The sequence below is a fragment of the Urocitellus parryii genome, chromosome 1 (assembly GCF_045843805.1).
Source record: "Urocitellus parryii isolate mUroPar1 chromosome 1, mUroPar1.hap1, whole genome shotgun sequence".
Taxonomy (NCBI): Eukaryota; Metazoa; Chordata; class Mammalia; order Rodentia; family Sciuridae; genus Urocitellus; species Urocitellus parryii.
This window is the reverse complement of record NC_135531.1, coordinates 188,188,953-188,332,622: the sequence shown is the minus strand read 5'-3', so window position 1 is coordinate 188,332,622 and position 143,670 is coordinate 188,188,953. Positions and strand designations below refer to the sequence as shown.

General features: G+C 46.8%; 1 protein-coding gene and 1 non-coding gene across 5 annotated transcripts; both read left to right on the top strand.

Moving 5' to 3' along the window:
* Positions 1-31,919: 31,919 nt before the first annotated feature.
* Positions 31,920-31,993, top strand: Trnaa-cgc (transfer RNA alanine (anticodon CGC)). The gene has a single exon. It is a non-coding gene; the product is annotated as a tRNA-Ala (tRNA).
* A 37,586-nt stretch (positions 31,994-69,579) lies between these two features.
* Bin1 (bridging integrator 1) lies at positions 69,580-125,070 on the top strand. 4 transcript variants are annotated; one of them, XM_026388222.2, is made up of 17 exons: positions 69,580-69,947; positions 97,189-97,269; positions 104,302-104,356; positions 104,487-104,581; positions 104,993-105,088; positions 105,990-106,097; positions 110,499-110,584; positions 110,734-110,809; positions 112,095-112,177; positions 113,688-113,732; positions 115,217-115,364; positions 116,732-116,860; positions 121,553-121,660; positions 122,605-122,694; positions 122,935-123,045; positions 123,271-123,372; positions 124,910-125,070. In XM_026388222.2, the coding sequence occupies exons 1-17, from the start codon at positions 69,864-69,866 to the stop codon at positions 125,015-125,017; spliced, it is 1,605 nt and encodes a 534-aa protein (XP_026244007.1). In that variant the 5' UTR covers positions 69,580-69,863; the 3' UTR covers positions 125,018-125,070. The 4 variants fall into 4 exon arrangements, with proteins under 4 accessions (XP_026244007.1, XP_026244015.1, XP_026244024.1 ...); XM_026388230.2 differs by lacking the exon at positions 121,553-121,660 and having other exon boundaries at positions 69,583-69,947; XM_026388239.2 differs by lacking the exons at positions 116,732-116,860; positions 121,553-121,660 and having other exon boundaries at positions 69,588-69,947.
* Positions 125,071-143,670: the final 18,600 nt, after the last annotated feature.

The following is a 143,670-nucleotide window of genomic DNA, read 5'->3' as shown; positions in this document are numbered from 1 at the left end:
ATTTTAAATCTGGGTCATGTGTATTATGAAATCATTGTTAATTAGTCTAGATGTGATAGCAGTTTTGTGATCATGGTGGAGAAGGAACTTACTTTTAAGAGATGCGTTCTAAAGGATTTAAGGGTAAAGCATTATGATAGCAAACTTTCTTTTAAATGGTTCAGAATAACCTTGAGTGTGTGTGTGTGTGTGTGTGTGTGTGTGTGTGTGTGTGTGCTCGCGCGTAGCGTAGGTATGACATAAGATAAACCTGTGAGGATGTTACCAGTGGGTGATTCTAGGTGACAGGTGTATGGATATCATCACTCTCTTGACGCCAAGCCATTGCCCTGGTGCTGCAGAGCAGCAGTCCAGGTGGGCAGAGTCCACCATGCCAGAGCTGGCAGGAGGTGTGCTGAGCCAGGGCCGAATCAAGCCAGAGTGTGCCAACCTGTCACCCTGGGGCAACATGCTGACCCCCTGTGGGTGCCATAGCTCTAAACCCCCCTACATCCCTGTCCATGATCCATGCATCTCAATCTCCGGGGAAGCTGGCTTTGCAGGTCGGCAATGAGAAAACGGAAGGGGGGCAATGAATTAAAATCCAGACTCAACGGTTAACAAAGAGCATTAGTATCTTACCAAACCCTGATTAGCATAAATTTGGACCAAGTGCTCTGTAAACCTCAAGAGCAGCACACAGAAGCAGCAACCCTTCTTGGGTCCCCCCTCACCCTGCAGGAGTTTTGTCATCTGTGAATTTTATTTTTTGAATTTGCAAGGCAAGAACCCAGAAAGAAGAAATTGTCGGTGAGCTGCTGGGGTCTGCTCCAACACCGGAGGTCATAGACCACCATCAAGAACTGCAACACCTTTCTCAGCTGCAGAGGACTGCAGCTTGTGCAGACCCCACCTGCCAGCAGAAACAGAGAGACTCTGATTTCACCATCATCTCAATTTCTCTGTAGACAGGAACATTTTTGAAAAATCTAAATTGAGAAAAACAACTATGACCATATGGAGTTTTTTTTTTTTTAAATAAAATAATGTTTTACCAGAGGCAGAGGAGGTAGAAGAATTAAAAAAGAAGGGAAACAGGCAAAAGAGGTGCACGTGTAATTCATAATGGCTAATCAACAGAAGATGCTCAGCCTAAGAACATGCCAGATACAAAACCCCTGACCACTCTGAACACAGTGTGATTGAATATACAAATATCCTGCAACCTGGCAGTTCCATTTTGTCACTGTGGATTGAAGCCCCGAGCCACATCCCAAGACCCCTGTCCCCCACCTGTTCAATTTTGAGACAGGGTCTTACTAAGTTGCTGAGGCTGGCCTCAAACTTAGGATCCTCCTCCTCAGCCTTCTGAGTTCTGGGATTTCATGTGTGTGCTCCCACGCCTGGCCTGACAGTTCATTTTCTGAGTATATATTGTAAAGCAGTGTTTTTGAAACTCAGAGTTTGACCTAAGGAGAGGGGTGGGGCATGGCAGGGCCTTGGAGGGGTAGGGGTGGGGCCTATGGGAAGGGGTGGGACCTAGACTGATAGGGTTGTCTCTGCCCTAGAGCCCCCTCCTGGCCCCAAGGCTGAGACTCCTTACACTTTTCAATCATTCAAAAAGGATGCTGGGTGCTTGTGGCCAAATAGTTTGAAGAGGGGTTTAAATACTTCCCCCAAGTGTTCAAGAGATGTAGTCTTAGCCATACATGGTGGTGCACACCTGTAATCTGAGCGGCTCAGGAGGCTGAGGCAGGAGAGTCGTGAGTTGTCAAAGCCAGTCTCACCAACTTAGTGAGGTATTTAGCAACTCAGTGAGACCCTGTCTCTAAAAAAAATATAAAACAGGGCTGGGGTGTGGCTCAGTGGTTAAGCACTCCTGGGTTCAATTGAGAAACTGATGTGACTCCATTTTTGAGAAACCAGCCTCTACCTCAGAGCGAAGCCTGTCCTAAGGAAGGAGGCATGACCCTTGTCCTTGGAAAAACCCACAGAGCACTCCTAGGCACATACCCACCCTGCTGAGTTGTTTGTCTGCAAATAACAGGAAAGATCTGTGGCACCAGGTGTCCCTGACTCAGGCTAGGTGAGAACCCATAGCAACCCCCTAGCAACCACCAATCAGCATGAGACAGGGAAAATACCTGGGATGCCAGATGACCCCCCCAGTAGTTTGTGGTGGTTGATAACATGTTGGGAAACCATGTAGTTTGGCAGGTACACCCCTCAAGGCCTAAACCAATCAGTTCAAATGAATCCCCCTCTTGTACTAACCAATCACCCCTACCCAACTTGTTCCCACCAGTGAATGTGCTAATCAATGTTAAGAGCTGTTTTTTGACTTTCCTGTGGTGTGAAATGATTTGCTGTGTGATGTTGTGATGCAGAGTATCCCCCCAAACCTAAAAATCTCACTAAACAAAGGACCGGGACTCACTCCCTGGGACTGCTGCGTTGGGAATGGTTGTGAGTCCAAGCTCGAGCTTGCAATAAAGACTATTGTGTGATTACATCGGATTTGGCTCCTGGAGGTCTATTGGGGTCCCAAGAATCTGGCATTACACAATCTCCGGTACCAAAAAAAATAAAAAAGAAGAGAGAGAGAGAGAGAGAGATGAAGTCTTGTTGAGCATGCCTTCATTTGTTGATTCTTTCCTTCTTTCACTGTCTCCCTCCACAGTCCACTGGGGTGTGAGTCTGGCTCAGCATCCTCTGTAAGGCTGCCTGTGTCTGGCACAATCTTTGCAGGACCGCTGTGATGAGAATCTCCTGGCCATCTGTGATCCAGAGCCCACAACTGAGAGACTTTGATGAGCTAGGACACCGCTGCTCAGAGAGACTACAGAGAACACTGGGGAACATTCCACTCAGAACCAAGTCAGATTCTAGAGGGTAGAGAGAGGAGACAAGGGCAGTGAAAGACATCACCCGCCTTTGCTCATACTGTGACGTCAGGGACTCTGATAAATTTCAAGACTCCATTCTCAGAGACAAGGACCAGCTGTTGGAGATGGAGATGATGGATGACCTGCCCTGTATTGTTGAAGCCAGAATCAGACAGGCAGTCAGTATAGATAGGTAAATCGAATAAGGTTGGATCAAGGAGGCAAATTTTGAGTCCAGGAAGTTGGAGACTGTCCCCTGTGGGACTGAAATGTTAATTCCTTCTGAGCCCTTCCTCCACCCTTATCAAGAACCTGCCCTTGCTCCAACCTGTTGTTAAGGTAAACTATCCCAGGAGTTGCCCCTCCCTACAGGGAGCTATAAGGTTGATAATTAACGAGTCCTGGGCTACTCCATCCTGCTCTTCCCCCTTCAGCCCACCTGGTTCCCACCTTTGGGCCATCCCACCGAGCATTCTTGGGCCTAGTCACAGAGGCAGGAAGGAGAAAGATAAGGGGAGAAGGCAGGAGAACAATAGAAGCCTAGGACATATAAAAAGGGCAGAACACCTTGCTTCTTGGCATACCAGGATACCAGCTGTGGCCCCCTCTCCCTCCCAGGAGAAGTCTGTGTTACCCCTTTTTAAATAAACCCTGCTTTATATGCCTGCCTCAGCGTGCTTCTCTAATGTTCAGACTTCAACATGTGGGGAAGCAGGACTCGTCACCGATAACTGGAGGTAGCACTGTCACACTTGTAACCCACTCAAACGTCAAAAGCTGGGAAGTTCCTGGGTGGATCTGTGAAGCGACACTGACTGATGTTCCTTCTCATGGATCAGATTTCTGTTCTGTGGCCCTGGTGTCTTCCTTGCCATCCAGCCATGAGCAAGGAAATCAGGATTTAAATCAGTTCTTCCTGCATGGGAGGGAAGGGTTTGAATGACACAGAAATCCTTCAGGACACTACTGTTCAGAGATGCTCTGGGGCTATAAGATGCTGATGGGGTCAGCTCCAAGGGTCACCAGCTCTTCTGTGATATGGGGGCTGGTTACAGGGGGTGTGGAGGACCCACACTTTGCCCAGCTTATGAGCACCCCAGCAGTGAGTCTCTAGGTTGCCTGAGGCTTGGCTGGTTTTGGTGGATTGGCCCTAGCTGGTGGCTCTGTTGACTTTAGCTGGGCTCACTCTGGTGTCAGCTGAGTGTACTCTGGTGTCAGCTGAGCTCTGCGGCAACTCTTCTAAGGTAGCTCTGTGGTTTTCTGCCTGATGTGCTCATGTATCTTGGGGTTAAGTGGGGGCTGGCTGGTTTTGGCTAGCCTGGGCTGGGTGACTCTGCTGGTCTTAGTTGGACTTGCTTGTGCAACTTGTGGTAGCTGGTGTTCAGATCTGTCACTTGTGCCCCTTCTCTTCCTCCTGGAAGAGCAGAAAAGTCTATTGCCAGTCATATCTTCTGGAAATTGAAGAGGCAGAAAGGAGCCACTGGAGAGAAATTCACCAATTTGCCTTTTCAAAAGACCTCATGGCTGCCTCAGAGACTAGGTTGGATTGAGTAAGGTGGTGGCTAAGAGGGATAAGTTAGTGAGTTATTATACTGTAGTTGTCCCTTGGTATCCACAGGTGGTTGGTTCCAGGATCTTCACAGATACTAAAATCTGCAGATGCTCAGATCCCTTATATAAAATGTCATAGTATTTGCTCACAACCTCCACAAATTACTCATCTCGACATTACTTATAATACCTAATATAAATGCTATGCAAATAGTTGCTACACTGTATTGTTTAGAGAAAAATGACTAAGGAATAAAGTCTGTACATGTTCAATACAGATGCAATTTTTTCCTGAGTATTGAAATTTCAGCATAGAATTTCCCATTTATTTTCATTTTGATGTTTCCAAAATTATGTCTGCAGTTCAAATTTTTTTCTTTTTTTCTTTTTAGATATTCATGGCAGTAGAGTGTATTTTGACATATTATGTGTACGTGCAGTATAACTTATTCTAATTAGGATCCCATTCCTGTGGTTGTACCTGGTGTGGAGTTTTTTTCCTGAGTATTTTTGATCCAGAGTTGGTTCATTCTGAGGATGTGGAGCCTGTGGATATAGAAGACCACTGTCTATCAAGGAGAAAAGGTGGTGGTTTTAACTAGGGGCCTCGCTATGGACCAGAGTAGGTGTTCCCGTGGACAGTCCTGTGCTAACACCTCCTCAGAAGGTGTCTGGCAGGCATTGATGAAAGATACAGACCTGGGGACATCCACTGCACAGCGAAGCCAACCAGAGGCCAGCTGTGCTTCCTTCACTTCCTTGATGGGTGTTCTGTGTGAGGTAATCAGTACACGTGCAGGCAGCAGGCCTGCCTTGACCCAGAGGTAGACCAGAGACCCCAGAGCCCAGCACTCAGGAAATTTCTGAACGTGGTGGGCAAGGCCCCCCAGGGGTGTCTGGAAGAGGAAGAACATCAGCTGTCCCAAGATGTCCAGAAAAGGGGCTAAGGGAGGGTGATTCTTAGAGTCCGTGGTGATGGCTGGGGGTTGGATGATAGCACTTCACAGAACACTGAGAAAATGTCTTTTCCCATCAGAGAAGTGGGATGGGGGCTGGTGCTCAACATGGGGGTGCTAATCTCTGCCCCTGCTTAGGGGAAGGAGGAGCCCTGGAGAGGATATTTACAGGCAGAAGAGTGAGGCATGGGTGGGGCTGAGGGCCCCTGTTCCAGAGCTGGAGCTGCTCACAAGTGGTTGCCATTGTTCCGTGAGAAATGTCTCCATGTGGCCTTTGTGGACTCCAGCTTGATGGAGGATTCTAGGGCCTTGCCTAGCCAAGAGGACTGTTGACAACAATAGTCAAGTCCTTGGAGTGGACAGGTCAGGCCCCTGGGAGGTGGGGACTCCCTTCCATGTTGCAGCCTGGGGGGAGTCTCTGAACTTCGGTCAGCTCCCTGGAATCCATCCTGCCAGTCCCTCTTGATGGCACAGCACAGCCCTGTGTGAGGGGGAGCCAGGTTTTAGACCTTGTGACATTTGCGTGCAGATTCAGTGGAGCTTGACCTGCCACACAGGAAGGAAGGGACACATTCAAACGGCTCTATAAATAGAGAAAGACGTACCTAGACGCAGTCAAGCAACCACAAAATGGCTAGGAATTCATACGAACTACCTGGGTGTTGATCTTTGACAAAGACCTTGCACCTTGAAGGTGGGAAGGGGAGGTGGGGAGGGGAGAGGAGGGGAGGGTGCTGGCTACCCATCAGTAAGGCATTCCTGGGATTTTAGTGCCCTGGGAACACCTGGCCCTGGGTGCTTTATCCTATAGCCTTTCAGATGCCCCGATCAACCATTAGTGGTCTCCACTCCTGGGGGAGGGGAAAGGGAACCCCTTTGTATTCTCATGGGAGAATGGGAATTACTTTAGGTGTTGAGGGCGTGAGTCACAAGGGTTCCCTCTATTAGGATGCAGGCTTATGTCTCCTTTTTTTTTTTTTTCAAAGTCTCCTGTGCTTTGAAAGTGCAGGTTCTTTCTGGGGTCCCTTCTCTAAGAACGAGCCTACAGATGCAGAATAGTTGAGTGTCTTTCCTTTTCTTGCAGCCTAGTCATAACTTCTTCATTATGCTCTTGGACTTTCCAGCCCACAGGACCATGAGCCAAAATAAACTTCTGTCCTTTATAAATTATCCAGTCTCAGATATTTTGTTATAATAGCAGAAGATGGACTGAGACAACCTCTAAGCCCTTAAAGCAATTTCTTCAACTCCATAGAATCAATGGGGTCTCCAATAGTGTAGGACAGTCAAAGAGGACTGTCTGTCTCCAGAGTTTCAAATGGTAGCACTGCTGTTTGTATGGATCTGTGCTCCTATATTATCATTCAGTACAGAAACAGTTATATATAGGATCTGTTATCTATTTATTTGATGTTCAGAGATCTATTATGAAGAATTGTCCCACAGCACCATGGAGGCTGAGAAGCCCCATGATCTGCCAACTGCAACCTTGAGACCCAGGAAAGTAGTGGTATAATTCAGCCTAAGTTCAAAGGTCAGAGAACTGGGGAACCAAAATGGTGTAAACTGCAGTATAAGGGCAGGAGAGAGGGAAATGAGAGCTCCTAGCTCAAGCAATGAGACAGAAAAAAGTATGAGGTGGGAGGATTTTCTCCTTCCTCTGCCTTTTGTTCTACTCAGGTTCCCAGTAGATTGGACCATGCCGACTCACATTACTGAGTTCACTGATGCAAATGCTAGTTTATCCAGAAACAGCCCCACAGACATTCCCAGAAACCATGTTTAATCTGGGCAGCTCATAGTCCAGTCAAGTCGACACAAATTAATCGTTACAGCCCATACCCTAACTCTGTCTAGTCAGGTTGGATGTGCAATGCTTGACACAAGGTTGGTATCCATCATGCAGCCATGTAGTGAATGAATGAATGTGCCCTCTGTGCTTCAGGATTTCCAGGAGGGTCCAGTTGCAGGTTTAACTTCTAGCTTAACAGATGGAAGTTGGCATTAAAGGTGCAACCATTTTGGTCTCAGGATCCTTTTCTAGTTTTCAAATGTTTGAGGACCCCAAGGAGCTTTTGTTTATGTGATATATATATCAATAATTTTCTTGTTTAAAACTTAGAAAACTATAAGTACTTATTAGTTCATCAAAAAAATCATTGCATGCAAAAAAAACATTTTTTTAATGGAAACAATTGACTTCAAACATAAATTAGTGAGAAGAGTGACATAGTTTTAAGTTTCTATAAGTCTTTTTAGTATCTCACAGCTAGAGTCTGAACTCTATCTCTGCATTCAATATTTTATGATATATTTATTTATTTATTGAAGTATATAAAGAAATACATACCAGAAACAGGGAGGTATATTTTTCTTCATAGATTTTTTATATAGTTGTAAATTTGCTTCTTTGTTCTGGTGAAAAGACATGACAAGTAGTAGTTCCTTAATTTCAGTGTGGAACTTGAAACCATTTATCCTTGGTTTACCCTTAAAATGATAGGTCTCCTGGCACTGTGAGCAGATCTTTTGCCCATGAATGATTTGATAACATCATGCACATGTCATTTGGGAGACATTGGCTCACTGAATTAAGAAGTGTTTCCCAGTGTTGACACTTTTCTTCATATTACATCACAAATCAAACTTGATAACATTGCCATGGATCTCACCAGAAAAGTCTTCAAATATTCAGAGGTTGTCAAGCTCAGGATGGTGGATACAAATTTTGCAAAATCCTGATTTTTGCTCCAGTGCTCACATTTTATCATTGGCGGCAAATGCTATCATGGTTTCTCTTGAAATGAGAGGTTCCCTTTGCCCATTCACAGAGAAATATCTGTCAACGTCCTAAATGTGAATAACCATTGTTTGCATGTCAGTCATTATTTCAGGTAAAATGATACTTCATTTTTTCACATAAAAATAGTCTTTCACAGAAAAACATATACCCAGTCGGTTTGCAACTCCAACAATTCCACATGCACTTGCCTCAAGACCACCATTGTACTCAAGTGTGGATATTGTACTTAGGAAGTTGGACCCCTAAGGCCCAGCAGTTTTGCTCACCACTGTTTGTGCACCAACAGTGCAAATGCCAATAAAATAAAAGAGGCAAATAGCATTTCAGTATTATTATGGGAATCATTTTAACCTCAAGGACCCCATAAGGGTTTGGGGAATTTCCAGGTTGCCTGAACTATAGTTTGGAAATCTGTAGATGAAGCATCTCACAACCAGTGACTGGGATGTTTTTCCAGCCTCTTCCTAGCATGGCTCCTAAGTCCCCATGCACTGGGCACCTGCAGTAGTTCAATAAGGACTCACTGGCCAGTTGGCTGACGTCTCTACAATGCAAATTTCAGCAATAGAGTCCTGATAAAGGCCTTTGTCACTGGGAGTTAATGCCAAGAACACGGGATGGGGGTGGGGTGGGGGCTGCTTCCTGGATGTCCATGGTTTGGAGCAGCAGCCAGACATACTCATTGCAATCCTGTCCTGGGAACTGCCTTACATGAGCAATTGAAGGATCATCAAGAATAGAAAGGCCACCAACTACAAGGGACCAAGTCCCCAGGCATGTCTTCCCCTTCCTGGCTTCCTGCTTCTGCTTTTAAATGATATGGGAAATCGTGACATTTGATTACAGGCCTTGGGCTTCATTTCTGGGCCGCCTTCAGGACCCTCTTGCAGAATGGTCTGGGAAGGACAAGGGGAGAGTTGACTTTTGGGAGTCCTGGAGGAGACTTGGGGCTCTGGTGCCTCTGGGTGACTTTGGAATCACAGAGGAATGACTCTTGAACTGGGAATGACTCTTGAGTCATTAGGTAGGTGTTCTGGATCTGCTATAGTTCTGGAAACATATTGGGAAAAGTTAGGAGACCAAGGTGTCTGTTAGTGCAGACTTCTGGCCCTCCAGTGGAGTCTCCTTGCCCTTCTCATTCTGAGAGTTATCCCCAAACTCCAAGAACCTTCTGACATTCCATTTTTTTTGTTGTTGCTATAACAAAATAACTGAAGCTGGATATTTTATCAAGAAGGATATATTTTGGTTCACAGTTCTGGAAGCTAGTTTGGGTGACTGCATCTGGTGAGGGCCTCTGCTGACTCACAACATGGCAGAGAAGTGGGAAGGGTCTTGTACAGAAAGCATGAAGCATGAGGGGTGGTCTTACTTTATAACAACCTGCTCTTGAGGGAACAAATCTAGTTACATGAGACTGGACCCATTCATGCAAGACAGCATTCATCTATTCATGAGGGTGGAGCCTCCACAACTTAATTACCTCCCACAAGGTCCCACCATTTACAGTTTCCACCACTTCGACTCCACCACACTGCTGACCAAGCTTCCAAGATATGAACCTCTGGGGGACACACTCAAGCCATATCCAAACTGTAGCACTCTGTCTTGGGCTTTGCATCTCCTAGGTCACTGCTGTTCCCATCATGGGGTGAAGTGATTCTAGATCTGTGCCCATGTCCTACCTGGGCCAACCCTGCCCTGTCTCTGTTAACCAGTCCCCCAGTGGGCCCTTTCTGTCCAGGCACAGTGCACAGGGCCTGGAGGCTGCAGACCTTCATCATCCATTGGTGGGCTTCTCTCCTTTCTGTGGCTATGAGGAGATGCCAAGGAGAGCAAGGGTGTTCTGGATCTTAGAGGTACTTTTGATTTCTTTTTTCCTTCCTTCTTTCTTTCTTTCTTTCTTTCTTTCTTTCTTTCTTTCTTTCTTTCTTTCTTTCTTTCTTTCTTTCTTTCTTTCTTTCTTTCTTTCTTTGCAAGTGTACTTTTCTCTCCAGAGAACAACCCCTGAACTGCTCCCCACGTGATTCCAGTGCTTGCTATGTGAAGAACATAGTTTTGCTATTTTATCTGTTTATTCTTTTTTGTTGTTGTTGTTTTTTGGTACTGGGGATTAAACCTGGGGCACTCAACCACTGAGCCACATCCCCAGCCCTTTTTATATTTTATTTAGAGACAGGGTCTCTGTAAGTTGCTTAGGCTGGCTTTGGACTTGCGATCCTCCAGTCTTAGCCTGAGCCACTGGGATTACAGGTATACACCACTGTACTTGACTTATCTGTTTATTCTTTACTATGGACTATTCAGTAGGGAAACCAGAGATGGTGTTTTGAGAACCAGGTGGAAATCAGAAATATATGTTTCACATCTTGTTATTATTTTTTTTTAAAAAAAGCGAAATCAGAACTATATATTAAATTTGGAAAATACTTTGACTAGTGTTGTTGATCTTTCTGTCATCAATTCTGAAGAGGTATTAGAAATTTTAAAGATCAAGTTCCTCAACAGCATTATGGCTTTGTAATAAAAAGCATTATTTTATAATGCTAGTGTGTGTGGGGGGAGAGTGGTGGTAGAGAGAAAATGTTTTTATGTTTCTTTAGGATTTCTGAACAAATTTTGCTAAAACTTGGAATCCTGATGTCTTAACTCAAGCTACCATAACAAAATACCACAGAAAATGGGGTGGCTTAACCAATAGACATGAATTTCTCACAGTTCTGGAGGCTGGAAGTTCAAGATCAAGATGCTGGAAGCTTCAGTATCTGGGGAGGGCTCTCTCCCTGGCTGTAGATGGCTGTCTCCCACTGTGTCCTCACAAGTCACACAGAGGCAGTAATCTCTCTGGTGTCGCTTCCTATAAGGCAGGAATCCCATCATGAAGCCCCCAGCCTCCTGACTTCATCTAACCCCGACTAACTCAGGACCCAGATGCTCTCACATTGGGGGTTAGAGCTCAACAGATGAATTTTTACAGGGTGGGGTGGGGTCGGGGAGTGAGCACGCGAGTTCAGTCCATAACACTGAGCTAGGAGCAAGCCTTAAAAGTTAAGTTACAATTGTTAAGATAGTGGAGTACTCTAGAGAGGTTTACCTCACTCTGCAGTTATGTGTTTACATTTCAAGGGGGACACTAACTCTAGGTTCTTTGGCCCAGAGAGAAATGTATTCACATTCCAAAAAAGTAAAGTGAGAATCTAGGATCCCTGCCATACAGCCTCCAAAAAGTGATTTGTCTCCTCCCTTTCGGAGCAGGGCTGCTGCCTCCCTTGCACGAGTAACCGTTCACAACCCCTCCTGTCCATCCCTCATAGCAGGAACATCAGCTGGTCACGGAGAGCTTCCATCTGGCTCTCACCGCATCACCCAGGGACACAGACCCCAGGCTTATGATTTGTTGAAGGTCACTGATTACAAATCCGCCTCAGATCCAGAACACTTCATAGGTGCATTTGGGATTAAAACTGATAAAGGTGAATATTAAAGCCAAAAAATATTAAGTTAAAAACATCAGAAAGAAACTTATATATTCTGAACAGCTAATTATGAGTAGACCAAAAAAAAAAAAAAAAAAAAAAAACTCTTAGTTGGAAGACAAAGTAAAATAGAAATAGATCAAATTATTAACATGATGGCATTTGAATGGTGACAAAAATGGGTGATTTTCATTTTTAGTTCCTTCTAAATTTTTTTTTTCAAAGAATGTATGGGCATATGTTGGGTAATGTAAAAAAATTTTTTTTGAGATGGGATCTTGCTATATTACTTAGAATGATCTCAAACTCCTGGGCTCAAACAATCCTCCCATCTTAGCCTCCTGAGTAGCTGAGACTACAGGTGTGCACCATCATGCTTGGCAGAAAATATCTTTTGTGTGAACATCATAACAGAAAACGTCTCTGTATCAGCTACTTGTTGTGATATAACAAATTAGGCCAAGACTTAACAACATCACATCTTTCTTATCTCATGGTTTCTGGAGTCAGGAGTCCCGACTTCCCACTGAGTCCCCAGTGACACCTCCCTAACCCCATTGAGCAGCACAATAAGTAAATGTTATACATTAAACGTGTAAAGTAAATGTATACTGAATTCATCAGTATGCAGAATGCTGCTGCTTTTCCCCACTTTTTTTTTTTTTTGTGTGTGTGTTTTAGGGCTTCACACAGATTTCTAGTTTTCCCAGCTGACTGTGCTTGCCCTTGCCTCCTCAAGGCTCCCAACCCTAACCCCACCACCTAAATGCACTCACAACAGTTCATGTTTCACAAGCACGGGAAGTTTGTGCCGGGACGCTTGATTTTCTTGGCAGCTTTGTTATATATTTGGAATCAGTCACAGTAGTCACTTGGACAAGAGGTCCAGAACTTCTTGGCATGGGGCAGGGGAACCTTTGTACTTTCTATTAAAACAAAAGAATAAGAATGAAATAGGAAACCCCTTATTTGGAAATATGAAAACTAAGTATGCAAAAAGCATGCTTCCTTTTACCTGGGACCTTGCTGACAGCTGGGCTGTCCAGGCTACTTGCTCCAGGGACCAAGGCCTCCTGAGTTTCTCTGGGATCCCAGGGACTCACAATTCTGGGTGTCCTGTTTAGTCCTGGCTCTGGTTGACCTGCCCCTGGACTGAACCTTGTGGGCAGTGCAGGGAAGGCCCAAGAAGGAGCTCACTTGCTCCATGACCACCCTCAGAGCTACAACCAGGAAAGCTGACTTACCTCAGGTCTCCCACAGAAGACCTAGTCCCCCTCTCTTTAGCGATACATTGATTGTCACTTAGTGATCAAGGCTGCCTTGAGGCAGGACTTTAGACCTAAGTTGTGGAGGTGGTCTGTCAGGAGTCAGTGCAAGCAGGGACTGGCCAAGCCAGTATTTGAGGACACAGAATAAGCTTTTGGAGTCCAGAGGGTCATGTGTGCTTTGGAGTGCACAAAAGAAACTTGTGAGTCAATCTTTTCCCAGGGCTTGAAACTCTACTCCTTAGACTCAGGATCACAGATCCTACATCAGTGGGCTCTTAGTTCTTAATCATTAAGTAAATGTGAAAAAATGCTTATGATAAAAACAAGGAATGATCCAAAGCCTGGGAAGGATGTAGTCATCCATGACCCTGGCTGCCTGAAACAGAGCAGTTTGAGTGGACGGCATTGCAGGCTGCAAGGGATGGGCAAGAGAGGCAGCAAGCCAGGTGGACGAACTGAGGGTGGGCTGTGGCTCTGAACACCACCCAAGTCCTGCCCCAGGAGCCATCTGGAGAGGGCTGGCCCACTGACGCCCTCCCTGGATCCTCAGCTCCTCTGCTGGGAAAGATGTTCTCACTTACTCTCTGACTTTGGCAGAGACACCCAGTTGGCCAAGACGGAATCATGTGACTCCCTGGCTACTAAGGAGAGAAGTGGGAGAGTTCCTGGCCTCTTCCAGCTGCATACTGGGAGACAAAATCTGACTCTCACCAAGTAAGGCAAGACTCCCTCCAGATAAGAAGGGAGTTCCCTTGGTTCGGGAACCTCCTAATGTCAAATATCCATCATAGTGGCCAAGAAATTGTGGTGTTTCAACCACTGTACATTTAAAATGAATAGTAAAAGAACTCTATACATATATACATACCATCATTCCCTGGTATCTTTGGAGCATTGGTTCTAGGACTCTTTGGAGGTACAAAAAGTTCCTTATAAAAAACGGCATAGCATTTGTATATAATTACACATATCCCCTTGTATACTTTAAATCATGTCTAGATGATTTATAATATATAGTACACTGTAAATAGTTTTTATACTGTTTATTTAGAGAATAATCACAAGAAAAGAATTTGTGCATATTCAGTACATAGAAAGTTTTTCCTGAATATTTCCCATCCATGATGGGTTAAATCCATGGATGTAGAACCCACAAATGGAGAGGGTTTATTACACACACACACACACACACACACACACACACACACACATTCAAATAGCATCAAAGATGTTCATAAAACATTTCTTGCTAATTTTATAATCTTATAAAGACATATATATGTGCACTGGTTAGATTGTAGTAAGCCACTGAAGTTCACTGTTTATATTGTTGTTTTGGGAAATTGCTATTTGAGTTAAGAGAAAGGAGCTGTGGTCGAAACGTAACCATTCTGTAATTGACTTGATTTTATTCATTTTTGAAAGAAGAATCTCTCTTAGTGTCAAGTTTTCTAAACTAGAGTTTCAAGAAGGCAATTTCTTTAAAGAAACTTCTTATAACCCATGGTGGAGAACACATAGATTGGGAAAGATTGACACTTATGTCAGAGCATGTAAATAAGTTGAGTGGGGTTACCTTGGTCTTCTCTTCAGGCGTTATTGGGTTGTACTTCCAGTGTTAGAACATTTAGATCAATGAAAATATGGGACATTCATTTTGGTTTCACATTTACAATCACCCTATTTCAAGTTCTGTGCCAGGAACAATGGGCAGAAATGAAGGCTACCTGTTTCTGCACCCAGGGCAGTTATAGTCTGGTGGAGGAGAATGTTATAAAGAACTTCTTGGGAATAAGCTGGTGCATGTGAGGTACTATAATGATATCTTTTTACGCATTTTTAAATTTCATCCCTGATTTCTTCTGCTATTCGTTGGTCATTTAATAGCATATTATTTAGTCTGTAGGTGTTAGAATATCTTATATTTTTTATTTTATCACTGATTTCTGATTTTATTCCATTATAATCTGATAGAATGCAAGATTTTTTCCCATTTGCATTCAGGGTTATTACTGAAATATTATTTGTATTCCTGGACATTTTGGTTAATATTAGGTTTTTAACTTAACTTGATTTCTCCTTTGATTGCCCTTTCCTTTAGTGTAGTCCCTCCCTTTGATGATTTTCATTGTTTTTTTCATTTTCTCCTCCTGGATTATTTTGCTGAAGATGTTTTGTAGTGCAGGCTTTCTCACTGTAAATTATTTTAACTTTTGTTTATCATGAAAGGTTTTTATTTATCACCAAATTTAAAGCTTAATTTTGCTGGATATAAGATTCATGGTTGGCATCCATTTTCTTTCAGAGCTTGGTATATGTTGTTTCATGATCTCCTGGCTTTGAGGGTCTGGGTTGAAAAATCTGCTGAGATACAAGTTGGTCTCCCCTATATGTGATCTGTTTCCTTTCTCTTGTGACCTTTAAGATTCTATCCTTATTCTGTGTGCTAGGCATTTTCATTATAATGTGCCTTGGTGTGGATCTGGTTGTAATTTGTACATTTGTCCTGTAAGCCTATTGTATTTGAATGTGAATGGCCTAAACTCATCAATTAAAAGACATAGACTGACAGATTGTATGAAAAAAAAAAGACCCAACAACATTCTGCCTTCAAGAGACTCATCTCACAGAAAAAAACCTCCACAGACTGAAGGTGAAAGGGTGGGAAAAAAACGTACCACTCACATGGACCACGTAAACAAGCAGGGGTTTCCATCCTCATGTTAGATAAAGTGGACTTCAAACCAAAGCTAGTGAAAAGGGATAAAGAAGGACATTTCATACTGCTTAAGGGATTCATACATCAACAAGACATTATAATCATAAATATTTATATCCCCAATAATGGGGCATCTAGGTATGTCAAACAAACCCTTCTCAACTGTAAGAATCAAATAGACATAACATGATAATACTGTTTAATACACCTCTCTCACCACTGAATGGGTCTTCCAAACAAAAACTAAACAAAGAAATTATAAAACTGAATAATACAATCAATAATTTGGACTTAACAGACATATGTAGAATATTGATTCATCAATGAGTGAATACACTTTTCTTCTCAGCAGCACGTGGATCCTTCTCCCAAATAGACTATATGTTATGCCACAAAGCAAGTCTTAGCAAATAAAAAAATAGAGATACTACCCTGTAGTCTAACTGACCATAATTGAATGAAATTAGAAATCAATGATAATATTAAAAATAGAAGCTATTCCAACACCTGGAGACTAAACAATATACCATTGAATGAAACATGGATAACAGAAGACATCAGGAAGGAGATAAAAAAAAATTCTTAGAGGTCAATGAGAACTCCAATACAATTTTTCAAAATCCATGGGAAACTATGAAGGCAGTGCTAAGAGGAAAGTTCATTGCATGAAGTTCATTCATTAAAAGAAGAAAAAGTCAACAAATAAATTACCTGGCATTACAGCTCAAAGCCCTAGAAAAAGTGGAACAAATCAACACCAAAGTTATAGAAGACAAAATAATTAAAATCAGGGCAGAAATCAATGAAATTGAAAAAAAGAAACAATTAAAAATTTGACAAAACAAAAAGCTGGTTCTTTGAAAAAACAAAGTTGATAAACCTTTAGCCACCCTAACAAAAAGAAGGAGAGAGAAAACTCAAATTACTAAAATTCATGATGAAAAAGAAAATATCATGACAGATACTATTGAAATACAGAAGACAACTAGAAACTATTCTCAGCAAAAGAAGCAATCAATGAGGTGAAGAGAGTGTACATTTTGGGAGCAAATTTTTGCTACACGCACATCAGATAGAGCACTAATCTCCAGGATATATAAAGAACTCAAAAAACTTAACATTAAGAAAGCAAACAACTCAATCAATAAATGGGCTAAGGAGCTGAACAGACACTTCTCAGAAGAAGATATACTTTCAATCAACAAATATATGAAAAAATGTTCAACATCTCTAGTAATTAGAGAAATGCAAATCAAAACTACTCTAAGATTTCATCTCACTCCAATCAGAATGGCAGCTATCAAGAATACAAACAACAATAAGTGTTGCTGAGGATGTGGGGAAAAAGCATACTTATGCATTGCTGGTGGGACTGCAAATTGGTGCAGCCAATCTGGAAAGCAGTATGAAGATTCCTTAAAAAACTTGGAATGAAACCATCATTTGACCCAGCTATTCCACTCCTCAGTCTATACCCAAAGGATTTAAAATCAGCATACTACAGTAACACAGCTACATCAATGTTTATAGCAGCTCAATTCACAATAGCTTAATTGTGAAACCAACCTAGATGCCCTTTGATAGATGAATGGATAAAGAAACTGTGGTACATATACACAATAGAATATTACTTAGCATTAAAGAGAACAAAATCATGGCATTTGCAGGTAAATGGATGGAGTTGGAGAATATCATGCTAAGCAAAGTAAGCCAATTCCGAAAAACCAAAGGCTGAATGTTCTCCCTGATAAGTGGATGCTGATCCATAATGGGAGGGAGGCATGGGAAAAATGGAGAAATTTTGGATAGGACAAATGGGAGGTAAGGTAGGGAGGGGGCATGGGGGCAGGAAAGATGGTGGAATGAGATGGATATCATTACCTTAGGTACATGTATGAGTGCACTTATGGTGTGACTCTGCATCATGTACAACCAGAGAAATGAAAAGTTGTGCTGCAATTGTGTGCAGTGGATCAAAATGCATTCTGTGTGATATGTACCTAATTAAAAGGAAGGAAGGAAGGAAGGAAGGAAGGAAGGAAGGAAGGAAGGAAGGAAGGAAGGAAGAAAGAAAGAAAGAAAGAAAGAAAGAAAGAAAGAAAGAAAGAAAGAAAGAAAGAAAGAAAGAAAAAACAAGCCCAAAACTACCTACAAAGAAAAGCCAGATAGTTTTACTGGTAAAATTTTACCAAATGTTTAAAGAAGAATTACTACTAATCAATTCTTCCCAAGCTCTTCCACAATATAGACAATGGAACACTTCTATAATCTTCCATGAAATCAGTATTACTTTGGTACTCAACTAGACAAGAACCCACTAAAAACAAAAACAGAAAAAGCACCCTAAACAACAACAATAAAATTCTTCTGCAAAAGAAATACTTGCAAACCAAACCCAGTAACACATGAAAAGGTTTATAAACTATGACCAAATGAGATTGAATGCAATATGTCTTTTTAAATATTTATTTTTTAGTTGTAGTTGGACACAATACTTTTATTTTATTTATGTATTTTTATTTGATACTGAGGATCGAACCCAGGGCCTCTCATGTGCTTGAGTGCTCTACTGCTGAGCCTCCAACCCCAGCCCTGCAAGATATCTTTGACATTCAAAAACCAATTCATGTAATATATCATATGAATAGATTAAAAAAAAAACACATGGCCATCAGATAGCAGGGATTAACAAATCAATCCATTTAACAAAACTCAACAGCCTTCACTATTTAAAAAATAAACAATTCACTCAACAAAGTAGGAGCAGAAGGAAAATTCTTTAACCTAATAGAGAGCATCTATAAAAACAAACCAAACCCATAGTTATTAATAATGAAAGAATAGATTCTACCTCTAAAATTAGGAACAAAATGAAGATGTCTTCTCTCACTATTTTTATTCAACATTGTAGAGAAATTCTACAATAGGTAAGGAAAAGGAATAAAAGAAATCCAGATTAAAAAGGTAGCAAAACTTTATTCACAAATAGCATGATCATGTAGATAAAAATTCTAATGAAGCCACATACAAAAATTATTAGGGCTAATAAGTGAGCTTAACAAAGTCACAAGGCATAAGATCAATATACAAAAATAAGTTGTATTTCCACACATTAGCAATGAACAACATAAAAGTTAAATTAAGAAAACAATTCCACTTATAATAGAATCAGGAAGAATAAAACGCTAGTAATAGGCTTAGCAAAACAAGTACAGGGTACATACGGTGAAAACTACAAAAGATTGAAAGAAATGAAATAAAATTTAAATAAATGGAAGAGCATTCTTTACTTATGGATCAGAAGACTTAACATTATTCATAGTGGCCAAACTTTTATAGGAACATCATTATAGTATCATTACTTATAGTAAAAACAACCCAACTATTCATCAACCGATGAATGGATAAATAAAATGTGGCATATTCATACAATGGAATATTATTCAGTCATAGAGATGTACTGATTCATACAACATAGATAAAAACATTATGTTAAGTAAAAGAAGCCAGCTTTTAAAGACCACATATTATGTGAGTCCATTTATATGAATGCCCAGAACAGTTGTTATGGTTTAGATCTGGAGTGTCCCCTGCAAAGCTCATGTGTTGAAAGCATGGTTCCCCATTGTGGCAAGGTTCAGAGGTGGGGCTCTTAGGAAATGATGGGACTGAGAAGGCTGTAATCTCACCAGTGGATTAATCCATTTGAATGGACTACTGGGTGGTAATGGTAGGAAGGAAGAGTGTGGCTAGAGGAGGTGGATCACTGGGGGTATGCCCTAGAAGTTTTTATCTTTTCTCCAGCCCTTCCCTTATGTACCCACATCCCTTACCACCTGCCATGAGCATGCTATGCCCTTCAGTTATGATGTTCTGCCTCACCTCAGGCTCAGAGCAATGGAATTGGCCAATCATTGACTGAGACCTGAAACTGTGAGCCCAAAATAAACTTCTCCTCTAAGTTGTTCTTGTCAGGGATGTTGATCACAGTGATGAAAAGCTCACTAACATTACTGCCAAATCTGTATAGGCTGAAAAAAGATCTGGGGCTTCAAGGAGATGATGGATAAATGGATAAGGGGTTTCTTTGCAGAGTGAGGAAAAGGTTCTAAAATTAATTATGGTGATGGTTGTTGCACAATTGTGTGAATATATGAAAAATAATTGAATTGTCCACTGGAATTATATCTTTAAAAAGCTGTTAAACAAAACAAGTGGTTATGTGGATAACCCTGCTAATCTGTATTCCCAAGACAATTCAGAGGAGACATTTATAATTCTTGCAGAATCCATCCAGGAGCCTGGGAAAAGATACCATGATAAGGGTTAACTTGCTAGTGTAGTATGCCTGTGCGCTGGGAATCCTTCTAAGCTGACAGGATGCATCTGCTTTATCCCTTGGACTTTAAGGGGTGCGTAGACTGGACACACTTCCAACTTGGCCACTCTTAAAGGTTGCTTGGAGTCCCTGGACTTTAATCCTCACCTGCAATGTGAGCTGGGTTCAGCTGCTAAGCTCAGGAACTAAGCAGGGCAGCACAGCCGAGGGACTAGCTCTTCTTTTTCCCCAGGACGTGCAGTCACAGGGATTCTGAACCCTTCCTGAACCATGCATGCTGCTAAGAATAGTGAGAGTACAGTATGTGTGCCTGTGAAGATTTTCCTGTGGAGTCATGAGTATTTACAGCCTACCCTGTAATAAAGATCTTTAGCTTGCAGTCCTGCTTTGAGAGTGCCCGGTAGTCTCTCTTTCCAAAATCTAGCCTCAGAGTTCTCTATTTCAGGAAAATGCTTGGTTGATTTAACTAAACAGCTCTGGTTAAATTTCTCAAATGACTATACCTGAACTGGTTGATGAACAGATGAGTGTGGTTTGAGAAATAGGTCTGTTGGGCTGTGAGGAAGGGCTTTGGCCTGAGTATTTCCTTTTAAGCTTATTAATCCTTTTGTTGGACAAACTGACAAAAAAGAATAAGTGATAATTCTTTTGGTTGCAAGTTACAGAAACTGAAACCAAAATCAGGTGGTTGGCAGGCTTACGGAACTAAGGACTCAGTGGTCCCAGGACATCCTCTCTGTGGCTTCTATTTGGCTTGGAATGTTGCCTTCTTTTCCACAGCACGCTAGCTTACTGCAAGCAGTGAAGGACATGGCTGCGGAGACTGTTGGGTTTACCTCTGCACGTATTTGACACCTCAGGAGCTTCCTCCAGGCTCCCAGTTCAGGAAAATACCTAGAAAGGCTCTGATTGGTCCGTCCTGGGTCAGGTGCTTGCCTTGAGCCAATGACTGAGCAGAGGAGGCGGGTCAGATTGACTGGCTGAGAGGCAGCAGATCCTTCAAAGAAGGTGGCACCTTTTTAGAAGAATGGTCGCAAAACTGGACAGAAAACCAGTGATCTCTGATGACGACTGCTAGCTGGTGTTTATTGAATTCTTTGCTCCCGAAGCTGTTCAGGATAATAAACTCCTGGCATATAGACTGAGGATCACATTTACCATTTGTCACCTGCCCGCCGTCCCATTTGTCATAACAACAACCCCAACTTGCCAGGCTGTGTCTCTCAACTCTGGGTCCCTGCCAGCTCTGGCTCCCAGACCTGGATGACAAAACCTGGGGAATTGCATGTGTGGGATGATTCCAGGAATTTATATTTTCAATAAGCTTCTTCTTTGGAAATATGGAGGATGAGTTTCGGGAATCATTGCACGACCATGTTTGCATACAGTACTGGTGTAATGGGAAGGGCTAGAGTTGGCTTTCCGGGTGTATTCAGTCCACATTTTGAGACAGTTCTGCCATTCTCACTTGGTGACTCTGGCTCTCCCTTGCTGGTGAGATGACACTCACTGATGAGAACTAGGCCTCCCAATTCCAGGAGCCAGTGGAATCCCAGAGGGTTGGGATACTTGAGAAGATAGCCAGCTTGAAATGGGCTTGCCCAATTAGTTTCAATCAGGCCACCTCAGGATGACTCAGTTAGAATGTCAGGGCCTTCTAAAATTAATCACAGCCACATCTAAAATCAGCGCTGTGCGTAAAGTCACCAGCCCCCTCCTCTCTCCACAGAGGGCTTGGACTTTGGGGGTAGGGAACTGGCCTGGACCAGCTACATCTTCAGCCTTGCAGACATTTGTCTGAATTTAGACTTGCTAACTGGCAGTTTTCCTTCTCCTTTAACTTTTTTTTTTTTTTTAATTCTTTCTTTCCAACTGCTAGCAATGGCTATTTTTATGACCAGGGGTTTCATTTCTCAAAAGGAGGATGACAGGAGGTAGATATTTTAGTACCATGTCCTGAGCTCTTATTAATAGGATTTGGGTACAGATTGAATACAAAAGATTCAAGATCCGCCCCCCCCAAGATGGTATTTTATTTTTTCAGATTAAAAAAATTGAACATTATTAGCCAGGCACAGTGGCACATGTCTGTAATCCCAACAACTCGGCAGACTGAGGCAGAAGAATTAAAAGTTCCAGGCCAGCCAGGGCAACTTAGCAAGACTCTCAGCAATTTAGATTCTCTCTCAAAGTAAAAAATAAAAAGAACTGGGGATGTAGCACCCTGTGATAAAGCATCTCTAGGTTCAATCCCCAGTTACAACCCCCCCCTCCAAAAAAAGTTGAATATGATCACTGTAAAAAATTAATATTACAAAAATTTCTGTAGAAGAAACTAATAGCTGCTGGGAATCCCTCATCCAGAGATAAACTCCTGTTAGCATGTTGATGCATTTCCTCCCAATGCTTTTATACAAAACCCCTAAAATCTCATATATTTTTAAATATAAAAAATGCATAGTTTACAATAAATGGAAATAAATAATTAATTCCAAGAACGTTCTTGCCTTCTTTTTTGACAAGAAGTTTCCTGGATAGAAAAAATCAGACATTTGAAATCTCTACATCCAAGTTCATTTTCAATTGTCTTTTAATTGTTGAGGTTATAAATTTAAATACTCTGGAAGGCAATTTGGATATATGTATAAGAAAAATCAAACCCATCTACCCTTTGATGCAGCAAATAGGAATTTATTCTAAAGCATCTCCTTTTTTGGTGCTTTTAGTGTCTCAATTAAGTTTCATGTTGCTCCTTAGACTAAAAAAAGCACCTAATAATTCCATTTATTAAGCAGTTAGGTTCAAATAACTTAAATATTTTTTTGTGCTGATGACTTTGTACATTAGTACTTAGTACAAGTACTTAGTACTTTAAAAAGTAATACACATAATTTGAAAACAAATTTCTTTTGAAAATTTCATGATTGAGTGACATCAGATAGCAATGTTGGCAACTAGAATGATGGAAGGTGCTTTCGCAATTTGGAAGGATAGTGATTTGCAATGTGGACGAGTATTCAATTCAAGGTCTATGTGTAGTTCAACTCTGTTTAGCTCAGGGTGGATGCTCAGAGAGGTTGTGCTGAATAAATGAATGAATGAATAAGTGTATAAAGGAATGCATTTTAGGCTTGCTATACTTTTCCCTTTTTCATCAAAGAGTACATGGCATCTAGCCCTTGAAGCTGAGGCTTTGTCTACATCTGAGGTAGCCCAGGGTGCTTTGCATGACTGTGAAGTGGGAGGTGAAGAGGGAAGGTTCAGGAAATAAATGGTCCTTTGCTTTCAAAGCCTGGTTTGGAAAAGAATATATATGATTCAGCAGTCAAGGAGGGTCACAGACCCAATTTCAGATTCTCCCTGTCTATCTCAGCGAAATCATCTGTAAAACAGAAACCATAATAGTATCTGTTCTCATAGTGAGAATGAGTTCAACAGCATCCTGGCATATAATTAGCGCTCCATAAACATTACTATTAATATTAGTGGTTAATCTTTTAGAACTACTTTCTTGGCTCTGAAATGGGAATTATATCATCTAACTCTCAGTAAAAATTAGAGATGAGGCCTATGGGCGGGCAGGACTGCTGTTGCTGCTCAGTAGCCAGGCCCCTCCTGCCACTCAGGCATTAGCCCACAGTTGGAAGTCTCTTTCTGCCTTTTCTCTTCCAGTCCTTGTTTCCCTCTTTACTTTCTCTCCTGCCCTTCCTGTTTTCACACTAAAGAGAAAGAGGAAGTGAAAGCAATAAAGGGAGAAAAAAAAAAGGGTGCCTGGTCTTAGTTCATTTTCTGTTGCTGCGTAACAGGCTATCTGAGAATAGGTGATGTAGGGCATAATGTATCGTGGGGCATGTTGCATCAGAAAAGAGGAAACCTAACTTGCTGGCTGCTACCCACTTCCCAGTCCTTGGGGCCACATGTGGCTTAGATAGCGCCTGGCGATTAGCCAAAAGGCATTGCCACGGGATGTGATGAAGAATCAGACCACCTCTAGGATAGGCTCAGAACACTTCTGCCCTCACGGATAGCTCTTGTCTCCCATTACTGCCTGTAGAATGGGTATACACGTGAACTCTCCCCACCCTGCTGACCTTTACCCCGATTGGCTCCTGTACATTATAATATATATTATAGTATATATATATATTTCTTGCAACTAGGAAGGCTGGGATGTCCAAGGTCAAGGGACTGCATGGGGCCAGGACCTTCTTGCTGGTGGGGATTTTTAAAAAATCCCAAGGCAGCATAGGGTAGCATATAGGGAGGGGTCTCATGAGAGATGGCAAAACTGGCTTTGCTAATAGCTTGCTCTCATGGTCACTACATCAATAACGCATTAATTTATTAAACTTTGAATGGACCATTCATGAAAGCAGAGCCCCTGTAACCAGATCACCTCCCCATAATCCCATCTCCAAATTCCACTAACATGATTTAGGGGATTAAGTTTCAAAATGAGTTGAGAGAACACCCAGACCACGGCAAGACTTTTCCTTTAAAATAGAATGCCTTCTGATGCTCGACTCCCCAGAGAATCTATCATGATCTTAGATTTGGGTTCAGGAAGGGCAACCACTGGGACTCCCTGTGTATTTTGTATAAGGCTTAAGACAGGAACTAGCTTTTATAAGATCCTGATTCTGGCTACTCTTACTTATTCTAGAGAAGAGGGTTCTGAATGATCCTTTCCTTCCAGCACCCAGACTTCTCACTGCTGGAAATCCTACCAGCACCCTGCTGCTCCTTAGTAGTGAGAGGATTTTTGGAGGGGAGACGGTTATTGGGGAAAGCTGGTGACCCATGCTTCCGTTTAGCCTGGAGCTGGCTGTATTAGGTAACATCTCCCCAGCTCAAGGCACGAATCAACTCATTCCTTTTCGGGAATATTTGAGGTGGATTAAGGTTTCCTATTTTTTCTATTGCTTTTATATTTGGCAGGATTCCTAGGAGATAAAATGGTGACTCATCATCACCTGCAGTGACCCAGGGGCTACTTTAGGCCTTTCATGTACCCTGTCTGCTGAAGTTTTTTTTTTTTTTTTTTTTTTTGAGAAACAGGAAAAAGAAGTTTTTATTGCATTGCTATCAGTCTGCTGTAGTTTTGATCTGGAATATCTGCCACTGGCCCATGTTTTAAAGGTTTAGTTCCCAGCTGGGTGCTATTGGGAAGTGGTGGAAGCCTTAGGAAGTAGGACCTAATGGGAGGTTTTAAGTCACTGGGGCAAGCCCTTGAATGGGGCTATGGGATTCCAGTCTCTTCTCTCTTTTTTACTTTGCAGGTGAGTAGCTCTCTACCACGGTATACTGCTTCACCACAGGTCCAAAAGCAATGAGGCCAACTAACCAAGTGCTGAAACCTCCAAAGCCATGGGTTAAAGTAAATCTTTTCTCTTTTTAAGCTGATCTTGGATATTTTGTTACAGAAACAAAAAGCGGACTGACACATTATTCCATATAATAATGACAAATCTGGTGTGTAATATAGAGTCTATCACTTATCTCATTTTGAAGATGAGGACACCAAGATTTAAAATTTGTCCAAGATCATACAGGTGGTAAAGCTTATATTAACTGTAATCTGTCTTGGTTAAAGATTAATAATATAAGATATATAAATATAAATTGAAGGGTTGATTTGTATTGTCAAAAATTGGAAATCACCCTTGACTTCCAACAATAGGGTATTGATTAAATAACATGTAATATAGCCAGGCAATGGGGTACTATACAATGATTAACAGTTAAGTTGCAATATTTATTGACATGGAGATATTTAAACAGTATACACTTTTTTTTTGAAAGACAGATATGTATTTTTTCACAGTATGGACACAGGTATTCAATTTAAAGTGGGAATATATTTTAAATTTCCATTAATTTAGTTTTTCTAAACTATTTAGTTCTCATCTATTGGAAATAATTCTGGTTCTGCCTGTAATAACTAAGTTATCTCATTTCATATGCCATTTATTTTCTTTTTATGAAAATGGTGACATTCATTTTCATGAATGTATTTGAAATTCATAAACTTTCTGAGTCATTTAATCAAGAAGATTTTATAGAAGATAGATTTATCATATAATGTATATTTATACATATACACACATAAAAACACATATGAATGAAACAAAATATTCTCATTAAAGTATATTAATTTTCCAGTTCATCCTAAAGGGGAATAGTATATATAATATAATTCCATTTTCTTTTCTTTTTTTCTTGGTACCAGGGAGTGAACCCAGAGGGGCTTACCCACTGAGCCACACCACCCCCCTTTTATATTTTGTTCAGAGACAGGGTCTTGCTGAGTTGTTTAGGGCCTTGCTAAACAATTAGGCTGGCTTTGAACTCAAGATCCTTCTGCCTCAGCCTCCTGAGCTGCTGGGATTACAGGCATGCGCCACAGCACCTAGCTCCTTTTTCAAAAGTTAAAACAAAAGGCTGAGGCCTTACAAATATTGTTAGAAAAAAATACATGTATGCATAGAAAAATGTCTAGAAAGATAAATGCCAAAATATTAATCTTGAATCTCTGAAAAGTGAGATTATGAATGATTTTTATTTCCTTTTTCATTTGTCATCTGTGCTAATTTTTCAACACTATCCACATATTATTTATTTTAAAAAGACAGGGGTGTCGGGTATTGGTCTGAGAAAAGGAGATTCTGTATTTGAATGCCATTCTGTCTCAATCTGTGATCTTGGGCAAATCTCATTCTGATCTTGGCATCATAATCTGTAACACAGGGATTGCATAGTAGACAGGAAGGTGCACAAAGGCTGGGGTCATATCTATTTTGTTCTAGCATAGTCTGTAACATAACATGTATTCAGTGTCTAGCAAATAATGACTGAGTGGATGAATGAATGAAATTAGAGGTGGTGATAGGTGGGAGGTTCTCAGAAACATGGCATGAAGCAATGATCCTTAAATGTATTCCAGGGGCAGAAGATCTGGAATTTGTGAAGCCTTTTCTGGGCACCATGAAATAATTATGAAATTGATCTTTACATTCAATTCTCCACCATGGGATGGTTGTTTAGAGCTCTGGGCTTACTGTTGAATAGATTCAGGTTCCAGTTCCAATGCTGCTCTTTGACACCTGGGCAACCTTGAGCATATTATGTAGTTTTTTTCTTTAAGCTTGTTTTCTCATTTGTAAATGATAGTGCTAATTATACCAGGCTCATAGATATGAATATTTAAACAATCTCATTGACAATTAGTTCAAAATAGTAATCTGAACTTCAGCTTCTTTTTTTACCCCCAAATCTTTGGGGAAATTTTGGAAAAGATAGAATACCTATCTATCTGTCTATCAATCATTATTATCATCTTCCATAAACATTTTGGAAAAAAGAAAGGGTAATTTCCTGGGATTCGAAGTTGAAGAATTTTTAAAAGGAGAAAGTTGGTGGAGATGGAGGAAGAAAAAACCACTTCCCAAAACCTTTCTGGGGGAGACCTAATAAGAGGTGGGAGTGGCTTTGAAAGTGCTCCAAGGTTTAAGATGGGGGAGGGTGTGAGTGTGTGTGTAATTGTCAGGGTAATGGATGGATTGGGAGGTTTCAGCAGGAATGATAAAGCCAACCAGCTACCCATTCCCCCTTCCCCACTTTCCTGGTTTAGCCATACTACAGGCAGCAGAGCTATCTGTCTGCATCATGTGAGTGTGCTCTCAGTCTGGAGAGGAAGGCAACAGCCAGGAAGAGTGCACACTGGATAAGGGCTCCCCTTGTGCATCAGCTTTTTCACTCCCCACTGTCATCTCTTTGACACAGTGGTGGGAGGCGTCATTTGTAGATTGGGTAACAAAGAATCTCAAATACAAGATGAGTGCTCATCAAGAATTGTGAAATGTTGAAGAAAACCACTATCATGAGGGAGGCACACCTCATAATAAACAAAAACTGGCAGACTAGAGACATCCAGTACTTACAAGGTTCCCTCAGAGCATTATTAGAAGGATTATGTTAATTCTGGACCTTTGCAAGGTGAGATAATGGGTGACCTCTACTCCCTTCTTAATTGTGCCTCTGTATTTTCTAAATTTTCAACAGAATTCATGTATTATTATTTAAGCCTGACATCTTAGAAGTGAAAAAAAATGATTTCACAGTATACTCAAACATGGGCTTTTTGAATATTAAAAATGGGATGCAGATGAATAATAGCATATTAGTAAGTGGAAAAACATATTGAGGACCAAGAATTGCAAAAGGAAGAAGAGATAGTAGTTTAAGATAAAAGCTAGAATATTGAAGATTAGATTGGAAAGTTCAATATCTATCAAATGGGCTGGGCACTGTGGCACACACCTGTAATCCCAGCAACCAGTAAGCTGAGGCAGGAGGATCTCAAGTTCAAAGCCAGCACTTAGCAAAAGTGAGGCGCTAAGCAACTCAGTGAGACCCTGTCTCTAAATAAAATACAAAATAGGGCTGGGGATGTGGCTTGGGGTCAAGCACCCCTGAGTTCAATCTCTAGTATCCCCCCTCAAAAAAAATCTATCAAATAGAACGTCCATAAAGAAGGAATACAGAGAATGAAAGTGAAGAATACTAAGATAAATGCAGAAAGACATGTGTTTAGTTAAAAGTCCTCATAATGAAATAACAAATAGAACACAAAATATAATGACTAGCAGATCATGGCAAAATGTAGAACATGAAGGATTGAGGGAAGGAAAACTTGTTACTCAGAAGAGAAAGCAGATTCACATTAGATTCAACCATAGCACTGCATGCTGGCAAACCTTCAGAAGTCCAAGGGAAGTATCTTCAGAGAACCAACGAATAATTATTTGAATCAGCCAACCTATCATTCAGGTATAAGGGCAAAATATATAAAGACAATTTCACACACCCATGAGAGGATGTTTGCCAACACATGAAAGTAAGTCCAAGAGAAAGTGGCAGGATTCAAGAAGCCGTGGTCAGAAAGAAATCTGTAGAATTTTCTGATAACTCTAAATAAGTGTTAATTGAAAAAAATAACTGAAATCTAAAATGGTATTAGCATTATAGGTGGGGAGGAAAAGGACAAGGAGATGTAAGTGGGCCAAGACTTTTACTTTGTTGAATGAATAATGACAAGAGGCATATACTTTAAAAGAATTTGTTTGTTCTTTTTAATTATACATAGCAGTAGAATGTATTTTGACATATCATACATACAAGAAGTATAACTTCCTATTTTTGTGGTTGTACATGATGTGGAGTTACACTGGTTGTGTATTCATATAAGAACATAGGAAAATTATGTCCAATTCATTCTACTATCTTTTCTATTCCCATCCTCCTTCCATTCCCTTCTTTCTCCTTTGTTTAATCCAGTGAACTTCTATTTTCCTCCTACCCTGGCTTACTGTGAATTAGCATTTGCTTATTAGGAAGAATATTTGAGCTTTGGTTTTTTGGGGATTGGCTTATTTAACTTCGCACAATAGTCTCCAATTCCATCCATTTACCAGCAAATGCCATAATTTCATTCTTCCTTATGGCTGAGTAATATTTCATTATGTATATGTACCTGTAACTAATCCCCTATAAATATTAATTTTCATTATACATTCATCTGTTGAAGGGCATCCAGGTTGGTTCCATAGTTCAGCTCTTGTGAACTGAGCTGCTGTGAACATTGATGTGGCTGTATCACTATAGCATGCTGATTTTAAGTCCTTTGGGTATATGCCAAGTAGTGGGATAACTAGGTCAAATGGTGGTTCCATTCCAAGTTTTCTGAGGAATCTTCCTACAGCTTTACAGAGTGGTTGCACCAACTTGTAATCCCACTAACAAATAATGTATGAGTAGACCATTTCCCCCACATCCTCACGAACATTTATTGTAACTTGTATCTTGATAATTGCCATTCTAACTGGAGTGAGTGCCATTCTTACAGTAGTTTTGATTTGCATTTCTCTAATTGATAATTTATTTATGTCAGATAAATGGAATTCAAGATAAAACAAACACTAAAGGGGTAAAGAAAATATTTCATAATGATGTAACAGTTATGAACTTTCATTGATCTAATAGCCTAACATCAATTTTTTTCATATACTTGTTTATCTATTGTATATCTTCTTCTGAGAAGTATTTGCTCATTTCCTTAGCCAATTTATTGATTGGGTTATTTGGGTTTTTTTGTGTTAATTTTTTTGAGTTCTTTATATATCCTGGAGATTAATGAAGAGGCATATACTTGTGTAGATTATAAAGGAAAACAAAAATAAAGATCAAATATTAGAGTTAAAATTTAAAGGCAAGCATTTAACCATCAGAAGACCCAATCAATTGGCAAAAAAGGAAAAAGTAGGGGAAATAGAATGTATGGTAGATCTAAAATACAAAATAAGATGGTAGTAACATGCCTCACCACATCAGTAAATCACAATAAATGTAAATAGATTAAATTGTCCCACAAGGGCTGGGGATGTGGCTCAAGTGGTACCGCGCTCACCTGGCATGCACGGGGCGCTGGGTTCGATCCTCAACACCATATAAAAATAAAATAAAGATGTTGTGTCTGCTGAGAACTAAAAAAATAAATATTGAAAATTTCTCTCTCTCAAAAAAAAAAATTGTCCCACGAAAAAACCCAGCAGATCAGAAAGAAAAATAGTCTCCATATTGTAACTACATGCTTTTTCTGAGACAGCTAAGACAAAATAATAGAGAAGTTGAAAATGAAAGGATGGACGAAAAAGGCATATAAAATATATGCTGAAGAAAAGTCAAGAATTCTAATCTATTTATGTCAGATAAATGGAATTCAAGATAAAACAAACACTAGAGGGGTAAAGAAAATATTTCATAATGATATAACAGTTATGAACTTTCATTGATCTAATAGCCTAACATCCAAATAATGTATTAAAAAAGAAAGTACACGTTAAAAAGGAAACCATAACCAAATGGTATTTGTTTAATAAATGTAATTTGTGTTAATAAATTTAAAGTTTAAAATGATAAGATCTTTCCCATAGATGATTAAAAGGCGTTTGATAAAATTCAATATCCCTTATTAATAAAATAACTATAGTTGGACTCTGAACATGATAAAATATATACATAGCACAGTCCCAAAGGGGAGACCATAGAATATTCCTGTTAAAGTCAGAAAGAAGAGAGTTTGTCCCATTTAAAATTGTTATGGTTATATAAGCTGATATTATTGAACTGGAGAATGAAACAAGAACTCTAAAAGTTTTACTGAAATAATATTATTTGCAAATATTATTATTGATACTGGGAAAACTCAGGATTGTAAAATCTAACAAGTGATGTGAGAACTCAGGAAGTGTTGGCTGTATAGTTGGCCCTCTGTACTCATGGGTTCCACATCTGGAAGACCAGAGAAGCCAAGAATTGAAAAAAAATTGCATCTGTACTGAACATATACAGACTTTTTTTCTCTTCTCATTACTCCCTAAACAGTACAGTGCAACAACTATTTATAAAGCATGCACATTGTATTAGGTATCATAAGTAATCTAGAAAAAAGTAGGTCCAAATCTTCATCATGTCAGATTAGGGCCCTACTTCCTTAACAAGACTCCTAAAGCACAAGAAATAAAATCAAGAATCAATAAATGGGATGGATTCAAAGTGAAAGCTTCTTCTCAGCAAAAGAAACAATCAGAGAGGTGAAGAGAGAGCCTACAGAATGTGAGCAAATTTTTACCACGTGCACATCAGATAGAGCACTAATCTCCAGGATATATAAAAAACTCAAAACTTAACACCAAAAAACAAAAACCAAAAAAACACACAAATAATCCGATCAATAAACGAGATAAAGAAATGAGCAAATACTTCTCAGAAGAAGATATACATTTGATCAACAAATATATGAAAAGAATGTTCAACATCTCTAGCGATTAAAGAAATGCAAATTACAACTCTTTAAGATTTCATCTCACTCCAGTTAGAACAGCAGTTGGATATAGCTCAGTTGGCAGAGTGCTTGCCTCGCATGCACAAGGCCCTGGGTTCAATTCCCAGTACCACCAAAGGGAACAAAACAAAACAAAATAAAAAGAAGGCAAGCAACAGGGCTGGGGTTGTGGCTTAGTGGCAAAGAGCTTGCCTCTCACTCGAGGCACTGGGTTCGATCCTTAGCACTACATAGAAATAAATAAATAAAATAAAGATATTGTGTCCATGCATCACTACAAAATATATATTGTCAGGGGCTAGAAAGAAATTCTCCTTCAAAGAATAGCCTGACATTTACAAGAAACAGCCCCCTGGGAGACATCCTGCCTGGGAGACATCCTGCAGCTACCTATCTCCCTGGAACATCAGGATCATCAGACATCTTGCAGCTGGCAGTTTTACCACCCACATCCAGCAATTGCTGATTAGAGAGCTTCCCCATCCCCAGCATATAAATAACCCTGTGTGAACAATAAAAGTTTGCAGCTTGATCAGAACTCCTGTCTTGCTGTCATCCTTCGTGTCTCTTGTCCCTTCATTCCTCCCCACCTAGGTTCGCCGCCCACGTTGATGTGTCCTGCCGGTCCGGGACAATATATTAAAAAAAGAATACAAGAAACAATAAGTGTTGGCAAGGATGTGGGGGAAAAGGCACACTCTTACGTTGCTGGTGGGACCTGTAAATTGGTGCAACCACTCTGGAAAGCAGTATGGAGTTTCCTCAGAAAACTTGGAATGGAACTATCATTTGACCCAGCTATCCCACTCCTGAGTTTATATCCAAAGGACTTAAAAATAAAAATAGCAAACCACAGTGATGTACCCACATCAATGTTTATAGCAGCACAAGTCACAATAGCTAAATTGTGGAACCAATCTAGATGCCCTTCAATAGATAAGTGGATAAAGAAAATGTGGTATATACACAATGGAATATTATTCAGCATTAAAAGAGAATAAAATCAGAGATCGGGGTTGTCGCTCAGTGGTAGAGCGCTTGCCTAGCATGCACGAGGCACTGGGTTTAAATAAAAGTATTGTTTAAAAAATAAAAGAGAGAGAATAAAATCATGACATTTACAAGTAAATGGATGGAGTTGGAGAATATCATGCTAAGCAAAGTAAGCCAATGCCCCAAAGAAAACTGAATGTTTTCTCTGATAAGTGGATATGGATCCATAATGGGGGTAGGGGGTGAGGTGTACATGGGAGGAATGGAGGAACTTTGTATGGTGCAAAGGGGAGGAGAGGGAGGGGAGGGGGCAGGGGGATAGGAAAGATGGTGGAATGAGATGGACACCATTACCCTAGGTAGATGTATGAAGACATGAATAATGTGACTCTAGTTTGTGTACAACCAGAGAAATGAAAACTTGTGCTCCATTTGTGAACTATGAATTAAAACGCATTTTGCTGTCATGTATAACAAATTGGAACAAATTATTAATTAATTAAAAATAAGTAATCTAGAGATAATTTAAGGCATACAGGAAAATACACATAGATTATGTGCAAATACAATGCCATTTTGTATAAAGAACTTGAAAATCCACAGATATTGGTATTGGAGGGGTGTCCTGGAACTAATCTCTTATCAATATTAATGGGCAACTATATATGAAATATGCAGGAATCAATAACCTACACAAATACAAAGAAGAATCAGAAGATATAGTGAAAAAATGACTCCATTTACACTAGTATTAAAAGAGACGAAATACGGAGGATAAATTTTAAGATGTGTAAAGTGTATGAGAAAAATCTTAAAATGCCTGTAAAGTCACAAAAGAAGATAAACAAACCGGAAAGGTGATCCATGGTCTTGGCGAGGATGTTTGTTCTTCTTAGTCTCTGCTCTGGGCACAGTCCTGAGATGCCACTAGCTGTCTCCTCCATCTAACCCTTCTTCCTTTTCTTACTGACAAGACCTAATGTGACCAAGGTGACAATGTGTTCAGTTACCCTCAATGCCTAGACTCCCTGGCAGCTGGGGGCAGCCAGGGCTTCTAGTTTTGACATCGCTGGTTGGAGATTTATGGAGTGAGTTTTTCATGCAGTGCACACCCAATAGGCATCTGTTTTCCATTTCCCTGTCTTGTTGCATGGAGTAAAGACACAAGTCCTGAAGGTTGAACAGTCCTCCTGAGACCTTGAGGAAGAATCCAAATGCTGAGGATAGCAGGGCCTGGATTCTTGAGGACTTCCTCTGTGTTACTTACCAGAGGAAAGCTAACTCACCTTTGTTTGAAGCCACTGTGGTTACGTGTCTGTTACACACAATCAAGGGAAATCGTAAATGGTATAGAACTCAATCAAAATGCCAAAAGCATGGCTGTGGGAGGGTGGCGTGTAGTTAAGCATGTGCTTAGCATGTGTGATTCTGGATCCAATTCCCAGCAAACCTCCCTCTCCCCACCTAAATCAAAGGGGCACATCCCTTTGAGAAAAGAACACAGACTTCTGAGAGTTAAACAAGACCGTTCTAAAGTTCACCAGGAAAATTTCACAAATACAAATAGATAGAAAGAATCTGGAAAAGAATAACAATGGGGAAATAACCCTCTCAGTTATTAAAATGCATGGTAAAGCCACAGTAATTATAATAGTGTGGTGTTTCCACCTAAATAGGCATCATTCTAAGGAAAGTCCAGAATCAGACCTAAAGGCACAGGGAACATTTTTTTCTGCGGTCAGAGTGGTTCTTTGTACGAGCGAAGAGCATGTGGACGATCTAATAACAGATTTGATAACTGGGCAGGCTTCCAGAAAAAGTGAGGCTGGACCGTGATTGCATATATTAAAATAAATATGAAATAGATCCCACATCAAATTTAAAAATAAAACCATATGGAAGCTGTGAGAATACTTTTATAACCCTTTGCATGAGAAAGGCCTCCTCAGTGTGACATAAAAACTACAAACTGTAAAAGATTACTAATTTTAGCTACATAAAAATAAAAACAAAGTATATACTAATTATCTATTGCTATGTAAAAATTTGTCCTAAAACCTTGTGGCGTCAAACAATGATGACCATCCATTATGCTTCATACATCAGACTGGTATGACAGGGGTGGCTTTATTATCCTCCACTGACTGGGCCCTCAGAGGAGCTGAAGATGGGTCTGGGGTCCTCTGAAGACTCATTCATATCTAGAAGTTGATTCTGGTCCCTGGTTTGGAACTTAGCAGTACTGTCAGCCAGAACCATAACATGTGGCCTCTCTCTGTGGTGTGTGGCCTAGTTCCAAGGAAAACTGTCCTGAGAGAGAAAGCCAGGCAGAAGCTGGATTGATATTTTTTTTTTTTTAAAGAGAGAGTGAGAGAGAGAATTTTAATATTTATTTATTTTTTAGCTTTCGGCGGACACAACATCTTTGTTTTGTATGTGGTGCTGAGGATCGAACCCAGGCGGCACGCATGCCAGGCGAGCGCACTACCGATTGAGCCACATCCCCAGCCCCTGGATTGATATTTATAATCCAGATTTGGAAGCATCACTTCTGCATTCCATTTGTTGAAAACATGCCCAACCTCAGTTATGATAAAGGAAAAACAAATTATATCAGCAACGAAGAACTCCACAAAATATTAACAAACAGCATTCAACAACACATTAAAAGGATTATACAGCATGACCAACTAATATTATCTCTGGAATACAAGAATGGATCAACATAGGACAGTCATCACAATATGCCACATTAACAGAAAGTAGCAATAGTGTTGAATTTTGTCAAGGGCATTTTAGGTATCAGTGGACACAATCATGTGGTTTTCTCTTCTGTTAATGTAGAATATTATTCAGCCTTAAAAAGGAAAGAAATTCTGACAAATGCTACAACATGGTGGCAGGGGCATTAGTTTATAGGGACATTATACTAAGTAATCAACCAGTTGCAAAAGGACAAATGCTGTATATTCCACTTATATGAAGTATGTACAATAGTTAAATTTATAGAGATAGAAAGTAGAATAGTGGTTGCCAGGGGTCAGGAGGAGGAGAAAATAGGAAATGGTTTAATGACAATAGAGTTTCAGTTTTGTAAGAGAAAAAAATTTGGATACTGATTGCACAGCAATGTGAATGTACTTAAGATTATTGAACTATACTCTTAAAACGGTCATAATTGCAATTTCTATGTTATATATAATCTGCCATTAACAAAGAAAAAATAAAAAATCTGCCATGAAAAACATAATACAATAAACTATGGTGAAATACAATACTTACTGTGTTGGCAATGATCAAACAGTTCGACAGTGCATTTATTGGAGCAAAACAAAAATACTGAGTTTGGGGGAATGATCACTCACAATGCTCACACACACTCATACGACTGGTGCAGCCTTCACGGAGAAGAGTTTGGCAACATCTAGCAAGGTTTATTATCCTCCACATACACTGACAGGCATGAGAAATTTACATGTGGTCAAGGACAAGCATTGCAGCATCCTTGTAATATCAAACTCTGTTACTTCTGTTAACGTGGAATATTATTCAGCCTTAAAAAAGAAAGAATTTCTGACAAATGCTACAACATGGGGTGGGGGGGGTGGCATCAGGGTCCATTGACAGTGTTCAACAAAGTGTGGTGTACCCTGATGATGAACTACTGTGAAGCTGTAAAAACAATCAGATAAGCCTTAGGTGTACTTTATCTAAATGTATATCTAAGACTCAACAAGATATATTATTAAATAAAAACCCAAACAAGCAATGTGACAAATAGTATGGTAATACTTTACATCCGGTGGTTTAAACATACAGCCACAAACTCTTTGTTACTTTTCTCACTGAGGAATAAAGTCCATGCCTCATCCTTGAAACTGGGCAAAGCTCTGTGACCGTCTTGACCACAGTGACTATGGGATTATGAAACTTCTGTCCAGGTCCCTGCAACATTGCTTTGGGAGACGGGAATCTGCCATGTCATGAGGAAGTCCAGGCCACCTGGGAAGACCACATGTGGGACATATGGTCAACAGTCCCAACTGAGCTCCACATTTAAGCCATCCTAGCACAGGGGGTCCAGACATAGGAATCGAGGATCTTTCAGACAGGGTTGGAGCAGAAGTAAACCATCTCTTAGAACCCTAAAAAGTTCCTTATCCAGAATCTATGGCTTTATGTAAGTCAGGATTCTGTTTCTGTGACAAAATACTCGAGGCAAACAACTTATAGAGAGGAAAAACTCATTTTGACTCATGGTTTCAGAGGTTTTAGGTCATGGTCACTTGGCCCTGTGGCTTGGGGGCCCATGTCAGGGTAGTGGGATCTAATGAAAGTGTGAGGTGGAGGAGTCTGTTTATTTCATGGAAAACAGGAAGGAGGGAGAGTGGGAGGGAGAGACAGAGGATGATAGAGAAAGAGAATGAGAAATAGATTGAGAAAGGTACCAGGACCCAAATATCCCTTCAAGGGTGTGCCTCAGTGACTAACTTCCTTCCTCCCACTAGGCCCCACCTCCTCAAGGTTCCACCCCCTTCCAATAGCACAACATAGTGGGGCCCAAGCCTTCTACACATGGGTCTTCGGGGAACACTTCCAAACTGTAGCAAGCTTACTGCCTCGGGTATTGGGTATTGTTTTTTGCCACTAATTTGGAGTGTGTTTTATTACCCAACAATAGGAGTGAGGGGAATACACGTGGGAAGATGTTGGAACCATGCAAGCTCCTGGAGAGGGGAACTAGGTGAGTGGGGGATGAGAAGGAAAGCCTGTCCTTCTACTGGGCACCCTTTGGTAGGTCTTAAAATAGATGTTTCTTTACAATGTAATAATAATAATAATAATAATAATAATAGAAAATAAGGAAGAAAGAAACAAAATCGTTCTTATTAGTAGATAATACGACCTTGTCTATAAAGAACCCAAGAGAATTATTTAGTTGTCAATGGACCTTTATTTTTTTAAATTTATTTATATGCAGTGCTGAGAATCAAACCCAGCACCTCACACATGCTAGGCAAGTGCTCTACCCACTGAGCCACAACCCTAACCTCCCAAGAGAATTATTTAGTAAATTAAGATTAATAAGAGAATTCAGCATGCTATCATATCACTATAGTATGAAGCTAACCGAGGCCCTTCCTATGTCCCAGTAGTAATGGTGGGGGAAATTCCACTACCGCTACCACCCCCTCCAAACCACAGCTCACCATCAGCAATTTATTTTTTCAGCTGGATATCCTTTTAAAATGAAGGTCTTCAGAAAGGCATCTCGAATCCCCTGACCAGGTGGTTCCCAGGGAGGATGGATGGGGTCCAGGAAGGAGGCAGAGAGGGGGCGAAACCAAGGGAGTGACCTTGGCCCTTCTTCTGTGTCCTTTGCTCTCCAAGAAGTGCTGCTGTTTTGGGCTCTCTAGTCAGAACAGAGGAGCAGTTGACCAGCAGTGAGAGTCTGAGAGGATGAGGGAGGGAAGCAAAGAGGTTAAATAGTGACTGAGGGCAGGCAGGGGTGTTGGGGAATGTGGTTTTGGATTAGTGTCCTTTCGAGACCTCTGCCTTCCTGGTGGCTGGAGCTCTCCCAGAGACAGGGCATGTGGAATTGGATGGCTGAACACAAGGCAAAGTCCAAGGAACAGAGGGCACATCTCAAGAGAAGGGTTAATGGTAAGCCAGTGGTTCTGAACTTTTGATACCCCCGGGGACACACTACAAATGATATCCATGCAGAAAGCAGATTTGGACTTAACTCTATAGACACTGAGATTTGGGTACCAGGCTGTCTGCAGATGCATTTTCACACTCTGCCCATCCAGGGCAGTGTCATAGAACTCGGTGGAAGAAAGCACGGGTTGCAAAAGGGCAGTTGGAAATGCGGAATCAGCCAGTGAGGCTCCAACACCAACCTCAGGCCAGACCCTGTCCCTGGCTTATTTTCCTGGTTCTTATGGCAGAGTCATCCTGAGAGGGAAACCCACATGATAAAACTGGTGGACAAGGGCCATTGAGTTTGACCAACCACTTCCTTTGTCCTGAGTCAGACTTGCCCAGAACTTCTGAGTGGTCCCTGGGCTTCCCATGCCATGCCCTCCAGGAGAAGTCATGGCAGCTGCAGTCAGGGGACCAGGCCCTGGGTGGCTTGTTCACTGTCATGTTGTGTGTGTCTATACTGAGGACAGTGGGCCTGTCCTTCAGGCCTGGATGCCATCAGGGGCTCTCTGAACCGCCTGGCTAAGCACTTCTACACAGTGTGTCTTCCTGCTGCCAGGGGTGGTTCCACCTCTTTCTGCTCTTCTGGGCAGCTCGCCATGGGCTGGGGGCTCAGCTCTGCAGAGATCCGCACTGAAGGAAGATGATGGTTGGGCCCCTGAATGGAGGGGAGGCACCTCATTAACTGTCTCACCTTTCTGGAGGGAGGGCAGCTTCACTCACTGGTCCTGGAGGAGAGGTTGAGTGTATCGGGATCTTCAAAGGCTGTAGGAAAAAATGGCCACGAGCCTCACTCCAGATTAGGCCTTGCTGGTGACCTCAGCATGTGGGGCCATCAGGCCGGAGGCTCTCAAGTGCTGATCTGGCTTTTGGACCAGGAGTGATTCTAGGCTGCCTCTGGCTCACCTTGGGAGTTAATCATACCTCTGTCCCTGTAGTTAATATCTCCTCTCAATCCTCTGTCTCTTGTGTGCTCTGTTTTAATCTGTTTTCTGCTGCCGTAACAGAATGCCACAGGCTAGATAATTTGTAAAGAAAAAGAGTTAGCCCAGGCAACTTAGTGAGACCCTGTCTCAAAATGAAAATGACTTGGAATGGAGCTCAGTGGTAAAGTGTCCCTGAGTTTAATTCCCAGTACAAAAAAAAGAAAAAAAAAGTAGAAGAAGAAGAAAAAAGAGGAGGAAAGGAAACGGGGGAGGGAGAGAGAAAAGGAAAAAAAAAAAAGGAGAAGGAAGGGAAGGGAAAAGATAAGTTTAGTTATCTCATGGTTCTGGTGCTGGGAAATCCAAGGGCATAGTGAAGACATCTGGTGAGAGCCTTTGTGCTGCCTCCTAACCTGGCAGAGGGCACAAGACAGGGAGCTACTGGGAACTTAGGTCTCTCTTCTTCCTCTTAATGCCAACAGGAGGGACCCACCTTAAAGACATCATGTAGTCCTAAGTACCTCCCCAGGGCCCTATCTCCAAATACTTCCAATAAGTAGCTTTGAAGATTAAGCTTCTTATACATGAACTTTTGGGGTACTCATCAAATCATAGCCTCGCCTCCCACAGTCTGAGCCACATCCTCCAGACTTATTTAGTCTCCTTCCATGGGTTCTGACTCCTCACCCTGGTGATCCGGTTCTGTTGCTGGGATGTGCCTACATCATTAACCTCTGTAGACCTCCAATCCTCCCTTCCCCCAACTAGTGGGAAACAGACACTGGACCACACTGCTTTCCCTGCAGTACCTTGGTCACCCTATCTGTCCCATCTTGGGCCTGGAGATGCTTGGGATTGCCAGTGCTTACTGCCTTCATGTCCTCTTGTGGCCCCACTCTTCTTTCCTCATTGACTCTCCACATTCTCATCCTGTGGCTCACCCTGCCCCAGGATACCAACCCCTCTCTATGGTCCCCACCTCCCAGTCCAGGTTCTTCTCTGTTCACCCCTGCCTGGCCCTTCCCATTTCAACTCAGGTCAGCATCCAGAACCCATGTGGCCGTGACTTACATGGCCTGCCTAACACCCACAATTCCCTGGTTTCCCACCTTCTATGATGGCCAGGCACTTGTCTGCTGGACAAGTGAATGCCAATGTGGAGTCCTTGCTGGTGACCTTGGCATCTGGAACATGCAAGTGAAGGGATCTCAGATATAGCCAATACTGTGGAGCTGGCTTTTGAACCAGAAGTAATTCCAGGTGGCCCCTGACTCACCCTGGGAGTTAGGATGCATGAGTAGGTGGGGTACATGCATGCATGCGTCCTTCTACCCATCCATCTACTCAGGAAGTCCACCAAAATCAACGCCTGCCCTTCTCTGCCTCAGACTCTCACAAGGGGCAGCTGCTTTAGCAAGAATTGCTGAATGTGGGGCAAATCATGTCATGGTTCTGGGGTCTCCTGGTGCTTGGGTTTCAGTGGGGGGGGGGGGAACAAGAAACTAGGCTGACTTGTGAGGACAGATATCCTGGAGCGTAGTTAGGGCTTAATGAATTGATTGACAGGATGCTAGAGCATCATAGGTACTTCCTAGGAAGGCAACTGAGATCCTCTGAGTCCTTCCCATTCTTCCATCTGTCTACCTGCTCCTGCCCTGCATATATCCATCCAGCCATCTATGAAGCAGGATAGCTTAGTACAGTGTCACAAACTGCATTGTCCATAGGGTCCTATGGTCTTATGGAGTGGATCCAAGGGGAAGATGTTCAGGGGTCTTTGATCTTGTCTTGATGTTGGAGGTGTAATAGAGAGTGGTGAGGACTGGGGAAAGCTAGGAATCTTCAATTACCTGACTTGGCTAATATCTGCCATGAGGAAATGCAGACTCAATTAGGCCTGATATCCTGATTTTATAGAAAATCCAGAAGTGTGTGTGTGTGTGTGTGTGTGTGTGTGTGTGTGTGTTTGGTACTGGAGATTGAATTCGGGGCACTCAACTGAGCACCTCACTTTGCTGAGGCTGGCTTTGAACTCACGATCCCACTGCCACAGCTTCCTGAGCCACTGGGATTATAGGTGTGTGTCTCTGTGCCTGGCCAGAAATGTGTGTTCTTATATATACTCTCCTGATTGTTAAATGTTGACGACTCAAAATTTTGAAACACTGGATAGGCTACCAATTTTCAGTCTCTGATCAGGGGTGGAAAAGATAGGTTTTGGAGTTAGATTTAAAGCTTGCCACTTGCTACATGAGGGCAATTCACTCAACCAGCCCAACCCTCAGTTTCCTGTTCTGTAGATGGGTAAAATCCGCCTACCCCACAGGGTTGTTATTGAAGCCAGAATTAGACAGGCAGTCAGTATAGATAGGTAAATCGAGTCAGGTCAGGCCAATTTTGAGTGACAGAGCCCTTCCTCCACCCTGAGCCAGAACCTGCCCCTGCTCCAACCTGTGGCTAAGGTAACCTGTACCAGGAATTGTCCCTTCCTCCAGGGAGCTTAAGGTGGTTAATGTGTCCTTGGCTACTCCATCCTGCCCTTCCCCCTTCAGCCCACCTGTTTCTCACCTTTGGGCCATTCCCTTGAGCATTCCTGGGCCTTGCACGTAGGCAGGAAGGAGAGAGATAAGGGGGGAAAGGCAGGAGAACAAAGGAAGCCTAGGACATATAAAAAGGGCAGAACACCTCGCTTCTGGGGATACCAGGATACCAGCTGTGGCCCCCTCTCCCTCCCGGGAGAAGTCTATGTTACCCCTTTTTAAATAAACCCTGCTCACATGCTTGCCTCTGAGTGCTTCTCTAATGTTCAGACTTGGACATGTGAGGAAGCAGAACTGGTCACCGATAACTGGCGGTATCGTTAGGAGGGTTAGAACAGATAATGGAGCACTAACACTGCACACAGTGGGCACCCAGAGGAGTGCTCAAAAGTGGATGCTGCATTTGTTTTTATCATCAGTTCTGAGTGTGTGCTCTGGGCCCAGCCGTGGGGCAGTCCCCACTGGCCACAGGAGCCCAGGGCCTCACAGTCAGCATGGAGACTTCCCCTTCCTCTCTCCTCTCACTGTTTCTCCACATCCTGTCTCTCATCTTCTCTGGTTGCTTCTGCTAAAGTGAAAAAGGGGAAAAGAGAATTTTTAAAAAGCAGAACAGAGGTGTGTGTGTGTGTGTATTTAAAATAGTGTTTAAAGTTAAAAGTCCAGTTTCCAGAGAAGTCAGCATAGGCCACAAGATCAATGATGCCAGGAGTAAAAGAAATTGTCTTAGTGGGGATGGGTGTGTGGGTGGTGGTGGGAATTGCAGGTGCCTCCTGTCAGAAGTCTTTACTCTTTGCTGGGGAAAGAAATGGACCAGATCATGTTATGTGCCTGAAGGAATATGGAACAATGAATCCCACTATTATGTAGGATTATAAGACACCAATAAAAATAAAACTTTTTTTTTTTTTTTTTAAGAAGTCGTTCTTTCTCTTGAGTGTGTCTGCTTACTGAATGTCCTAGGGGACAAAGGGCTGACTCTAAGGGAAGTGGGCAGGGCTGGCGCCCAGCTGTGCCTGGGCCTTGGTAATGTCTGGGCTGTCCTGTGCTCCTGCTCTCCTTTCGTCCCAGGCTCACTCTCTGTGCTTCCCCACCCCCAGCTCACTTCCCTTGTCTCTCTCTTTATCTCTCCTCATTCCTGGGGGGTGGGAAGGTCTCCATCTTCAACATTCCTTGACAACCAGCTGATTTTTTCTGGGTTTCCCAATTTGAGGAGAAAAGAGTTGTGAGGAAGTTTCTGATTGCTTGAGCATTCCCATTATGAATCAGTCATGTCTTTGGTTGCTGGTCTGATCATGCATTAATGTCCCCATGTTAGAATGTGTCAGCACTAAGTACTGTGTGACCTTGACCTGTTTCCTTCACCCCTCTGAGCCTCTGTTTATTCTGTCTGCTAAGAGGGGACAAGGATATTTAGCTTACTGAATTGTGTGAGGGATACAAATTTAATCCTGGCACTATCAGTTCCTTAAGATCAAGGACGATGTCTTATTCAGGTCTAGATCTTTCGAACCAGGTTCACGAAAGCTCAGTAAACATCTGTTGAGTTAAGTTGCTTGTGAGTGGTGCATGTCTGAATCCATTAAAAATGGTTTCCGCTATAAGAAAGAAAACATCTGATTTATAATAGGCTGTCACCTGAGCCAATCCCCGAACTGCTTACATTGGTTCACTTCACGACGACGTCCATGTGGTCTTATTCACAAGTCTCTTAGGCTTTGACTCTTCTTGTGGCTTTATGATCACAAAAGAGCTGCAGTCATTTTATTTCTGTTCAAGTGAGAAGGAGGAAGAGCAGGTGCTAAAGGCTCATTTCCCTTTAATCAAGAGAAGCAGAAACTTTTCCCAGCCTCAGAAGATTCACTTAAATTCCATTTCCAGAGCCATGTCAAGTGTTCACTTAGTTGTAGGGGAGGTGGATAAAGGAAGTATTTAATTTTCCCAGGCTCTTTTAGAGGAGATGGCAAGAGACAAGGGGAAAATCCATCTCCTTGATGAGGGGTTTGGACTAAATGTTGTCTGAAAGACCTCTTATGATCTAATTGCAAAAAATCTTTTGTCAAGGCCAGAGATGAACAGGGTGGAAGTCAGAGGGTTAGGGACTCATATATGTGAACATGCATCTGCACGTAGAGCCATAGGTATATTTGTAGGCAACGGGAACTGAAAGGTTGGATTAAAGCCTCTCTGTCCCTGGGCCAACCCAGACTGAAGTAAGAAAGCTGTGGGCCATGTGTGTGGTGGTACCAACCACACACACATCCTCACAACTTCCTCACAACTCTTTTCTCTTCAAATTGTGTAGGAACCCATGGGTCCAAGCTCCCCAGGGCTCCATGATGGTCCAGCTCTCCTGGTTGGACCATGGTGTGGGGTGGGAGGACTGGAGGGGCAAACCCTTCAACAATGAGCCAGGCATCTTGGACTTCTTCCTCCAGCCTTGTCTTCCTAGAGAGGCACTTTTTTATTATTATTCTTAATAGCAGTGAAAGCATTGGTTCTCTATTGCCCTTATGTGTGTTTCCTGCTCTTTCTAAACTGAATATATAGTACCCAGAAATTTAAAGAACAATTGAAGATATAAATGAAGAAAAAAATCTTGAGATAATCACAGGTTCACAGACTACTGATCTTTCAGTCATTTACAATTAGTTGATCCACAAAAGCCAAGTCTAGGTCTATGGCAGTTATTCAATATCTCTTATAAGGAATAAATTATATATATATATATATATATATATATATATATATACACACACACACACACACACACACACACACATACTCACATAAATATACATACACATATGTATTTATATACACACCCATATATAGCTTTGTATTTTAAAATAGTTTTTGCTTTGCTGTTGGCGGGACAGCCACTATGGAAGTAATTATGAAGGTTCCCCAAAAGACTAGGAATGGAACCACCACCACACGACCCACCTGTACCATTCCTCAGTATTTATCCTAAAGAACTGAAGTCAGCATGCTACAGTGATCCATGCATACCCATGTTTGCAGCAGCACAATTCACAGTAGTCAGACTTGTAACCAGCCTAGGTGTCCGTCGATGGATGAATGGATAGAGCAAATGTGGTATACAACACACAATGGAGTTTAATTCAGCCATAAAGAAAAATGGAATTATATCATTTGTGGGAAAATGGATGGAACTTGAGAATATTATGTTGAGTGAAATAAACCAAACTCAGAAGTCAAGGATCATATGTTTTCTCTCCTGAAGCTAGAAAGAAAAAAAAAGGAAAAGAAAGGCATGGGGGGCAGTGAATCTCTTGAAAATCAAAGGGAGATCAGTAGAGTAGAGGACCAGGGGAGGAAGAAAAGAAACTTTCTGTGTTGATAACTCTTTTGGTTAGGTTCGGTTGTTTTGTCAAATATAAGTTGAGACGCTTCTGTGAAGGCATTTTGTGATGTGACTAGCATCTATAATCAGTTGACTTTGTGTGAATGTGATTACCCTCTCTATTGTAGGAGGGGCTCATCCTATCAGATGAAGGCCGTAAGAGCATAAGAGTAGTGTTTTCAGGTGCAGAAGACATTCTGCCTGATGGTAACACTGAAATCACGCATGAATGTCTTGCCTGCTGGTCTGCTCTGTGGATTTCAGGTTCACCTGCCTCTACAATTGTGTGAAGCAATTCCTTAAAAAGAATCAGATCCCCCACCCAGCCAACCCTCACCCCTTCTTTTTGTTCTGATTCTCTGGAGAACCCTGAGTAATCCAATTTCAAAGATGAAGAGAGATATATCAAAAAAGACAAGAAGAGGCTGGGTCATAGTTTAGTGGCAGAGCGTTTGCCTAGCATGTGTGAGGCACTGGGTTTGATCGCAGCCCCACATCAAAAAAAAAAAAAAAAAAAAAAAAAAGAAAGTATCATGTTCATCATAACTAAAAAAAAAAAAAAATTTAGAAGATAAAAGACAAGGAGCCATCTGGAAGAGACTCCCACTGGTGAATGTAGGACAGTTTGAACATTGAAAAGAGTAAGAACTAAACTGAATGAAAACTTTGAATAAACAAAAACTCATGGTTTGAATATGAGGTGTCCCCCAAAAGCTCATGTGTTGGGCAATGCAGGAACATTAAGAGGTGAAATGATTAGATGACCAGAGCTGTAATGTCATTGGTGAATTAATCTGACATATTAATAATTTGAATGGTCTCTAGGTGGTCACTATAGGCAGGTGGGGCATGGCTGGAGGAAGTAGGTCATTGGAAATGTGGCCTTGGACCAAATCTTGTCCTTGGCTCCTGTTTCTCTATGTTTTCTGGTTACTATGGGCTCAGCAGCTTTTTTCTGCCATGCCTTCCACCATGATGTTCTGCCTCACCTTAGGCACAGAGCAATGGAGTTGGCCAGCCATGGACTGAACCCCTGAAACTATGATCCCAAATAACACTTTTCCTCCTTTAAGTTGTTCTTATCAGTATTTTTAGTTTCAGCAATGAAAATCTGACTTACACAAGGTAATAGCAATGCTTAAAAAGAAAAGGGAAAAAATTCACCCTACCTGTCATCATTAATGGAGAAGCAATTATGCATTTATATCCATTAGCAGAAAATGTAGAAGAAATGGTAGAATCAGAAGATGGCCAGTATGTGATCCTCACTGAAATAACTGCTTTGGAAATGAATCATCCACAGGTGCTAAAATCACTAATTGAAAGGTTGCTAGGGATCAGAATATAGATGGGGCCAAATGACCATCCTGCAGCTCACCTACTTGTTGCAAGATAAAAACATACCTTTACAATGGACAGATCAGGTGACACCACCTTAGCCATGTGATTAAAGTATCACTAGCAGTGGCTCCAGTTGACATTGGGCATCTCACATTGTGATGCAGAGTGATGGATGCCTACCAAAAAGTGTTCAGATCTATTCCTTATGATAAGGTTAAGGGAACAAATTAAACCAATCCCAGAGGAAACAAATGCCCATGTTCAGAACATAGGGCATTTTGTGAGATGACTTACCTGGTTTCTTTAACAGACAATATCATATTCCCTTCCAAAGGTGGGGAGTTGTTTAAAATGAATTCAAATGTTCTAGCAACAAATACAATGCATGAACCTTAATTGAATCCTCTTTTCCTTTTAAAACCTACAAAAACGTCTTTGTGACAACGGAGAGAACTAAATTTAACATAGATTGGATATTAGATGATGTCTTGGTTCATTTTTCTGTCATAACAAAATACCTGAGGCTAGGAAATTGGCAAAGAAAAGATGTTTGTTTAGTTCTCAGTTCTGAAGGTCAAAGAGTTGGCTTCTGTAACTCTGATGAATGTCTCATGGCAAATGGTGTTTTGGTGGCAACACCTAAGAGATGCATAGGAATATCACTTGGCAAGTCAGGAAGTCAGAGTGGGACTCAGGGGCCAGGATTTCTCTTTGACCACTTGCTTTAACAAGCAAACCCCAAAATACCAGAATTAATCTCTTCCCAGGGCTGTGCTCCCAATGACTTAATCACTTCCCACTAAACCCCACCTCTTAAAGTTCTACTACCTATGAATAGTGTACACTGGGGATCAAGCTTCCTGCATGGACCTATGGAGATCAAATCATAGCAAACGACCTTAGACATATTATTGTTAAATTTATTAGATGCAATAATGGTTATATTTTTATGCAGCATCCTTTATTCTTAAGAGATGCACATAGAAGTCTTCAGGAGTGAAGTGTCAACTGCAACTAGTTTTTAAATGGCTCAGGTAAACTATATAGCTATACTATGTATTATAATAGATATATAATAGAGATTTTTCCCACCATAGACATGTAGCAAAGTTCGCTGCTCTTGCATATTGAAGTGATGGGTATATGAATATTTGTTGTGTTACTCTTTTCATTTTTCTTTATGTTTGAAATTTTTTACTAGGAAAAGTTGGAGGGAAAAATCTGTAAAACCAATAAAATGAAAGTAATAGTATAAGTTTAATGTGACAAATTGTTTTACCCATCATTCTTTGCAGATTCAGCATGACATAGAATTCAGTGTCATAAAAGGATGCAATTCTCCAAATACTTTCTCTACCCAAATATTGGAAAGCCTTTTTATGGGGCATTATGAAGTCTTTTGGCCTTCTCTTGACTTGATGCCAAGACTGACATGTAAAATCTGTCCCTTTCTTTTATATGTATTATAAGGCACAGTAATTTACTTGGTGCCAGTCTGATCCAAAACAGAAACATAACTTCCAGCCTGATGTAGTGGTCATGCAGATAATCCAGGGTGCTGACCTTGGTGGTTACCTACTTATCTCCATACTATCAGTATAATGATTATCATGCTTGCCAGGTTTAATACTCACTTTTCCAAATTCCCTGGTTACTAACCATAGCACATGACCAAGATCTGGCCAACAAGATGAAAGCAAAAATCATTCATTGGGTGGGGCTTCTGAATGTCCCTTGTACAAGGGACACAGGTGGAAGGCATATAGCTTTAGCCCCTTACTCTTGGCTCCTCTCCTTTGACCAATGAGGGAGATACAGCTGCCGTCCTTGCAGGTGTGAGAAACACAAGACCACAAACCACTACAGTGTGAGTAAGTAGAACATGGAAGTAAGTGCTCTCCTAATGACATCCTTGACCAGTTGCATCTGCCCAGGACCATCTTTCTCTAGAGCTCTTATTGCATGAGAAAAGTAAACTCCTATGTGTTTAAAACAGTTCATGTTCACTTAACTTGTAAATAAGGACATTCCTGAATGATGTATTCAGGAAACACTAATGATAAATACTTAGATTATCATATGACTATATGTGCAAAAAAAAGTTTTATTTTATTTTTTATACTGGGGATTGAATTCAGGGGCACTCAACCACTTAGCCACACCCCCAGCCCTTTTTTTTTTCTATTTTATCTACAGACAGGTTCTCACTGGGTTGGATAGGGCCTCACTGAGTTGCTGAGGCTGGCTTTGAATTCATGATCCTCCTACCTCAACCTCCTGAGCTGTTAAGATTACAGGCATGTACCACTGTGCCCAGCTCAAACAAACAAACTGACAACAACAAAAAATCACATTCTTAACAAAATATCATCAAGTAGAATTTGGTAATAGATAAAAAAGAATTTCAGTGGTGACTAAGTGGGATACAAGACTGGTTCAAGATTTAAAAATCGATCAATGGGATCTATTGTACTAACAAGCTGTAAAAGGACAAGTTTACAACAGGTTTAAGATCTTAAATGGCTTCATTTTGTAATCTAAAACTGACAGCACTTAATTCCAAAAAATATGATAAGTATTCTCATGGGCAAAAGAGGTTACTTTTAATGGACACAGAAGGGCTGAAGAAAGCAGAAACAAAGAAACAAAAAGTAGACTATTTCAAAGTAACTTCTTTCACAAATCAGGGACAAGAAGACCAGTAGAAAAATAACTGACTGGTTGGTTGATTATCATCAGATGGTTTCAGGTTACGTTTTGTAAGGATCAAGGGATGTAAGGATTAGAGCAGACGGGACTTCACTGTCACACTGATTGGCCTGTTTGGGAAATTTGACAATCTCTTATTCTCCTCGATTCTCTGAAGGTCAGAGAACAGTTTGGTTTGGGTTTGTTGATGTGGAACTTTAGCAAAGGTGACTCCATTTTGATTTTTAGCCTGATCTGTTGGGGCTGACCTCAGGAGCTTAATATAAAACAATCACTTCCTATACATTTTTATTTTTATTTTTTGGTACCAGGGATTGAACTCAGGGGTACTTGACCCCTGAGCCACATCCCCAGCCCTATTTTGTATTTTATTTAGAGACAGGGTCCCACTGAGTTGCCTAGCACCTCACTGTTGCTGAGACTGGCTTTGAACTCAGGATCCTCCTGCCTCAGCTTCCCCAGCTGCTGGGATTACAGGCATGCGCCACTTCGCCCGGCTCCCCTCCTGAAATTTTTATTGAATGAAACTGAAGAAGAAAAAAATCATATGATCATTTGATCCAGAGAAATTATTTGATAAAATCTGACATGATTTATGGTGAAAATTCTCAGAAAACTAGGACTTGGAGGGACTCTCTCAACTTAATAAAGCCCAGCTGCAAGAAACTTTCAGCTCACAGCATTCTTAATGGGGGAAAGTTAAATGATTCCCCCTTGACCTAGGGAACAAGGCATGGGGTCCACGCTCTTCCGCTGCTGTTCAACACAGCACAAGTAGTTCTAGCCAAGGGAAGTAAATTAGAGGAAATTAAAAAGGCATACAGATGGGGCTGGGGTTGTGGCTCCGTGGTAGAGCACTCGCCTAGCATGCATGAGGCACTGGGTTGGATCCTCAGCACCACATAAATGTCAAATAAAGATACTGTGTCCACCTAAAACTAAAAAATAAATATTTTTTTTAAAAGGCACACAGATAAGAAAGGTAGAAATGAAATCATTCCTATTTTCAAATGACAGGATAGTTTACAAAGGAAATCTTGATGAAAGAAGTCAGAGTGGATTTAAATAAATAGAAGACAAGTAATGATAAATTTATGGGTTGGAAGACTCAATGAAAAGATCAGTTTTTTTCAAAACTGATATATAATTCAATTCCTCTCAGAATCCCAGCAAGAAAGTTTATAGATGTATATAAGATTGTCCTAAAACTGATATGATTTTAGGCAAAGGAACTAAAATAGCTATTTCACCTCAACTATTGGGACACCAGTGGGTATATTGTACCAGAGTTCTGAACTAGCCACCTGGATAGCTCAAGCCCCACAAATTAAAGGACACAGTCTCCAGTGGACACAGTGACAAGTACATTCCTCAGGACACCCACAGTTCTGACTATCAAGCTACAAATCCAGGGAGTTACCATGGTTTCAGGTTTGATAATGTGCTAGAATGACTCACATGATTCAGGAAATCCCTGTACTATGAGTAAAGTTTTATTATAAAAGATTCAAACCAGGAACAGCCCCATGTAGAGACACATGGGGTGAGGTCTGGGGAGTGCAGCACTTCTCCTCGTGAGTCATGTTACATCACCATCTTGGCATATTCATGCACTCATCAACCAGGAAGCTTCATTAAGCTTCAGTGTCCACAGTTATTACTAAGGTTTCATCAAGGAAGCATGACTGATGGCATTTCTTCAATCTCTGGTTCTCTCCCCAATCCCAGAAGTTAGGAGGTTAGGTGATATTCATATGGCTGGAACCCTGGTTACACGGTTGGTCTTTCTGGTAACCAGCCTCTGTCCTGGGCCACTTTATCATGTAGCATAAACTCAGGTCGGATCCATGGTAATAATATGAATGACAGACATTCCTATTTCTTAGGAATTTCTAAGGATTTTGTCTTTTCTTCCAAAATACAGGGGTAAAGGCCAGTCAAGCTCTTTATTATACAACCAAAGCTGAAACAACTTTGGAAAAAAAAAAGTGGGAGAAATCTCTTTACCTGCTTTTAAGGCTCAACCATGAAGCATGTAATTGACTCTGTTGGGTATTGCCGAAGGAATAGACACACAGATCAAAGGAGCGAATTAGAGAACCCACAAAATGACAAATATAAACATGGCTGTGACCAAAGATATGCCTTTTGACAAAAGTGCAAAAGCAATTCAATAAAGGAAGGGGAGTCATTTCAGTCAATGGTGCTGGAGAAATTGGATATCGATAAACAAAAAAATAAACCTAAACCTTTTACAAAAAGTTTTATAAAGTCAAAACTTAAACTCAAAGTTCAGATAGATCATAATTCAAAAAGTTATAAAACCAGAAAGCTATTAGAAGATAATATAGGGGAAAATCTGTGGGATCTAGAGCTTGGTTAAGTGTTAAACATGACCCTCAAAATACCATCCTTTAAAGAAAAAAAAAATGGATCATTTGGATGTCATTGAAATTAAAAATGTTCATTCTTTAAAAGCCTGTTAAATGGATAAAAAGACATGCTGCAGATTGTGAGAAAATATTTGCAAAGCACTTATCTTGCAAAGAATGATTATCTAGTATATATAAAGAGCTTTCTTAACAATGAAAAAAGAAGCAACCCAATTAGAAAATAAATAGACCACATTAAAAATATATTTCACTGAAGAGATCCATTTGGCAAATAAGCAAATAATGAGATGTTCGATATCATTTCTAGTTAGGGAAATGCAAATTAAGATCATGATAAGATATCACTATACACCTTTTAAAACAGTTAAAATGAAAAATAGTGACAATACCAAAACACAGGCAAGGGGCTGGGATTGTTAGCTCAGTGGTAGAATGCTTGCCTAGCAAGTGTGAGGCACTGGGTTCGATTCTCAGCACCACATACAAAAAAAAAAAAAAAAGATAATAATATGATACCTAAAAAAAAAATGATGCAAAACCCAGGCAAGGATGCAGACAGACTGCATCTCTCATACTTAGGAACATAAAATGGTCAGCATGGAAAATGGTTTGGCAGTTTCTTAGAAAACTAATGTATACTTATCAGATGACCTGGTAATTATATCCCTGGTTATTTAACTCAGGGAAATTAAAATTCATGTTTACACAAGGACATGTACACATTGTTCATATATTTGTTTGCAATAGTCAAAAACTGAAAAAGGACTTAAAATCAGCATACTATAGTGATGCAGCCACATTAATGTTTATAGTAGCTCAATTCACAATAACTAAATTGTGGAAGCAACCTAGATGCCCTTCAATAGAGGAGTGGATAAAGAAACTGTGGCATATATACACAATGGAATATTACTAAGCATTAAAAGAGAATAAAATCATGTCATTTGTAGGTAAATGGAGTTGGAGAATATCATGCTAAGCAAAGTAAGCCAATCCCCCCCCCCAAACAAAGGCTGAATGTTTTCCCTAATAAGAGAATGTTCATCCATAATGGTGGGGGGTAGGGGGTAATGGGAAAACTGGAGGAACTTTGATTGGGCAAAGGGGAGGAAGGATAGGAGAGGAGACATGGGGGCAGGAAAGAAGGTGGAATGAGATGGTACATGTATGACTGCACATATGGTGTAACTCTACATGGTATACTACTAGAGAAACAAAAAGTTGTGCTCCATTTGTGTACAATAAACTGAAATGCATTCTGCTGTCATGTATAACTAACTAGAACAACAACAAAAATAAATAAATAAATAAATAAATAAGTGGGCTGTTTAACTATCTAACGGGGAATCCAAGCTGATTGTGTGGTCCTATCTGAAAGGTACATGGGATAATAATTGGATGTGAAACAGAAAAAGAAGAATTGGCTGAACATGCTATTTAAAAATAAGCTTTGAATCTAATAAAAGGTGAACATAAAAAAAAATTGAAGTCAATGAACATAGTCCCCAGTAGGTGAATATTTGAACAAACTGTGATCCATCCATCTATACCTGGAATACCGTTCCACGGACTATTGACAGAGGAATGATCTATGAATGGATGCAACATTTTGGATGGATCTTATGGATATTACACTGAGTGAAAAAAAGCCAATCTCAAAATGCCACATACCCTATGATTCAATTGGCATAACATTCTCGGTATGAACAAATCATCAGAAATAGAGAACAGGTTAGGGGTCGCCAGGGTTGAAGGATGGCGAGGGAATTATGCTAGTCAGTTTTTCACTGCTGTGACCAAAAATACCTGACAAGGACAACTTAGAGAAGGAAAACTTTATTTTGACTCATGGTTTCAAAGGTTCCGTCTGTGGTTGGCTGAGTCCATATCTCCGAGGCAGAGCATCATGGCAGAGGGGCATGGTGGAGGAATGCTGGTTTACTTGTGGTGGCCAGGAAGTAGAGAAACAGGGAGGATGGGGAAGGGGCCACAGGGCAGATGAGCTCTCCCAGGGCACCCCCAGTGACCCACCTCCTCCATCCAGGCCTCACCTGCCTGCGGTCACCACCCAGTCGGTCCATTCAAACAAGGGTGGACTGATTAGGGCAAGGCTCTCATGATCTAATCACTTCACTTCCTACATCAACACAGAAGCTTTTGGAGGACTCCTCATATCTAACCCATCACAGGGAGGGTGTGGCCAAGAAGGGGAAGAAGCAGGGAGGCCTTTGTAGGGCTATGGTTCCATGATGGCTACTATAAATGTAGACATTTGATAAAATGGCAAAGAACTATACAGCCATCCCTCAGTATCTACAGGGTTTGCTTCCAGGACCCTCCACAGATACCCCAATCTGTAGATGCTCAAGTTCCTTAGATAAAATGGCATAGTGTTGTCCACATAATCTTCCCCACACTCTCCTATGTCTTAAACCATCTCCAGATGACTTATTCTACCTCATACAGTGTGCATGCTGTGTCAATAGTTGTTATGCTCTACTGTTTAGGGGATAATGTCAAGAAAAAAAATCTGGATATGTTCAGTACAGACACAATATTTTCCCAAATACTTTTGACCTGCGGCTGAGTTGAATCTACAAATAGGGAACCTGCAAATATAGAGTGCCAGCTGTACACGTGCACTGTCCCAGTGTCACATTCCTGATTTTCACGTGGTACTAGATTTGGTGGAAACTCAGTGAAGGACACAAGGAACCTCTATTAGTGTCAGTAGTTAGCTAGGGAAGATCAGAAATGGAAGGAGGAAAAGTGGCGACAGAGGGTAGCAATTGCAAAGTGTCCTTGACTGTGAATTAACCCAAAGGTATCAGTCTGCAGCCACATTGCAGAAGGAGGGCCAGCACCCTCTCCTGTAGATTTACAGGTCACATCATATTGTCAAAGCCACACTGCATCACAAGCTGCCCTGAGGGTCAGTAGACCATTATCTGACCTTCTGCCAGGGGGTGCTAGGCCAGAAAGGGCAAAATGATCCAAGTACCCAGGTGCATGCCCAATTTTAACACAGCGTAGGCATGAGAATTCCCCCAAATGGGCAACAACAGCTACACAAAACACCGGGTCCAAAGAGGTGTGGGCCGAGGTTTTGTATCCATACAGGTTCCCACAGCCCATCCTAACAGAAGCCCCGGCTTGATCATTTCAGTGCATTTCAGTCTCTTGCCGATCTGGCTGCCCCTCTCTCTGGGGTCTATCTCCCTTTCTCTGCCTTGTAGTAAAACTGCCCTACACGCCATCTGTCTCTGCCTCATTGTATACTTCTCTGTCTGTGCCGGGGGAATTACCTAATCTTAGACAATTCTACCCAATTATACCCAAGGGAGGAGGACCACAGGGCTCCACTGTTGACTCCTGAAACACTACCCTGCCACTTTAGGTGAATTTGTTGTTATTTCAAAATAACAGGGAAAAATGATGAAAAAATAAAGACTTCTTTAAAACAAAAAAGTATAACTGAGTGTGTGGATCTTCTTGTACATCTTTGCATGCGGTCGGGTTGCCATGAGGGTACACTGATGATGTCAGAAGGAATTGCCCCAGAGGAGGCTCCATGCAGCTTAAGAAGGTGCAAATAATGCAAGCTTGCATCTTGAACTAGGCCTAGAAAGATGAGCCGGAACTGAAGAGACGAAGACAGTGGGAACAGCTGGTACCAATGCGGCAGGTAAGGGTTGGCAGGCTGGATTGGGGCTGGGTTCAACCTGGAAGCTCAGGGAGAAGACAGTGCAGAGGCAGGTGGGAGCTGGGAGGAAGGGAAGGCTGTGCATTAATTTAAAATATTTGGAGTTTAGTCTAAAATTTCTGCAGAGGCAGTGAAAGCCAGAAGAGTGGCCTTTACAGATAAACATTTCAGAAATGTCTCCCCTGGGCATTGGAGAGAACAGATTGGAGGGGGAAGGCTAGGGTCTGACCAAGAGTAGAATGCAGGTTAGAAGTGGGGAGGCCTGTGCAGGGGCAGGCTGTGGACAAGGAGAAGAGAGCTCAGGAAACGGTCTTTGGCCACAGAGCTGAACAAGGTTTATAGACACAATGCAGCTGTACTGGTTAGTATGTTTTAGGGCACCCATGGGAGCTAAGCCTCTTCTAAGAATCCCTGGAATGCATCTCCCTCCAGGCTGCCAAATTGTCCCCATTTGGACCCTGGGGCAGAGCAGGCCTCGGCTCTCTGAGTTGCTGGGCCAAAAGCCTGCTCACTGCTTGGGAATGCCTTAGTTTCTGCAGATGGCCTGTAGGAGGGTCTGCCTTCTAGAAATGGTAAGTCATGTGTTGGCTGAAGGGACCTCTCCCCTCCCAGGCAGATGCAGCTGTGGTTAGTGAGGCCCCAGGAATAGGTTCGGTCACTGGTGGCCTAGGCCAGCAGTCTGACTTCAGGGAGTTTCAACAAACCAGGTCCTCCACTGACCCCAGAAACCAAACAGAAGAGGTCAAGGTGAGGAGCAGGAAAAGAATCTTAATCAACCAAGCCACATTGGGAAGGTAAAGTGAGATGCAGCATCTCAGCCCTGTCTTTGGGGGTGCAGACAAGAGCTGTAGGTTTAAATAGAGGAAGATTTGGGGGCTGGGACTGGGGCTCAGAGGTAAAGTGCTCACCTACTTTTGGGATTTGGAGCCTGGGGGAGTATGTGAATTTTGCCCAGAACTTGGATTTGCCCAGAACGTGTGTAGAGTGCCGGTGTGAGTTCGGGAATAAAGAATTGCTGTTTGAATCTACAAAGCTGTGAGTGGCTCATGATTTTGTGCCAAGCCAGACTGTGGCAACTTACCACGCGTGAGGCACTGGGTTTGATCCTCAGCACCATATAAAAATAAATAAGTGAAATAAAGGTATTGTGTCCAACTACAACTAAAATATAAATATTTTTAAAAAATTAAAAAATGGCTCCTGACCTAAAATGGTGAATCTGATGCTAATATTCCTCCCTAAAAAAAAAAAAAAAAAAAAAAAAAAAAAAAAGATTTGGGGCATGAGATGAGAGATCTGCATAATTGAGCAATCTTGGGCTTGGGCAGACTGCAGTCTGGTTGATCCTTATTTTAGTTCTGGTTCTGCAGGTATCTCTGGAGGAGTCCTTATCACATGAGGGGGCAATTTCCATTTGCTGCACAGATCTTTATCTATCAGACCTGTGATCCTGGCAGGGGACAATTCAGTGCGCCTGTGAGATTGCTCAGACTTAGGGGGCTGTCCCATCTTGGAGTGATGTGCCTCCCTCCTGCTGTTTCTGGAAGGTGTAGGAACAATGGGTAAAGACTTCTAGGTACCACTCCAGGAGTCTGCAACAGGGTGCTGCAAATCTTGCCTCCTGGCTTGAAGAGAGGTGCTATAGATCAGGTAAATTTAGGGCTAAAAACCTTATAATACCAGTTTTAATTTTATTTAAAAAATATTTTTGTTCATTTTTAGGTATACATGACAGATACCAGTTTTTAGATGAACATTGCTTAAATGATTGACATGACTAGGTGCAGAGCTTTGTAAAGGAGACCTACACAAAACGAAGGCAAAACCGCCAAGTTTTATCCTCTTTCAGTTACTCATAGGGCATCTGCAGTCCCCGTTAGGAACTCACACAGGCAGTTGCTCTTCTCCTTGTGTATCTACATGTGTGTTGCCAAAGCCAATTCAAAATATCTACTTTGTGTAGGATTTTCTCCCACTTGCAGAAGTTCAAGCAACTGGCAGAACTTTATTATTTTAGTGTTATCATCTACTATGAGGGATGCATAGAGCATTAATCTCCTTCAATCCTATGCACAGGCACCGATTTTCTTTTCTTTTATGTCCCTAGCATTCATTTGCTCAGGCTTCAGTGAATGCTGGTTGTGGAGATTTTACTGCCTGAGAGGTAGAATTCACTGTAAATAGCCACTGCAGCTACACTTAGAGGTAGCCTATGCTGAGGCTTATCACATTGCAAAAACCACCTTCATCTTCAAGTTTTCAGGGGTTCGCACAAGTTATCACATATATTTACATAGATATATAATGACCCATAACTTATATGATATAGACATATAAATAGACATGATAGACACGGGATAATATTTGAAACATTAACCAATTCTTCTACCCTCCACATTTCCTGTTATTTCTGCCCTACTTTTTTCAATTCAGTGAGTTCTCTGTTTTGATTGCCTTCAAGGAATGGATCAAATCCTTGACTTTTTTCTTTCTTTTTTTTTTTTTCTAGTGGTGCTGGGGATTGAACCCAGGGCCTTAAGCATGGGAGGCAAGCACTCTACCAACTGAGCTATATTCCCAGCCCAGTCCTTGACTTTTGAACCTTTAAAAGCTTGAACCTGTGTATAAACCAGGCAACAGGAGCAATACCTGCTGTGTGAACTGAGAGCAAGGCCACTGCCTGTCCCATGTGGAAGCCATTCTTTTGGTGGGATTTGGGTGGGGGGGGATTAAAGGCAGTGAAGAGGATTTAAATCCTTCTCTGTTTCCCAAAGACCCTGGCTCTGATGTCAGGACCAATCCCCAGGGACAGGGAGACACTGACAGAAATCCCAGCTAGGTTTGGGAGAAGCTGAGAGCAGAGGAAACCTTCTCCATGTTTTTTCTGGGTAATGGGCCCAAGGAAGCCTCAGAGGGCTGCCTGCAGCCCCTCTATGGAGCAAAAAGCACCTATGTCTGTTCACTTGCCTGAGACACCCCACCCAAGGGGAGTGTCCAAAGCCCAAGTCATAAATGATGGAGAGAATATCTCTCTCATGTCCTGGAACAGACTGTGATGTAACTGTGTGGGTGACCCAAGGGACCGAGACTAGAGAGAGAAGGGAAGGAGCCACCAGCTTGCTTTGGCTCAGAGAACTGATAAGAAGACAAATGGGAGGGCCAGAGCTTTCTAGGAAACGTGAGCAGGGGCAGAAGTGACTGGCCCATTGGGGAAACCAGAGCTTAAAAAAGAAGCATAAAGGAATCTTGCATAGCTGGGATTGTGGGTTGAGATGCACATCTTTTCAGTCATTTTTTATTTAAGGCAGCATTGTTGGGTTTGAGGGGCAGAACCATTGAATTGAACATTGTCAGATGTTTACTTAGAATGAACAAAAACGATTATTATGTTCTGTGTGCTCTTCTGTAGAATATAAGATGTGGAAAACATGATTTCACTGTGAGGGTGACACTGGCCACCTGCGCTTTGGTGAATGTGTGTCTCTGTCTGCTTGCTGCACTGGCTGCCTGAGGTCCAGCCAGGCCCCGCTCAGCTGTGTCCCCAGCGACTTTCACCAGCTTTTGTGATTCTGCAAGAAGGTAGGGGTGGTAGATGCTGCTGGTAGAAACAATGCAGGCCACATGATGAACGTGAGTTAAACATGGCCAATGACTTATAAAATCCTGGGCCTCACTCAGGCCTAATATAAAGTCCAAGGAGGTGACAAGGGTGGGACCTATGTGAAAAGACAGACAAGTAGGAAACTTTGGACAATTGCCCACTGATGAGATCCCAGCTCCAGGCAGGTCTTGCCCTCCACCTTCCATCTTTTTGATGCTGAGTGCCTTTCTAAGTTTGGGTGGAGGGTTTCCATAACCATTCTGGTGGCTACCATGAGTATATATTTGCTGAGCACCTGATCTGTGGCCAGCCTCAAGAAGGGAACTGGGGGTCAGAGCTAACCAGATCCAGTTCCTGCCTGCACCCCCACAGGAGCCATAGTCCTCTTGGGAAAGAGGACTGTGAATTGCATGTCCTTAACCTCTATACCACAGTTGAAGGCTGTGGTCTCCAACACATTCCTTCTACTCAAGGGTACCCAACATCCAGTGGAGGTTGTTGTCAGTTCTCAACTTAGCATCTGAGCAAGAAGTGATTCTTCTCCCAAATGACTGTGACCTCCTCCCTCAACTCTGGTCATCACTCGGCCAGGAGGAGCACACAGAACGTACTATCAGGTTAAGAACTGGGTGTCACGTCACCCTTCCTTCCACAGGGATGGAATGTCTTCCAGGTGTATGGGGGTGCTGGGTGTATGAGAAGGCAAGCACAGGGTTCTGGAGGGAAGTCACTTGGCCTAGTTGAGTTAGCTGGCCAAAGAAAGTTCTTGGAGGAGAAGATGCCTAAGTGTGTTTTTAAGGGTGAGGAGGGATTGCCAAATTACTGGGTAAAGAAATGAAGAGAGGAGAGCTGGCTAAGTTGGGTCTGTGTGTACCTGTCTGTCACTAAACCAGGTCTGTTTTGTCTACTGTGCAGCGTGACCATCACTGAAATGAATTTTGCAAAAGAAAAAGTTTATTCACAGCTGGATACAGGAGGGCAGTGTCAAGTGGGCCTCCCCAGGGATAGGGCTTACAGGTATGGGCTGAGGTGTGGGGAAAGGTAATTGAGGTTAGAAAATTGGAGGTCTGCGTGTGTGATCACTTCATCACCTGTTACCATGATGCACATACGTCCGAGGTCTTATCTACACCTCTAAAATTGGTGCTTTTCAAGTTGATTAGAAGCAAGCGATTAAGAGTAAGTAAAGCAGGTTAAGCCCGGAGGATGTTACAGTGCGGATCTTAAATATCCCTCAAATGCCATGTGTCAAGGCTTGGTCTCCAGCCCATGACACTCTTGGGAGGTGGTGGGGACTTTAGGAGGTGGCGCCTAGTGCAAGGAAGTTGGGTTACTGGTGGTATGCCCTTGAGGAGGATATCGAGAGCCCAGCATCTTCTGCTTTGTCTTTGCTTCCTGGCCACCATCAGATGAATATTTTGCCCCCACACCCACAAAGAGCATGGCTTAATATAGGTCCAGAGTGATGGGACCAAGTGGCCATGGACCAAAACCTTTGCAACCATGAGCCAAAACATATCTTTCCTTCTTATAAGTTGATTTATTTCAGGTATTTTGTCACAGCAATGGAAAGTTGGCTAATACAGAAGGTCATTCAGGTTTTTCATCAGCCTCATGTTTTTAGGAAGGATATATTCAAAATCCCATCTGAGTAGCAGGTGTCTTTAGGCAAGACTGAGAGGAATAGGCAAGCTTTGGAGTTGGGGAGTCCCTTTCTCTCTGAATGTTCTTTGGAGTTCTAGGTATGCCCACTAGATTAAAAAAAATCAGCCAGACCCACAATTAGATTAGATCTATAAGATGAACTTAGAACAAGGGAAAAAAAGATAAAAGGAAAATAAAGAAATGAAAACTCATTATCAGGAAAGCAGGAGAAATCTGGTAGAGTGGAGAGTTGCTGTGGGTTTAGTTCCAATTGCTCTACATTCTCACCCATGTTTGGTGTTTTCAGTCTTTTAAATCTGAGCCTTTTTCTTTTTTTTTGGATGTATGTAGTGTCAGCTCATTTGTGATTTCAAGTTACCCTCCCCCAAAAGACTAAAGTTAAACCTCTTACGGTTATTGCCATTTGTAGATCTTCTTAAGGTTTCTTCAAATCCTTTCTTAAAATGGGCTCTATATCTTCTTATTATTAAATTATAATAATTCCTTATATATTCTGAATAAGAGTTATAATAATTCCTTCTACATTCTAAATACAGGATGTCTGTATCATGAATAGTTTTATCTGAGTGGATCACCCTTTTGATTTCATAATGTATCTTTGGAAGAGCAGGTTTAAAAAATTTTAAGTCCCATTAATCAAATTTTAATGGTAGCTTAATATTCAAGATAGAGACAAACCAGAATTTGGAAGTTTGGAAACCAACCCACGTTTAGATATTTATATTGTTTCTAAAATCATTATTTTACTTGAGAGGAATATCTTTGTACTTACAACTGTGTTCTAATGTAGTCTTAGATACATCTTAGGATGCAAATGTTTAAAAGGTTTTTGTTATATACCTTGAAATTGCTTTTCTAAAGAATGCCTTGTGGGGCTGGGACTGGGGCTCAGTGGTAGAGCACTTGCCTCCCATGTGTGAGACACTGGGTTTGATCCTCAATACTACATAAAAATAATAAAAGAATAAAGATATTGTGTCCATCTACAATAAAAAATAATTAAAAAAGGATGTCTAGTAACCTTGTCAATGAAACCCAGACTTATCTTCTTAGTTGTCTCATAGCTTGCTAGTCTATAGATTAATGAAACTTTAGAAATCCTTAAAAATATATTATGCAATCTTGTCTCTGCACTTTTTTTAGTAAGCCATTTTTTTGGGGGTGTAGATAATACAAAGATAATGACAGTAAATTTCCAGTGAGCATTTGCAAAGACTGGGATCTTATTTCTATAGGAGCTAAGCAGTGATTTATAGAAGGAGGTGCTGGGCAAAGGGCTGTTTGCTTTTCTACACTTCTATTTACCCATCTGTAAAGCTGGCAAAGGTCAGCCTACTGTGTCTCAGCAGCAATGTGGGCCACGTGACAGCGTGTCATTGTAACAGCTACCATTTCCCAAGTCCTCTCAGTCTGGGAACAGGGACTGATTCGGTTACCTCTAATCCTCCACACAGCCTCTTCTGTTGAGTGTTTTTGCTTCATTTAAAAGGAGTGGGTAGTGACTGGCCCATGGCCGTAGACTAATACTGATGGAGCCAGGGCCCTCTGTTCTAGAGCCTGAGCTGCTCCTGTTGTCTTACCTTTTAGACATACCACAGACCACACCGGGGCCAACAAAGATTTCAAGATATGCAGGAGAAACACAAGCAAGTGGTCATCTTGAAAAGTTGTTTTGCTCTTGGAGAATTCATTGCTGGCGCCAGAAGGAAGGAACTTGCTTACTTATTGCCAGAAGCCCTGTTAACATTCTCAAGCTAGTTGGTAGCTCAGTAACCAGCCCATTCCCACAGGTCCCTCCTGCAGGGACTGGTGACAGTGGATCTAAACAGTAGGTTTGGAAGTTGGGGGTGGAGGGAGGGTCATTTCAGAGAGTTCTTTGAAGGGCTGCCCTCTCATTTCTAAAAGGATAACTTCAAGGAGACTGGATAGGCCTGGGGCAAGATAGACAGGCTTGGGGGAGATGGACAGTCTGGGGGAGATGGACAGGCCTGGAGAAGATGGCCAGGATCTGGGAAGATGAACAGGCTTGGGACAAGATGGTCAGTCCTTGGGAAAGAGGACTGTGAATTGCATGTCCTTAATCTCTTTCCCCAAGTTTCTTCTTAACTCCCACTCCTAATCTAGAAACTCGTATTTCATATATATCCTCAAATAGTCTGGGTTTGTGCCTATTTTCCAAGTATAATTATTTATTTTCCTTTTCACTTGAAACTATCCCAATTTGTGCACTCCTTATTACTGCAGATGAGGCAGGAGAGACAGTAGAGACTAATTTGGAGATTCCCCTAGAATTAAGGATGCATTATGATGTCTCTCAGAAGGATGTTATTATGACAGTGGTACATTAGTCATGTCTCTTTTGATTACAAGTGATCTCAAATTGGATTTAGCAAAAAAAAAAAAATGGATTGACTCTTATAGCTGGATAGTTGCAGATGGGAGTGGGCAGGATTCAGGAATGACTGGGACCAAGTTCTCAAGTAATATCCTTCATTCTGCTTCTTAGCCTCTGTTTCTCTGTCTTCGTTTTGCCATTTCTCCATATTTCCATCTCTCTACTCTTGTTGACTGAAGCTTTTAGGTAGATCTTTCACATGGTAGGCTAGCTGGCCTCTGGCAACCTAAAATTTATTCTCCCTGCTTAGCAAATCTAGCAGAAAGAGGAACTTCTGGACCCACAAACTAGATCAGTCCAGAGAAGTTCCAATGAGCTCTGCTTGGGCCATGTACTCATGTGTCCATCCTTTAAGCCCATGGTATTAGCATATCAGGGTGCAAGGGACAAGACTGGACCAACCACTACCTTGGTTAATTTTGGGTTGCTATAACAGAATACCTGAAACTGAGTGATGAATGAAGAAAAAAAGTTTATTCAACTTACTTTTTTTTTTTTTTTTTGAGACTGAAAGTTAACATTGGGTGACCTCACCTGACTGAACTTTGGTGAGTGAAGGCTTTCCCTGGCAGAGAAATGGAAAGGGAAACAGCTACAGATAGAAGGGTCTAAACTCATGGGATGACCTCAGTTTATTGCAATTGGCTCTCATGATACTAGCTTGATTCTGGGAGAAGAGTACTAATACCTTTGGAGGACAGAGTCCCTATGACCTAATAACCTTCACTAGGCCCACTTCTTTGCATGCTCTCAAGCTCCAGATTTCTAGCATATGAGCTTCTGAGGGACAGACAAACCTTCAAACCATAGCATACCCTCAATAGGAAGGAGTTCCAAATGAAAGCAGGACAGTTAGCAGAGGAGACCAGAGTTATACCATCTGCCAGCTACTATATATAGCCATCATTGTCAGAGTCTTTTCCAATATTCCCAGGGCTTGATAGATATTTCCACAACATTCTAAATCATATTATAGATGAATGTCGAGTAGTTGAAATAACACACCTAAGGATGGAAAAGGGGCAAACCAGGGAGCCAATTTCTGACCCCAGGTCTGTTTGCCCTTTTCATAAACTCATGGAACTTGAAAATGGCAACATTTTATAGATGAGAGGGAGGGAGGATAATTTGAGTCAGAGAGCACTTCTTAGACACTTTATCACATTTATGGTACCCCTAAATAATTGGTTCAGCCTGTAGATTCTTCTAGATGCTGGACCAGACAGCCCCTTCCTGTCTTAAGAGGTGAGGACTGCTGTTCTAGAAGGGAGGTATGAAGCTGGTTTATTCAGGGCCTGGGTGCTGACTGTCTCAGAGCAGGACCTACCAACCAAGTACCTTTGGTAAGTTTATCTGAGTATCTATCTATAAAAGGGTAGCAAAAAATCCTGCTTTTGTCAAACACAGGATTATTTTGACAGCCCAAAATGTATAAATAACAGAAATCTTGCTTCATAAGAGAATTATGCTGCTGCTGCTGCTGCTGATAGTACTCGTTCAGAGCCTTTAATTCTTTAATTATAAAAGGGAACATGGGGGAATGCTGTTTTCTTTCCAAGGGAAAGGAGGACTCCTTTTGGCTTGCCTGTGTTCCTCATGGTTTAAACAAACAAAAAACAGACAGGCAGACAGACACTTTCCAATCAATGAGACACCGACACACACATATACCAGAATGGCCAAAATCCAGAACTCTGACAACACCCAATGTTGGCATCCATTGCTGGTGTGAATGCACAATGGCCCCACCACTCTGGAAGATGGTTGGTCAGTTCCTCACAACGTTAAACATACCCTTCCCATTTATCCAGCAATTGAATTCCTCGATATTTATCCAAGGAGTCTATAACTTAGGTCTATATGAAGACCTGTACATAGATGTTTACAGCAGCTTTATTCATGATGGCCGACCCTTAGAAACAACCAAGATGTCCTTCCATAGGTAAATGGATAAACTGCTACCTCCAGATCATGGAATATTATTAGTGCTGAAAAGAAACAGTCTATCAAGCCACAGAAGGACATGGAGGGAACTTAAATGCATATTATCAAGTGAAAGAAGCCAATCTGAATGCATTACATGGGTGTGATTCCAACTATCTGACATTCTGGAAATGGAGAAACTATGGGGAAGGTCAAAAGATCAGTGAATGCTAAGGGGTGAGGGTGTAGAGATGAGTAGGTGGACCATAAAGGATTTTTAGGTAGTGAAACTACTCGTTTGATACACTAATTGTAAATGTATGTCATTATACGTTTGTCTAAATTCTCAGAATGTATATCCCCAAGAGTGAACCGTGATGTAAACTATGAGCTTTGGGGGGCAATGGTGTATCAATGTAGTTCATCAATGGCAGTAAAGGTACCATTGGGGGTGGGAGGGTTGTTGATAGTGGGGGAGGCTGTGCATGTGTTGAGGGGAGGATACAGGAAATCTTTGTATCTTCCACTCAATTTTCTTGAGAACTTAAAAACGGTTGTAGAATATTTAGTTTACTAAAGACAAACAAGCAAACATAATTTCTCCAGTCCTTGAAGTTCAAACACATGGCATATACTCTCTGACTCTGAGATTTCTCTTTCTATTTGGCCACATCTGTGGTTTCTCAATTATTGTTCTAGGAGAGTTTCTTCATTTCAGTTCGCATTTTTAATAGCATTTCTATCTGATGACTAAAATAGGACATATACAAAGTTGGGAAAGTAAAAAAACAAAGAATAAGAAAAACAAACCCCCAAATCCTCCCTCCCAAATTACTCCACCCAGAAATAGCAATCGCATTTTGGATAGTGGTTGGTTCTATTCTGCATTATTCTACCATCACGAAAAACTTCACAAGCATTATCGTTCTGGTAAACATTTCATGTATGACATTACACATAGTTTAGTTAATCATTCAGAATGATGATGGTAGCATATTGGATGTTTTCAGTTTTGCACCATTCTAAATAATGTGGTGGACATCTGTGTGGTTAAAGTGTTGCTGAAATTTTTGAATTATTTCCTGGACTTGGGATTGTAGGGTTGAAGAGTGTGAATATTTTGATGATTCTTAGACTATTGCAAACTGCTTTCTAGAAATTTTGTATCTGTTTGTACTCTGAGAAGCAGTGAGTGAGAGTTTCTGTCTCTCTGGTTTTCATAAGTAAGATAATTTTTAAAAAAATCAGTTGCTGGGCACAATGGTACAAGCCTGCAATTCCAGTGATTTGGGAGGCTGAGGTAGGAGGATAACGGGTTTGGGGAGAGCCTGGGCAACTTAGTGAGACACTGACTCAAAATGAAAAATAAAAATGATTGCAGCTGGTAGAGCGCTTCTGAGTTCAATCCCCAGTACCATGCACACAAAAATTATTATGAAAGTAGGTCAGGGAAGGTATCCGTTGGTTTAATGAACATCTCTTTTTGTCTGGTAAAGAGTGAAATTAAAAAATCTATTTGTTAATTTTCAAATATCCAATTTTGTGAATTATCCATCTGTACTATTTTACCATTTATAAATAGGGCTCTTACTGTTTTTAAAATGAACTTAAAAAATATTTCTATATACACTATTTTTTAAATGTCAGACTTCAAAACGGAAAGTTTTCCCTTTGATATTTAAAATAATGACCTATCCCGATTAAAAGAAAATAGCATATTATAAAAAATTGTGAAGAAAGTAAAAATCTCCTAAATTCTACCTCTTTGATTTGTATTAACATTTTTGAAGTATTTTCTTCTAAACTTTTATCCTACATGTGGACTGCAGTTTTTGAAGTTCAAAAATTTTAATTTTTATGCACTTAAAAACTATCATTTAAAAATTTCATATATGCTTCAATGCTTTTGTGTTTAGGGAAGTCTGATCTAGACATTAGATAAAGAATCACTTTTAAAGGGCCAGAGGTGGTGGCACATGCCTGTAATCCCAGAAGCTCAGGAGGCTGAGGCAGGAGGATTGTGAGTTTGAAGCTAGCTTCAGCAATTTAACAAGGCCCTAAGCAACTTAGTGAGACACTGTCTCAAAATAGAAGGACATGTGGTTCTTTTGATGAAGGCAATATATTTTAGGATACTTAGGAAATGAAGGGGGAAAATATCAGCCACAATGCCTTGACCCTATTGCAACTACTTTCTATTTTGATGCATGGTTGAATCTTTTGATCCTATTTAATTAATTTTTATGTGGTTGTAAGGGTACTGCATATGCAATTTCCTATCTTGCTCTTTGCACTCATAACTATGCCATAAGCATCATTTTCATATTGCCACATAATCTTTGTCATGGTTATTTTAAATGATTCCCTAATGGCCCCTCTGGTTTCTGTATAGTCATGACTGACCCTGTTCCACTGATGAACATTTCAGTTGCTTCCTATTTTTCCTTCAAGTGATATTTTGAAACACCAATGTCCAGCCAAGCAGAATCTCCTACTATTCCCGGGGGGCTGACTATAACAGAATTTGACTTCTGCTCATTTCTTCCTCTCCTTAGAGGAGCACTGGAAGAAATCACTTCCCCTCCCCCTGTGCTGAAGATGGAACACAGAGTGTTCAAACCCAGTGCCTCATATGTGTGAGGCAAGCTCTCTACCATGGAGCTACATCCCCAGCCCAAAAAACAATTTTGAAAGAATGATTGACAGTCTTAAAATTAGGTGGAGAGGAACAGTGAGTTGAAAGCATGTTGAGCTTTCAAGAGAAAGCTGCCTTAGGAACCCGGGCTGTTGACATGTTTTAGGAGCTCCTGAATGAAGCACAAGTTTATAATAGATTCGACAGAATGCTTTCTATTTACGCAGTGCTCATTAGTTTTGAGGGCTGGATCTGTGCTTGTCATTTGAGATCTCTGTGACTTTCAACAGTGAGGCAACTGCTGAACCTGCTGTCTTTCTGTAGAATAGGAAGAATAATAGGCCAGGAGGGAGACCAGGGGAGTGAGGAAGGTGGGGGAAAGAACCAGGAGCAACTAAGGAGCAGGCAGGAGAGCCTCCCAGGAAAGAGAGATGCACTTATATGAATGTAGGCTGGATCTTTTATTCCAGGGCCTCAGTGTCTCTATTTGTACAAGGGGCTTCACATGCAGTTTGCAAGAACCCTTCTTACAGGAACCCCCAGTCCTGAGACCCCCCACCCTAGGCCAGGCCCGAACCTCTGACTGATGTGTGGCTCCCTCCGCCTCCTGTTCATACTCTGGACAGCTGAGTCTAACTTGTCTCTGTTAAACTCAGCCCATAGTTTCTGAGAGACTTCCAGGGCAACATTCTTTACAGTTCTTGGTATGTTCTGGGGGTAGTGGATGTACATATTTATTACAGTTCATCCTCTGTACCTGTGAGTTCCATATTTCTGGATCAAAAATATTCAAGGGGAAACATTGTGTCTGTACTGAAGATGTTACAGACTTCTTGTTTCTCCACTTGTCATTATTCCCTAAACAATACAGTATAACAATTATTTACTTGGCATTTGCCCAGAGATGATTTAAAGTACCCAGAAAGGATATGTGTAGGTTATTAAAAAAAATATACTACACCATTTTAAATAACGGACTTTAGCATCCATGGGGTTTGGAGTTTGCTGAGGTCCTGGAACCAATTCTGTAATTTATAATAACTGACGTTGGTCTGTTGGCAAAGTTGGCGTACAATAATCTTGTCTTCTCCATGAAAATGATCCTTAATTATTTTCCTGTCTGCAGGAATTAGGAAACAACTCAGTATTGAGCGGTGGAGAACCAGGCACATGGTCAGAAATCTTGTTTCAGGCGTCTTAATGTCTTGTTTGTAGAACGGGAATAACAACACCTACTTCATAGGGCTGTCTGGAGACTGAAGGAAATAATGGTTGTCAAAACAGCACAGTGCCAGGCACACAGTAAGTGCGCAGTAATGTTAGGTGGTTATTATGATCACGATTACTGGCAACTTGGAAAGACCGAGCCCTAAGATGGCACAGGGCTAGGCGCCAGGGAAAGACTTGGAGATGTGCCCTAGGCGTGCAGAGAGACTTGTGAGGCTACCAGCAACGAGAAGGCGGAGCTTTAGGAATCCAGCTGGAGGCGAGCCCCCGAAAGGCTGGACTCTCGGGCCATATTCTTCCAGTCGAGGCTCCTTGACCACGTACCAATCACACCACATTATCTTTGATTTTCGAAAGTTCTCAATCCTCCAGACTTGCAGGAGGTGACTGCTGGGTAAGAGGACCAAAGCGTCGGGCCCGCGGCGGTCCTGGACCCCAGACTGTCGTGTTAGGCCCCGCCCCGGGGCGGTGTCACCCGAGCGTTTTGGGAGTACCTCTCGCCGCAGCACCCGGCGTCCTCGAAGCAGACTCCCTCCTCCCAGGCTGTGCGGTTCCGGCGAGGGGTGGCCCTTTAAAAGGCAGTGTCTTGTCCGGAGGGGGCGGGCAGGGGGAGCTGACCGCCGCCCGAGGCCCAGCCCCTCCTCCCTGCCCCCTTCCTCGGTTCGTCCGTCCCTCCCGGGTCCCAGCGTCGCTGTCTCGCTAGCCCAACGCACGCTCCGCCTCCGTCAGTCGGCTCCGCTGACTAGTGAGCGGCGTGGACAGGAGCCGGGGCCGGACGCGCGGCCGGGGCTGGGGGCTGGGAGCGCGGCGCGCACGGCCTCCCAGAGCAAGATAGGGCCCCCGCCACCGGGCGAGGCCGGCGCCGCGATGGCAGAGATGGGCAGTAAGGGGGTGACGGCGGGGAAGATCGCCAGCAATGTACAGAAGAAGCTCACCCGCGCGCAGGAGAAGGTGAGCGAACCGGTGTCTCGGTCACCTGTCCCCCTACTCCCCAGGGTCGGGCCCTGTCGCCGTCGCACGGCGACTGCCCAGGGGTCCCTAGGCTGCGACCCCCGACGCTCTGAGTTTTCCCCTTCGGGTCGCGTTCTCTGTCTCCCCACCTGGGCTGGGGCTGGGGAGGGCGCAGCTGTCCGCTCACCCCCTCCTCCCCCTGCCTTCGGCCGCTTTGTACAGTCGCTGTTCCCCTGCGGAGAAGTGGCGGCCCACGCTCTGGGATCCCGTAGCTGCGCTTGGTCCTGTGTAACCCCACCCTGGAGGCCAAGGGCTGGGAGGCTGGGAGGCAAGGTGGGGACCCCCAGCTCTCCAAGCCCGTGCGGGCAATTCTGGAGGGGCCCACTCCGGGGAAGGGAGGGAGCATTTTTCTTTCCGGCCCGGGGCTACCGCACGCCCCGGACTCCTAAGGCTACTTCCCAACCCGGGGGTGCTGGAGCCCGCAGTTTTCTTTCCCACCACCTCTCCACCTTGGATCCCACTGGCCCGAAAGAAGGATCGGATTTCTTTTCCTGCGAGGTGCCTGCGGCCTGGGAGCTCCTGCCTGGCTCCGCGGTCAGCAGAGGGCTGCGCACCCCTCCAGGAGGTCCCCTAGTTCGAGCAGGGGCTTGGCGTTTCCCGCTGTCCAGGAGGGGGTGGCGGTGCTGGCTTTGGTAGCCCTGGCCGGGCGGGTGGGGACCTGTCCCAGAGTAGGGGCGTGTAGGGCGCCGCAGGAAATCCGACCCCTCTTCGCCGAGAGTGACTCCCAGCTGGCGCGGGGGGATGGTGTCGGGGCTTCCTGGGGCACCCTGACTGTGCAGGAAATGCAGGGATTGGGAGGCGGGGGTCCTTGCCGGGTCAGCTTTTTATCCCAAGCCATCTCTGGTTTATTGAATTGGATCACGCCAGCTGCTGACGCCACTTCCCCCTGACGATTCTTACTGAAATCTGAGAATGTAGAATCCGTGTTTCTGCCAGGGTAGCTAGCCCCCCAAGAGCTCCGTGGAGGTCCGGGTGGGGACCCGGGGACCAGCCGGCCTTCCTCAGCAGGCCTTGTGGCTGTTTATAAACAATGACTTTTGCAGCTGAGACCTGCGGGCTCCCTAAGGATGCAGTCACGTGATGGCGCTGGGGGTGGGGGGTTGGGGGAAGCTTCCCCTGTGTCTCCCTGAGTCCCAGTGCTTATCCTTGTGGTTGGGCTAAGGAGGTGGGTTGTGTGTGGAGGGAAGGGCTGTGGGCCAGGCTCCAAATCTGGCCAGCCCCAGCTCCCCTACCCCACCCCAGGAGGAGGGATTAGAGCCCCAGGAATAGCTTGGTGGGGGCTGGGAAGACTTACATCTTCCAGGTTGGAGGGATAGCAGCAGTTACTCTTGCTCCCCCTCCTCCCCATGACTGGCTAATCCATCTAGGTGCCTGGAGCAGGCAGCCCTGGGCCTGAGCCTGTTTCCTGATCCTAAGAGGAGGAGGAAGATGAATAGGAATCGGAGAGCTCGCTGAGACAGGTTCCCTGTCCCCTTCTGCTGATGTCCATCTCCTACCTGGCTCCCCATTGCTCCTGGTGTGCCCCTTTGCCCCAACTGCCTTTCTCTGAAGCATCATCTTTGATGTAATTCTAGGCAAAGTAGGCATGAGTTGTGTCCCCTTATTGTAAGTGGCCATGTGTCACTGGCTCACAGCGGCCTGGGAGCTCCTGCCTGGCTTGAGCTCCCTCTTCAACCCCTATTCTGTGGTCTTGGGCAGTTGGCTGACAATTGGTGGGCAATGGATGCTGGACTTTGCCAACAGCAGGTTAGGCCCTGCCCAAACCTGGGCTTCTTGGAACTGCAGTTGCTTAGTGCCACAGCTGTTCTCTTCCCCATGGGTAGTAGTTAGGCACCCTCACCCCACCAGAAGCCAAGGCAGTGTAACAGGCATCATGGCTGTCTTTGAACGTAGACTTCCTTCCATCCTTTTCCTTCCTGGCCCAGCTGCAGGCCCTGCTCCCCATACCTCAATCCACACCAGCCTCTTCTGTTGGCTTTTCCTGCCACTCAGAATCTGTCACAGGCTGGCTGTTACTCACAGGGCTGCCTCCTCAGCATCTTCTGGTGGTGTTCAGGACCCATTCTAACTTCCATCGCTAATGGAACTTCAATCCTGCTGCCTTACAATCGCCCCACCACTGTCCTTACCTTGCCTCAGTCAAATCAATGAATAACGGGACAATTCCTATTTCCTTTTTTTTTGTCATAGGAGGGCATTTTTTGACGAAGAATAACAGGAGCTATGGTGGAAGGGTCAAATGATATTCATATAGGAAGAAGTGCCCCCCATCGTTCATCCTCTCTTCCCCGCACACCCCATCTCAGCTCAAACATCCATTGAGACTCAGGGGGTCACAGTGTGGTTAAGGGCACCCTGTCCTCTGGTGTTGTGGATCTCTATGGGAGTCACGGAACCAGGTCTCCTCTGTGTCTTTCCATGGATCCTGGGTTGCTGTTACCCACTGATCCATCTGCCTCTACCACTGATTAGGGCAGATCCATATGTGTGCACTTTGGGCATTTACCAATAGGTAAATCACCCAATAGGAGCTTAGTGTTTATGAACAAATGAGGGCATTTGGGGGGATTGATTTGGGAGCCCTAAAACAGGCCTGTGGGTGGGCCGATTTGTGTCGTGTACTACTTTGCTGTCCCTTGTTCATCAAATCCTATCTAGATGTGAGCCAGATGCCTTGTCCTAGGCTGAGTCCCTGGACACTATCAAAGACCTGGTTGCATGTGGCTCTGGCTCATGAGGAGCGTATTCCTGTAAGGTCTCCTACTGCCACTGCTGGCCTCTCAGCCACCCCCAGTGTGCCTGAGCTCAGGCCTGTGGGCGCCATGAGGTCATCTTCCCATTGCGTTTGGCGTGTCGGACCCTCTATAAATGACTGTGTCCATTTTTGGGCCTCAGAAGGGTGGCTGGGCAAAGCCAGTTTAGGGTGGAGCCTGGGTCAGATGACAGAGAGGATTAGAGGTTGGCGGACAGAACTCCTTGGGGGATGGGGTGGCTGGGCAGAAGGACAGCTGGGGTGCAGGGGGTGGAATCTGTTCTGTTGGAGAAAGGTTTGAGAGTCCTCATGGAGCATGTGTCAAGGAGGCTGGGCCTTGTCCTGGCAGAGCTGGGCTGGTGATGAACATGGGAGAGGCCATGACCAGGGTGGAAGTGTGTACTTTCCCCCTCCTGGCTGGCCTTCCCTGAGCAGGCTGGACAGTGGGGAGTACCAGCTGGGAGTGGGAGGTCCCAGGGCTGTCCATGCACACACTACACTGGCATGCCCAGCAGATGCTCATTAAAGGAAGGGGCAGTGGCAGTTATTTATAGGACCCTGACACATGGCCATGAGTCTCACCATGTTCCTTTGTGTGGTCAAGGTCTCCCCACGCAGTAGCTTTGTCAGCCTCTTCAGTAGGAGCTGGACCTATACACCAAGCCCATCCTTGCTGCAATGATAAGAGTGGCCAGGCCACACTTAAAAGTAGGTGCCTGTGGCCTTTTTAACATAAGAGGCAGTTGGGGCATAGGCAGTCCTTACCACCCATCCAATCATACTACTTTGTGCTAGAGCTCAGAGCCCACCTGGACTACTGATTTTGCAGGTACCTCTCCTTCTCACACCCCAGTCCAGAGCTTCTGCACAAGAGCAGCAGGTGCTTTGTCCACCTTTGCCCTTGAGTATTTGAGACCCTTTCCTTGCCCTCCTCCTTCCTCCTTCCCAGATCATTTGTCTTTTCCTCTACCTGTCTCTCTATCTCCTTGCTCTGGGCCTTTTCCCTTTGAATTTGCCCAGGCTTTTTTTGGGGGGAGGCAGGGTGGGTACTGGGATTGAACCAGGAGTACTTGACCACTGAGCCACATTCTCAGCCCTATTTTGTATTTTATTTAGAGACAGGGTCTCCCTGAGCTCCTAAGCACCTTGCCCTTGACGAGGGTAGGTTTGAACTCGAGATTCTCCTGCCTCAGCCTCCTGAGCCACTTGGGATTACAGGCATGTGCCACTGTGCCCAGCTTGCCCAGGTTTTTGATGTACCTTCTAGACTGCCATCAGCTTCCCTTGAACCCAGGTTATTTATGTAAATGTTCATCACCTGCTGGAGGGAGGGATCCTGACATCTTATCTAGGTGTGTATACAAGCTCTGTGGGTTTTGGGTTTAGGCAGGTGAGTGAGGGGAGCTTGGAAGCACATCCCGGGGACCTCTCTGAGCCTCTGCAAGCTTGGATGGCCTTAGTACAGTGTGCTGGCAGGACATAAGCCAGGCAAAGCCTATTTTGTCTAGGAGGGCAGATGAGGGGAGTGTAATGGGCTGCCTGGGGCCCAGGGAAGAAGAGGTCCCAGGAGCCATGAGTGTGGGCTGAGGTATGGAGTGGGGAGTGGGGATGGTCAGGACATTGGCAACCTGGAAGAAAAGGGTGGACAGGTGGCAGATTCAGGTCAGATTTGATCAAGTCTTCAATGCTGGGGATTCAGGGAAGCTGAGCTCGACTACTTCTCTTCTTCCTCACAGATCACCCACTGGAGCTCCCTTCTCACTTTTGCTCTCTGGCACCTGGCCAGGCCTTTGCCCCTGTAACCCAAGGCTGAGCCTCACGTGGTCCTTTTGCTATGAGGTTCTAGAACCCCAGAGTCCCACTTTCCACTTTAGGCCTTGTGTCCTGCAAATCACTATGTGAATGGGCTTTGGGTTTCCCTGATTGGCTGCGGGATCTTAGGCAAGCTGCAATACCTTCCCAAGCGCTGTTTCTTTTTGTCAAATTGGGGATAATGATGGTTCCTCTTTACATGTATGTTGTGGAAAGTAGAACCTTTGACAGATGTCCTGCACATAGCAAATGCTCACTAAAGCCAGCACCACAAAACCCCCACAGGGAGACCTACTTCCCCTCACAGTCTGTCTTCCCAACTCCTCTCCCTGGGAGGGTCCATTACAGGCCTTTGTAGATAGCTAATCCCTGCTGAGCCCTTAGCTGATCAGGGCTTAGGGTGCTGTCACAGTCCTGGCGTGGTGCATGCATATGTTCATGTGTGTAGTGTGTGTTTGTGCTCTGTGCATGTGCCTGTGTGTGGTGTGTGCAGGGACAGTCTACGGTAGGTGGAAGGCTTGGACTAGAGATCAGACAGTTTGGGAGTGAATCTCGACTCCTACACATAAACTGTGACTGGGCACATTTCCCTTGTCTCATCTTCACTTTTCACTACTGGTAAAGTGGTAATGGGGTTTGCATATTCATTCATTTATTCTCACAACAAATATTCGGTACCCACTACCTTCTGGGCACTGTTCCAGGGAGTAGGAACCCAGAGGTGAACAATCCAAGCCCCTGCTTTTCTAGAGCTGATATCGTAGCCAGGGAGGGTCAATACACAAATGACTGTGGTGATAGGTAGGAGCTGGAAAGCAAGAGGGTGTCCTGTATATGAGACCTGTGCTGATCTGAGATTCAGATGTGACGTAGGATGTAGGTATGCAATGGGAGGGTTGGGTTGAGGTTGTGGGAAGCTTCTGTCTTCAGGTGAGAGGGCACCTCTGCGAGCAGGGCTTCCTACTGGATGCCAGGTGTATTGTGCTTTTCTTTTCTCTCTCTCTCTTTTCTTTTGGTACTGGACATTGAACCCCGGGCACACTTTGCCCCTGAGCGATATCCCCATCCTTTTATATTTTTTATTTTGAGACAGGATCTCACTAAGTTGCTTAGAGCCCAAGTTACCAAGACTGGCCTCAAAATTTTGATCCTCCTGCCTCAGCCTCTGGAGTTGCAGGGACTATAGGTGTATTCCACCAGGCCTGGTGTATGTTGTGTTTTTCTAAAGCCACCTTTCCATCAAGTCTCCTTTTGGGATTAAAAATACAAAGAAAGGCCACCAACACTGAAAGTACCAAGCAGGGCAGATCCGGGCAGATGTGCAGCTTTGGTGGGTGTTTGTGCAGGGCCGGGGGGCAGGGCCCCCTATGCTGGATGTAGACTGGGGAGGTGGGAGAGGCCACTAAAAGATGAAGGGGACTGTGCCAGAGATGGCCTAGACCAGGAGGGCCATGTGTAAGATTTCCACATGGAGCTGTGACTGGCATAGCAGATTGACACAGCCTTAGAGATGGGGTTGAGTCCCTCCCCAGGGATTATTATCCTAGGCCAGTCATGCTGACTTCTCTGATCCTCAGTTTCCTTGTCTGAAGCAGGGATACTTCAGACCTACTTTGTGTTAGGTATTATAAGTAATATCTAATTACTTATTAGGTATTAATTAATGCTGTGACACTCAGGATCTGGGTCAGGGAGCAGAGAGAAGGTGTGGGTCCTTGCAAGCTGAGGGTAGAGGCCTTTGGGGAATGAAATGGGGAGGCTGCTAGCCCAGGGCAGGGCCCTAGAGCCACCGGTAGGATTCAGCATCTTGCTCTTCTCGTGCGACCTCACCAGCCTGGCACCCAGGCTTCTGTGCACCCCTGCCTCAGGCTGCCACCTCCTAACAAGGCCACAAGGTTGTACACATGCCAATGGCTGGCAGGGGTCAGGGCTGGGGAATGGAAAAGAGAAAGGCAGGTTCTTCCTGCCCCAGGGGAAGGTTTGTCAAATATTAACTTAATAATAATAGCTGTGGGTCACTGTACACCTGCCTTGTGCCGTCATCCCTGCCAACAAGTGAGTTCGTTAGGAGTCCCTTGAGCAAAGGAAGAAATTGAGGCTTGGCCCAGAGGTGTGACTCCCATGGATTGCCACCTCTGTTGTGGATGAGGCAGTGGGTCTGACCCTGGAGACCACCTTGGAGACAGGCTGATGAGATGGCAGTCTCCAGCTTGGGGACCCTGCCTGTCCCTCCAACCCCACTTGGGATCCAGGTTTTTACTTTGGGGTGTGTGGTAGACTCTGGGGGTGACGGGAAGACATAGGGTTTTGAGAAACAAGTCCAGAGTCACAGGTTTATGCATCACTAGGACACAAGACCCTGTGTGTGTGTGTATTTTCTCCAATAATAAAAGCTATGTTAATTTAATCTAAAGGAGGACTCCTTATTCTGAAATTGTATCCTGCCTACTTTTGTTTCAGTCATTGCTACAATGTTTCTTTGTTGAAGTGATAGCCATTACTAGTCACTTTTTACTGTGTTTGAGGAAGAAGTAGCCATGTTGTCCATCACATGCAAGCACACAGAGAAGATTTTTCCTGGTGAGGGATTTCTGCTCTGGGTCCCTTGATGCCTACCTCTGTGGCCTGGGTTCAGGCTGGAGGAGGCTGGAGGCAGGCCTGTGTATCTCTGCTCATGAGGACAAGGGATGGCCTGTATCCTACAGTCACTGTTACATCCATAAGTCGTCTCTTGCTATCTTTGGTTGGGGGGGTTCCAGGATCCCCACCTTCCAGATACCAAAATTCTTCTATTCTCAAGCCCTTCATATAAAACGATGTATTATTTGCATATAACCTAGGCTCCTCTTCCTGTAATATTTCAGATCATCTTCAGATTACTTATAATACCTAATACAAAGTAATTGTGATGTAAATATGTGATTATGCTGCATTGTTTAGGGAATGATGTCAAGAAAAAGTCTGTGCATGTTCAGTACAGGCACAGTTTTTTTCTTTTGAAGATTTCTGATGTGTGGTTGGTTGAATCTGCAGATGTAGATACCCAGGGCCGACTGTACTTCTTGCATGCATGGGTGCACTGCTTCTCTGGTAGTTAAGAGACAGGGCTGATGGCTGTCAAAGACTCTGGGTTTCAGGGTGCAGGCTGGAAGAGAGGGACTGCAGGATTCGGAATGGGGTTACAAGGTGCCGATCCCACCCTGCCTCTAGCACTGTGGGGTGATCTAGTCCTCCTTTCACACTGCCTTTTCCCATGATCAAATGGCATGAAGATGAGTGGACAGCCCAGTGCTGTAGTGTGGCCTAATCTAAGCCAGTAGCTATAACACTTGGTGATGGGTAACAGGGCTCTTGTGATTGGCTGGGGCCCTGCTACGAAGTCCTGCCTGGTTTTAGGCCAGATGCCAAATGGGGCTTGGCCTCAGTCCTCAGCAGATGGGTGTTCATAAGAGCCTATGGGTGACAGGGGCACTGGGGGCGCTGACTGGTGGTAGTGGGGATTAGTGTGATTGGCCAGACCAGACACCTCACTGTTAATGCAGCCTGCCACTGCCCTCAGACGCAATTCCTGGGCTCTTTGCAGAGGCTCTTCCCTCAGCTTGCAAGGACCCACACCTTCTCCCCGCTCCCTGACCCAGATCCTGAGTGTCACAGCAAGCAGATGCAGTGGGATTGGGGTCACAGCATGGAGTGGGGGAGGAGTCCAGACTTGAAGCCTTCTGGGACAGAGCTTGGAGTGCTGAGTACTCTGCCCCTTTGGAAGGGCTGTGAGCTGTGGACATGTCCCCTCTGCAGTGTGAGGGCCCAGTGCCATGAGCTGAGTCCCAGATCATCATGGGAGGGAGTGAGTGAGTGGGCGGCTGTAGGCCGCAGCTGCTGCATAACTGAGCCCTGGTGAATTCCTTGCTGCCAGCGCGGCTTGCTGCTCTCAGCTCTTCCAGACCTTTGTTGACCCTTTCCTCAATGTCGTCAGGGTACCCTTTTCAGGGTCTTGTCTCCCCAAATATGCTCCTTGCTTTGTTTTTGTTTTTGTTGTTGTTTTGATACTGGGGATTGAACCAAAGGGGCACTTTACTACTGAGCTACATCTCAAGCCCTTTTTAAATTAAAAAAAAAATTAAAAAAACATTTTTTTTAGTTTTGAAAGAGGACCTGGCTTAGTTGCTAAGGCTGGCCTCAAACTTGCAAACCTCCTGCCTCAACTTCCTTCCTGATTCAGCCTCCTGAGTTGCTGGGATTACAGGAGCATGCCATAGCACCAGGCTGGCTCCTTGATTTGTGTGAGTCTCTTCTTACACGGGTTCAATCCCCCGAGAGGACTGCAGCTCACCTATAGGTGGTGGCCATGGCCATCTTATTATCCTGGTAGTGTTTTCTCTTATGTCCATTTTGAGCCAAAATGCTGAGAGGCTCGTGATGGTGCTGTCCCTGGCCAGCGGAGCTCCCTGCCTTGCAGACAGTGCCCATCCTGGGACTAGGGAGGGCACCGGAGGTAGTCCCTGAGGTCTGTGCCTTAGGCTTGTGCATCAGGAAGGGGTCCTTGGGGATGGTGAGTCTGGACAGAATCCCAGGGCAAAAGAGGCAGGCTGGGGTGGGGGAGACGTGCCCTGGCAGCCTTGGGAACAGCACACCCAAGGCCTCTTTGGGTACCTGGAAGGGTGAGTGTGGATGGGGTGAGTTGAGGCCTGGATCTGAAGATTGGAGCCAGGCCTGGGATGTAGCCTGTGGGCTCCGCCCCAGACCCGCATCAAGCTCTTTAGCTTTTTTCTTCAGGTGTTATTTGAACCATATTTCTGACTCCAGGTTTGGGTTCAACTAAGGACTAGGTATTTTACTGATGTGGGCCTCAGGAGTCTCTGGCTTTCCGAGGAGGAAAAGACTGAGGCCTGGGAGAGGTAGTGAGTCTTGAGTTTTCAGAGGGAGCAGCCTCAACTAGAAAAGATCCAAACATTTCCAGGAAGGCACATGGGGACAGGGGCAGGGCTGGGCTGCAATTCTGGAGGCTGCCTGTCAGGGCTGGGGTCAGGGCCAGGTGACACCTGCTGCTGAATTACTGGTGGACAGTGTTCTGCACCAGCTCTGCCCCATGCAGGTCTGTTTCTGTGTTTCAGAACCCAGGATGACACAAAGAGAGCGTGACACTGCTGGGCTTGGAGAGCAAATTGCAAGGGTCATTGGGCACCTGTGATTTGCTCCTCCCTGTGGGGCTGGCCATTAACTTAAATGGGCAAGGAGACTCCCTTTGCTTTTGGATCTGAGTGGTCCTGCCAGCTATGGGGACCCCTGGCTGCATGTTCACACCACTGGATGGGGAGTGGGCATAGGAGAACACAGTCTTTGTTGTGTGGATGGAGGATTGGGAGCACCAGCGGGTTGATGATGCTGATTAGAGTTTCAAGGGAGTCCTGTGGCTGCAGGAGTTTTGTTGGGACTTCAGGACCAGAAGTGGGATGGGGTGACAGGAGAGTCTTTGCCAATCCAGCTCCATTTTCCAACAGCTGTGACTGCTTTCTTTGGACCCTTTGCTTAACTCACCCTCTCCATGAGGCTCCTGCCAAGATGCCTGAGCCCTGGGCGAGCCTGGGCCCGTCACTGGGCCCTGGGAACCAAAGTGGCACTGAGAGGCCTGAGCCATGAAAGGTCCCTTGTGGGGACCCCTGCTTTCCATTTAGCCAGCCTCCTACAGCTCCCCTCTTCCTCTGTCATCAGCTGTCTTATTCCACGTTGTCTGTTGATGGATAACTGTCTAGGGGGACAGACACTGGTGATGGGGAGGATGGGTGTGCTGATCTGGATTCAGGACCACTGGCAGGTGGTAGGAGAAAGAGGAAGAAGATGATTCAGGGGCATGTTGGGGAGAATTAAGAAGCTTTAACCTTCAGAGAAAACAGGGAATTTGCCCTGCAGTCCTGGGCACATTGCCTGACCTCTCTGTTTCATCCTCTGAGAGTGGTATGGTGGGAGTTCTTGCTCCTGGCGTTTGTTTGAGGGTGAAGCACCTGGCTAGCAGCCTGCTCACTGGTGGGGGCTGATGCTCTGCTCTGCCCCAGGGAGATCTTGGGAAAGCCCTTGACATCCCACAGGCGCACACCATTGTGGCTTTTGTGTTTTGTCTGTGCTATGGCAGATCTCTTGAAATTGAACTGCAGTGTCCTTAATTTTTTTTTTTTTTTCCCTGCATAAGCTGAAGAAGCTAAATTGGGAGGTGCTGGCTGGCTTCACCTTACAAGGGAGGAAGTCAGAGCTCCTCTGAGCTAGACCCTGATTGAAGGGGGTAGGGATGGAGGACACATGGTTCCAGGTCAGGCTGCATGTTGAAGGGCCAGAGGAGGGTCTCAGAGTCATGCATTCATTCACTGGAGGAGCCTGATGTGTATCAGAAGAACTTGAACTTGAGATACTTGAGTTGGGTCCTGGCCACAGAGCCCCAGTGTGCCCATCTGGGGACTGGGAAGCCTGCAGTCAGGTGAGCTCTGGCTCCCACTGGGTCTGGTTGGTTCAGGAGGGCAGGACCACCTTAGCATCTTCATTGAATTTGGTAAATTACTAAGAGCCATCACATCTACCACCTGCCATTTGTTTCTCTCTGTCCTGTGAGGTCACCCTACAGAAATACAGTCCCCTTGGGCAGATGAGGACACTGAAGCTCAGGGGAATCCTGGCATTTCCTCCCTTTTGAAACTCAGAGTGGCCTTTCTCACTAGCTTGTTATCCCTCTCCTGGAGTGAGATGGTGGGGGAGGGCAGGAGGATGATTATTGAAGAGCAAATGTGTTTTCAAATGAAAATCAGTGTGTGGGCTTCAGCAATCAGGGAGCACCTGGTGTATGTTTGGGGACTGAAGGTGGGGGTGCACTCTTGGTTACCCAGGAGGCTGGCACATCAGAAGAGAAGTTGATAAGAGAGAGCTGGACCTCTCACTGTTGGGTATTTCCATGTGGCCCCTGGGATTCCCTCAGCTATTTCAGGATGAAGGCAGGGTGCAGGGGACCTGGGAGCCTGCAGGAATCAAGGTGCCCAAGAGGTTCGGGGCTGGATCTGAACGAAGCTGGTCTGACTCTGTGCTCCCCAGATCTCAGGGTGTCAGGGGGAGCTAGGTCAGATGCCATATCTCCTACCTCCCTCGAAGAAAGGATTGGGGGAGCCTGGGGGAATTTAGGAGCTTGAGAAGCAATTCAAGGCCAAGTGAATAGCCAGGTGTATGAGCTGAATCTTGTTCTAAATGGAGAATCAGAATCCACAATTAATTGGATGCATTTGCTAAACCTGGGACAGGACCCAAATATTGTTATTTTTTTTCCTGAAATATGTCCCTTCTTCCCTCCAAGGACCCAGTGAAGCAGTATGTCCTGGGAGTGGGCCTGGCTGAGCTGGAATATCACCTGCTTCTCCAAGTGAACCAGCCTGGCCCTACCTTACTGGTTGAATGGTCAGCAGGCCTGGAGAAGGCCACAGCTAAGGCGTGCTCTTGTTCTATCCTGAGGACTTAGGGGCCAGTGCTGCCCCAGCTCTGGTGGCCAGGTGGGGGTTGCTCCCAGGCTGGCTTGGGGTAGACTGCAGAAGCTTTGTGGAGAAGTGGGTGTAGGTTCGGGGCCCTGCCGGGAGAGCTGAGTCAGCGTGTGGGAAACTGCTCAGGAGTGAGGACGGAGCTGCTGCACTGGCGGGTCACCCTGCCTGCTGTGCCACTCTGACCGGAGAGGAGAGGCCACCCCCGCAATCTGCAGCAGCTCTCTTTCACTCTGTGGGCAGAGTTGCTGCCTTAGCATTGCGATGTCTGGAGCTGCAAAGGCCTCAGGCAGGCAGCTGAGACCCTGGGATTCTGTTCCACCCCGTTCCTATTACTTGGGCCAGTTAGTAATAGGAACTAGTAATAGGCTAGTTAGTTACCTTTCTGGCTTCTCTTCACTCTTCTATAAAATGGGGTAACAATCCTGCCTGCTGAACCCCAGCCCTCAAGGAGGAAGATGAGCTCTGTTGTGCATTTATATTGCTGGCTCTGGGCACAGAGCAGACTCACAGCACATAGTGAATTGGAGTGTGAGACTCCGGGGATGAGGGATGGATGGGAAAGGCTTTTCAAAGTATGGCAAGGTGGGAAGAGTTCTCACTTTTGAGTCTCAGAGGCTCAGGTTCAAATCCCAGTTCTGCTTTCCTAAGTCCTTTGACCTTGGGCAAGTTATTCATCCCCTCCGAGCCCCAGTTTTGCTGTTGGTGGAATGGGTTTATCATTGAGGATTAAATGGGAGAATGTGTGTCTCCATTTCATACTGAGGCCACTGAAGGTCACAGTGCTAGGACCTTAGGCTGGTGTGAGGGTGTTAGGCCACACCGTGTCTTGTGCATGTGAAACTCTTGGAGCATCATTCCTGAGACCAGGCCTTGGGCCACCAGTGCCCCACTTGGGATCTAGATGACCTGAAGGCCATCAGAGGGAGTAAGGAAGGGAAGGATATGGTCTGTTGAGGACCTTGTAGGTGCTAGGCCCCAGCTGCACTGTGGAACTCCAGCCTTCTCAGTCCTTGCATGGAATGGCCAGGGATCTGCAGATCTCCAACCTAGCTTTGGATCTCAACCCCTGCTCCTTCCTTCCTGTGATTGGCTGCTCTGGCTGGCAGATCAAGGCCTTTTTGCTGGAGAGCAGCGTTTCCTCTTGTGAAGAGGGCCTTATGGGAGGGGACAGTTAGGGATGAGACCAGGGCTGCAGGCACAGTGGGGGTGCTGATCTTGGCTATGCTTTCTGGGAACCTCTGCCCTCTCTCTACCTCTCTGATCTCACTGCCACATCCCTCCTCCTATAGCCTTTGGAGGAGGCCTGGCTTGTTGAGCAGAGGGACGGGGTCACACACCTTCTCAGACAGTCAGGCTCTGAGTCCTGGAAGTCAGAGACTTTCATGCTCTGGAGGCTGGTGACCTGCCTAAGGCTGTGGGTTAGTGACAGTTCTCTGGCTGCCCTGTGCAATTGTTCCCCTGAGCTGGTGAGAAGCCTCGAGGGTGGTGAAGACATTTAATTAGCAACACTGCCTCATGCTGGGTAGCAGGTTGGGCAGTGGTCAGCCTCTCTGAGCTCTTCTGCTCCTTTTACTTCTGCGTGGTGTTAGCAGGACCTGGATTATGGCCCAGAGAGGATTGGTACCTGTTAAGTCATGCAGCCTGTCAGAGTGGGGTTGGGAGGTCCCTCTCCTTCCCTTTCCTGTCCTGCTCCTGTCCAGCTGTGTACAGACCTCCTGCATCTGGAGGAGGTGATGGACAGTGCCTTCCCTGGCTCCTTCACCCACCTAAGCCTCCCCTAGCCCACCATGTTCTCTAAGGCCATTCCCTTTTGTCAGCACAAGAATAATAGGTATGGGATCAGCAGAGGAACACCTGGAAAAGTCCCATCTATGTCCCTGAATATTCATTCCATCTGCCAGAGAATAGGGGCAACTCCAGGGCTAAGGCTAGGGCCATGGGCAGGGCCAGGGCCAGGGCTGTGAGCAGGGGCAGTGTCATGGGCAGGGGCAGGACCAAGGCCAGAGGAAGGGTTAAGGCCATGGAGGCCCAAGGCTGGGGGCAGGGCTCAGGGCAGGGGCAGGGTGGGGGCATGTGACTCCTTCTGCCTGTTAGAGTTCCCTCTTGATTCTCCTCCCCATTGCCCTCACTCCTTCCTTCTGTGTCCATTCTCAACTCTCCTGCGACCTCCTCTACTGGCTTCGTGGGGGAAAACATGGTGGAATGACCCTGTGCCAGGATAGGGCCCCTCTCATTGGCTCTGGACTCTGAACCTGCCAGCCTCACCTTGGCTCCATTTCTGTAATGCAGGGGTCCCTCTCTGTGGTGCCTTGGGTGCGGGGTATGGTGGATAGTCTAGGTCTGAGGCAGGAGGCTCTTAGCATGGTGGCCCGGAGACCCAGGCTCTGGGGAAGCCCCAGGCTCTGGGAGTGATATGAGGCTGCAGTGAGGGTGGTCTCCCCCCTGCTGTGCTGCACTTTGAATTTTCATGGTGGGCAGGACTAATGGGAGCTATTTAAAACCAACTCTGGGCATTCACTCCACTGAATAACAAAAGTAACAATGGTGTCCAAAATAATATTGATGTGTTTGAAGTAAACGCATATCTTATCTCTCTTAGTTACTGTTTAGTAGTTTTTGTGTCACAGATTTGGAAACTGAGGACCCTGATTAATTAGTGAATAACCTGGGTGCAGGTCTAGATGGAGGTTCTCAGGCAGGAACAGACATACAAATAGCTGAGGGCATTCAGAGGGATGAGTGAGTCTTGGGTCTGGAGGAAGTGTTATGAAGGTCCAGCAGGGCCTGGCATCTTTAGGGAGGCAGGATGGTGGGGGTGCTCATGGCACCAAGGCTCGTTGCCCACCCACCCACCCACTCAGACCTTTGCTTGGCCGGGGTGGGGGGGGGGCGCGCTGCCAGGCCCTTTCCCTGCTCTCCTGGGCTCCCTGGCTCCTTCCCTCCCCAGCATGGGCTGCTCCTCGCTGAGTCAGGTAAGCAGGTGCTGAGGGGCAGGTGGGAGGCGGATGGGCCGGAGGGGCAGATCCCAGCACTGTTTATGGCCAGCATCCTGGCCTGTGCTGAGAATAGCACCCACACTCGTGTGGGGGCACAGGTGGGGCGGCTATGCTGACATCTTAGGACAGATGGGCCGAGGGCTGCGGCCAAGGGTGTGGTGCGTGCCTATGGAGACACCCTGTCCTCAGTGGGCCCCGCCCAGCATGAAAGAAGAGGCCAGAGAGGCTCCCTGTGTCACTCACACTCTGCTGCTGAGTCCTCGCTGCCAGTCTTTGGGCTTGGCACTGGGGGGGTGCAATGCTGAGGCCCAGCCAGGGTTTCTGGTAGTTGCTGCTGCGGGTCCCACAGGGACACTACTTTGGTTTGCTGTTTGGTTGATTTTGATGGGGCTTTGTACCACTTTACCCTTTTGACCAAGGGGACCAGGGTAAAGTGATGGGGGATTGCAGGTGTCTGCAGAGCTGTGGGTGGAGGAGGCTGCTGAAGGGCTTGGTCCCAGAGGCTGTGGGGTGGGATGACTTTTGTTTTCCCAGAGGAATGCTGAGCCCTAGTGAGTCATGGGGGCAGGTGTATGGGGTGGCAGGCACCCAGACAGGCATGTGTGGGCTGGGTGAGGGGGGAACTGGGCAGAGTGGGGACTTGGTGGATTAGGCTGTCCAAGGTTTCTGGCCTGGGTGGATGAATCTCAGGTCAAGATAGGGGTAAAAGCACAAAAAGGGAAAACCAGTCACCACTCTGTAGTGTACTGTCTTGTCTATACAGTCACAACTCACTTTTAAAACCCCCTTGGAGTGATTTCTTGGCTTTACTGATGAGGTTCAATGGCTCAGAGAGGTGAAGTTACTGCCCAAATGTGCACAGCATAGGCCTGCACTTTGAAGCCATTGCCTGCACTTCTTGTCCACTCACCAAAAAGGGCACTCTGTTGGCTGTCCAGACTAGTTACTCTAAGCTGGTCACTGCTCTGAGTGAGTCACCCTGGTGGGAAGGACTGAAGAAAGGAATGGTCAGGGAATGGGGAGTGGTCAGGCCCAATGGTGGGGAGGCTCTGTGGGCCCTGGCCATTGCATATCCATCTCTTCTTCTCCAGGTCCTGCTTAATTTTTGTTCAGAGATGTGCATCCTTCTTACCATGTCCCCTCCGTAGTGTGGGCTCCAGGGTGGGGACCTTGCCTGGGTCTCTACAGAACAGGATCAGGCACACTGTAGCTTCAGAGCACATTTGCAGTTTCTAGCCACACAGCCCAGGGGCCTAGGGGCCAAGTTCTGAGCCAGAAGAGAGGACTTACTGTTGGGGAGTGGGTTGCTGGGTCCAGGCTATGAGGGGCGAAATCTGGTGGGGGCAGCTTGACCCACTCCTAGAGGTTGGTGAGAAAGGGCTAGGCTGGTTGGGTGCTTGATTAGGGGTCTAGGTGGCCCTGGCCCTTCTAGGAACCCTGCTACCCACTGGTGGACACCTGGTTCTGCCGATGACTGGGCATTGGCTGGGCCTGGTGGATGGTCGTGGAGCGAGTCACCACCAAGCCCTGGGCCCAGCACTGCCTGGGCACTGCAGCTTCTCCATCTCTCCTTTAGCTGGCACCTCCCTCTTGGCTGACTGGCTCACCCTAGGCCCATGTGGCAGGTGGTAAGGGGTGGCAGGCCAGAGCCACGGGCTTGGGAGCCCATGGGCCACGTGCAAATTCTAGCTCATTGCTGACCTAACCATTGATCCTTGGTTTCCCCATTGTGGACCACCTCCTCCTCCTTTTAGATTTTGAGAACTCTTTTGACTTTGGGATGCCTTTGAATGAGCTGCTTTTGTGTCACCTCCTGCCCTCTGCTTGGCTGGCCCAGCTCCTTTAGCCCCTCTGAGCTTGTTCCCTCAGCCTCTTCCCCATCTTGACTCTGGCCCAGTTGCCTCTGCTCTTGCTGAGGGCTCCCTGACCCTCCCTAGCCCAGCCTGGCTTTCTCTGGATTCTGGGTGGCCCCACCCTGGCTGCTTGGCAGTAGGCTTATCTCTGAACTGGCTGGAATTTCAGGCACCCTGGGAGGAATAAAGGGAGAGAGAGGTGGGGGGGCTTCCTGGTCCCCCAGGGTCAACTGGACACCTTTCCCTGGGTCTGAGTGTCCCTTGCCACTGAAGAGGGAAACGTGGGGGAGGGGACCTGCCTTTTCCTCCCCCAATCCCCTCCACCCTCATTCTTTCTCAGGGGGTGTTGGCTGTCAGACACCACTGCCCCCCACCAGCTGGGAAGGCAGCTGGCCTCTTTGCACTTTGGGTTTTGACCAGCAAGTCACAGTAAAAGTTATTGTTGTGGGGCTGACATAAGTGGCCAAGTTTTTATTCAGTCAATTAAGGACAGAAGAAGGAAAACCAAACATTGGTTTTTCCTCTCACCAGTGTTTCACTAAGGAAAGGGAAAAATCACTCAAAAGAGGAGGGTGGTGGTCATTCTGGAATGAGAGCCTTCCTGGAGAGGCCAGTTGGCTTCCTTAGTCAGCTGTTGTGACCAGAGGCCCACAGAAAAGTGTTGATGAATCTTTGTGGTCTGGTGTCAGGGGACAGTGACTTCCAAAGCACAAGGACTTGTTCAAAAGACAGATCAGATCACCATGTGGGTGGGAGATAGGCTGTAAGCTTTCCGGGCAGGGGCCACCCAGCCTCATTTGGCCAGGAGGAACCTGGACTGTGTGTGTGTGTGTGTGTGTGTGTGTGTGTGTGTGTGTGTGTGTGTGGTATATCATTGCAAAGCTTTGTATTCTAATCCACAATCTGTGTTGCTTATTTCTCAAAAGTGTTTTCTTTACCAGTTAAATCCTTGGAATTTGGCAAGATGGTGCGGAATCTTGGGCAGTAAATGCCACACGGGCTGCCTGCTACTCTAGGTGCCTGTGTCCCCCAGCCTGAGAATCACAAGTGGAGTTTGGGCTGTAGAATTGGACAGGTGTGAGTCCTGCCTGGCTCTCCTACTGACTATCGGCCTGGGCTTTAGTTTCTTTATCTATAAAATGGGGTCAACAGTCACCACCTGAGGGAGACCCAGTGATATGAGCTCAACTGTGAGCGGGGTGTTAATTGGATCAGGTGTTAATTGGACCAGAAGGGGGTTTGGACCAGAGACTCCCTAAAGGGCCTGCCTTGCAGCGTGAGCTTTGTGGGGCTCAGGGGGAGGGTCAGTGCCTTCAGCTGGGATCTACATGGCAGGCGCATGGTCCAGAGATGGAATCTGATGGGGAAAGGGTTCCCTTTGGAACATTTTCCCTCAGGGGAAAGACAGTGAGATGATGACCTGTCCCCAAGCCAGCTCCTCCTGCCACCACCTCCCTGTCAGTGTGAGGAAATAGGTCCCTGGGATAGGGACGCAGAGATTTGCAGGGGAGAGAACTAAGGCCAGGGCGCGCGTCCATCTCTTGGACTGCGTGTGTTGTGTGTTGGGAAGCTGAGAGGGGAGGAGCCACACAGGGAAGGACCCTCCATTCTCTCTGAGAGGTGCTCAGCTCTTCTCAGGCCGGAGACCAGCTAGGACTCAATGTTGATTTCCCTTCCTCTAGTTCTTTCTCCAGCTCTCTTGCCTCATTTGGGGTTCTTCTTCCCCTGTTCTTCCCACCCTCAGCCTCTTGCCTGACTCCATGTCTTCCTCATGATTCCTGCTGTGCCTCCAGAGGTGGGCAGGGACCTCTGCCAGGGAGGGTGTGTCACATGTGTATGAGCACCACCTCCTGTCTGGGGGAGCTTGCACTGCATGGGGGTCTGATGGCTGGAGTGCATTTTTGCCTCCTGGGGATGGAACACTGTCCCTGGCTTTTTGCCCAGGGCCAGTGTCTCAGTGCTTATCTTTCTTAAAAAGTCACTGTACCTTTGGAAGGTAGAAGGCAAAGTCAGAGGCATGGCCAGCCAGCCCTGTGCTACAGAAGTCTAAGGGCTTGTTTTTGTTTTTAATCACCTGAGGTCTCTCCTCTGTTTTGGATTTGATTTCTGGGATGACCTCCTAGTGGCCCTGGGCCCTGCTTCCTGGGCTTCATTTCCCTTTTGTGACCACAGCGGCAGGGCTAAGGGACCCCACAGCCTGCTGCTCTCCATCAGAGGTTGTGCCCTCATCCTATTCCCTCTCCCTTTGGTTACCCTCTCCTTCCTACTTGGACCTACACTTCAGACCTAAACCTTGAGTATTAGAATTTCCAGCCTCTGGGCTAAGTGTTGCCATTCTGAAGGGGCAGAGCATCTGACGCCCCGCTGTGTGAGTTCCCTAAACTCTGAAGAGGGAGAGGCAGAGCTTTTCTGGGCTAGATGAGACATGGAAGCTCTCCCATGAGTGGTCCCACAGCCTCAGGACAAGAGTGACATCAGTGAAGAGGGCCCAGTCCTGGCCAGGTCACCTCAGCATCTGTTCCTATTTCCTCCTCCATAAAGTGGGACTGCCAGATGCCCACTTGCTACTGAAAGGAAGGGGAAGATGGGAGGTCCTGGCTGGAAGAGATCCAGACTACAGTATAGTCCCAAGAGTGTCCTGCAAGGTCACCCGACCACCCTGAACCAGAGCTTCCTGGAGCTCCACCATGCTCAGTCTCTGACTGCAGCAGCCTGTGGGCACTGTGGCCTTGGCCCAAGCACAGTGATGGGCCCAGAGGGTAGCTGCAGGGGCCCTGGGTCTGTCTCACTCTCCACAGAAAGACAAATCTGAGCAGCATTTGCTTATGGGCACCACAAAGCCACAGGGTCCTGGCTCTGCTCCTGTTTTTCAGTGTGGCTGAATTCTTTAGTGTCTTTGCCTTTCTTTTATTATCTCTAAAGTGGGGTTAACAATCTGTAGTTCAAGGAATGGTGTGAAGACTAAATGCCTAGGAGCAAAGACACCCCAGTAGCAAGGAGCATACCTGCCCACCAGACAGAGTCAGGACTCCTTGAAGGATTAGCTGGTTCTAGGGCTGAGGCAGGGATGGGACAGGCTGATCATGGAGCACCTTATAGTGCCAGAAGGAAGTACAGGAAGATGAATGGGGACGTGTCCAGAGGCTCCCACTGGCTATCTTTGGGATATTTGAGCATCAAAAAGAATAATGATGGAAATAGATTTATAACATATAGAATGCAAAGCCAAGATATGCGTTTGTATATCTTGGCTTTGCAAAGATATACAAATGCAAAGAGGGGAGGGTAGTAAAGATATGACTTTACTTTATCTTTACTACCCTCCCCTTAAAGGCAAGATTGAGGGAAGCTCCTTTTTAGAGAATGTTAGGGCATGAGGTAGAGTCTGGGTGACAGTGGAGTTCCTTGAAGATGACAGTGCGATACATCTCAGTGTTTAATGTGCATTCAGTGCACCAGGGGGTCTTGCTAAAGTGGAAATCAACTCAGCAGACCTGGGGTGGAGGTTGAAATTCTCTATCTCTACCAGGCTCTCAGGTGATGTGATACAGCTGGGGACCTCACTTTGAATAGCAAAGTGATTGCCAATCTATGTGCATTCACATGGTGACAGTGACTGTGACTAGCAGATGACTAGTTGTCAAGAGGAAAATTATCTCTCACATCTGTAATCCTAGCAACTCAGAAGCCTGAGGCAGGAGGATTACGAGTTTGAGGCTAGCCTCAGCAATTTAGTGAGACCTAAGCAATTTAGTGAGACCCTGTCTCAAAATAAAAAATAAAGAGAAATGAGGGTGTATCTCAGTGGTTAAGCACCCCTGGATTCAATTCCTAGTACTCCCTCCACATAAAAAAAAAAAAAAGGAAAAAAAAGTTATAGTTATTCTTGCTCCAGGAAATCTGGCAAACATGAGTCAAACCATGGGGTCAAGTTTAACATACCAGGTAGGGGCTATTCTGTGGTAATGCAGTTGGAAGAGGTCAATGTCACCTCTGTAGTACTCTTGCCAAAAATATGTTCAACCTCAGCATAATAACAGGAAAATACTCAAGTGAATCCAGAGTTTGGGATTCTCCAAAGGGCTGGTTTGTACTTTAAAAAAATTGTCAAAATCATAAAAAAATAAGTGATAAATAGGTGTGTGGGAAAATATTCTGAATTAAAGGATCCAACAAACAAGGCAATGTGTGAACTGTGCTTGGATCGCACGTTGGAAAGTGAACAAGCCATCTAGAGGTGAGGGACATTTTGGGGTTTAAGTAGGAATATTTGAATATGGACTGTATATATAGTCCATGTATGTATATCTATATGTATATAATATTATTAAATAGGTGTTAAGCATACTGGGGGTGCTTGTGCCATTATAGATATATAGAAAATTCTTTAAAATTTTTTTTGGGGTACCAGGGATTGAACGCAGGGACACTTGGCCGCTGAGCACATCCCCAGCCCTATTTTGTATATTATTTAAAGACAGGGTCTCACTGAGTTGTTTAGTGCCTTGCTTTTAATTGAGGCTGGTTTTGATCTTAGGATCCTCCTGCCTCAGCCTCCTGAGCTGCTGGGATTACAGGTGTGCAGCATTGCTCCTGGCTAGAAAATACTCTTAAGATCTGTGCTGAAGTATTTAGTGGTGAAGTCTTTTGGGGTGAAGGGTCATGGTTCTGCAGGTTGTTTTAGGTTTGTTGGGCAAATGTAAAAGGGACCAAACTGTTTTTATATGGAGAGATAAAAGCAACTGTGGTCAAATGGTAGCAATTGGTTGGTGGACCAACGAGAAGGGTAGATAACAGTATGTTGCACTATTTCAATTTTTTTTTTGAGGTTTATCTTTTCAAAATAAAAAGTTTGATGGGCATATGAAATATGGTAGTAAATGGTGGCTTTGAACCTCTTTTCTGACCCCTTTGCCCTCCTGCGGCTGTTGTTGGAGGCTGGATTACTGGAGGCCACCCAGACCCTCCACCTGGCAGTGTGGGAGTGGGCTTAGGCCACTCCAGTGTCTGAGCAGATCATGGGGATTAGGAGGAGTCGCTTGTCCCTCTGGGGAAGTGCCAGCTGCAGTCAGGAGTGTGCTTGGGAACAAGGGAACCTTGTGTGTTGTGTTTGAGAGATGGCCTTAGAGGGGGTTTGGGAGGCTGAGGGGCCTGGTGACAGGTGGGACCCTGCAGGATTGTCCTCAGGAGAGGCCAACTCTGCCCTCCCGAGTTTTGTGGGCCCAGCAGTGAGAGTCCTCTCAGGGCAGAAGAGAGGAGGGAAGGCCTTGTATCCTTTCTCTGCCTGGGTGCCCACCCACACAGACCCTGCCTCGTTGCAGGCTTGTCTTTTGATGTCCCCAGCATCTCCAGGCATGTCCCTCAAGGCCTCCGAGCTTGTGGTGGTGAAGACCTGCAGCTGGTGGCCCTCCCCTGTCTTCCTGGGAGTCCCCTTGAGCATTAGGGCAGAAGGACAAGGGCCCTGTTCAGTCAGCTGCAGCTCCTAGCCTGGCAGACCTGAGCTAGGTGTGGGACTGGGGGTGGGAGAGATTCAGAAGAGAAAGGCCCAGGGTGTCAGGGAGACAGCCTGAAACCAAAAGGCCCTGGACAGGTGGGCAGACCACTGATTGTCTTTAGCTTGATTCTGGGGATCCCCTCTCCCTTTTGCCTTGGAGAACTGTTTCCCCCAGAGGCAGGCTGGGAAAACTGCACCTTCTCTGGGGCCTTCTGCATGCCTCGCTGCCTGGGGAGCTTTGGTGTGAACTGCAGGGGCGTGAGGGCGTATATCCTGTCACTGTGGTCCCTGACCGCAGGCTCTGCTGGGAGGAAGAAGTTCGGGGAAGACACCCTGCCCCCCGGCTGGGCTCACTCTTCAACACCACCTTTCTGAGGCTGCAGCTGAGCCAGTGCTGGGAGGAGATAATGAAGAAGGTGAAGGCCAGATGCCTCTTCTGGGGTCTCAGCAATGTGGTGGTGGGTGAAAGGGACGGGGATGTGCATATGGGTGTTTGTGTGGTGAGGTGTGCGGATCATTAACTGGGGGTTGTCTCGGCCTCATCTCTGCCTCTTGCTGCAGGTGGGAGGGGGGTGCCTGGGCCAGCAGAGCAGCCTTCTGCCTTCCTGCCTGGAATCCTGGATCAGGGCTGACTGAGAATGTGACCTTGTCCCTGCCTCCCTCAGGCTTTCCTCCTGGCTCCAGGTTTGGCTCATCTCACTGGTCCTGGGTTCTGAAAAGTGCTTTTCCTTGCCCCAGTGCCTTGCTATTTAGGTGGTGGGTGTGTGTCTCCAAAGTGCAGGGGGCCTGGCCACTCTCTGGGGTGAGGCAGACAGAGATCATAGCCTCCAGGAGGGGATTGCCTGGAACCCAAGGCTCAGCCAGGAGAGGTCACACGACTGCTCATCTGAGCAGTGCCCTCCCTGCCTGATCCTTGTCCCTCCCTGGTCATGGCTGTTCCCGGCTGGATGACCTAAGACCATTGGTCCTGATTTGTCTGTACCCACCTGTCATGTGTCACAGGAGGTGAGGGGGAAGTGCTTGGTGTCTTGAAGTTCATGCAGGGGTGGGGGAGGTCAGAAGTGATGAGCAGCCTGTGGGGGCTTCCCCTCTCTCTGAGTTTGGTGGCCTGCACTGACATGTATCCTTGAAACTCACTCCTATGTTCAAGGCTGTTTAGGGGCTTGGCTGGACTCCCCATATCAACAGGAGAGACTGGCCCTGAGCTCTTGTTCTTGTCCTAGGCTGTGAATAAGGGCCACAATGCGGGGATGGCAGGGCCTCCTCCCTTTTCTGAAGTACATGGGACCCTCTTGCCAAGCCCTCATGGGCTCTGGCACCAGGAGGCACAGTGCCCTGTTGTGTCTGGGAACCTCCCAGCCTCCCAGGGGAGAGGCTGAGCCCTGTGGGTGTTTGCAAAAGGCGGTTCTGGAGCCAGCCACGTGGCAGCCTGTTGTCCAGCACTTCAGCTCCACTCACGCCTGGCCTCCGGCTGAGGATGTGGTGAGAGGAAGCTTTGATATGAAGTGACACTGAGTGGCACTGATAAGGCTTCCTGAACTAAATACTGGTTCTGCCCGGCCCTTCCTCCCTCCCTCCTTCCCTCTGCTAGCTAGGGGTGTCTAGCCAGGCTTCTCCTGTCACATGAACAAAGGCTCTTCTTTGTTTATTACAAAGTGAGGCACCTATGGTTAAGTGCAGGACAAATGTAAATGATGCTGGTGGTCTGGGGCCTGCCCCACCCCCTCAGCCTCCGTGTAACCTTGAGGAGGCTGTGAACAGGTCTGTACCACCCGGCCCTCCTCCTCTTTCAGCTCTTTCTCATCCTTCCAAACCCAGCTCAATTGTCCCATATTCCCCGAGTCCTGCTAGGTGAGGCCCATCCTGGACACTTACTGCCTGCCCTGTTCCCCCCCCACCCCCGGTCCATCTGTGAGTTGGGCAAGGGAGTGCCCACTCTTGGTGTGTTAAATGGGTGGGATGTGGACCCTGTCAGAGTAGAGGTTGGTGTGTGTTTGTGTGTGTGTGTGTGTGTGTGTGTAGTTTGTGCGCATGTGTGTGCATGTGCATGACTCACAGGTGAGTCTCCTGACGGAAGGCACTGGTAGGGATGGAGAGAGCAACCTTGTATCCCTGGGATGCAGACAGATACCGAGGTGACCAAGCAGCATTTAGGTGTCCTGGGTGTAAACATGATGTGCCTCATCTCTTCAGTCTCCCCTGTCTGATCTCTGCCCTGGCTACCACAGCCCCACATGCTTCCCTCTGTCTCCAACTGGGATGCTGCTCCAGCAGAGATTCCCAAGGCGGGCAGAGAGAGATGGCCAGTGCCCAGTGAGAGCACTGGCTTCCTAGGTTGGGCCAGGGAAGATGTAGCAGGGCAGTGACCACCTTGCAAAATCCGGTCAAGGTGGGTCAGGTGCTGGCTGGGCCCTGGGTGGGCAAAGTTGGCATTCCAGGAAGTGTGGCCCACCTTGGTACCTTCAAAGGGAAGACGTGCCAGAGGACATGGTGCATGGTGATCCGCTGGCCTTGGACAGCTGCTGGGCTGGCCCCCTTTCCTAGGGCTCCCTGTCCTTCTTGCCTCTTTATTTTTCCTCCCCTGCTATTATATCTTTCTCCCTCTCAGTGAGCTCTGGGGTTGGAGGAAGCATGGCCATGGGAGGGAGGGAAGTATGGGAGAACCTGCTAGCCCTCTGGTCAGGGCTTCCTGTCGGCCTCCTGATCCAGTTCCTGCCTTTTCCCAAATCCTTCCTGTCTCCTGGTCTTGGGTCTCCCTCTTTGCCCTAACCTTCCCACCTTACCTCTGGCCTCTGCTTCTTCCCCCAGTCGTAGCCAAAGAGGAACAACTGTAAATGACCGGGGTGGGGGTGGGAGGAGTCGGCCTCTGAGGTTTCCAGCTGAAGTAGAGCATGTGGTCGTGTGTATGTGTGAATGTACAGGTGTGAGAGTGTGTGTGTGACCGTAAGGACAGGGGTGGGCCGGCATTGCCTGTGGGTTATGAAGGAGGAAGCAGTGTGGCTGGAGCAGGTCACTCCTAACAGTCTGTTCAGATTGGGCGCTGATTCCAAGTGTCCTCAGACTCGACCTGGCCACCTCTGTCTGGGATGCTTACCTGCCAGCTCAGGGCTCTCTGTGCTCCCTGTGGTGGTCATGGCCCTTGAGCCCAGGCAGTGGACTCATGTGGAGACGTGGGGCTGCCCCGCTCCTGCTCAGCTCCCTTGCCAGCTGCCAGGTCGGGGGGTGGAGCTCCCAGGGAGGAAGTGTGTGATGAGCAACACCTGGCCACTCACTCTGTTTCTGAAGCCTCCCTCCTGATGTTATCCCTCCAACAAGCCTGTCCGAGGCTCTTGGCTGATGGTGGAGCCTGGATGGAGGGTGGGGAGGCTGTAAGGCCCAAGGGACTGTCTTCCTATCTTCATCCATTCTGTGTTGCTATAACAGAAAACTCCAGCTGGATGATTTATAAAGAGAATGTCTTAGTCAGCTTTCCATTATCCTAAGAAATATCTGAGATAATCTACTTAAAAAAGAGGAAAGTTTTTTTTTGGGTCATAGTTTTGAAGATTTCAAGCTGTGGTCACTTGAGCTGTTGCTTTTGTGTCTACAGCAAGATGGCACGTCATTGTGGTGTAGCAATCTGCTGGACTTGTGGCAGCAGGGAGGCCAAGAGAGAGAACAGGAGGGGCCAGGGTCCCAATACCCCTTTCAAGGGCAGTGACTTCCAACTAGGCCCCACCTTGTTAAAGTTCCACTGCCTCCCAACAGTGTACTGGTTGGGGACCAAGCCTTGAACAAGGGCCTTGGGGTATACTATTTAAATCATAGTAGAAAAGAAACTTATTTCTTATACTTCTGGAGACAGGGAGGTTCGAGATTGATTGAAGGTCTCCTGGGGAGACCTTCTTGGCAATCATAAGATGGCAGAAGATATCACATGACAAGAGAGTGGGCATGAGAGGAACCAAGTAGCTTTTATGGTTGGCTCTCTGTATCCACAGGTTCTGCTCCAACCAATTGTGGATTGAAAACATTTGGGGAAAAAAATTCCAGAGTTCCAACAAGCAAAACTTGAATTTGCCACGTATTGATGGAATCCATATGAATGAACCAATGTGTGGATGCTCCCTCCTGTATCTGCCCACCATTCCAGAGACTCTTGTCTCTCCATCTCCTTGAGCATCGTTTGCCTCTTGTCTTGTTCCTTGTTCTTGTACCGGGTAGCTAGGCCCACAATGGTTGTGTCTGTATTGGACGCGTGCAGACTATTTTTCTTGTCATTATTTCCTATACAACACAGTAGAACAACTTCTTACATAGCATCTGCGTTGTATTGTGTTCTCTAAGTAAACTAGAGCTGGCTTAAAGTCTGTGGGATGACGTGTGTAGGTTATGTGCAAATACCAGGCCGTTATTCTATAACATACTTGAACATCCACAGATTTTGTTATCCCAGGATATCAGCAATATAACAAAACCCGACTCTCGAAAACTAACCCATTCTCCTGATAATGACATTAATGCCTTCATGAGGTTCTGCCCTTACCTACCATTAGGCCCCATCTTCCAACATCGCTGCATTGAGGATTAAGCTTCCAGCACAGGAACTACGAGGGACAGGTTCAGCTCATAGCAGCTGGGAGATCTGTTGATGGTCCCAGTGCCTGGGCTGGGTGATATGGTCCGCAGGCCCCCCCTCATTCTCATCTGTTGTCTTGGCACATCAGCACCCTTGTTTTGGCTATTCTGCTTCTCATGATAACACTCTTCTCTCTCTGTCTTGGCAGGTCCTTCAGAAACTGGGGAAGGCAGATGAGACCAAGGATGAGCAGTTTGAACAGTGCGTCCAGAATTTCAACAAGCAGCTGGTGAGTGTAGTGACCCTTGGCCTTGGAGAGCTCATGGGAATTGAACTGTGGCTTCCATGTGGAAAATGGCAAGGACCAGATCTGTGGAGTAAGAGGGATTGGAGGGGGATCAGTGTGGGTTGGTGGTGTCACCAAAGACCTGGAGGAGAGGGCACTGGCACTGGCTAGGAACACTGGAAAAGAAGAGGGTCAGGGGATACTTTAGAGAGAGTGATGTGGGAAGGGGAGGGTAGGTGGGAGCGGGCACTGGCTGGTGGCCAGACTCTGGAAGAGCTTGCATGCCAAGCAAGTGGGAGCTACAGAAGCTTCATGCCAGGGGAGTGGCATCTGCAGGATTTAGTGTGGGGGCAGAGCAAACTGGATTTGATTTGGACATCTGCTGAGCATGATGGGTGCTGGGCTGAGTAACAGGCTCCAGGCTGGGTTCTGTGGATGATGGTGGATGCCTACAAACAACCCCAGGTGGCCTGTACGAATAGTTACCTTGTGTAGATGGAGCAGCTGAGGTTCTAGAAGTGAGGTGATTCATTCAAGGCCGACCAGTTTGGGAAGTGGATGCAGACCCCTACTTATCTGCTTATAAAACCTGGAGGGGGTTTCCAGGGCATCCTTACCAAGGACCATTCCAGGCTAGAGGCCAGTGACCGAAAAAGGTTTAATCACACTTGGCAGTATGGGGCAGTGGTTAGATATGAGGGAGGACTCCCCTACTGAAGGGAAAACCCTGAATATCCTGACTAGGCTGTCCTTGAAACTCCCTGCTGGAGATTTGCTAAGTCCAGAAAAAGGGGGAGTGAGATGAGCCTGTCAATTCTTCTTTCCCTGGGGAAGAACAAGGTAGCAGGAAGGGAGGGAGATCTGGGCCATGACTTTATGGCTTCAGAAAGGCAGATAGAGATCTACGGGACAGATAGAGGTGGTGGCCAGTGGAATGGGACTGGGCATTGGGAATGAGGTCAGGTTCTAAGCTCTGCTAAGAGTGGGGTTGGGTGGGCACAGACTCTTGATACTTCTTGTCCATGGCTGTGGTCTTTGACGCTTCCTATCAAAGCCTCTGTAACTGGAATGAAGCCCAGGGGAAGGGGTCTCCTTTGGAGACTACTGACAGCTCACTGACTAAGGGCTAGGAGCATTCCAGAGTGACAGAGAACAGCTGGGAGAGGGCTGGGAGCTTTCTGGGAGAGGGCCAAGGAGCATACTGGGAGAGGGCCAGGGAGCATGCTGGGAAAGGGGCCTGGAGCATGCTGGGAGAGGGCCAGGGATCATGCTGAGAAGGGGGCATGGAGCATTTGCTGGGAAAGGGGGCCTGGAGCATGCTGGGAGAGGGGGCCTTCAGCGTGCTGGGAGAGGGCCAGGGAGCATGGCTGGGAGAGGGGGCCTGGAGCATGCTGGGAGAGGGGACCTTCAGCGTGCTGGGAGAGGGCCAGGGAGCATGGCTGGGAGAGGGGGCCTGGAGCATGCTGGGAGAAGGCCAGGAAGCATGCTGGGAGAGGGCCAGAAAGCATGCTGGGAAAGGGATTCTGGAGCATGGCTGGGAGAGGGGGCCAGGGAGCATACTGGGAGAGGGCCTGGGAGCATGCTGGGAGAGGGGTTCTGGAGCATGCTGGGAGAGAGCTGATAGCATTCTGGGAGAGGACTAGGGAGCAAGCTAGGTGAGGCCTCAGAGCCAAGCTACCCTGGTCTGTCAGAAAGGCTGAGCCCAAGAGGCTCCCAGAGCAGGGATGGGAGCCATCATATCTGCTTGTCCCCCAGACCAGAAATTACAGGTGTTTTAAGACCCTCGTGGATCCCATAACAGGCCACATCTATTGTGTTAAGTTTCCTCAAATAAAATAAAGGCTTGAACAAGAAATCTAAAGCCTCAGTTCTGATTCAGTCTCTTGGAAGCTCCAGATATGTCCCCTTCTTAGCTGTTTTCCTCAGTTTGTGGGCAGCTCGGAAGTCCTTCTAGGGATTGCTGCTACTTGGATACTTACTATGGGCCATGAGGTGTTATATGTGTTTTGTAGACATTTCCTTGCAGCCCTTGAAATGGGCGCCAATATTCTCTTCATTTTGCAAATGTAGCACTTGAAGCTCAGAGAGGTTAAGCAAACTTTCTCAGGCCCACACTACTGGTTTGGGGACTTGGGGATTTCAATCCAGACCCTGGACCCTTGAATTTACTCTTGAGTTTCTTCTCTGGAGCTGACCCCCAGTCCTGAATGCAGGTGGCTGGGTTGGTGGGGAAGCTGTAGCCCCAGAGAGGGCATGGTAGCGTCTCCCCAGAGCAGGCTGGACTGTTTGGTGGAGGTGAGGAAAGAAAGCATAGATGTGGAAGCTGAGGTTCCCGTGGCCTGGCTCTAGAGCTGAAGCCACAGCATTGCTCTCCCTACTCCTCCCTTAGAGTGACCCCTTTTGAGTCCCTGGTCCTGGACAAATAACCACTCGCTGATCTTTGGGCAGAGGTACTGGGTAGAGATGCCAGGGCTAAAGATAGCCAGTGCTGGTGGCTTCCTGGCTGTGGGCTTAGAGTGGTCACCTGAGCTGGTGCTTTTGTCTGCCCCAGGTTTGGTGGGGTGACTGACTTATCTGGGGCCGGGGGTGATAGTGCTGGTGGACAGTTTTGAAGTCTCATTCAAGTGTTGGGGTAACCCTCCTGTGGTAGTCAGCTTTTTTGTTGCTCCGACCGAAATACCTGACAAGAACAACTAGAGAAAAGATTTCTTGTTTGCTCACCGTTTCAGAGAGTTCAGTCCGTGGCTGGCTGGCTCCATTGCTTTGGGTTTGAAGTGAGGCAGAATATCATGGCAGAAGGGTGTGGTGGAGGAAGGTGCTCAGATCATGGCAGCTGGGAAGCAGAAAGAGAGAAAGACAGGAAGGAACCAAGGATAAGATAGAGTCACCAAGGCACACCCCCAGTGACCTGCTTCCTTCAGCCAGCTGCTGTAGGTTGAAGATACTATTCTGCCGTATTACGTTTTCTCATGTTTCCCACCATAGACTGTTTAGCTGTTGGTAGATGAATCCACTAATGAGGTCAGAGTCCTCATAGTTCACTTGCTTCCCTAAAGCCCTACTACGGGACATTGCTGCATTGGGGACCACGTCTTCAATACATGAGCTTTTGGGGGACATTCCAGATCTAAACTATAACACCTTCCTTGAAGGTTATGACACCCCGTCAGTTCTGGATCTGACTGGTATATGCAGATGTCTGGGGTGTGGCATGAGTGTTGGGGTTGGGACTGGTGTGAGGGTCCCTGCCCTTGAGAGAGGAAATGAGGGAGCTGCTGTGGATTTGGCCTCAGCCAACCTACAGGGCTTGGTGGGGAGCCGGGAAATGCAAGATGGAGACAGTGCAGAAAGCCTGGAGACTCTCCTGCCTCTTTACCTGTGTGCCCCAGTATCACTAGGCCCAGCATTAGGGGTGGACAAGGGTAGCAGAGAATTTAGTCTTCAGGGAAGAAAATTTCTCCTGTGAGGGTGAAGCCTTGGAGGGGGTGTTGCTCACGTTTCCATCACCTGCTCTCATAATGAGCCCCTCTGGGCCCGTTTGGTGCTGGTCATAGGCCCTTGTCTTCTGGCCCTACACTGAGGGACCATAGGGGCCTACTTGGCCCCCTTACTTCTGGAGCATTGCACATCATTGCTGCTGGAAACCGTCTTGGCTTTTGAAGGTTGGCCAAGCTCTACTTCTTAGGGTCCCCTTGCAGCTTGCAGGACCCAAGACTCTCTGAAGTGGTGCAGGTCTGGTTTCTTCTTTAACGTGGGGCCCACCTGGGTTCTACTCACAGTGGACAGCCCTGGCTATTGAGTGAAGACTGATCCCCGAGCATTGAATGGTGAGGGGCAAGAGTCAGAGCTGGAGCCAGAGGGGTCCTTGTGGCAGGGGGCCATCCTTGTCCTCCAGACCTTCCAGGAAGCGGGGTTCTTGAGTCTGCAGGGGCTCGGGGATGATGGCTGAGCCAACCCTTTCTGGCACTGCCTCAGGTCCTTATTAACTCCCACAGGCCAAGTTGGGCAGTGGCCCCAGAATCTTCTCCTTCTCCAGCTGGGCTCTGCAAAGAGTGTGCTTAGAACCCAAGGAGCTTCCAAAAAATTATTTCCCAGGCATCCTGTATAGGAGGCTGAGGGAGCCAGTTTAGAAGTGAGCACACACAGTTCTGATTGGTCCAAGAGGGGCTGGCTTGGATGGGATCCAGGGTAGAGGAAGGCATTGTTCACCTCGAGGACTGACTGCCGAGTGCGGCTTAGGGATCCAGCTGCACAGGAGAGGCAGAGCTCTGGGCAGCCCCTTGCACATCTGCAGACTACATGCTTGCTTACAGCTCAGTGTTGTCCTGGAAGCACAAGAGGCCCTGGTACAGCCAGCAGCCCCGGTTAGTGCAGCTGCCCACCCCATGGGGAACCCTTTGCTTGGGTGTCGTCTAGAGGCAGGTGAGGATCAGGTCAGAGGTGCAGCTGGGTAGAGGGAGTCTTCGCAGGGAAAGAAGCCGGGTCTGGAAGATTCTATGATATCAGATGACACAATGGCATTGCATCATGAACACACTTGAATCCTCATCTCTCCTAACAAAGCATTTAATTGTTAGGTTAGGGAGGCAGTGTCAAGAGTGGATGGAGCTCTCCTCATTGGTCAGTCGGGCAGGGTGCACAACCCATCCTTGCTGGCATTCTAGAGAGATCTGAACATTCGTTTCTTCATTTGATTTTTAATCAGTAGCCTCACATTTAGGTTTGATCAGGGTTGTGTACTATATACTTGACCCTCCTTATCTGTGTGTTCTGAATTTGCAGATTCAGCTGATTGCAGATTGAACATATTTTGGGGGAAAACCAATAAAAAGTAACAACACATCTATAAAAAAAACCCCAGCACAAGTAAAAAGCAATGTAGTATAATGATTATTTACATAACATTGACATGAGAGGTGTTATGAGTCATCTAGAGATGGTTTGAAGTGTACGAGAGGATGTGCCTAGGTTATATGCAGATATGTTGCCATTTTATATAAGGGACTTGATCATCTGTGGATTTTGGTATCTGAAAAGGGGTTCTGGAGCCAATTCCCCATGCATTCCAAAAATCAATGTTCTCTATGGGCAACCGAAGGAATTTTAGAGAGGCCTTTTTTTATTATATAACATCTTATATGCTGTTCTCAGCCACCCCCCCCCCTCGCCACATGGCCCCACTTTGATGTGAAAGCATTCATTGTAGTGAGTAGGCAGATCCGTGTGTTCATGGGGGCCACATTGTCACCAGTTACTCATTCAGCAAACCGCCTGGCCTTGGAGGGTCTCCCTGGCTCTCCGAGTCTCTGTGTGACTCTGGGCAGGTTGCTGACCCTCTCTGCGTCCTTGCTTGTCAGAGGTTATGGTGGAGTTGAGGTGAGGTGTACCAGCCCCTGTGGGCAGCTGGTACACAGAGCTCTGTGTGCGTTGGGGAGGAAGGGCAGGCCTGAGCTGAGCCAGGGTGAGCCTGGGGAGGGAGGTGGGAAAGCCTGCTTGCCCTCCTTGGACTGACCTGCCTGGGTGGAGAGCATCTTCACACTCTTCAGGGTGACTGATCTCCTGGGACCATGGCTGGCTGCTGGGCCTGCGTCTCCCTAAGCCCTCTTAGGGTGAGGGGATCCAGAGCAAGGGTGTCTCTGAGGCTGGGATGGGCACCTGTAAGACCAGGAGGGTGCCTTTGTGGAACACAGGTCAGCCATAGCCATTACTGTTTTCCTGTGTCCCTGTTCCCCAACCCCCACTCCTCCTCACTTGTAGTCCATCTCCTGAGAGTGGTCTTCAAGGCCTCTGGAATCTGGTTCATGGGAGCCACTTCCAGACCACCTTTGATGTGTCAGGCATGGTCATTCACCCAGGCTCAGGGAGGCCACTAACTTGGGCCTTACTGCCTGGCTCCAAGACCTGTATATACTTTCTTTTCTTCCCATACTTCTTCTGGAACTTTTCATGTCTCATTGCTGGTCATCTCAGACCTCTTACCTGTTATTCTCCCCTCTTTGTCCCAGAGTTCAGTGTCCTAGGCCCCTGATTTCTTTCTTTTCTTTTCTTTTTTTGCAGAGGGAGTAGTACCAGGGATTGAACCCAGGGATGCTTAACCACTGAGCCATATCCACAGCCCTTTTTATATTTTATTTTGATACAGGGTCTCCCTATGTTGTTTAGGACCTCGCTAAGTTGCTGAGGTGGGCTTTGAACGTGCAATCCTCCTGCCTCAGCCAGAGCCGCTGGGATTACAGGAGTGTGCCACGGTGCCCAGCCTGGCCCCTGCTTTTTGTGGTATTGATGGTGCAGAAGGATGTGGAGCTGGTTTCACCCTCTGTGCTGGCCCTGCTGTCTCCGGAGGCCCTGTTCTCAGTTCAGGAGGCTTCACACTCTGTTCACTCGTGCTCTTCAGCCTTTTCCTCCACCATTCTATATTCTACATCCTTCCTTTCAGCTGGACCAGCGACTTTAGGGTCTTGGAAATGATTCCCCCCACCCCCCCGCCATTTGCACCCCTGCTGACACTGTCCCTTCTGGAGTTTTCTTGTCCTTGGAGGTCTGTGGTCCTCTGCCATTAGACCCTCTGTCTTGTGAGGGCCCACACTGGGGCCTCCTTCCCTGACACTGTGCTGTGGCAGCCCTCTCTTCTTGGGTCCTACCTGAGCTGGCACTACCACAGCTGGCTGTGACACTCTCCTGGCCTGGGCTCCTGTGCCTGTTGTCTGAGTGCAGTTTGGTCCTTCCACACCCAAATAACCTGCTGCATTCTGTTGTACTTCCGGCATGTCATCTGGTGCACAGGGGCCCTGCCTTCCTGCCTTATAAAGTGTGCATGGTGGGGAGACAGGGTTTTCAAGGCAGGGATGATGCCAGGAGTGCAGTGCTCTTCAGTGTGAGCTTGTGGCCGTAGCTACTGTCCTCTGAGGTGGGTTCCATACTGGCCCACTGAGGGGTCAGCCGAGCAGCCTAGTTTATCATGTGAAAGAAGCAGGGAGGAGAGTTGGAGATAGAGGGTGCCCCAGGCCCTCACCTGGTTCTCATCTCTGTCCACAGACTGAGGGCACCCGGCTGCAGAAGGATCTCCGGACTTATCTGGCTTCAGTCAAAGGTGAGGGAAAGGCAGGGCAGATCTGGCAGTGAGGGGTGATGGGGACAGAGCTGGGGATGGGATGGCAGGGCCACCTCTGCAATGGTGGTGGCTGTCACTGAGAGGCCACCTGCTTTTCTCTGCCCCTCAGCCATGCATGAAGCCTCCAAGAAGCTGAACGAGTGTCTACAGGAGGTGTATGAGCCCGACTGGCCCGGCAGGGACGAGGCCAATAAGATCGCTGAGGTGAGCGTGGGACTGGTGACCTCAGCCCTTCCCGGAGTGCACTTCTAGCCTCAGCTCCTGTCCCCTAGCCTCACCCTCTGGGACAAGCTGCCTTGGTTCCCCAGTGTGCACACACTGTGTGCCCTTGGGCAAGCTGGCTGTCATTCTTCTGACACAGTCACCCGAGGGGTGAGATAATGGATTGTGGCAGTCTCTGTGTATTATGACTCATGACTTACAAAGTCTCCTTCACTGACTACTCCTCCCTGTCATCCACGAGAAGCTGCAGGGTGGGAGTTGTTGCCTCTATTACAGATAGGGACACTGAGGCTCTGAGAATCCACTGAGTGCTTCAAGGTAGTGGGGCTGGGAAACCGGGATGGGTATGGCCCAGCTCCCTGCAGGCCCACTTTCATGCTTTACCTATTTCAGAACAATGACCTGCTGTGGATGGACTACCACCAGAAACTGGTGGACCAGGCGCTGCTGACCATGGACACGTACTTGGGCCAGTTCCCTGACATCAAGGTGAGAGTCCTCTTGATGGATCTGACTTGTTCTAGTCTGGCATCCAGTGGAAGGGGAAGGAGGAGGAGACCCAGAAGTGCTGTCCAGGGCTGGCTCAGGCCACAGCCAACTCTGTCCTGTGGGTGACATTCGCCTGGCATGGCATCTCATCCTTCTGGGGCTACTCCCTCTGTGGTCAGCCCACCACCTCTCCTGCTCCACAGAACTGGCCCTTCCTGTACTTTGGGTCTGAGGGCTATGGGAGGAGCCCGTGGTGTGTTACCTGTGTGTGGCCAGGTTGCTGTGGAGTGACTCTGGGACTGACTGTAAGGTGTGTGGAGTGTGAGGCCCAGGCGTGTGTTTGTGTGGAAGGGTGTGTGTAGTGGTGAGTGTTGCCTGCTATCAGGGTCTGCTTGTCGGGCTGTATTTGTGTGATGACAAGGCCAGCTGCCTCCATCAGGCTGGGTAAGTGCCAAGAGCTCTCGGTGCGCCAGGTCCTGACTGAGGCAAAGGGGACCTGGGGTGCTGTGTTCATGAAGGCACAGGGGTCTGGCACCCGGGAGGGTGACCATTATGCTGGGCTTTTGGTCCCTGGGTGCGTGTGGGTGTCAAGGTCATGCTGCCCCGGGAGCTGCCCCCTGATGCCTCAGGCTTCCTGTTACTGATTGGGGGTGCTTTGGGAAGGAGAAGAGGGGCCCAGCGGCATCTGTAAGGAGCCCAGTGCTAGGCCAAGAAGGTTCTTGGCTTCCATATTACTGGCTGGTGTTTTAAGGAAAACATTTGAGGCAGTGGGGCAAGCCGCTGGAGGGGGTGAGTTCCTTCTTTCTGGAATGCTCCAGCACCCAGGGTTCCCGCAGGCCTGAGACAGGCTCTCGTGGGTGCCAGGCCCCGCTCAGCCCCTCCTCCTCTGCTTGCCCCCCAGTCACGCATTGCCAAGCGAGGGCGGAAATTGGTGGACTACGACAGTGCCCGACACCACTATGAGTCCCTTCAAACCGCCAAAAAGAAAGATGAAGTCAAAATCGCCAAGGTAAGGGCTGGAGGAAGGGTCAGGGGAGTCTCTGGGAGGCAGGCAGATGGCGGGGGGGTGGGGTGGGGTGGTGGTGGTGATAGTCCAGGGTCCGTGGGCTGGGGTGGGAATGGTGCTGGTCCAGGGCTGCAGAGAGGAAGGCCCTTCAGGGTGCCGGGGTGGGGGCTCACTTGTGGCTCCTGCCTGCCCTTGGCAGGCCCCTCTGCCCTTTCTGAGATTCTGAGGCCCCTTTCCAGAATGAGAATAGACCTAGCTTGGGTTTCAGTGGAATGGTGCCACCACCCTGCCTGGCGCAGGGTGGACTTCTGTCTTGGGATCTGACGTGACCCTGGGTTGGCTGGAACAAGCTGGTGGGCTGGTCACAGTTCCGGCCACCACTGGCCACTGGGTAAGGGGGTTGGGATGGTGGGATTCCTCCCACCCTGGGGCCGGACCCTGCTTGCTGAGCCCCTCTGCCCTACTAACGACTCTCACTTTGCCTTTGCAGTTGGAATTCACCCCCTCCTCGTGCCCCCCCTCGGGCAGGTTCCTTTTTCTTGCTGCAGGGGCTGTCTGTCTGTGCATTTGGGGAGTGTGGGCTTAGTGTTTAACCTCTGTGTCTGTTTCTCTCTCCCCACCTCCCTCCTGTCTCTCCACTCTCCTTTGCCTTGACCTGCCTCCCTGCCCCCCCAGCCTGTCTCGCTGCTTGAGAAAGCCGCCCCCCAGTGGTGCCAAGGCAAACTGCAGGCTCATCTCGTAGCTCAAACTAACCTGCTCCGAAATCAGGTGACATTGGCTTCTAACCTTGCACGTGCTGGCGCCTTTCGGTCTCTCGGTCTGTCATTCTGTCCTCTCACTGGGCACCTGCCTGCCCAGCGCCCAGAGCTTCCCTGGGCGGGTGGGGGAGGGCTCAGCCCCTTCCCGGGGTTGTGGGGTAGGGCTGGTCTCTGAGTTGGCGGAGGTCGAACCACCATCAGGCAGGGGACTCTCAGACACGTCTGGTTTAGAAAATGTCCAAGGTGGATAGAGGCAGAGGGGCTGCCATCCACTGGAGATTCCTCTTTTGTCCCAGAGCTCCAGGAACCCAGGAATACCTTTGAACCATTTGTCGTTTCCCGGGGCTTCCGTGGGGAGGGAGGTGATATTAGGGCTCCTGTCCTGGTGTGAGCCGTCCTTCAAGTCTCACAGAACTCCACGGTTATCTGAATTGACCAGGGAGACATATCTGAGGAAGATATGTCCAGAGAGGCCCAGTCTCCTGCCCTGGGTGCCAGAGCTGGCTAGTGGCATAACTAGATCTCACCTGACTCAAGCCACTGGGTCCTTAACCTGGTCACTCTCTGGGGCTGCATGGGCTGGGCCCTGCCACAGCTAGCCCAGGACTGAGGTGACGGGAGGGGGCGTGGAGAAGGCTCCCTAGTCTGACTGGGATGCTGAGACCTGGAAGTCGAGATCAGGGTCCTGGAGGGTTGGCCTTCTGAAGGTTTCTTGAGGACAGCTGCTCAGCATCATAGCGTTCCTGGGGGGCTTCCTGGAGGAGGCTCTTTGTACAAAACTCCTGGGTTACCCCACCACCCTGGCGATAGATACTTCCCTTTTCTCAGTGTCCTGTCCTTAGAATGGGCTGGTGTGACTGAGACCACTGGAGACAGTGCCCTGTGAGAGGTGGGCCACGTGATTTTCTGTCCAGTGAAACCTGTTATTTTTCAGGTCGGTGTAGATGAAGCCTGGACAAGACTCCAGAACCCTTCATTGTGTGTGTGTGTGTGTGTATGTGTGTGTGTGTGTGTGTTGTTATGGAGGCAGGTGACAGGCTTGACCTAGGAGGTTGGGTTTCTCTCTGGGCAGCTGCCCTATTTTTCCTGGGCTGCATCCTGATTTCGTCATCTTCAACCCACATGTATCGAGTGCCTAAGATGTGGGAAGCTCTGGCTTGGTGTGGCTCGCTGCCCAATTTCTTACCTGACCTCTGCTGCCTGGTTTCTTTCAGGCCAAAGCTGGGGACTGACTTGGGAGGCACTGGGTGTTGATAGCCTCATGCTGAGGTTGGGGGTCAGGTTGACCCTGGCTCTCTAGGGCCTGTGGAGATGGTGGGGGGGCCTTGAAAAGACCTGAGTCTTCCTCAGTCAGCTGAGGAGGTAGAGGAGAGAGGGGCTGAGGGAGGATTGGGGTTGCTGAGCCAGAGCCAGGGTTCCTGCATACTTTCCCCTGAAATAGGTGAAACCATTTGATTGGCCCCCTGGGAGGCCATGGGGCCTGGGATGGGAGCCTTCCTGCTGCATTTGGGCTCTTGGGTGGGTGTGGCTGAAGATGCTGCTGGGTGGGGCCCCTGAGGCATGTGATCCCATCTTGGGACGCTGGGTTGTAGATGTTTTTCTTGCCCAAACTGGCTTTCCTACTTGTATCTACCCCCTGCTCTTCTCCCCTCCACCAAGCACTGGGGATTGAACCCAGAGGTGCTCTACCACTAAACAATATCCCAGCCCTTTTTAATTTCCTATTTTGATACAGGGTCTCCTATGTTGCCTAGGCTAGCCTCAAGCTTGCCATCCCTCTGCCTTAGCTTCCCAGGTGCCTGAGAGTACAGGGCCCCACCACAGTGCCCATCATGGGTCCCATTTTTATTTGAGCATATCCTACTTCTTCTCAGGCCTGTCTGAAAGTTGCAAATATGTTGGATTTGCTCACATGACCTGGGGGGCTGCTGGCTGGCCATGAGCTGGGAACTTGGAGCTCAGGGCTGCCCCACTTGTGGACTTGGCTTTGGGGAGACAGGGCGTCCTCTTGAGCTGTGCTCTTGGGAGCTGACCAGCTCCACGTGTCCCTGAGCTGGCTCTGAGGTGCTTTCTATACTTGCCATGGCCTCCTGAGGCCTTCCTGCATGACCTGGTGCTGATCTTGGATCTGTCCTTGACCTGTCAGCATATAGGGGAGCTCCAGGGCCTGGAAGGCCTCCCCTAGCCATGGACAGTCTCCCCTGCTCCCCCCCAACTCTCTGCCAACCCCAGGTGCTACTTATGAACCAGAATATGAGGAATGTGACCTAAAGGGATTAAAAGACAGGCCCCGACATCTGGCAGCTCACTAATGGACCTGCCCTGTTCTTTGCCATGTGGCTGCGACCTGTGAACAGGGCCTGGCGCTCAGAGGGCCACCAGTCTGATTGAGGGATGGGTGTGTGTTTAGATGGATATTTTCCCCACTTCTGTAACACCTCTCAGTTTTATAAGGTAGATTTTAAATGGTCAGATAAGGAGTCCATGCTCACTCTTTCAAGTACCTGAAGGTATAGAAGCCATGGTGGTCCCTTCTTCAGCCCCACCCCATCACCAAATGGCTCTAGCTTAGGTATATACTTGGGATAGGGGCTCACTAGGGCTGGTCCTGGTGCCTGAATCCGGGTGGAGCAACGGGCTGGGCTTGGGGAAATCGCATGCTTTTGGCAAAGTGGTGTTAAGGCAGCTGGTTGCCTTTGCCAGAAGGTGGCCCCGGCCCCAGCTTGGCCTGAGAATTGAGGCTGCTGGCAGAGGTTCCCCCTGGGTGGGACCCACCACATTCCTGGGCTGTGACTCACACCCTGAATCTGAGTCACCTTCCTGAGTCACTGTTCCCAGCAGTGTCTCTCCAGAAGTGAGCTAGCAGAGCCCCTTCCCCAGGCCTGGCCGGGATCTGACTTGCCTTTCTCTGGCTGGGTGATGGAACCTTGGCGCCACCCGCTGGTGGATGTCAGCAACCGGAGAGGCACGGGAAGGGGAGTGGGGACTGGCACCTGCCAGCAGCTTAGCTTCCTTCTTCCTAGTCACCACCTCCCTCTGCCAGTCCCAGAGGTACCTGAGCAGCTGCTCCTAGTAGGTCACAGAAGAGAGAGGGGTTGGTGGGAAAGACTGTCCCAGGAAGGTAAAGGAAGGCTGGCCTTGGCTGAGCAGGAGCTGGCCCTGAGGAACAGGGAAGGAGCTCTCAGGAGGGGTCAGCAAGAGCAGCAGCCCAGGCTGCCACTCAGCCCAAGGGCGTGCATATGGAGGCAGGCAGGACCCCACCTGGCCGGGTCTGAGGCTTGCCTCTGCACCCCTCCTGAGTAACTCTCTAGGCCCTTTGTCTCTAGCTTTCTTGTCGTGTGCTCCCTCACGCCACCCCCACACTGGGTTACAGGGTTCTCCTTTATTTGCGTGGCTGCTCTGCTGGTTCACTTCCTTCCAGCCTGGACCGGGGTGTAGGGACCCTGAAAGGCTGCAGTGGGAGCCCCTGGATGAGTGTCCACATCCAGTCCACCCTCGGCCTTGCTTAGAGCCCCAGTCCCTGCACATTGGCAGGAGGTAGCAGTGGGACAGGCTGGCCTTGGGGATGGGGGTGGCCTGCCCTGGGCTGGCAGGGGCTGGCTGGGACAGAGGCCCAGAGAGAGGAATGACCTATCCTGCCCTCCAGGCCGAGGAGGAGCTCATCAAGGCTCAGAAGGTGTTTGAGGAGATGAATGTGGACCTGCAGGAGGAGCTCCCATCCCTGTGGAACAGGTGAGCCCAGGAGGGGTCCCTCGTGCCGGCCTGGAGGGCCCAGCCTACGTGTCCATCTGGGCTTGTCTCTGATGAGGGTGGGTGTGTTCACAGGTGGACAAGCTGGCCACGTGGCTGTCTACTAACCGTGTTCTTCTTACCTCCGCCAGCCGTGTAGGTTTCTATGTCAATACGTTTCAGAGCATCGCAGGCCTGGAGGAGAACTTCCACAAGGAGATGAGCAAGGTAGGCCCTGGGGACCCCTGTGGGCCTCAGGGCCTCTGGACCATGTTCCCTCCTGGTCTGACCATGGTGGTCATAGCCATGGATGGGGCCACCCAGGCTCCCCCTGGCCTTCCTGGCTTGGGTACAGTAGCCCACTACCCTCTCTGGGCTGTGGGGAGGAACTGGCTGGTGCCTGTTTTCAAGGGGCTCCCTCTGCCTATCCCAGATCCAGCCCTGGCCCCTTCCCCACATGCAGCCTGTTGTTGCCTAGTCGGAGAGGTTGGGGGACATGGATCAGCTGCCCTCAAACTGTAAATGTGTTCTCAGGCCACATTGGCTCATGGAGCTCAGTGTTAGGAAATGATGACGGTTTCCCAATTTATGGGGAAAAAAAATTGAAATAGGCCCGCCTTATCTGCCAGATGTGAGAAGCGGTCTGGCCAGCTGATATTCCTACACTGTATTATTTCCATGACTGGACTGGCAGTTGGAGTGCAAAGATGTTTAACTTTGCAGTTGGAAAAACCCAGTGTTGGCAGCTTCCCTGATCCATGCAATGGGTGTGGGTCTGACTTTTGTCTCTTGGGTCCAGAGGAATGAAGTGATTGATGATGGTGGATTACAAGCCCAGGGCCAGTGGAGGAAAAGCCAGCTGGGGACCTTTCCCGACTTACAACCCTCAGTAGGGCTTCCTGCCTTTTCGGGTCTCTGATTCATTCCTATTTTTTCCTTCTTCCCTTCAAAGATTTGAGACAACTTATGAAAAGTCTTGGGGAGGGAAATCTCTCTATCTAAAGTTAGTCCATGGAAATAAAAAACACTAGGCAGAATTGCATATAAGTAGGAGGAAAAATTCAGCTCTGAGCTTCCTCGTCTCAGTAATGAGAACCACAAGGTGCATGGGACAGATTGCCTTTCTTGCCTGTGCTTTGGTGAAATTCCTGGCAGTTATTGTCAGTCTGAAAGCATCTTGGCAAAACCACCTTGACCATTAGGATAAACAGTGATGGCAAAACCAAAAGTTGAAATAGTGCAAACTTTATATAGAATATTGGGGCATCCTTATAAGGAGTAAGAAGAGAAGAGATGATACCCCACAAACAATAACGGTTAGTAACAAGCCCATTCCCCTTTTCTCTTTCCCCTTGGTTTTTCGGGTTTGGTGTCCATTTCCCAACTCTCATCGATAGAGACAGAGGAGCTTGTTCCTGGCAGGGGCCGGGTTGGGAGAGGGAAAAAGAGGTGGTACTGGGGAGGTGTGGCTGTACGGGTGAGGAGCCCCGACCTGCTCAATGTTCCCCTACAGCTCAACCAGAACCTCAACGACGTGCTGGTCAGCCTGGAGAAGCAGCATGGCAGCAACACCTTCACAGTCAAGGCCCAGCCCAGGTGTGTGCAGGTGGGGAGGCCGGGGTTGGCCTGGGCTCTGGCATGGCCAACTTCAGTGGCTGGGACCCTGAGGTGCCTTTCTTGGTCCCCTGGGGTTTTGGCCCTGGGACTCTGGGAACCTTCCTGACCCTGCCTCCTTGTGACAGGGCAGCAGGTGAGGGCAGGTCAGCTGCTTCCCCAGTGTGTCCCTGAACCCGGGGTTTCCCACCTCGTTTGTGGAGAGGGGGCGGTCAGGGTGTGGAGAAGCCCCTGCTCAGCGTTGGGGGCCAGGACTGAGTGGTCCCTGGACAGCAAGCCCAACTCCAGAGCAGGGCGGTGCCCCTGCCCACCCCTCACTGTGGCTGTTGTGAGAGGCCCCGAGCCTGGATGCTGGCATGAAATGCTCCACATGGGCTCTTCCCTGTCCTCTGCAGGTGCCCCAGGGGGCCAGGTGCCCAGGAGGTCCCCGTTTCCTGAGGGAGGCCACTAGGGGAGGGGAAAAGCCCTGTGCCTTGGGTTGGGGCCGGGGGGTTGGAGCAACAGCAAGTCTGGGATTTCCCTCCCTTTCTGGGTGTATGTGTGTGAGAGAGTATGAGAGTTCAAGTGCGTACAAAAGTACACATGAGTATGTTGGTGAGATTGCGGGAGTAAGCGTATGGGCATGTTTGAGAACATGAGTATATGAGTGCACGTGAGTGTGTATGAGTGTGTGTGAGTGAATGTATGAATGTGTGAGTGTGTATGAAAATGTATGTGTGACAGTGTGGGTATGAGTGTGTGTGTAAGTGTGTGAATGTATGAGTGCATGTGAGGGTGTACGAGTGTGTTTGTGAGATTGACATATATCTCTGTGTGTGCACGTGTGTGTGTGTGCCCATGCACGTGTCATAGCAGGTGCAGAGAACCCTCGTGAGCCTCAGTTTCTGCACAGGGTGATTGTGGGTGCTTTGTGGGTACCTGGGATGCTGCCTAGTGACTGTGTCTCCCCTCTTCCTTCTCTGAATGCAAGAGTGACTGAGAGAGGGCCCCACCGGTGCCTGAGGCAGCAGGAGGGGTGTGGAGGGTAGGGGAGGGTGGGATGAAAGTCCCTAGGGAGGGCACCTGCTAGCTGCGGAGGGTCATGTGGGTACACCCAGGGCATGTGAGGTGGTGGCGGGTGTGACTGTCCTGGGCAGTGCAGGCTGCCCCCTTGGGAAGGGCACCCAAGGCCAGAGGGAGGCAAATGGAGACTTGGGACCCGGCTTTCGACCCAGCTGGCCCATGGTGCAGCCCTCCTCTTCCAGAGCTGCACACTGCCCAGCTGACCCCTCCCTGGCACTCTGGGCCCACCTGGGGTTCCTGTGGCCTGGGCCCTGTCAGCATCCCTGGTACACCAAACTGGGGTTTGACCAGGGCACCTAGGCCTGACAACAGGCCCAAGGATGGACTGTCCAGGCCTCTCCTGGCCCTCAGGAGGGCAGAGGAAGGGGCCTCCCTCTGCACCTGGCATTTCCCCCAAATGAAGGCTTCCATGTCCCGTCCATCCCCACAGAAAGAAAAGTAAACTGTTCTCCCGGTTGCGCAGAAAGAAGAACAGGTACCGGCAGATAGTGCTGCTCTGGGGGCCTCCGAGCCAGCACCTGGCCACATCGTGCATGTGCCTTGTGCCCTGCTGTGAGGGCGCCACTAACCCCTAACCTGCCCCGTGTGCTGTGCTGCCCCAGGGGACTGGGTTGTGCCATGTGTTGGGAGGGGACAGAGGACCAAGGGAGCTGTCAGGTAGAAAGGAGGAGAGTGCAAGGTAGCAGTACGAAGACGTAGCCCTGGCTGCCTGGGTGCTCACAGGTGGAAAAGGTGGCAGGGGGAGGCCTGGGGAGGCTCGGGAAGGGGACACCGCAGCACATGTGTATACCACATGTCATGTTGATCTCTCTTTAAGGAGGCAAATACATTTCCATAAAACAAATTCAAAACAGACAAGACAGTACCAGGAATGTGTCTCACATTGTCCCCAAGCCCCCACCAGGTGACTTGGTCTTTCTAGATCTGCACCGGCCAGCACAGTAAATGCCTGAAACGTGGCCAGGGTAATGGAGGCTTTGAGTTTGTAGTGTTAATTAATTTAGATTGAATACCCGCCTCCCCTGTGGCTGGTGGGTGCTGTGTTGGACAGTGCCATTCTAGAACATCCGTATGCAAGAACAGATGATTTTATCCTTCACACCCAATGGCTGCTGTGCACACCTTAGCCCAGGACCTTCCCCTTATTTCTGTTCTGTCTGCTCTTCTGCCATGAAGTCATGCCATCTGTTTACTTTCCTCTGGGGAGTATATTGGGGAGGCACACTGCGCTGAGGGGGATCGAAGGTCTGGAGACAGCGAGGGTATCATGGGTGGACTAATGGATTGCAGTGGATGGAGGTGGCAGCCTGTGGGGCAGGCCGGGGAGGTGGTCCCCACCCCCTGATAGAGGGACTGCTGTGTAGTTGGGGAGACTCACTTTGCCTCTAGAGTGTCTGGCTTGCTCATGCTGCAGATCTCGGACAACATCAGCATAGGCTGGGGTACCAGGTGCCTTCTGTGTCCCCAGGGATCACAGGCCTCCGGTCTGGAGTCCCAGCTGGTGCAGCCCCTGCCTCCAAGGCAGGTCCCCACTGTGAACTCCTGCAGGTGCATGCCCAGGGCCTTTCCTTACCACCCATTCTCAAAGACACGCACACCTCATATTCTCCTGTACCGGCATGCGTGCACACACACTTCCACACGTGGATGCAGGGGGACGTGCAGGCAATTCATGTATACACACTGTTTCCATGTGGAACCCTGGGGACATGCAGGCACCATGTACACACCCTGTCCCATGTGGAACCCTGGGGACATGCAGGGACCATGTACACTTACTCTCACACGCGGATCCATAGGGACATGTAGGCCCACGTACACACAATTCAACATCAGGATCTGCGAGGACAGGTTCACAGGTGTCCTTAGGCATACACCCGTGTACCCGCCACGTCTGCGCATCTCTCTTATGCCATGGCCTCTCTACATTGCCCTCCCTTTCTTATCCTGCCTCCATAGTGACAATGCCCCTGCCAAAGGGAACAAGAGCCCGTCGCCTCCACCAGATGGCTCCCCTGTGGCCACCCCCGAGATCAGAGTGAACCATGAGCCAGAGCCAGCCAGCGGGGCCACACCCGGGGCCTCCATCCCCAAGTCCCCATCTCAGGTAGGCATGCTGTCTCAGTGCCCTGTCCCCTGCCCCCGCTTTCTCTTGCTCCTATGTTGCTGTCTCCATCCTCCTCCTCCTCCTCTCCCTCCTCTTCTCCTTCCTCCTCTTCCTCCTCCTCCTCCTCTTCCTCCTCCTCCTCCTCTTCCATCCCTTGCCTGGACAGGTTTGGAGCCAGAGGCTTTGCCCAGCGGGGGCCTGAGTCTGGGCCTTGTTTTCTTCGGCCCCCACCTAGCCCAGGCTGGCCCAGTGGCCCTGGCCCACCCCAGGTCTGTGACTATTTCTCCTTTCCTGTGTCCCCACGTCCCCTTTCCCTCCCCTTCCCTCTCTCCCTGGCTTTTCCGCATTTTGGCTCCTTGACTTTCTCTCCATCTTCCTTCCGTGTCTAGATAGGTCCTCAGGTGTCCTCAGCCTCCTGAGTCTCGGAAGTCTCTTCTCTCTCTGGCGGGGGCTGGAGGAAGGAGCCCCACCAGGTGTTCTTATGGGATCATGAAAGGGACAGAAAGAGGGAGGACTCCGTGAGGGAGCGTGGGAGGTCCAGTGGGACAGAGCCTGGGCTTCTGGACTGTTTTGTCTCCACACCCCACCTGCCCCACCAGCGGGGGGCCTGGGAGTGGGCAGCCAGGTGGGGTTGAGAGGCGAGAACCCTTTTGGTTTCTATGCTGTTCCTGATTCAGTGGGGCAATTTGGATAATGATGCTAAGAGTAGGGACAAGTGCCCAAGTGAATAGCGCTTCTTCTGGGCTGGACACTGTACCAGTGCTCTCCATGTTTTTATTCACTGAATCCTCTCAGCTGCCCTGGGCAGTGGAGACCATTAGCACTGGTATTCAACAAAGGGGGAAGCCCAGGCTTGGGGACTGTGTGGCCTGCACGAGTTCCCTCACCTTGTGAGTAGGTGTGTGGCCCTGCATGGCCTGGCCCACGTTGGCCTCTCTAGGGACAGACTGAGGCTGAGCTGGGGCAGCCCTGCCTGGGCCCAGGGAGATGGAAGAGTGGGCTGTGGGAGGGCAGAGGTGGACAGGGGTGAGCGCCAGACCTCACCCAGAGGTCCTGGGGCCTGAGCGGTCACTCTTACCTTCTTTAGCTCTCTCTTTTGCTCCCTCTTTCTCTTTTCTCCGCTCTCTTTTTTTCTTCTTCCTGCACAGTATTTCTGGACTTCTTGCCTTGGTCTCCCTCCTGGGGGTGGCCTGTAATCCTGGTGTCTGGGTCTGGGAGCAGTGACTCTTCATTTTCCTTGTTTTCCTCACTTGCCTGCGTGGGGCTGGGGCTTGGGGGTGTGACTAACCTTGGCTTTGTCTCTGTCTCCCCGGACCCCCACGCTCTGCTCTGCCTCCTGCGCTGCCCCCTGGCCTGCGGACCCACAGCTCCGGAAAGGTCCACCAGTCCCTCCGCCCCCCAAACACACCCCGTCCAAGGAGATCAAGCAGGAGCAGATCCTCAGCCTGTTTGATGACGCGTTTGTCCCCGAGATCAGCGTGACCACCCCCTCCCAGGTCAGCCGCGGCCACCGCGGCCCAGTCTTCTCCCCTCCTCTCGCTCTCTGGGAGCGTGCATGATCTTCATCCTCCATCCCATGCCCTGGGCTCCTGTCTTTAGGGCCAGGAATCTGGCTGTGTAGTCTGCGCCTGCCTCTCTCATTCATCCGCCCTCCCACCTCCGTCATTTCCTCCACCACTGTCCATCATCCATCTCTGAGCACGTCCTGTGGCCAGATGCAGGGATACGGAGGTGAAAGCTGTCCCCTTGCCTCTGGGGGCCAGCTCTGCTGATGCTATGGTGGGGAGTGTGGAGGGCTTGGGGCAGCCAGGGAAGGTTTCCTGGAGCAGGTGACCTTCGCTCGGTGGCTACTCACAGAGAGCCAGAGGCAGAGATGGCGGAGAGTCTGGGAGGGATGGGAGATGGGATTACTGTAGCCAGAATAACATGGGGGTGGGGGCAGTGGGAGTAGCTGGTCAGAGCAGTCAGACCTAGAGTGGCCTGGCATGGAGACTTTGGCTTGTAAATGTCCTAACAGACGTGTAATGCCCCTCCATGTATGAACAGGAGGAGGGCACAGCAGGAGTGTTGCTCAGGGCTGAAACAACCTCTTGCTGGCACCAGATTGGGCTGACACATTATCAGATGGACTCAGGGGCAACCCCCAGAGAACCTCCCGCTGGAGGCTGGCTCCCCAGGCCTCACAGCCTCCCTTCTGCAGGGCCTCACCTTTGATGGAAGTGGTGCTAGACCAGACTGTGGAGGACTCGGCCACAGTGCCGTGGGGTTTCTCGGGCCTGCCTGCAGCCCGGCCCGGGGAGGGGGTCTTTCGACTCTGCCTCCAGCAGGCTCCTTTGCACAAGCCCAGAAGCCTGGAGGAGAGGCCCATGAGCATGGTGAAGGGCAGGTGGGATCAGAGAACAATTGGTCCAAGTTGGCACCAAGACTGCTGGCAGGTGGCTGTGTGACACAATGCCAGCGGCCCAGGAGGCATACAAACCTCTCTGAGAAGGAGGCACAGGGAGGTAGGAATAGCAGTGACAGCCTTCCCCTGCCTGAGGGTGATTGAACATGCTGGCCAGCATGTTTTCAGATGAGGGAGATGAATGACATGAGAGCAACTAAGTACCAACCAAGTAGTGCCACCCGCTTCCTGCAGTACATCCTTTGGTTTTCAAACACCCTCTGGGAGGGAGCATTGCCCCCATTTAGGAGGTGAGGGACCTTCAGGCCTGATTGACAGCCTATCTCAGACAGGGAAGAGGGGTCTGGCCAGGAGGTGGCTAGAGACTGCTCATACCCAGACTATCACTCTGTGTGTCTCTGTCCCCCCATGTGTCTGCATGTGCCCTTTGCCACCCCTTGTATCCATATCCAGGGAGGTAGGGCTATCCATTCTGGTCTGGGGTGGGACAACTGTCCACCTGGGGTATTGCTGCATGGGGCAGGGGTGGGTTTGTCCCCATCCATGATGCAGGTTCTACCAGGGCTTCTTTGCTGTGATGTGGTGAGTAGCCTGTATCCCTGCAAGGAAGGATCCTCAGTCATGCATGGTGCAGGGCGGGGGTCACTTGCCAGGAGAATACAGCAAGTGGTCAATGCTGTGGCTGATGACCCTTCCCTGGGAGCACTAGGGGAGTTGCTGTCTGGACTTAGCCGACTAAGGTGAGGGTGTTGAAGAAGCAGGGTGGGGCTTGGGGAGGATGCTGGCCCCCTGCTGGTGGGAGGTACCTGGAGGCTGTGTGTATTGGTGTCCTAAGTACTCAGTCCTCAGAGATGGCTTGGCTGTGAGGTGGGGCAGTGACCTTACCGACTCAGGCCCATCAGATAGGACTGGACCTGAAGGAGAGTCAGCTGCTGGGGATAGGCCTGGGCCCCCCCTGGTTCTGGGGAGTCAGTCCATTTGACCTGCTGACGTGGAAGGCCTGATGCTGGGGGACAGATGCCCGTGAGTGTTCTCAGGAGGCCTCTCTGGAGAGCCACTGCCCATACCTCAAGTCTCAGGCCCTTGACGGAGGCTCTGTGGTGGACACTGGCCTGGAGGGCACTCCCTCTTAGTGCTGGGTGCCTGTCAAGAGTGAGTAGGGCCAGGGAGTTGGCTGGCCTGGGCTTTGGGGGCTAGGGACCCGCCCAGTACTGCATGAGGGCTCAAGAGAGCCAGAACCCTGAGCCACATCCTCTTTTGGATCTAGATAAAGTCTTCTCTGGTCCTGAAAGAAGGAAATCCCTTGTATAATAAGATGAAGGCTGCAGACTGTCCAGCCCCTCCTTAAAAGCACCCTGTCCCCTGAGTGCTGGTGCATTCCCAGCCCCCCGCCAGCCTCAGAGGGCTCTTCAAAGCCAGTCATCAGTTCTGCCATCCAAGGGTCCTTCCCTGGGGGCTCTGGGGAGACCTCCCCTGTAGTGGTGCGGCCTGTTGTACAGTGGGCTTCTCCCTAGCCCTGTTCTATGCGTGCTGCTGGGCCCACTGAACAGGGGTCTGGTGGTGGCTGCAGGGGTGGAGTCGAGCTTTAACGCAGATTTCCCAGATGGATCTGAAGCCCCTAGCACTGGGGACCCCACTTTGGAGATTGGCCTCTGAGCCTGTCTGGGCTTGCTCAACCCTTTCTCCATCCCTGTAGCTGGTTGGTAGATGACACAGAGGGTGACTTGACTGGGGTTCCCCAGGGACAAGTAGTATAGAACTCCCAACCCTGGGGCCTGCAGGTTGGGGAGACTGAGGTGATCCTGTCCAGCTGGGCTGTGGCCTGGGGCTGCTCTTGGTGTGCAGCGGAGCTTTTGGAGAAAGAAGAGGAGCACAGGAGCCTGCCCATCCAGCGGATGGAGATGGGGGCAGTCTGGGGCTTGCCTTGGTCTTGCGGGGTGGCTGCCTCATGGCGGGACTGCTGCTGGATGTCCAGTGCTGAGTGCTAGGTGTTGTCCTTATGTGAGGGGGACCTGTGCCAGGTCCTGTGGTCACGGGTAGTGCTCCTTAGTATATGTGTGTGAGGTGGGTGGGCCAGAGCCTGGGATGGGGGTCTGTATTCACCTGCTGTGTGTACCTGAGGTGAAGGTGCTCAGCCTGCCACTAACGACCTTCCTCTTCTGCTGCTGCTGCTGCCAAGTTCGAGGCCCCGGGGCCTTTCTCTGAGCAGGCCAGTCTGCTGGACCTGGACTTTGACCCTCTGCCACCCGTGGCAAGCCCCGTGAAGGCGCCCACGCCCTCTGGTCAGGTTGGTTGTGCCCACTACCACCCGCAGGCCCACCAGCTTCCAGGGTCTGGGCTTATGTTTGCCCACCTGCTATGTGGCCTCTTAGGGGGGGGTCCCAGATCACCAGGCCCTCTTCCCACACACTGCCCTGCCCTTCACCTTGCTTCCTGACTCTCAGCCCTTGTCGCTCCCTTAGGCGCAGGGCAGAAAACAGACCCAGACTAGCCATCAGACACCCCTCAGAAGAGGGCTGGTTAAATACTTTGTGCAACTTCTGGTTCATCTCAGCACCCTGCCTGTCCTGGCAGCCACTCCCTGACCTGGGGTGTGGTAGCTGCAGACCTAGCTTTTGTTCCTGCTGTACCCAAGCCCTGGGTAGGGGTTCTCTGTGGACTGCTTGCTCTCCTGTCTCTAACCTCCGTACTAACTCTGTCCTTCTCCCCCACTGCTGCGCTCAGTCAATTCCATGGGACCTCTGGGAGGTAAGCTGTGTTTGCTCTGTACCCGGGGGAGCTGCGTCTCTGTGTGCCCAGGCCACTCACCCCCTACTCCTGTTCACAGGTGCACACACCTGGCACACTCACCCACGCAGCACACACAGACATGTGCACACATGCACAGGGAGCCCACTGAGGCTGCTTCTGTAGCTGATCTACTGCTTCTCCTGGTCATCACCATGGGAAAGGGCCTCCTCAGTTTAACTGGAGATGAGGGTCCCCTCCATGATGTGACACAGTCCTCAGGGCCTGTGAGTGTTTGCCTGTGGACAAGAAGCCAGGTGATCACCTAGGATGGACTGGGTTCTTTATGGTGGGCAGAGACCTGTGAGGCAGGAGGGCCTTGGAGTGGAGGGCTCTTTTTGGCAATGGGGGAATGCACAGAGAGGCATCAGGGAGCCATTTGGTGGGTGAGGGCAGGGCTGTTGTCTTCCGAGAGTAGTGACTATGGGCAGGTACAAGGCCAGCTCACTTGGGACAGGTGCCACCCATCAGCTTATAGCTCAGAGTGCTGAGGCCCAGGGAGGGCTTGGAATAGGACCCATGGCTGGTGGTGGTTGAGCCAGAATTCCCCATGGGCTTGGTCCTTGAGACCTCCTGATGCAAGCTGAGGCCCTGGCAGGAACAAGTGGATGTGGCATGTCATGCTCTGGGGGCATACACCCCAGTGCTGCTCCTGGGAATTCCAGGAGAGCATTTTACTTGAGCAGCCAGAGACAAGCCTGGTTTGAACGGCAGGGCGAGTTTCATGTGTGGATTTCTGTGGATGCTGAACTGCAGGTTCCCATCCCACCTTACCGTTGCCTTGGTAAGGCAGAAATAAGGAAGGGGGAGAGAGAGGCCAGCCCTCGGGCTCTGGCTAGACTGCCCGCCTCAGGCACCCACACCCTCCCGCCAACACTCTGGCCACTCATGACGGTCTTCTCTTGTCTCGTGCCCCCTGCCCAACGTTTTTCCCACCTGGCCTCCCTGCTCCTCCCTTCCCCACCTGCCCCATTCTCTTCTGGTGGCCTGTCACTAGCCCACAGAGAGTCCAGCTGGCAGCCTGCCATCCGGGGAGCCTGGTGCTGCTGAGGGCACATTTGCTGTGTCCTGGCCCAACCAGACGGCCGAGCAGGGGTCTGCCCAAGTAAGTGCCTGCCCACCCCTACCCCCTATCCAGCTGCTCCCCATCTCTGGGGGTATAGCATGGATGAAGAGGCCAGAGGAGGGGGTGCAGGATGGACCAGGCCACTGTGGGCCTGAGGGTGAGGATGGTGTCCTGAGCCAGGAGGCCCCTGGATAAGGTCACTAGGGGGCATGGGTGTACATGGCTGGAGTCACATCTTGCCTCCCTCCCACTTGCCCACCTTGTGCAGGGCCCCCTCTGAGTGGGGGAGGGAGGACCATTATAGAGCACACCTACCAGTTTATACCAGGCAATTTCCAGAATTTTCTCACTTAATCTTCATTCTGATCTGGTCAGCCACGCTTCTTCCTTTTCCCGGTGAGGAAATGGAGGCTAAGGGAGGTCGAGGAACTTGGTTTCAGGGGTAGGAAGTGTCCGAGTCTGTGTTGGCCCAGGTCAGCCCAATTGCAGGGCCCTTGCTGGGGGCTGCTGGGGCATCCCTGACTGTGATGTAGTGTCCAGGGCTGGGAAAGGACCACCCTGCCTGCTGTGAGCTGCATTCCTGTGGGGACAGGAGCATAGATGTAGGCTTCTGCCTAGTCAGCTGGGCCAGGCAGGGTGGACAGGAGGCAGCTGGGACTTGGTGAAGTCTTAGAGGACAGGGCCTGCGAGGCAGGCACGGTTGGGGTGGCATCCTGGGTTCCTGCACTAGGCTTCTGCATGCACATCACTTGGTGTTCCTGTGCCTGCCAGCACCTCTTCAGCGTCTTCCTGTGTCTGGGGCCTGCCTGATCTGCAGGGGTTCCCAGATTATTCAAGGTCCTGGCAATGCTAGAACTGGAGACCAACCAGGCCAATATCCCTGGCCTTCCCACTCAGGTGCTGCCCTCCCCTGGCCTGTTCCCTGTGTCCTGGTTGCAGCATCCCGTCCTGTGTCTGACCCCTTGACGGCATTTATGTTGCAGCCCGCAGAGGCCTTGGAGGTGGCAGGTGGGACCCAACCTGCGCCTGGAGCCCAGGAGCCTGGGGAGACGGCGGCAAGTGAAGCAGCCTCCGTAAGACGGCAGGGACCAAAGCCCTGCTTTTCTTTCCTGCTGTGTCCACCGTCTGTCTGTCTGTCCACCTGCCTGCCTGTGGCTCCCCTGTGCTACTTGCCCGTAGGCTGCGGTTCCCGTTGAGGAGCCTGGGGACAGGCTGGTCTGGCACCTGGCACAGACACCTCTCCTTCCCTCCCCGGTGGCCCTTGTTCTTCCTGCACCACCACCCTGATCAGCTAACTCGTCTCCTGTCCCCAGAGTTCTCTTCCGGCTGTGGTGGTGGAAACGTTCTCAGCAACTGTGAATGGCACCGTGGAAGGCAGCAGCGGGACCGGCCGTTTGGACCTCCCCCCGGGCTTCATGTTCAAGGTGAGCCCAGGCTAGCAGACCCAGCCACTGTTCCACTGTGCCTGGGGCTGGGGCCATCCTCTCAGATTTGCTGTCATATGATCCCTGCTAGGCCACTTCAACCCACTAAGTGGCCTCGGAGCCCCGCATCACCACTTCACAGGGCTTCATGGTACAAAGCCTCTGCCCTGTGCTGGTCTGGAGGGGGACCACGGGGTGACTGACATGCTCTCCTGACCTCTGCAGGTGCAGGCTCAGCACGACTACACGGCCACTGACACGGACGAGCTGCAGCTCAAGGCTGGTGACGTGGTGCTGGTGATCCCCTTTCAGAACCCGGAGGAACAGGTGAGTGGGTGCCGGGCTGCGGTGACGGAGACGGCCAGCAGGGGGCAGCAGAGGCTCGCTGTCTGGAGGTCCAGGACTCCATGAGGTGCTCCTCCCCTTTCGCTAAAGCCCTTTACTCTCATCCTGATTTTTGTCCATCCTGTCCTCTCCCACTGGCCTCTTCTCCCTGCCCCTCTTCTCTCCATCTTTCAGCTCTTCAGTGTCCTCTTTTCCTTCAGCCTCCATTTCCCTCCTTTTAGGCTCTGTCAGCTTTCTCTTTCCCCCTTCTCCCTCCTTATCTACCCCTTGCCCAGGCCACCTTCCTCCCAAAACAGGATCCCTCTTGCTCAGGTCCCTGCCTGCAGGTGTCCTCTGTGCAGTAGACGGAGCAAGGGCTGAGCAGTGGCATCTCTCTGATCACGTCCACCCGGCTATTGCCCTCGAGGCTGGCCCTGCTCTGTCCTCACGGGGCCACCATTTTCTCAGCTGTGTTCACAGCTGGGTCTCACCCCAGATGCCTTCTGCGCCTGTGGCTTCTCCATATTAGTTCATCTCAGAGGACCCTCCTAGGTCTGGGCCAGCTGATTTGCTCAGATGGCTAAGGGCTCTCAGAAGGACTTCACTTTTGGTGCAGGGAGCCTTTGTGGGGTGTTTGGTGGTGCCCATGGGGATGTCTGGCTTTTGCCCTTAGTTTCAGCACTGAGCACCTGCTGGCAGAGCATAAGGGACCTAGGTCTGAACCCACTGATTCTCCTAAGCCCCCACGTCTCCACTGACCTCTCTAGGGTGCCTGCCCTCACTGGGTGGGATTTCAAGAAGGAGAACCCTGAACCTCAGCCCACAGGAAGGTTTTGTTCAGGGGTGGCTGGACTGGGCTCAGATAGGACATCAGAGTTACGTGGGACAAGGCAGATAACAACACAAAGGTAAATCACAAAGATCCAGGAAGTTCCCAGGCCTAGTCCAGCCACAGGAGAAGCATGGCCCAGCTGTGGGCAGGGATGGACAGTCACTCAGTTCCAGGGTAAGCTCTGGGCAGAAGACCCCTGCTAGGGGTCAGCCGTGAAGCAAAGGGCAAGTTGGAAGTGAAGCGCTTGATAGGGTGGACTGGGGACCTTCTAGTAGCTTTTAACTGGTGAGTGCTTCTAGATCTTTCCAGTACTGTATATAGAAATCTGAATCCTGGAAGGAGTGCTGCTGTCCTCCTCAGGGACGGGTCCTCTGTGGGCACTGGGTGGTAGGAAGCCCTGGGACTGGGGCTGGGGGTGTTGTTTGGCATGTTTAGATCAGTGTAGTGGTCAGGCTGTCTTAGGAAAGAGCAGCTCACCCAAACCAGGTTTAACCCTGAACCCACCCATTGAGGGCAGGCTGGCTCCTGCAGGGTAGGTATAGGTCTCAGGAAGAGGCATCAGGAGGCATTTTCAAGGTGGGCTGGGCAGGCTGAGAGGCAAAGAGCAGGAAGAGGGACCATCTTCCCAAGAGATTCCAGGGAACCCTGTTTGGTTCTGTGCCCTCTGTCCCTCATCCCTGTGTGATGTGGGTGCTCTCCTTGCACCAGGATGAAGGCTGGCTCATGGGCGTAAAGGAGAGTGACTGGAACCAGCACAAGGAGTTGGAAAAATGCCGGGGCGTCTTCCCTGAGAACTTCACGGAACGGGTGCAGTGATGTGACGGCGGAGCTCCTGCAGTCCTCTGGGCGTGTGAAGAACACCTTTCCCCTCCCCCCCAAAAAAATGTGTGTTTCTTTCTTTTTTTTTTTTCTTCTCTTTTTTCGTTTTCGTTTTTAAACTTTTGAAAAAGCAAAGGGAAACCGAGAGACGAGAGACCTAAGCCGAAAGGTATTCTCCCAAAGATTAGGTTGTTCTCCCCCCCAAGCCCAATCCTGGCCAGTCTGGTAGAGTTCACCAGTGTTTCTGAAGCTGCTGTGGTCCCTAGTTGAGTCCCTGGCACCCTTCTCTGTGCCCGCATGTGTGCCCGGCTGCAGGGCGGGCTGGGGGCCGCCAAGTCACCGCCACGCTTGCCTGAAGCTTCAGCCGCGCCACCTGGGCAAGGGTCTTCTTTACCTGGCAGCTGCTGTGGGTGGGCGCAGACACCGGCCCTGCCTGGCCCTGCCCCGCAGACCATCCGTGTGCTGTTTGAAAATAAACCTTAGTGTTCAAACAAAACGAAACAAAGAAACGACAACAACAACAAAACTGACAAAACACTAAAAAAAAAAAAATAATAATAAATAAAGCCTGTGTGTTTATTTTGCCACCCCCGCCCATCCTCTGTATCAGGACTCCAGGAGTCCACACAGGAGAAAACCGGGACCCTGCTGGTGAAAGGGGGTCCGAGTGCTTTGTCCAGAGTCTGGTGGACTAGGAAGGGGCCTGGGCGCTGGCCCACCTTCACCCTCCTCTTGCGGCCCCTACTGAGTGCAGCCCCAGCTCCTCCGCTCCATCGGTGATATGGGCCGGTCTGAGCAGCCCACGATGACACGCAGCTGTGGCCCGGCCTTCCCAGGAGCTGAGGGAGATTGTGCCCATGGCCCAGGAACCAGCCTGGATTTGCAGATGGGAAGAACTTGTCTTCCCATAAATTTGCACTGATAGTAAAAGGAGGTGACTGTGAGAAGACTCTGAGCTTTATTTTAGAGTAAAATCTCTCGACTTTACTTTAGGTGGCAGAAGTGTCCTTGCTGTTGGCCCTGATGGGTCCTGTGGGTGACAGATAGTGCTGAATCTGCCATCCATAACTTCCAGGAGCAGTAGAAGTTACAGCAGCAGCAAACAGAGGGTTCATTTCTAGATACCTCTCTTTTGAAAGATTTTGCTTTTTGTATCTCTCTGCCTCCTTCCCTCTGTCCCTCCTTCCCTCTTTCCTTGTTGACAGCCCTTTTCCCTTGGAGGACCTGGATTTGGTGCCCAGACCTGGCCAGTTCCACTGCTTCTGAATCTGTGTGTGTGCCCTGGGCTGTATGAGGAGTTGTAGCCAGGGTGGCAACAGGAGGAATCTTCACTTTTATCTCAATGTGAATATTGAAAACATAGTCATTGGAAACACCTAGCAAAAAGAATTTTCATTAAGTTTACGACAATATGAGATTCAAAGAGAGGTCAGATGGGACTTTGTTGCCCCTGACCCTCAAGGCAGTTCTGACCCTTGCAATCGGGATAGTTTGGCAGGACAAGCCCTGCTTGGTACCCCACTGTGGGGACCTGCAGGGGGCTCCAGAGGGGAGTCAGGTCTCCAGAGACAGCGCCTAGAGCAAGCATGCAGGGTGGGAGGCCCACATTCATCACTCCCCCAGAGCCTCAGCTGGTCTGTGTTGGACAGCTGGGGTGGCACTAGGTTCCTATCAGGGAAATTCAGAGCCAGGTGGCCGGGACCAGAGGTTAGGGAGGTGACCAGCTGAGCAGAGAACTGAGCTGAGACCAGGAAGGGATAGGCACAAAAGGCAGGAGCGTGTGAGCCAGTTTCTACACCTGGCACCTGGGCATGCATGGCCCTGGCACGTTTGCAGAAGCCTGGCTTGATTTGTATCCATCAGTGGCCAAGGAGGCTTAGTCCCTGGGCAGGGCTCCTGGCTTTCACAGGGGGCAGGCCAGGGTGGGTTCTGGGTCCTGCATGGAGGCTGGAGGTTCTGGCAGACCCTGTGCTTTGGAGGGCCAGGCTAGGGGTTTGGAAGGAGCCCAGCTCAGGCAGTCCTCTGCTCTGGCTCCCCTTTGTCCTCCGGGGGCCAGGAGAGTGGTGGGGAAGATAGTGATGGTGCAGAGCCGGGCCTGGATGGAGCAAGGCCTAGGCAGGTGGGTCAATTGCGTGTGGGTGCCTGCAGTACTTCAGGTGCCTCGGGGTGGTGGTGGGGGGACAGGACCTACCTGGAGGCAGTCGTAAAGCTTTCTGGCAAGCGTGGGCCTCTCTGGGAATCTGTGAAAGTCTTTAGAAAATTGATTGACTTATTTATTACTTCTCTATGTTATGAACCAAGTTGCTGATAGGAGGCAGGATTTTAGCCCATGGGACTTGGCAGCTGGAATCATGACACTTTAGGGCTGGGGATGTGGCTTGGGGGTAGCATGCTTGCCTAGCATGCATGAGGGCCTGGGATCGATCCCCAGTACTGCCAAAATACATGTATATACCTACATATCTTATGAGTGTGAATGGCCCAACTGACCCCATGGTCAAGGCCATGGGCTCTGCACAAAGGGCCCCTGGATGTCTCAGAAGTTTCCATCCCAGCTCAGGGAACTCTTCCTGGTCTCTTTGCCCTCCTGCCAGCTCCCAAGGCCTCCATAGTGGCTAGGACACCTCCCCAGGGACACCCTGTGGCCTCCTGCTTCCCGTCCTTGGTTGGATTTGGTAACCATGTTGGGGTGACTATTTGGTTCTTCGGCCCTGGAGACCTTTGGCCCTGCCTCTGGGAATTTAAAAATCCATACCCAACCCCCAAACCGGGCTCCCTGAAGGGACATTGTGAAGGGAGGCCAAACATGGGGTTCCTTTGCTCAGAAGCCTTGGCTGGGCCCCCTTGTGCCCAGGTGTGCGGGCACTTAGGTGACACTCCCATGACACTCCTGGTTCCCCGTCCTCTGGTGTCAGCTTCATCTTTGGACCGGTCTCCAGTGGTTCTGGTTTGATGTCGGCACACTTCCTTCCCAGAAGCCCCCAGTAAATCTTGTGTCATTGGCCTGATCTGTGTCAGGTCCTCAGTCCTGAACCAATGGCGGTGGCTGGATATGGGACCTGTGGACAGGCCCAAGACAAATAGGGCCTGAAGCTGCAAGTGGGCAGGTTAGCTGAGGCAAGGAGAAGGGGCAGTGGATTCCAGGAGCTCAGACTCTGCATGTCCACTCCACAGTGGTCTCCAGAAAGGGCATGAAACCAGGAAACTTAAGTGGACATAAACTATGAATAGGTGTGTATGTGAGTGCGTGTGTGTGCGTGTGTGTGTGTGTGTGCAGTGTAACATGCTCTTGGACTTCCCAGCCTCCAGAGTCAAAGCCAAAATAAACCTCTTTATAAACCACCCAGTTCCACATATTTGACTGAGACACAGGATTTCCAGGGGCCTGGGACAGTCTCAGGCAGGGAGCAGCAAGTGTCACAGGCAAGTTGGGGACATGGGGTTGGCAGAATTGGAGAAACTCGTGGAGTCCAAGCTCTTGCTGAGGAGCCTGAATCTCAGGAGAGAGAGAGAGGCCAGGGAAGAGATGAGTGGACCCAGCCTGGAGGGAAGTAGAAGGAGGCTCAGGGAAGAGCCATTAAGAGAAGGAAGATGTGTTGAGGGCATCTTTGAGGAAGATGATAAGGGGCTGTGGAATTCCTTCCCTTAGGAAGACCTTTGGCCAAGGGGACAGTCAGGATGGCGGCATTGCCAGCCTGCTCTTGGGTCTTTGGGGCTTCGTGGGCAGGGACTGCTATGGGCAGGGACAGGCAGGCTGCCGCTATGAGATTGCAGGCCCTGACTCTGACTCTGCAGGAGAGCAGACCACTGAGGGAAGGCCCTTCTCAGAGTGATTAAAAAGGATAATTAACGAGGCCAGAGGAAGGTGCCTTCCCGACGGCCCCTGATTACAGATGAAGACCCAGGCTGGTGGAGGGAGAAGGGGAGACGGGACATTTTTCCTTCTCCCACGCAGCCAAGGTCAAGGATGGCTGTGGAGTCTTGCTCAAGGCCAGGCTTTGACTCCTAGGGTGGGTGGAGACTAAAAGGCCCTGCTGTCCTCCCTGCCAGTCAACTCTAGGCATTTATTTCATGTCCCCATTGTGCCCTTCCCATGTGACCTGCCAGGGGGTGGGTGGGCAGGAGCCACAGCTTTGCCTTGAAGGTGACAAGCTTATGGTGGGCCAAGGTTCACACAGAGACCATCTCAGGGTTCTTCCTTCTGGGAGCTTGATAACATCACCACGTTCTTATTTTGGTAGATCAAGAGGACACTGGGTTTCCATAGAGCAGTCTTGTAATGGGCTGAGAACTTTCTGGAAGGTCATCTTCCGTTATGAGCTGATGACCCACATCTGTGCCTTCGGGGCAGTGTTTCTACCCATCTTCAGCGATGGGCATCTTCCCTCATGCCATGGGCACCTCAAACTTCAGGTCTGTTAAACCTGTATCATTCCCTGGACTCTTCCTCTGCTCTTGGGGCAGATGCTGCTCAGTGCTCAGCCAGTACTCATTCCCTCCACCTTCCTAACTGAACCATGATGTTGTCTAGGGAACCAATATACTTCCCTAAAACCTCATTACTCTAGATTTCCTTGCAGCTATCAGTAAGTAGCTTTATAATCGGGCCAATGAGATGATTGACATCCCTTCCCTAGTAAGAAGTCAAAACTTTGCTAAGAGAATGGCTTTCACCTCCTTTTCCTGCCTGGAGAGAGGGCTGGAGGTGCAGCAGCCATTTTGGGATGTAGGCACATGCCTCTGCAGGTGGCCATAAAAACAACTCACTGAGGATGGCAGAGGGCAAAGGTGGAGGCATTCAGAATGTCTAGTCCAACCTGGTCGTCTGTCCTTCTGACATATTTGTGTGAAACAAACAAACAATCTGTTACTTGAGGCCTTCCTGAATACTCCCTTGTCCTTTCCTCATGTCCTCTGATTTGACTTCCTAGAGAATTCTGGATCTGCCTCACCACCCAGACCCAGGCTTGCCATCCATTTCCTGTGCACCCACTGGGGTCCTGCTGCCAGGGTGATTCCTCTGAAACTTATTTCTGACCTTAGCATGCCTAGGTTTGAACCCTTCAATAGTCCCCATTTCCCACACAAGTCCAGACCCCTTAGTGAATCCTTCCTGCTCTGGCCCCTAGGCACACATTTTCTGCCCCTCTCTGCCTGGCATGGCCTGTCCCAGTAACACTGCTGAGCCTCATGCCTCTTCCCACTGTAACTTTTCTCTCCTATGCTGTGGCTGAGCAGGCCTCAGGGATGTTCCCTCTCTGTCTGTCCCAGGTGACTCCTACTTCTTTGTAGGACACAGAGCCTCTGTGGGGAATGGCTTCCTCTTCAGCACTCACCTGTCTAGAAGGCATTTACGCTCTGCATGCACCTATTTGAGCCTCCTGCTCCTCTGCCCCTCCTGCTTGGATGCTGACTCCCTGTGCAGCCCCTGGCCCCTGGCCAGGGTCCCAGTGAGCAAATAAATGCTGGGTTTTGCTCGGATGGGTCCCTGCCATAGGCTCACCCTCCACTTACTGCAGAAGCCACAGGGCACTGTACACTAAAACCTGGAAAAACTACTTATAATCCCCTCACTCCACCCCAAAACCATTTTTCACTTTTGCCGGTAGATTTATAAAAACTCAAGGCCAGGCTCTGGCATCTCCCTTGGTCATGACTGACCTGGTTAGATTTGATATCCACATCTCAGTCTCAACCTGTGTCCCAGCAGGGGCTGCACCTGCCATCCAGACTGGGCCAAGCGCAGGGAACGAGCCCTTGCAGTACTCAGAACCCACCATGTGACCCCAGAAACCTATTAAAGCCCTCAAACCCAGTTTCCACATCTTTAAGTAGGGAGTTTGGATGACAAGATGTGTTATAATAAAATTGCTAAATTCTGCCTGCAGAGCCCTGGGGCCCATCACCATAAGCTCAGATATTTTTTTGGAATGTTAGTTTTCCCCAATTTTGGTTCCCCAAACCCCCACTATTTTCCTACATGCTAATCTTTCTCTATTTTGTTTACAAAAGTTATTTTAAAATCTTGTTTATGTATATATTTTTATCAGTGCATTACAATTGTACGTAACGGTAGAATTCGTTGTTACATTCTCATAGAAGCACACGAGATAATCATATAATTTGGTCAGTTTCATTTCCCAAGCTAACAAGTATTTTGAGAGACCATGAGATCTGGCAGCACAGATTAACATTCTAAGATGTGTAGCCATAATTTTTTAAGCCCATGATAAACATCCGTCCTAGTGAACGTTGGTCTTTCAAAATAAGGGTGTGTATGTGTGTGTGTGTGTGTGTGTGTGTGTGTGTGTGTGTGTGTATCCTTATTCTAACAAAAGGCTGCAATTGTTCAGCACATTCTAGAATTTCTTGTCTAGGACACATCTCCAGGTATGTGGTGGCAGTGCTGTTTGGATGCCATCCATGCTGAGAAATTGTTATCTTCTGTCAGGAAATTCAATTTTGGAGTCATAGAAAGAAAATAATTTTTAGTTGAAAGTTGTTTAGCATTTGAAGTTGGGATGGATTTGATTAGGAGGAAGCCAAAAAAAAATCCTTTAATGGAAATGAAATATCATCTGCTGGGAAAAAAAAACAAAAACCTACCCTTAAAGAGCATGTTTGGTGCCCCTGGCCCTGCAACCCTGGCCTGGGTGGGGGGAGTCAAAGGACCAGTCAGTCTGTATGAAAAAGAAATGGTAATTGTGCTTCTGTCTATGGGGGACAGACAGGGAGTGGGTGTGAGGATCCCCCAAAATGGAGAGGGGGGAGAATCAAGAGGAGAATCTGGAGGGAGAGATGGGGGTCCAGGAGGGAGGCTGAAGGATGTGCCTGGGGGGGCCAGGCTGCGGGAATGATGTATCCTGGCAGCAAATGGGGGCTGAGGACTGATGCTCAGTTTGAAGCTGGTTCCGTTCTGTGCTGGGTTGAAAAGTTCCATCGTCCACTGTAAATCTTGAGTGTATCAATGTTGTGTTAAAGAGATGGGGACAAGGGACTGACTCCATGTTGGAGCTGACACAAAGCAGGGAAGGGCTGATTTGCAGAGAGGAGAGCATTTGCTGAGAGCAAATGTCACACCACCATCTCCCAGCCACTTGCTTGGCAAATCTCTTCGGAGATAGGGAGGCGGGAAGTGAAATCTTCACATTATGAGGATTTTGTTGAATGAATGGGACCTTTTTACTTGGGAACAAAGAAGAACATGATCCTGGAAGGTGCAAGGACCCAGGGCCAATGATAAGGCAGGTGTTTGGGTTGTACTCAGGCACTTGGAAATAAATGTAGAGGTGGCTCACAGCTGGGCTCTGGGGTGAGAAGCATCTAAACTTTATGATGTGACATTGTCTTGAGCTGCAGTTTCATTTCCTATAACTCACAGAGTTGCTGGGTTCATTAAGAAATCTTACAATGCCATTTTTTTTTTTGGTAACGGGGATTGAACTCAGGAGCACTCGACCACTGAGCCACATCCCCAGCCCTATTTTGTATTTTATTTAGAGACAGGGTCTCACTGAGTTGCTTAGTGCCTCGCTTTTACTGAGGCTGACTTTTATCCTCCTGCCTCAACCTCTCGAGCCGCTGGAATTACAGGTGTGCACCATGGCATCTGGCTACAATGCAATTTTTTTAAAAAGATAAAATCAAACATATATGCATATATCATTCAAACAGAACAATTTTCATATTTTGTTTTGCTTCTTTTGGGTGCTGGGACTGAGACTCTCTCATGCATCCTAAGCATGTGCTTTATCACTGAGTTACACCCCTGGTGCCAAGGTTCACATTTTATTTATCTAATTAACGAGGAACCAGCAAGGTGCTATATAGGCTGTTTAAAGGAGAACTGGATTTATAGAGGTTTACATTCTCCAGGGGACAAGATTCATGCTCACTGCCTTGGTTAGGAATCACATGCATCACCAAGAAGAGAAAGTGCCTATAATCCCTGCCATCCTGTGGGACCTGACACTGTCTCTACAGGATGGCATGACGGCTCCTGTCCCCAGGGAATCAGACAATGCCCAGAGTCCATTAGACAACATCTAGAATTCTATCAAAGGGACACTAGGGAAGTTTTAGCCCATTAAAAATCTCTCATGATTGTTTTATTAAATGGGAAGATCCTAATAATCTCAAGATCATAATAATCTCCAAAATTTATTCTTTTTTTTTTTTTTGAGAATTTTTAATATTTATTTTTTTTTAGTTCTTGGCGGACACAACATCTTTGTTGGTATGTGGTGCTGGGGATCGAACCCGGGCCGCACGCATGCCAGGCGAGCGCACTACCGCTTGAGCCACATCCCCAGCCCCAAAATTTATTCTTGATCACAAAATGATGGGTCTAATTAGGTTTGGCCTGAACACTTAGGGTGCAGCAAGAAAGTGCGTGACTCTATAGGCCTCCTCGAGACTATTTTCAAGTCTAGAGAGCTGTGCGACAGGCAGGCCCTGGATAAGCTCTTCCAAATGTTTGCATGAGCTTGAATTTTGGGTTATGGTTTTGATGCTGGAGATGAAATCTTGGATGATTTCCTCTCTTCTCAAAATTCCCCAAATTAAATGAAGCTCTTGACCTGCAGAGAGCTATCTTCTTTGCCACCTGTGAGACAGAGACTTTAAGTCAGGGGCCCAGGTATTCTTCCTTGAGGGTTTTGTGGCATTGAGTCAGTCTATAAAGTGGCTCATCATACCACTTTATGATGAGAATTCTTCCCAATATGACATACTAAATATGGCCCTTAGGTGACGTGCAATTATGTACTAGTGAAAAGAGTAATTTCTTATTAAATCTATGAAAGTAACTATATTTCCATGAAAAAGTTAAGGAGACTAAGTGAGTTTTTGAATTCTGGGAGATCAGTAAGAATCAGATATCATTGAGGTTTTTTTTTTTTTGGCACTGGAGATTGAACCCAGTGTTGCAGGGCAGGTCGCTCAGAAAACACACCAAGTCCAGTTTTGTCCAAATGGAAGAGTCTTTATTTATCTGGCTAGCCAATGACTGCTCCCCACAGGACCCACAATCATCTCTGCAAGGAATAGGCCAGAGCTTGAGTATTTTAGGATATTTAAAAGCAAAAACCACACCCGGGTTGACATAGCTGCAAGCAAGCAGGTGCAGAAGCTGAGATGGGCAGTCAGCGAGACAATGCAATGGGTACATTGGTATTTCCTGCAGGACTTTCCAGGTTGGCATAGCAGCAAGCAAGCAGAAGGGAAGGGGGTCAAAATGACCCTAGTTCAGTACAAGTTAGAGAATGGTTACTAATGTCTGGACAATCAATCTCTGATAAAGTACATTGCCCAAGAAAAATGGAAACCAAAGAGAACAATTTTACATTGTATAAGAATTGCTATTTTATGTTGCCAAGTATATTATGCTAGGTAACTATTAATGGGTACAGAGGCAGGGCTTTCCCATGGGAGAAGCATTTCTTCCATGATATGGAGTCTCAGGGTAAAATGGAGTATGTTTGGTCATTGCCCGTGTAGCCTTGCCCATAACACTAGGTCCTTTCACACGCTAGGCAATTGCTCTGCCATTGAACTACATCCCCAACCCTGGATCCTGGGCAAAAGGCTACCTTCAGGAAGCTGCTGCTCTGAACTGAGAGGACCTGGAATCCTGGCTCCACCTGTGTGAAAGTGGCCTGAGTGAGGTCAGCCCAGTGGTCTGTCTGCCTGAGATGATTTACCCAAGCCCCTTTTGCAGGTGTACTCTGGCCACCCTTGTTTGCTGAAGATAGGGCACCTGGTCAGTATCTGATGGCAGAGCTTGCAGATGCATGACAGAGCAAACAAAAGTTGACTTGTAGATTATAAGAATAGTGGTTAATTTACAACAGCAACCAGTAACCTACAAATGCAGGAGAGTGAAATCTCTATCGGGAATTTTCTATGAGTTCTGATCAATGTTTCTGTCAGGGTAAAACAGCTTACAGGTAAGGGCACTGACAAGCTGCAGGCCTTCCCAGAAAGCATGTGATGAATGAAATATTTCTATAAATGACATTTTATGGGCTGGGGTTGTAGCTTAGGCTGGGGTTGTAGCTCAGTTGGCAGAGCATTTGCCTTGCACGTGTGAGGCACTGGGTTCGATCCTCAGCACCACATAAAAACAAATAAATAAAATAAAGATACTGTGTTCATCTACAACTAAAAAACAATTTTTAAAAAATGACAATTTACGGATACAAACTTAACCTAGGGGAGGCGGAGTGTTTCTTCGGATGTGACGATTCTTCCCACGCATCCCTGATTAAGGAATAACATAAGTACTTCTAGCATCATTCTTGCTCTTGTTTTATAAGCGGAAAGAGCAAATCTTTATGAATTTTCAGGGGCCTTCTAGGAAGTTTCTTAGAATGTCTTCATTGAATTTATTTTAGTATTTCTAGATTCAAGATCTGAGCTCAGGAAGGAAAAATCAAAAGAATTATTAGAGATATGAGCATTTAGTTCATGGGTGCCCAGAAACAAGGCTTGCTCATCCTTTAGTGACAATAACAGGTTCTAAAGTGAACACAGATGGCAGCATAATTTTCAAGAACTTTACTTTCACAAGCACATGTATGTGTGTGTGTGTGTGTGTGTGTATGTGTTTTAGTAATCAAAGAGTTAATAAAACCAGTGTAAAGCTGTTTTAGTCAGATTTTTTCCTGCTGTGACCAAAAGACCTGACAAGATCAATTTTAGAGGAGAGAAAGTTTATTTGGGGGCTCACAGTTTCAGAAAGCATGTGATGAATGAAATATTTCTATCAATGACATTTTACGGGTCTCAGTGCATAGACAGACGACTCGATTCCTCTGGGTTTGAGGTGAAGCAGAACACTCACTGCAGACAAAATATATACCCTAAAGACACACGCCCAATGACCCACCTCCTCCAGCCACCCCCTACCTGCCTATATTAGATTCAGTTAATTCTTATCAGCAGATTAAGGCACTGATTAGGTTAAGACTCTCTCGTAACCTGATCATTTCACCTCTAAACTTTCTTGTATTGTCTCACACATGAGATTTTGGGGGACACTTTATATCTAAACTATAACAAAAAACACAGAAATCTCTTGATAAGATGCGGACTCTGCTGTCTGGGCAAACTTCATGGATAGTAAAGAACAACCTTTTGTACTATAATCAGTAATCAGTAAGTCAAGCAGCAAACCCTTCAAAGTGAGTGAACTTTGCCCCAATTTTAATATATTTCATGATTTCTTTTCAGACCCAGATGTTATAAACCAAGGAAAATAAAATTCACTTTTCCTTTCTTTTTCCTCCTTCTTCACCAAATCATCTTATATTCTAGAATTAAACTGCTCTTGCCTTAGAGAACAAAACCCTGTACATGGTTGTCTTTCTTGTCTCCATTTCACCTATATGATGATTATCTGAAGTCACCAACTTTCTCTTTCACAGAAAACAACTGGGGAAGTGGGTAGAAAGTTGGGACCTGCCTACCGGGTATTTCTGTAGACTCTAGAGTGCACTAACATACACGTTGGTTCCCCAGTCACACACACCTGTCACTTCTAATAGCACCAAGTGCAAATACCTTTGTCAACATGACTCAAAGGTGAAAATATATAGTTGAAGAACTAAAGCCAAAAATCTCCTATGTGCCTGTGGTTGTCTTTCTTTGTCTCCATTTCACCTATATGATGGTTATCTGAAGCATATATAGTTTTGCTGCTTTTCCAAACTATATATGCTTAAAATAACGCTAGTAATCTGATTGTATCTTATTTAGAAATTTACCTAGACATCCACTGATTATCCATGAATTAGCTTCATATCCGTTCAAGGTTTTAAGTAACCTAAAGATCTTGAAAATTTCTTAAATCTGATATACTATAAAACAGGCTTATAAGTTTGTCTGAATAATAATTCCATTTAAAGTAAATATCGTGGGCTGTGGCTGTGGCTCAGTGGTGGAGTGGTCCCCTAGCATGGACGAGGCACTGGGTTCGATCCTCAGCACCACATAAATGTAAAATAAAGATATTGTGTCCACTTAAAACTAAAAAATAAATAAATAAAAAAGTAAACACTGATTTAAAATGATCATAAACGTAACATTACGTAAGAGTAATGCTAACTTCTTGGTCAGTATATTATTTCAGATTAAGTTCAGATTAAGTGTTATCTTTCATAAAGGTTCAAACCAAATACTTTTATTATACTTAATTTTATTACTTTTATTATACTTGATACTAATAAAGAGAAGGTTTACTTTTTTTTAAAGACTTATAAGGTATTTTCTTTCTTCTTTATTCATTTTAATATATTTAAATTTTCAACTGACACATAATTTTTGGTATGATGTGAAGTTTCAGTACATTTATACAATGTTTAATGATCAGATTAAGATGATTGGCATACCCATCATCTTGAACTCTGTGTGGCTTTTTATTATTTTACTTTTTAGTGTTGGGGTTTGAACACAGTACCTCATGAATTCTAAGCATACATTCTACCATGAGCCCCACGTATCTTTGTTTTTAAAACCAAAATTATTAAGTGAATCCAATTTGCTAGAGATCTGTCTTGATTATGTGAACTTGGATTTATTAAATATTTCTTCACTGATTATGTGTGACTATTTTTTTCGAAGTCTAGCACACTGAAAGTATTAGAAGTCAGGACTATTTGATTTATATAAGAATCTTTTTCCTGGGCTGGGATTATGGCTCACCAAGCATGTGTGAGGCCCTAGGTTCAATCCTCAGCACCACATAAAATAAATAAATAAAATATTGTGTCCAACTACAACTAAAAAAAAAAAGAATCTTTTTCCTATAAACTAAACAGAACAGAGTAACTTTGATTTAGGAAACATAATAATCTGATTTATTAACATATTTTCCACTCATACATAGAGTGGTCAAGTTCCTCGTTATAGACTCACAGATATTTGGATCACAGGCACATAGGAGATTTTTGGCTTTAGTTCTGCAACTTCAGCCAAAACTAAGCACAGAAACACAAACTTTTCTGTCACAGATTCAGAGTGTTCTTCCCAATTGGACACTAAATTCTTAATCTACTTGAGCACAAAATAAATAAAGCAAGAAAAGACAAAATAATGTATTTTCTGTTGTTTCTCACCCAAGAGGGACTAGATCCTTATCATCCATCTGAAGACATTACTCAATGGTCAGATCATAGAGTCAAATTCCCAACCATTGTTGCCAAGAAGGGAGAATCACTTATCCGTCATGCATAAACCAGAAATAAAACAACGCAAGTTCACTGAAGATTAGAGAGAAGTGAGCTGAAGGGTCGTTTTTAGAAAGGTAGAATCCTGACTCTCATGTAAATACAAATGAATGAATGTTAAAGATTGTAATTAACTTTTATTTAGCAAGGGGCCAGTTCACATATTTATATTTACATGCTCCATTGGACAAAATCCATTTGCATCGCTGTGGATACCCTTTGTGTTAAGTTGACAGAACACGTCTGCATTGTCGTTCATAACTTAATTTCTATATCTACAGAGTTGCCAGGTAGCACAGCTGAACAGTCAAAGGTGCTGGGTCCCGTGGCACACTCCTGGAATCCCAGCGGCTCAGGAGACTGAGACAAGAGGATGGCGGGTTCAAAGCCAGCCTCTGCAACTTAGGTTCTAAGTAATTTAGTGAGGACTTGTCTGGAAATAAAATATCAAAAAAGGGATGGGGGTGTCACTCAATGCTCCTGGGTTCAATCCCCAGTACCCCCCAAAAAAAGAAAGAAAGAAAGAAAAGGAAAAAAGCAAAAGAAAGAAAAGATAGTCAAAGACAATTCTTAGAGGGTCCTCTGGACAATAATCAGAATTCCATTACAAGAATAACCCTGCCACTTTTTTCTATTGTGAAATATTTTTCCGGGAAGTGCCTTGGTCATAAAGTAAAGGCTCAATAAATGGCAACTGCTATTGTTAAGCCCAGTGACTAAGAGTGATCAGTTGCTTAATGATATAAGAATACAGCTTCCTGCAGGGAGGTAAAGGAGATTGATCTGTTTTTTTTTTTTTTTTTCTGAAAAGTTGTATGGAATGGTTGCAAATAAAATTTTACCTTAAATATGTTGAGGGAGTTTTACCATCATGAACAATTAGCACTTATGATGAGTGAATGAATGAATGCTATAATGATTTTTAAAATAATCAAACTTTTTTTCTTATTACAGAAATGATTTTAAAAGTTCTTAACAACCAGAATGGCACAGGAAGTGATAATCAAGCGCCAAGGAACCAATGAAAATAGATGTAAGCTTTGAGCCCCTTAGTTATATGTGGCCAGACCAAATTTTTTTTTCCCTGTAAATTTCAACTTGCTCCTTATAGAAAAATCAGAAAATGCCCCAAGTGACCATAGTGTTAGTTGGTAACTTGTGCATATTTTTTGAGATTTTTCTATTTATCTACTTTATTGCTTGATATTTTTCAAATATAGATTCACACCTGCTAATTTGTAGTTAAGTATGTCAACATTAGCTATGTGATGTCTGAAGCACCTTATGTCTGACAGTCTCCTAGGAGCTGTGGGGATCTACCATCCTTCACTGCTCTTATCTATTGGACTCTTAGCCTGTTCCTGATTTTAATTATTATAAACTTCACATCTATAACTTGTTCTTTGTTTATATCCTTATTAATTTCCTTAGGATAAGTTTCCCAAAATGGGATTTCTGGATCAAAGAGCATGCACTTTCAAAAAACATGTTTTATTTTTGGATGGTTCGAGATGAATGGAAAAGTTATGAACACAGTACAGAGAGTTCCCACATATCCTGCACCCAGGTTCCTTTACTATTAACCTCTTACATTAGTATGGAGAATTTGTTACAACAAATAAACTCATGTTATTACACAAGTTATACAATCTATGTTATTATTAATTGAAGTCCCTACTTCATCCAGATTTCCTTAGTTTCCCCTCAATGTCCTTTTTTTTCCTGTCTTATGATCCCATCCAGGATCCCACATTGCATTTAATCATCCTATCTCCCAGTCTCCTTTGGGTTGTGATCTTTTCTCATACTTTCCTTGCTGCTGATGACCTTGAAGATATTGAGGGATCAGATATTTCATAGAAAGTTCCTTCACTGGGATTCATTTGACGTTTTTCTCATGATTAGACTGGGCTTGTGTGTTTTGGAGTTGAAGACCAAAAAGTTAGAGTGACATTTCCATTGTCTGGCATCAAAGGTACTGTCCACATGACTTTCCACTGTTGGCCCTGACCAACACCTGGCTGAGGCGTTACCCTCCTTATTCTCTGGAAGGAAGTCACGGCATGCAGCCCACACTTAAGGGGTTGGGGTAATGCTCCATCTTTCTGGGGAAAAAGAATTACATGAAGCATTTAGACGGGGCCTGCGTGGGAAGTTAGTCTGTACTCCCCTGTTGATGTATTTATTTGTTCAATGGCTCTTTTATATAAACACAGACTCAGGGCTATTAATTTCATACCCTGGGTTATAACTCAACACTATTTTATTTTTCTTGCTTAAATTGTTCCAGCTTTTTTCATGGGATTTCTTGCACTTGGCTCCCGTGTCCCTTGATACACCCCTGTCCTTGTGGGATACATTTGTTTTGGAGCACTGTCTTAATTTCTGGCACTTCAGGGTAATCTCATCTATTTTCTGCCCCATTCCTAGAACCAGTCATTTCTCCAAGAAGCCCAGCACACATTTAAAAAATTTTTTATTCCCCCCCCCATTACCTATTGCCAGATTCTCCATCAGAAAGCTCACACAATTTAAAATCCAGGCAGCAGGGCCAGTGCATATTTCTCGTTACACGGCAACATTCTAAAGATAATATTTCATCACTCCTTGGATCCCTTTAATAATTAGTGACTTTCTCTGATTTTTGTAAGTTTATTAGCCATTTATAACTTGGTAAATTGCATTTTCATGCTTTTAACTCACTTTTCTGTCATAGTGTTCACTTGTATCTTAACATTTTATAATAACTACTTATCTAGAAAGTACCTTTCCACTATCATATAGATTGAAGGATTTGTTCTAGTTTGTTTTGAATTTTTATTCACAAACAATAAATTTAGGAAATTATTTTTTTTTAATTTGTAAAACTTTAAGCATCTACCAAAAAGGAAAATGTAATAAAAAAAATCTCATGTACTCATCCCTCAACTTTAATAATTATCAAAATGGTCATCCTAACTTGAGTTCTCTTTTTTCTCATACTATTGTTTTTCAAACTTGAGTCCCTTAAAATATATCACAGAGAGCATGTCATTTTACCTATATACATTACAGTATATGTCAGCTATAGTTAGGATCTGGAATGTCCCCAAAGGCCATGAATACATGGTGTGGTCCTTAGATTGACAACGGGAGGTGATGAAACCTTTAGAGGGAGGAAGTTAGGTTATTGATGATGAGACCCTGAAGGAGATATTGGAAGCCTGGTTTCTTCTTGTCTCTTTTTGCTGCTCAATTGCTACAAGGTGGATAGGTTTCCTCTGTGCTGTCACAGGCCCAAAACAACAGAGCCAAGTGATTGTGGATTGAAACCTCTGAAACCATGAGCCAAATTAAACCTTTTCTTCTTTTTAAGTGAATTATCTCAGGTGTTTTGTCACAATGATGGAAAACTGACTAATAGAGCATCTCCAAATTGTGAGAGCATTTTTGAAACACAAAAACTACACATTATCGTATCTACCAAAATTAAACCACATATTCTTTCATATCCTATAGTCCACAGTTCACGATCAAATTCCCTACAACATCTTTTAGAGTTGATTTGCTTCAATCAGGATCCAAACAAGATACACACATTGTGTTTGGGTATGTCTTAAATATCCTCTGCTCTATTATTATTATTATTATTATTATTATTAGTTGTTGTTGTAGCAGTAGTAGTTAGCAGCAGTAGTAATAAACACCATTGATTCAAGGGAGAAACTAATTCACTGGATCTGTAGAATGTCCTGTATCCTGAAATTGGCTGACTGCTATCTGGGCTTTTCAAACTTATTCTACCCTCAGTATTTTCCTATAAACTGGTGATTGGATTTAGAGATTTGATTAGGTTCAAGTTCACTTTCTGGCACAAGGCCAGAACACTTGGTAGGTGATGCTGTGGTTTCCTGTAGGGTTCCACCTGGGAGGCTCATCCTATCTATTCTACTTTAAATGATGATAAGATGGATCAATAGGTTATGATGAAGATCAACCTGTTCCCTCCATTACAAAGTTCTTCTTCAAAAATTTATCTCATCTACTCTTTGTTTCCTCTGAAATGTAATTTAGAAGGGAAAGACAGAAAGAATGTTTGATTTTTGTCCCACTATCAATTTTAAGAGTAATAAGCTGATGTTTTAATCCTAATGATGACCAAAGTATTAAAAATGTAATTATGAACTCATGGAGTTTTGTATATTTATTTTGTTTCATTTCATTTTATTACTTGACTTTTTGGCATACAAAGAGGTCCCTTCTTAGGACAGTAGGCGTTTCTTCAACTTGGCTCCTGTATTTTTTTTTTTTAAGATTATAACATTTTATGGAAAGACATTCAACAGACCAAAATGAATGGAGAGATAAACCATGCTCATGGATTGAAAGCCTCATTAATGTTAGCGTATCATTTCTTACCAATACATTTGTAGAGTTAATGCAATTCCAATTAAAACTGCAACAGGATTCTAGGTGAAATTTGGCAACCACATTTAAAATTTCATATAATTATTCTTTAGAAGAACAAGGTGGGGGCTGGGGAGATAGCTCAGTGGTAGAGCACTTGCCTAGCATGTATCCTTATACATGGGTTCAATCCCTGCACCACATAAAAAATAAAGAACAGAGGTGGGGGTTGTGGCCCAGTGGAAGAGTGCTTGCCTAGCACAGGTGAGGCACTGGGTTCCATCCTCAGCACCATGTAAAAATAAATAAGTAAAATAAAGGTATTTTTTAAAAAGGCAACAAGAAAATTAAAAATAAAAAAGAACAGGATGGGAGTATTTAAGTAACCAAAGATTAAGACCTATTCTAAAGCTATAGTAATTAAGGGAGCATTTACCTAAACAAGGACAGACTTATAGACCATCAGCTTAAAATACAGGCTTTTCAAACAGACTCGTACTTTAACAGATCCTTGATTTATGACAATGTAAATTACAAACTTCTCAATAAATTGATAATTAGAAATCCACGAGAAAATAAAATGAATCAGAATCCCTACTACACACACATACAATCTATTCTAAGTTCATTAAAGATCTAATTAGGGAAGGTAAAACTATAAAGATTTTAGAGAATAAAATAGAACATCTTCATGCCCCTGTGATAGTGAAATATTTCTTTAATAAGAAAGAAAAAATTCTATAGTGGAAAAATAAGGCAAACTGAGCTATATTCAAAATAGTTGGTGCAAGACCTTAAATGAGTGCTATTTGCAAACTGTTTCAGTTTGTGACAAGTCAGACAGTCTTGTTGAAAGTCAGCTTTTATAAACTTTTTATACTTTATCAACTTGATTTTATTTTACATCTGTGGATTAATTATTAACCTAATAATTAAAAAATATGGCTTAGAATTTTAAAGACAACTTAATTTGACTTTTGAACAAATCATTCCGCCACTGATTGAAAAATAAACACACTAACCAAAACTAGTCCATCA

Excerpts from the sequence above, each read along its gene's own strand:
- Bin1 (XM_026388222.2), top strand. The coding sequence starts at position 69,864 with ATGGCAGAGATGGGCAGTAAGGGGGTGACGGCGGGGAAGATCGCCAGC. Across the intron at positions 112,178-113,687 it reads ACAGTCAAGGCCCAGCCCAG|AAAGAAAAGTAAACTGTTCT; the intron begins GTGTGTGCAGGT and ends CCATCCCCACAG. Across the intron at positions 116,861-121,552 it reads GCGTGACCACCCCCTCCCAG|CCCACAGAGAGTCCAGCTGG; the intron begins GTCAGCCGCGGC and ends GCCTGTCACTAG.